This window comes from Pan troglodytes, chromosome 20 (genome assembly GCF_028858775.2).
Source record: "Pan troglodytes isolate AG18354 chromosome 20, NHGRI_mPanTro3-v2.0_pri, whole genome shotgun sequence".
Taxonomy (NCBI): domain Eukaryota; kingdom Metazoa; phylum Chordata; class Mammalia; order Primates; family Hominidae; genus Pan; species Pan troglodytes.
The window spans coordinates 15,156,536-15,267,716 of NC_072418.2; the positions used below are offsets into that span (position 1 = coordinate 15,156,536).

The 111,181-nt window shown below is 45.0% G+C and overlaps 4 protein-coding genes across 6 annotated transcripts; 2 read left to right on the top strand and 2 right to left on the bottom strand.

Moving 5' to 3' along the window:
• Positions 1–2,060: 2,060 nt before the first annotated feature.
• On the bottom strand, positions 2,061–52,833 carry ZNF709 (zinc finger protein 709). Of its 2 annotated transcripts, none has more exons than XM_016935167.4 (4): positions 52,535–52,833; positions 7,227–7,353; positions 6,965–7,022; positions 2,061–6,237 (listed from the first exon to the last, which is right to left on the bottom strand). In XM_016935167.4, exons 1-4 carry the CDS (start codon positions 52,775–52,777, stop codon positions 4,500–4,502), a joined length of 2,166 nt encoding a protein of 721 aa, XP_016790656.1. In that variant the 5' UTR covers positions 52,778–52,833; the 3' UTR covers positions 2,061–4,499. The 2 variants fall into 2 exon arrangements, with proteins under 2 accessions (XP_016790656.1, XP_524120.3); XM_524120.8 differs by lacking the exon at positions 52,535–52,833 and adding an exon at positions 23,999–24,229.
• Positions 52,834–58,250: 5,417 nt separating this feature from the next.
• On the top strand, positions 58,251–58,738 carry LOC112206444 (spermatogenesis-associated protein 45). The gene has a single exon (XM_024351935.3). The coding sequence runs from the start codon at positions 58,396–58,398 to the stop codon at positions 58,690–58,692; it is 297 nt and encodes a 98-aa protein (XP_024207703.1). The 5' UTR covers positions 58,251–58,395; the 3' UTR covers positions 58,693–58,738.
• Positions 58,739–65,391: 6,653 nt separating this feature from the next.
• On the bottom strand, positions 65,392–91,147 carry ZNF564 (zinc finger protein 564). Of its 2 annotated transcripts, XM_063801250.1 has the most exons (5): positions 90,922–91,126; positions 90,054–90,243; positions 68,238–68,364; positions 67,972–68,032; positions 65,392–67,584 (listed from the first exon to the last, which is right to left on the bottom strand). In XM_063801250.1, the coding sequence occupies exons 2-5, from the start codon at positions 90,117–90,119 to the stop codon at positions 66,114–66,116; spliced, it is 1,725 nt and encodes a 574-aa protein (XP_063657320.1). In that variant the 5' UTR covers positions 90,120–90,243; positions 90,922–91,126; the 3' UTR covers positions 65,392–66,113. The 2 variants fall into 2 exon arrangements, with proteins under 2 accessions (XP_063657320.1, XP_512406.2); XM_512406.7 differs by lacking the exon at positions 90,054–90,243 and having other exon boundaries at positions 90,922–91,147.
• Positions 91,148–97,859: 6,712 nt separating this feature from the next.
• Positions 97,860–99,920, top strand: LOC455744 (phosphoglycerate kinase 1-like). Its single transcript, XM_024351848.3, is given in 3 exon segments — positions 97,860–98,342; positions 98,345–98,998; positions 99,311–99,920. Coding segments are annotated over 3 exon segments (1,269 nt in total). The 5' UTR covers positions 97,860–97,960; the 3' UTR covers positions 99,544–99,920.
• The last annotated feature ends 11,261 nt before the right edge of the window (positions 99,921–111,181 follow it).

Below are 111,181 nucleotides of genomic sequence, written 5' to 3' on the forward strand. Positions count from 1 at the left end.
TACTACAGTGCCAGGCCTATGAGAAAGGTTAAAAAACTCAGCATCAAGAGCAAGATGGCTTGATTTGAACAGTGATTCTGTCTTTGCACCTTGCTAGGTTTGTGGTCTCTGAAAACTTATCTACACTTACAGGACTCTGCTAGTGCACAAAAGAGAAAAAAAAGTATTATATAGTTTGCTAAAGACTCAGTGAACTTACATATTTTGACTGAGATATTTTGTGGAAAACATTGTCCAATACACCATAAGAAATATTTCCATGTTTAGATAATAAGAAAGGTTAAGAGCAGTTCCACAGGACTAGGATCTGACCTCACACTCAGATAAGGCCAAGTCTTATCCTGTTGAAGAGAAAAATGTCACATTTCCTTCATCAGACAAAGCTACTCAGCAATCATGATGGATCAAGACAAAAACAATAACCATGTCTCTAAAAATGGTAAAAGAGAACAGAGTTGAAGCCATTAAAATGCCCAAAATTGCCCTCTACTCACTAATCCAAGTGAGTGGTTTCTTAGGAATTAGGTTTAGCTCCACTTCATTCTTCCTGCCTCTAGATAAGAATTATGATTACCAGTGACACAATTAAGTTCACCTCACAGCAGGCAACACACACAGGAGTGTCTCAGTTTGGTGATTAGCAATCAAGTCACCCAACAAATCCAAATCCAAAAAGAAGTTGTTTTGAGAAGGAGTCTTGCTCTGTCGCCCAGGCTGGAGCACAGTGGCATGATCTCGGCTCACTGCAACCTCCACCTCCTGGGGTTCAAGCAATTCTCCTGCCTCAGCCTTTTGAGTAGCTGGGATTACAGGTGCACGCCACCATGCCCGGCTATTTTTTATATTTTTTTTAGTAGAGATGGGGTTTCACCATGTTGGCCAGGCTGGTCTCGAACTCCTGACCTTGTGATCTGCCCACCTTGGCCTCCCAAAGTACTGGGATTACAGGCATGAGCCACTGCACCCAGCCAAGCACCCTCTTACTGATACTCCCCAGAGTCATTTATGGTTTATGATCATTCTTATTCCTACAATTCTTAACACTCTTCTCTTGACTACAGGTGTGATCCTGGTGATCTTTGAAAAAAAGGCACTGAAACAACCATGATTTAAGCTTTTGGTATTATGAATGCATGAGAAATTTTCTGGGAAAAAATCGTAACTATATTAAGAATAAAAAATAAAAAATTCCTAAGGAAAATACTTGATCTTGTATGCACATAATATTGACTCAGAATATATGAGGATTAACTCAATAAACTTAAAAACTTAATCTGAAAATCACTGGATTAAGAAAATGTGGCACCTATACATCATGGAATACTATGCGGCCATAAAAAAGGATGAGTTCATGTCCTTTGTAGGGACATGGATGAAGCTGGAAACCACCATTCTCAGCAAAGCATCACAAGGACAAAAAACCAAACACCACATGTTCTCACTCACAGGTGGGAATTGAACAATGAGAACACTTGGACACAGGAAGGGGAACATCACACACAGGCCTGTTATGGGGTGGGGGGAGGGGGGAGGGATAGCATTAGGAGATATACCTAATGTAAAAGACGAGTTAATGGGTCCAGCACACCAACATGGCACGTGTATACCTATGTAATAAACCTGCATGTTGTGCACATGTACCCTAGAAATTAAAGTATAATAATAAAAAAACTTAATCTGAAAATCTATAATTGCAATGGAATATTTTAATATATCCTTGCAGAAAATTAAATAGACAACTGATAGCATACAAGTTATTTGAAAAGTTAATAAAATATTTCTAAGAAACATCTACAGAAGCTTTTGTTCAACAAAAACATACACATGGTTTTTAATCACATATAATGAAACAAAATTGCAAATGTACTGAGAGATGACATTCAACTGTAATAGGAAACACCGACAATCTGCTTGATATTAGGAAGGTGCTTATTCTTACACTGTAGGACTGGGTAAGTGCATTCACTGCACAATGCAGTGGAGAAGCAAACACCCATGTAGTTCTTTTTGACTGCACCACTGTAGTTGTCACGGTGGAATCAGAAACACATAGTCACTGGTACTGTTAATAAAACATGGTGTTTATTACATAAATAATACCTTGGATAAATTCAACCTAGAGATGAGGTGAGTCAGAGCATCAGAGAATATTCCCAACCTTAAGAGTCTAAATGGTTGCCTGGTGGACACATTAGAGTTTCTAGGAAAATCCAACTGCAGTGCATCTTTGAGTAGAACTTTTGAAGACAATTTGTGGAAAACTACATCTTTGAAAATATGGCAGCTGGGGCCATGCACAGTGGCTCACGCCTGTAATCTCAGCACTTTGGAAGGCCAAGGTGGGCAGATCATGAGGTCAGGAGTTTGAGACCAGCCTGGCCAACAATGATGAAACCCTGTCTCTACTAAAAATACAAAAAAAATTTAGCTGGGCTTGATGGTGGGCACCTATAATCCCAGCTACTTGGGAGGCTGGGGCAGGACAATTGCTTGAACCCAGAAGGCAGAGGTTGCAGTGAGCCAAGATCGTACCACTGCACTCCAGCCTGGGCGACAGAGCAAGACTCCATCTCGGAAAAAGAAAGTAAAGAAAGAAAAGAAAGGGAAAGGGAAAGAAAGAAGGAAGGAAGGAAGGAAAATATGGCAGTCAAGCAGTTAGTGGTGGTTCTAAGAATACTCTCAATTGGCAGAGCAAAGGATCAGGACAATGTGGTGGAAGCAGGTGTCCCTGAAGCTCCTATGCATCCATCTGTCTCCACATATGGTGGCTATAAAACCTGACTAATGCTTTCTTCACTTCTGCCTTCCATATCTCCTGCAAGTAGGCTATTGGTGAATTATACCGTGGAGCCATAAAAGGTTAGATTATAGAAAACATAGGTCACAACATAACCCATGTTAACACAATCCAGGACAGCCATTTCCAGCTATAGGTTATATGGTTCTATCTCAGATCTCTCTTATTAATGCAAAGTCTATTATTCAAATCACAGCCAGAAGGAATTACAAACAGCAAACAGAAGATGAAAATAATAATTCCAATGAGAGAGTATACTGTATGATAAACTTTGCAGACTCAAAAATTTATTATGATTATTTTTTAGCATAAAAAATAGAAAAAAGGGTACTCTGTCTTCCTCTAAAAAAGCCTCTTTTGGTCAGAAAGATGAAATACATATAATGATATCTAGTACCTGCCACATAAGGCCAGTAGGAAATCCTAAAAATTACCAAATTGTCATTTTTTGATGGCCCATTACAGCACAACTAAAAAATATATAAAAATCAAAACTGCTAGCTTATTATAAATACACTTCAATTCACTCATGAATCTAACAGACTTCAATATGGAAAGACAAAATTTCAGAAACTGATTTAATGAAAAAATACTATCAATTCAACTTGTGTACAACTGTATAAGAGCTTACAGAATTATCTCACCTCAGTGTTCTTTTGTGAAAGTAATAGAAATCCATAATTCAGAGATCCATTTTAAGAATCAGTAACTGATAATATGTTTTATCACATTTCTGACATGTTGTGAATTTTCTAGAACAATATACATGAATTAATTTGCATCAGGCTTTCCCATATTATCTACATTTATACAGTACCTCCCTAGTGGGAGTTTCAACATGAGATTGAAGTTTCACACATAAGGGAGTATCACATGAGCATTTGTTAAAATGGAAAACATTGCTATATCTCACTTTTATAGGATTTCTATCCAGTCTGCATTCTCACATATTAGTATGTGGGCCAACTGAAGGCTTTCTCACAATGTCTATATTTAAGAAGTCACTTTCCAGTGTGAGTTTGTTCATGGTTTCCAAGTAAACTAAGACAAATAAAGGTTTTTCCACATTTTTTACATTTATAGGGTTTTCCACATTCTTTACATTTTTAAGGTTATAAATTCTTTACATTTATAGGGCATATGAAAATTCTTTACACTTCATATGCCTTCTCATGGTCCTTAAAAGGTCATATGACCATTGAAGGTTTTCCCACACTGCCTACATTCGCAGGGTTTCCTGTCCAGTATGAATGCTTCCTCATATTCACATGTAAATAACTGAAGGTATTCCCATGTCTTATAGTCATAGGGTTTCTCTGAAATATGAATAATTTCATGTCTTCAAAAGGAAATGGGAGCCGGGTGTGGTGGCTCACACCTGTAATCCAACACTTTGGGAGGCCAAGGCAGGTGGATCATCTGAGGTCAGGAGTTCGAGACCAGCCTGGCCAACATGGTGAAACCCCATCTCTACTAAAAATACAAAAATTAAGTGGGCATGGTGGTTCACACCTGTTGTCCCAGCTACTCAGGAAGCTGAGGCAGGAGAATCGCTTGAACCCAGGAGACAGAGGTTGCAGTGAGCTGAGATCACTCTACTGCACTCCAGCCAGGGCAACAGAGTGAGAATTCAACTCAAAAAAAAAAAAAAAAAGGAAATAGGACAACTGAAAACTTTGCCATATTGCTTATATACATAGGGTTACTCTCCACTATGAACTCTTTCATGTATTCGAAAGGAACGGGAACACTTGAAGGCTTTACCACATTGTTGACATGCATAGGGTTTCTCTCCAGTGTGAGTTCTTTCATGGATTCGAAAGGAACGTGAGCAACTGAAGGCTTTGTCACATTGTTTACATTCATAGGGTTTCACTCCAGTGTGAGTCCTTTCATGCATTCGAACAGAACTAGAACAACTGAAGGCCTTACCACATTGTTTACACTCATAAGGTTTCTCTCCAGTGTGAGTCCTTTCATGTATTCGAATGGAACTGGAACAACTAAACGCCTTACCACACTGTTTACATTCATAGGGTTTCTCCCCAGTGTGAGTCCTTTCATGCATTCGAAAGGAACTGGAACAACTGAAGGCTTTACCACATTGTTTACATTCATAGGGTTTCTCTCCAGTGTGAGTCCTTTCATGCATCCGAAAGGAACTAGAAAAACTAAAGGCTTTACCACACTGTTTACATTCATAGGGTTTCTCTCCAGTGTGAATTCTTTCATGCATTCGAAAGGAACTGGAACAACTGAAGGCTTTACCACACTGTTTACATTCATAGGGTTTCTCTCCAGTGTGAGTCCTTTCATGTATTCGAACAGAACTGGAACAACTGAAGGCTTTACCACATTGTTTACATTCATGGGGTTTCTCTCCAGTGTGAGTTCTTTCATGCATTCGAAAGGAACTGGAACAACTGAAGGCTTTACCACACTGTTTACATTCATAGGGTTTCTCTCCAGTGTGAGTTCGTTCATGGATTTGAAAAGAACTAGGACAATCAAAGGCTTTCCCACATTCCTTGCATTTATAAGGTCCATTTCCAGTGTGCATTATCATATGTCTTCGATAGCTTGGAAGAGAAATGAATGCTTTCCCACATTCCTTACAATCATAGGGTTTCTCTCCTGTATGAATTCTTTCATGTTTTCTAAAGGAACTAGGAAAACTGAAGGCTTTGCCACATTTTTTACATTTATAGGGTTTTTCTCCAGTGTGAATCCTTTCATGACTTCGAAAGGATGTGGGACAACTAAGAGCTTTACCACATTGCTTACACTGATAGGGTTTTTCCCCAGTGTGAGTCCTTTCATGTATTTGAAAAGTTTGGTAATATCTGAAAGCTTTTCCACATTGTTTACATTCATAGGGTTTCTCTCCAGAGTGAGTTCTTTCATGATTTCGAAAAGAACTGGGATGACTGAACGTTTTCCCGCATTCTTTACATTTATAGGGTTTCTCCCCTGTGTGCATTCTCATGTGTCCTCGAAAGGTTGTGTGATAAATGAAGGCCTTCCCACATTCCTTACATTCATAAGGTTTCTCTCCAGTATGAGTTCTTTCATGTATTTGAAAGGAACTGGGCCAACTGAAAGCCTTACCACACTGTTTACATTTATAGGGTTTCTCTCCAGTGTGAGTTCTTTCATGTATTCGAAATGAACTTCGAAAGCTGAATCTTTTCCCACATTCCTTACATTCATATGATTTCTCTCCATATTTGTGATACTCATATGATCTATGTTCAGTATGAGATCTCATGTGCCTATTAAGAGATGAATGACACATATAGTCCTTTCCACACACACTACATTCATATGGTTTTACTCTAGTAAAAGTTTTCTTGTTTGGTTTAGGATTTGGAGTCTGACTGATGGTTTCTCCAAACTGACTACCTTCTTTCCTTTCACAGAGCCTCTCTACCATATGACTTCTGTGAGAAAAAAAAAAAAAACGCACAATTAGTGGCTTTTTAAAATTAATAATTTTATAATTATTGATTATTTCACAATCATTAGTAGGTAGTAGAATTACACTTTTGCCATTTTCAGGGAAAGTGTATGTCATGAATGCTCAGGAAGAGTACTTGACCGGAGCTATTATCAAAACAATAAAATTCATAACATAGAGTTTCTTTCTTTCTTTTTTTTTTTTTTTGAGACAGAGTCTTACTCTGTTGCCCAGGCTGCAGTGCAGTGGCACAATCTTGGCTCACTGCAACCTCCGTCTCCTGGGTTCAAGCAGTTCTCCTGCCTCAGCTTCATGAGTAGCTGGGATTACAGGTACCCACCACCACACCTGGCTAATTTTTGCATTTTTAGTAGAGGCAGGGTTTTGCCATGTTGGCCAGGCTGGCCTCAACCTCCACACCTCAGGTGATCTGCCCACCTTGGCCTCCCAAAGTGCTAGGATTACAGGCATGAGCCACCATGCCTGGCCAAAATTAGTAATATAGAGTTTCTTAATATTGTTTCCAGGTGAAATAGTTTTCAAATACTGAACATCTGTACCATTTTTAAGAAAACTTTCTTGGCAAAAATTTTCAAAAAATAAATAAATATGAAATGGGGCTTATTTGTTTCAATTATTCATTTTTTAAACCTAATGGCATGCTAAGATTCTCTCATAAGACAGTATTTTCTTTTGTAAGTACAACTCACCTTAGCTTTCTCCCCTGATTTTTGTGATCTTCAATGTTCTTCTCCTCCCAGTTTTCCCCTAAAATGCAGGCCCAGAAAAATCATTAAACCTATTCAAAATTACAGAACAATTATTAGATTCTAAATCTAGGATGAGCTGTTATCCTGTCTGATTTATTTACCAAAGTATTCCCTTTCAACATTCTAAACCTTGGAACCTTGCTGATGAGCAAGAAACACTTGTTCTCTAATTGACTAAGTGACGGAATAATTTCATTCTTACCTATAGAGGCCAAGTTAACAAAGGTTTCTTGCATCACATCTCTGTAGAGTTTCTTCTGAGAGGGACCCAGCAAAGCCCACTCCTCCTGGGTGAAGTTCACAGCCACATCCTCAAAGACCACTGAGTCCTGAAACATCCCACATGTATAGGGGAGGATGGGTGAGACTGACAGCACTGGGGATATATACTCAGTTCATTAAAAGTTCATATATAATTCCTTTTTCTCCATTTATCCTGTAACTTTGTCATCAGAACTCAAATCTTCGTCCACACTTACTTCTTCATAAATTTAACACCACCATGAATACTTGGAAATTATTTCTACATTTTTACTATGATCACTTCAAGTCTTATGCTCTCCAATGACAGGATACACAGCATCTTAGAGAAATGCTATACGATACTCTCCCTCTCCCTCTCCCTCTCCCCACGGTCTCCCTCTCCCCCTCTTTCCACGGTCTCCCTCTGATGCCGAGCCGAAGCTGGACTGTACTGCTGCCATCTCGGCACACTGCAACCTCCCTGCCTGATTCTCCTGCCTCAGCCTGCCGAGTGCCTGCGATTGCAGGCGCACGCGCCGCCACGCCTGACTGGTTTTCGTATTTTTTTGGTGGAGACAGGGTTTCGCTGTGTTGGCCAGGCTGGTCTCCAGCTCCTAACCGCGAGTGATCTGCCAGCCTCGGCCTCCCGAGGTGCCGTGATTGCAGACGGAGTCTCGTTCACTCAGTGCTCAATGGTGCCCAGGCTGGAGTGCAGTGGCATGATCTCGGCTCGCTACAACCTCCACCTCCCAGCAGCCTGCCTTGGCCTCCCAAAGTGCCGAGATTGCAGCCTCTGCCCGGCTGCCACCCCATCTGGGAAGTGAGGAGCGTCTCTGCCTGGCCGCCCATCGTCTGGGATGTGAGGAGCCCCTCTGCCTGGCTGCCCAGTCTGGGAAGTGAGGAGCGCCTCTTCCCGGCCGCCATCACATCTAGGAAGTGAGGAGCGTCTCTGCCCGGCGGCCCATCGTCTGAGAGGTGGGGAGCGCCTCTGCCCCGCCACCCCGCCTGGGATGTGAGGAGCGCCTCTGCCTGGCCGCGACCCCATCTGGGAGGTGAGGAGCGCCTCTGCCCGGCCGTGACCCCGTCTGAGAAGTGAGGAGCCCCTCCGCCCGGCAGCCACCCCATCTGGGAAGTGAGGAGCATCTCCGCCCGGCAGCCACCCCGTCCGGGAGGGAGATGGGGGTCAGCCCCCGCCCGGTCAGCCGCCCCGTCCGGGAGGGAGGTGGGGGGTCAGCCCCCGCCCGGCCAGCCGCCCCGTCCGGGAGGGAGGTGGGGGGTCAGCCCCCGCCCGGCCAGCCGCCCCGTCCGGGAGGGAGGTGGGGGGTCAGCCCCCGCCCGGCCAGCCGCCCCGTCCGGGAGGTGGGGGGCGCCTCTGCCTGGCCGCCCCTTCTGGGAAGTGAGGAGCCCCTCTGCCCGGCCACCACCCCGTCTGGGAGGTGTACCCAACAGCTCATTGAGAACAGGCCATAATGACAATGGCGGTTTTGTGGAATAGAAAAGGGGGAAAGGTGGGGAAAAGATTGAGAAATCGGATGGTTGCTGTGTCTGTGTAGAAAGAAGTAGACATGGGAGACTTTTCATTTTGTTCTGTACTAAGAAAAATTCTTCTGCCTTGGGATCCTGTTGATCTATGACCTTACCCCCAACCCTGTGCTCTCTGAAACATGTGCTGTGTCCACTCAGGGTTAAATGGATTAAGGGCGGTGCAAGATGTGCTTTGGTAAACAGATGCTTGAAGGCAGCATGTTCGTTAAGAGTCATCACCACTCCCTAATCTCAAGTACCCAGGGACACAAACACTGCGGAAGGCCGCAGGGTCCTCTGCCTAGGAAAACCAGAGACCTTTGTTCACTTGTTTATCTGCTGACCTTCCCTCCACTATTGTCCTATGACCCTGCCAAATCCCCCTCTGCGAGAAACACCCAAGAATGATCAAAAAAAAAAAAAAAAAAAAAGAAATGCTATACGATTGAAGCAAATATTTCCAGTTTAAGACCAACAATTCCTTGTAAGAAAAATATTTTTTATCTCCTGCTTTATCATGTACTATATCACTCAGCATCCCATGAAACACAGGGTCAAATCTGTACGAGATTTTTTTTTTTTTTTTTGAGACGGAGTCTTGCTCTGTCGCCCAGGCTAGAGTGCAGTGGCGCGATCTCGGCTCACTGCAAGCTCCGCCTCCCGGGTTCACGCCATTCTCCTGCCTCAGCCTCCTGAGTAGCTAGGACTACTGGCGCCCGCCACTATGCCCGGCTAATTTTTTGTATATTTAGTAGAGACGGGGTTTCACTATGTTAGCCAGGATGGTCTCGATCTCCTGACCTCGTGATCCGCCCACCTCGGCCTCCCAAAGTGCTTGGGATTACAGGCGTGAGCCACTGCGCCCAGCCACGAGATTTTAATGAATAAGTATATACTGAAGAACTGTACATTTTTTCTTCTATTCCCATGATTACACTGAAAAGCCAGAGGGCCCGTGCAACTTGCAACAACATCCTGCTGGCCATGTTGTACCAAAGTACTGCAGACCATTAGAATTAGTCAGATCCAACTGGTGGAGTGAAAATATTCTTTTAGTGAAATACTAATTTTAACTTGTTTGTGTAATATTTATCACAGACCCAGTGTTTCTTTTTTCTCCCTGTCCCATTTGATGGAGGCAGGAGGTTACTGGGATGTTAGAGCACAGGCAGGAGGAAAAAGGCATGGCAACTTAGATCATAAAAATTAAATCTTCACCAGGCGCGGTTGCTCACGCCTGTAATCCCAGCACTTTGGGAGGCTGAGAAGGGTGGATCACGAGGTCAGGAGATAGAGACCATCCTGGCTAACATGGTGAAACCCTGTCTCTACTAAAAATACAAAAAAATTAGCTGGGCGTGGTGGTGGGCGCCTGTAGACCCAGCTACTCGGGAGGCTGAGGCAGGAGAATGGCGTGAACCTGGGAGGCAGAGCTTGCAGTGAGCCGAGATCGCACCACTGCACTCCAGCCTGGGTGACAGAGCAAGACTCTGTCTCAAAAAAAAAAAAATTAAGTCTTCAAAAAATCCCCACACTCATGAGCCTCAGGGCTGCGACCACTGTTAGCACACATAGGATGGAGATGATAAGATGCCAGAACAGCTCTTTCCCTCAGAAACCTAACAGTGTACCCTGAGACTTAACGAATTTGAATAACAGGTTAACAATTTCAATTTGCAAGGGAGTTCACCCAAATCCACAATGGTTTCATACTGAATTTGCCCATGATTACAAAATTCAAAGGGTTCAGCAGTGCTGTCCTCCAAAAGGATATGAAATTCCCTTTCTCCAATTTCAGAAAGAAGTGATTCGCAAACAGCTACTCTAGAGGCTGGCCATCCTCCCAACGTCTCTCATTTTAGGCTCCCGTGAGGTACGTGGTGGCATGAGATCCCGACACCAAAGCATAGGAATCCCTCAGTGGCATAATTCCCCTAAATCTTGGCCTTTGAAAAAGATCATTAACCTACTGATGTCCATATGCAAAGGACAGAAAAAATGCTCCCAAACAGCAATCCTGATACTAGAATTTACCTATTTGGTAAAGTAACAGAAATATCCACACCTTTCTTGTTGTTGGGTCAAAGGAGTAAAATGAGCTGATCAGGTAAGTTCTAACTGTTCCTTGTACAGTGGTTCTATGGCACTTGTTCAAAGAAATTCCTACTACCTAGTGTGCAGAAGACTGTTAACATTAGTAAAATGTTAACCTAAGACTACTTATCTTTAAATGCCTGAGGGTATATATTCAATTCATAAAAAGTTCACATATGATTCTGTGGTCTCCAAACATTTGTTGTCCTTCACTGATATCTGGGAAGTGAGAATTTGGGAGGGACCCCGCCAACCTAAGTGATAAAGAGTGGCTTAGTGTGTGGCTGGGTGCAGTGGCTCACGCTGTAATCCCAGCACTTTGGGAGGCTGAGGTGGGTGGATCACAAGGTCAGGAGATCGAGACCATCCTGGCTAACACAGTGAAACCCCGTCTGTACTAAAAATACAAAAAATTAGCTGAGTGTGATGTCGGGAGCCTGTAGTCCCAGCTACTCGGGAGGCTGAGGCAGGAGAATGGCGTGAACCCGGGAGGCGGAGCTTGCAGTGAACCAAGATCATGCCACTGCACTCCAGCCTGGGCGACAGAGCGAGACTCCACCTCAAAAAAAAAAAAAAGAGTGGCTTAGCGTGCCTAAATGGTTTATGGAATCAATAGAGTATATATTGAACTCCTTTTTTCCTTCTTAGAGTCTGGACTTTTTCACATGCCAGGCAGAGGATGCCTACTTGATCCGCCCCCCAAAAGCACTGTGAGCACTGGGTCTCTAATGAGCTTCCCTAGCAGACAATATATCATATCACAACTTGTTGCTTGGGGAATTGAGCCCATTCCATGTGATTACATCAGGAAAGAACATTTAAAGGCTTGGTTGCATCTGCTTTCCTCCACACCAACTATGACTAAATAAGGCTAATAAAGGATATTTAATAATCCTAATTTTAAAAATGTTATTGGGTAATGTCAAAGCAGAATTAAATTAAGGTGAAAGTTGGTACATGTTCTTAGAACAAACTCAGTGTCAACAAGATGCCACCGCTCCCAAATGATATCTTTATAAAATTCTACAAATCCCTAAAATAGACTTATAAAATTCTTAAAATAGACTTATAAAATTCTACAAATCCCTAAAATAGTCAAGAAAAACTACTTTTCCAAACCTAAGAGGAACAATAAATGTCAAACAATGGGTAAAGTCTTTTGAAGAGCAACATAAATACTTGCCTAGTATGTATCAAGGATTTTCAAACTATTAACACTCCAAACAGCATGACACACAGAGAGCTAAATAGAACAAGGGAGGGGAAAAGTGTCTTCAATGGACTGGCATTTATAAGGAAAATTGATTAATGATAGAGCAAGCATTGTAGGGTAGTGGAAGAGATCACTAACACTTCAATACATGCAGAAGGGACACACTGTTGTCTAACTGGAAAAAGCATTGCATCAGCTCTTTTCCATAGACAATAATCAATTTAATGTAGATTTAAATGTGAATAATATAATTAAAACTGTTTCAAAAGTCACAGGCAAACTTTTTTAAATGCAAGAGTAGGGGGAATTTTCTCATGTAAGAGTAAGCCATAAAGGATGAGACTGAAAAGTTCAAATATACTAAAATCAAGAAAGTTAAAAGACAAATCACAAAGCAGGAAAAAAATATGTGACATACATGCAATATAAATGAACTAGTATGCAGAGTAAAAATAAATGAACAGTCAGGCATGATGGCTCACACTTGTAGTCCTAGCTACTCAGGAAGCTGAGGCAGGAGGATCATATGAACCCAGGAGTTAGAGGCTGCAGTAAGCTATCACATCAGCCTGGGTAACAGGGCAAGACTCTGTCAATAAATAAGTAATAAAATAGCCAAATAAATAAAAAGTGAACACATGATTTAAAAATGGGAACACAGGCCGGGCACGGTGGCTCACATCTGTAATCCCAACACTCTGGGAGGCCAAGGCGGGTGGATCACCTAAGGTCAGGAGTTCAAGACCAGTCTGGCCAACATGGTGAAACCCCATCTCTACTAAAAATACAAAAATTAACCAGGCGTGGTGGTGGGCACCTGTAATCCCAGCTACTTGGGAGGCTGAGGCAGGAGAACTGCTTGAACCCGGGAGGTGGAGGTTGCAGCGAGCCCAGATCGTGCCACTGCACTCCAGCCTCGGCGACAGAGCGAGACTCCGTCTCAAAAAAAAAAAAAAAAAAAAAAAGGAAAAATAATGAAAATATATTTAAGAGAGGATGACACACCATATATATGAAAAAAGGTCTGGCTGGGCACGGTGGCTCACACCTGTAATCCCAGAACTTTGGAAGGTCGAGGCGAGCAGATCACTTGAGGTTAGAAGTTTGAGACCAGCCTGGCCAACATGGCGAAACTCTGTCTCTACAAAAAATACAAAAATTAGCCAGGTGTGGTGGCACGGGCCTGTAATCCTGGCTACTCAGGTAGCCGAGACACGAGGATTGCTTGAGCATGGGAGGCGGAGGTTGCAGTGAGCCAAGATCGCGCCACTGCACTCCAGCCTGGGTGACAGAGTGAGACTCTGTCTCAAAAAAAAAAAAAAGGAAAAGGTACATCTCGCTCCTTCCTTGATACAGCCAAATGAAATACCAAATAGATCCAATTTCTTACATATTAGAAGGCCAAAAATCAGTCAATTAGCTACTCCCAAGTATTGATGACCACTGCCAATAAACAAATAGTTATGCATGAATGGAAGAAAGATCAACTGATACACTCCATTGCTATTTCCTGTAAATTTGAACTTGACCATAATCTATAGCACAGTGATTTTTCTCCAACATCCAGAGAAGTTATTGTGTATTTGTACTTAGACACAGATACCAAAACAATAGGATCAGTATTTTTCACAAGAGCAAAAAATGATCTGGAAAAAGCCCAAACACCACCATCAATGGATTGGATGATAAAACTGGATTCCCCCAGCCTGTCACTATCATGTGAAACACAGAGGCAAAACCACTCAAAAACCTTTTCATTGTTAATTCCACTAATACTCATGTATTTAAAGTTCAAATAAGGCTCAACTAAAAGAACATCACATAGTGAAATGGAAGATAAAGGTATAAAGAATAATCAAATAATCAAGACTGTGGCCATCTATGAAGCAGGATGGAGATAAGCCAGAAGAGAACATCAATAGACTAATTAATGACTGACCAAAGCTCACCTATAAATTTATATTTTTAAATCACTTATTGAGGCAATGATTGACATGAAAAAGTTGTACATATTTAATGTATACAACTCAATGAGTTTGGGGATAAGTATACACCTATGAAGCCCTCAGTATCATAAGGACATAGACATATTGATCACAAAAGTTTCTTTCCCCCTTCATTATTATTACTATTTGTGTGTCTATGTGTTAAGAATACAACATAATATCTATTTTAGAAATTTTAAGACTAGGCACAGTGGCTCACACCTATAACCCCAGCACTTTGGGAGGCCAAGGTGGGAGGATCACTTGATGCCAGGAATTCATGACCAGCCTAGGCAACATAGTGAGATCACATCTCTAGAAAAAAATGTAAAAATCTTAGGTGGGTGTGGTGGCATTTGCCTGTAGTCCCAGGTACTTAAGAGGCTGGGACAGGAGGATTGCTTGAGCCCAGGAGTTTGAGGCTGCAGTGAGCCACGATTGTGCCATTGCACTCCAGCCTGGATAATGGGGCACGATCCCATCTTAAAAATGAATACAAATTTTTAAACATTTTTAAAAGGAATGTTTAACTATCAAATCATTGTGTTGTTAGCTATAGGTACTATGCCATATAGTAGATCTTCAAAGCTCATTTATCTGCATAACTGAAGCTTTGTATTCTTCAGCTTCATCTCCCCATTTCCCCCTTCCCCTGCAAATTACCATTCTACTCTATGCTTCTATGAGTTTGATTATTTTAGATTACATATATAAGTGAGACTACAAAGAATGTGCCTTTCTGTTTGGCTTATTTCACTGAGCATAATGTCCCCTATGTCCATCCATGGTGTTGTCAATGGCAGGATTTCCTTTTTTTAAAGGCTAAATCATATTTTATTTTATGTATACATCACACATTCATCTGTTGACACATATTTAGGTTGTTTACATATCTTGGCTGTTGTGAACAATGATGCAATGAACATGGGAGTGCACATATCTCTTCAAGATGTTGATTTCAATTCCTTTAGATAAATATGGAGAAGCAGAGTGCTGGATCATATAGCAATTCCTTTTCTAATTTTCTGATAAACATCTATGCTATTATCCATAATGCCTGTATCAATTTAAATTTAAACTTCTACCAACAGTATACCAAGGTTCCCTTTTCTCTAAATCCTCACCAACACCTGTAAGACTATAAATATATGTCTTAGCAGAAACCTTGGATGTCAAGAGAGTGGGACAATACATTCAAAGTGTTAAGCTAATTAGCAACACAAAAAGATATGAAAGTATAAAACTCATGGGTAAAGGCAAAAGTATAGTCAAATCCAGAATATTCTAATACATAATGGTGGTACAAACATCACTTTCAACTCTAGTATAAAAGCTAAAAGATGAAAGTATTTAAAGTGACTATAGCTACCATAACTTGTAAAATGGACACTGAATATTAAAAAGATGTAAATCCTGGCCAGGCACAGTGGCTAACACCTGTAATCCCAGCACTTTGGGAGGCTGAGGCAGGCAGATCACCTGAGGTCGGGAGTTGGACACCAGCCTGTCCAAAGTGACAAAACCCTGTTTCTACTAAAAATACAAAAATTAGCCAGGTGTGGTGGTGCACGCTTGTAGTCCCACCTACTCAGGAGGCTGAAGTGGGAGGAGTGCTTGAGCCCAGGAGGTTGAGGCTGCAGTGAGCCAAGATTGCACTACCGCACTCTGGCCTGGGCAAGAGGGAGAACTTGCCTCAAAAAAAAAAAAGTAAATTTATAGGATACCTAAAAGTTAATGAAGAAGAAAATCTAGGTGACCCTGGGTTTGGTGATAAATTTTTAGATATAAGCAAAATCCATACAAAATAAATCAGTAAGTTTGACTTCATTAAAATGAAAAAGCTCCTTCTCTATGAAAGCTCTGTGTTAAGAGAATGAAAAAGACTCCAGAGCCTTTTGCGGTAGAGGGACCCATTTAAGGTGGGCCAATTTGCAATTAACAGCATAAAATGGTTAAGTAAAATTTATAAACAAGGAATATGTTGCCTCCAGAACATCAAAAGAACCTAGAAGATGCTGTGGGTAGTCAGAGGGACAATAGCTATTTCATAGTAGTGTCACGGATGGAGCGGCCCTCCTTTTACCAAATGGTTTTTAGGAACTTAACCAAAACATAAAGTTCTCTTATTTTATATATGGGGCAATGGACTTTTTGTAAGCTCTATTTTTTTTTCAGTATTTATGTGTCCTGAATGAATGCCAAAACAATGTCCTCAGACAAGGCTGTCATTAATGTAATGTCATACCTGTGTTCTAGAGAAAGGTGGATGCAGTTCAGATTTTGCCTGCAAAGACTGTGCAATGGCAAGGCTGTTGAGGTTCCCTTGGGAAACTAGGTAAAGGTATATAATTAGCCTGTGAGATGGTGAAATCTGTGAGATCAGCTGGATGGTGTCAGTAATTTCCATGTTGGATATTGGTATAGGGGCTTAATGGGTGGGACCACAGCATTAAGGTTGTGGTAATCCATTGCGGGTTGCCATTCATTCTCTCCAAGTTTAAGAAAGGCCAAACTGTACTTTTAAAACGAGAAGCACGGGGAATAATCACTTCCTCACTAAACAGGTTTTACATAATACTTTTCAACCCTTCAAGGCCCTGTTCAATTTATATTGAGCCATCGTAACTAATTTAACTGGGGAGTAAGTTCCACAGGGTCTCATTCTGTCAAGCCAGTTTGTAAGTGCCAAAGATTTAATTTAAATTTCACTTATGACTCCCTGGTTTAGAGTTTACCTGTTCATTCTGGCGTATTTTAGGACACTGGGTGCCATGAACATGGGGAATTTAGGCACAGTTATGATGGCTAAGATGAGACATACTTATTTGTCTTCTATTTTATATTCAATAACTCCCTTAAGATTATCAGGGGATACCTTGCTTAAATTTTAGTGGGTCTCCCAGGTATAACCATAATTTGAGCCCTTGTATTGGCTAATCCTATAGTGTGTTAATTAATACATTACATAAGATGTTAAAATTAATACAGAACCTATGATATAGAGGCTCTTTTATCTTTTTTGTCGTCTAAATTCCTTTAGTCTATTTGGAATTTCCAATTGGGTCAAATTGTGGACCTCTTTTTCAGCATTTTTTTCTTTTGTTCCTTTCCTTCCTAACATGTTTGTTTTGTTTTTGTTTTTGTCCCTGGATATATTTTGACAGCAAAATCCTCTCTACAGGGGAGGGGTGTTCTTTTCCCTCCAGAGAGCCACAAATCACTATTATCAGGCTTAGGGGCCTGTCCCTCATGGTTGCTTTATAAAGTTTAAGCACCTGGGCCTTAAGCTGGCTTTGAATGAACCCTTTGCAATGCTGCAGAGGAACCATGAGTGTGCCCTATAATCCTGAGGGTCAGCATCCTTGCTGCAATAGAGCAACAGCAGCAACACTTAAGGGTCCTTGGGAGCCCTGTGCTATTAGGAGTGTGGACTCGGCCCACCATCTAACAGCTGCCTTTCCCCCTCTCTTTTGTCTCTTTTTCAAAAATGACTGCTCTGGCAGGTAGTCTTTCCCATGAGCACCTTGTATGCCAGGTCAGCAGCAGTCACAGCTTCACTCTAAAACACACAGATAAGTCCAGGCCAAGAAACACTACCCAGGACCACTTTAAGGAGTATCAAATCTCATATTCCTCTTCATAAAAGCCAAGGAATTATCAAAACTGCCAACTCCAGTTGGCTAAACATAGAACCCAGACTTGGCAGGGCTCAACATGCAGCACAGAGTAGCACAACTCAAAGTAGTAGCTTCCCAGAAAGCAGCAGCTGAAAGTGCATGCTGGCCATCAGGCAACAGAGCAGGTAGCAATTCAGTGCAAGAGAAGACAGACCCATGGGGTGACAGTCAATGTCTGAACACCATGCTCATGGTAACAATTCCTGTGTCGTTCCAATGCTGACACTAATAACAGCGTGGAGAACAGACACCAAAAGGTATGAAAAGACTCACTACTGTGATCATTGAGGTCTTGGGGAAAGCAGGGCAGGCTGCTCAAGCAGGTGTGACATAGCTTCAGAGAGCAAAGAAAGCCTCCTGGCCCGGGTTTTTATTGTAGTTTGGGGGTGGGGCTACAAGAGAGTACCTGCTCAAGGGCAGGAGCTTCTGTGGTTTGAATTTCCTGCTCCCAGACTTTTTCAGCTTGCCCAGGTGTGCAGCACGAGGAGAAGAGAGAAGGGTGACGCTTATGATGTGCACAGCCAAAATCAAAACATGCAGAGTCCAACTACTCATTACAGAACCAACACGAGTATGAAAAACATGCATTTGCAATTGCTTATTTTTATAAAAAGAAACACTGACAGTATGCTTAAGAAATTATTAAAAGGCCAGGCACAGTGGTTTATACCTATAACACCAGGGCTTTGACAGGCTGAGGCAGGAGGATTGGCTGAGCCCAGGAGTTCAAGACTAGCCTGAGCAACATAGTAAGACTCCATCACTACAAAAAATTTAAAAATTAGCTGGGAGTGGCAGCACACACCTATAGTCCCAGCTACTGAAGAGGCTGAGGTGGGAAGATCACTTGAGCCCAGGAGGTTGAGGCTGCAATGAGCTATCATCATGTCATTGTACTCCAGCCTGGGCAACAGAACAAGACCCCATCTCAAAAAAAAATAAAAAATTATCAAAAGTGGGTATTTGCGGGGTGGCTAGAGCAAGTGCCCTGGCTGGAGTGGACCAGAATATGCTGGCAGTGAGTCTTTTCAAGTTAGACTCAACTATTGTGGATTTTTTTCTAACTTCCACATGCATGATTTCTTTAAAATAAACAGCTAAATTTAAATAAGCCATATTTTACTACTTAATAATCTTCATTTTTAATCAACTTACTTTTGCTTTTTAAATTTTGATTTAAAATTTTCTACGTATGAAACAATTCTAAGACTTAATCCAGGCCGGGTGCGATGGCTCACGCCTGTAATCCTAGCACTTTGGGAGACCAAGGCAGGTGGATCGCGAGATCAGGAAATCGAGACCATCCTGGCCAACATGGTGAAACCTCGTCTCTACTAAAATACAAAAAAATTAGCCGGGCGTGGTGGTGCACGCCTGTAGTCCCAGCTACTCGCGAGGCTGAGGCAGGGGAATTGCTTGAACCTGGGAGTAGGAGACTGCAGTGAGCTGAGATTGTGCCACTGCACCCCAGCCTGGCGACAGAGTGAGACTCCGTCTCAAAAAAAAAAGACTGAATCCAGCTGGGTGTGGTGGCTCATACTAGGGAATTTTGGTAAGCCAAGTTGAGAGGATTGCTTGAAGCCAGGAGTTCAAGACCAATCTGGTCAAGAGAGTGAGACCCTGTCTCTACAAAAAAGAATATATATATATAATTAGGTGGGCATGGTGGCTCATGTCTGTAATTCTAGTTACTTGGGAGGCAGAGGTGAAAGGAGTTCAGGGCTGTAGTGAGTTATGATTGTGCCACTGTACTCTAACTAGGACAACAGAGCGAGACCCTGTTTAAAAAAAAAAAAAAAAAACTTAATATTTTAAGCACTGACAATTACAAAAGTGAAAAACTTTCAAATCTCTTTCTAACTATAATGACAAGGTGCATTATTATGTGTCCTACCATCTCACACTGGGAGGTGCTATTGGGAAGGAGTAGCATATTATAATGCATTAGCGTTTTATCTTAAGTATGTTAGGATTTTCAAATATATATATAAGCTTTGAGTAGTTATTCTACCAAATAAAGAAGTTCAGGCCAGGTGCAGTGGCTCACGCCTGTAATCCCAGCACTTTGGGAGGCCGAGGCGGGTGGATCATGAGGTCAGGAGATCAAGACCATCCTCGCTAACATGGTGAAACCCCGTCTCTACTAAAAATACAAAAAATTATCCGGGCGTGGTGGCGAGCGCCTGTAGTCCCAGCTCCTCAGGAGGCTGAGGCAGGAGAATGGCGTGAACCTGGGAGGCAGAGCTTGCAGTGAGCCGAGATCGCGCCACTGCACTCTAGCCTGGGCGACAGAGCAAGACTCCGTCTCAAAAAAAAAAAAAAAAAAGTTCAATTGCATTTTCCTTTCAGTTCCAGTGGAAATTCATTTGCAATAGGAATCATATGGACTTTGAGGTTTTTTTGTTTTTGTTTTTGTTTCTTGAGACAGGGTTTTAATCTGTCGCCCAGGATGAATGAAGCACACTGACTCAATTTTGGCTCACTGCCACCTCTGCCTCCCAGGCTCAAGGGATCCTCCCATCTCAGCCTCCTGAGTAGCTGGGACTACACCCAGCTAAAATTACCACACTTGGCTAATTTTTTTTTTTTTTTTTTGTAAAGACAAGGTTTCGCCATGTTGCCCACGCTGTTCTCAAACTCCTGGGCTCAAGCAATCCACCTGCCTCAGCCTCCCAAAGTGCTGGGATTACAGGCATGAGCCACGATGCCTGGCCTCTTTTAAATTTCCAAGTACTCTATGACATGCACATACAAAAACCGATCTAAAAATGAAAAATGTACCTGAGAATGTAAATACATTCATCTCTTATCTTGAGGTTCTCTTGCCTAAAAGAAACAAATATTCTGTTTGGTTCCAGAGTTTTCTTTCTTTTTTTTTTGTTTTGAGATGGAGTCCTGCTGTGTTGCCCAGGCTGGAGTGCAGTGCACAATCTCGGTTCACTGCAACCTCCCCCGCAACCCGGGGTTCAAGCGATTCTCCTGCCTCAGCCTCCCGAGTAGCTGGGATTACAGGCACCCACCAAAAATTACATGTCTGGTTAATTTTTATATTTTTAGTAGAGACAGGGTTTCACCAAGTTGGCCAGGCTGGTCTCGAACTTCTGACCTCAAGTGATCCTTCTGCCTCGGCCTCCCAAAGCGCTGAAATTACAGGCGTGAGCCACCACACCCGGCCTGGTTTCAGAATTTTCTTGCCTTAGTTGCATCATACCTTTCAATCGACTTACATTTTCAAACCCAAGAAACAAAATTTAACACACTCACATATGGAATAACATTAAAAAGTGTTAACAGAAACTAGAATCCAGCTGCTGTAATAGTCAGCAAATAAAGGAATCCAAAGGGAAAAAAAAACACCAGCCTGGACACAGTGAGGATCTACAAAAAATTTACAAATTCAGGTGTGACAGTGCACACCTGTAGTCCTAGGTACTTGGGAAGCTGAGGTGGGAGGATCATTTGAGCCAAGAAAGGTGTTCGAGGTTACAGTTAGCTATGATCACACCACTGCACTCTAGTCTGGGTGACAGAGTGAGACATTGACTTAAAAAAAAAAAGGGGGAAGGAAGGAAGGGGAAAGAAAGAAAGGAGGAAGGAAAGGAAGAAGGAAAGGAAAGGAAGAAGGAAAGGAAAGGGAAAGGAAAGCCAAGCCACATCTGTAATCCCAGCACTTTGAGAGGCCAAGGTGGGAGGACTGTTTGAGGCCAGCAGTTTGAGACCAGCCTGGCCAACAAAGTGAGAACCCACCTCTAAAATACACACACACACACACACACACACACACACACACACACACGCTCCCTCTCCCTCTCTCTCTCAAGTCAGCTCAGACTGGCAGACTGCTTCTCCACAATTCAGAAGGAAAACCCACACTCAGAAAGCTAAACACATACACAAGCTTGGGGCCCACATTCTTGCTGTTGGGCAACAACCCTTAGAGTGAGACAGTCCCTGGTGACAGAGGGCAGGGGCACCTGAGGAGCCAAAGGAATGAACTCAGCGAGCTCCACACATTCCCTCACCCCTGGTGACAGGGAAATCGCCCCTTCAATTGTCGTAAGTGAGGAAACTCTCAACTGGACAGAGATTAAGGTTCTGACCCAAATGAACTCCCCAGTTCATTCATCCTGTGTCCAGGAGAGAGATCTCCTGGCCTTTACAGACTTTCTCACTATAGAAAAATTACACTGAGTGCACCTACACAACAGATGCAAAACTCAAACCTAATGTCTAAAAATAGGCCCAAGGAAACCACAGTTATGCCCTCAGGAAGGGCATCACTGGATTCAGCCAATCCCCCAACGTGCATTCAGATCCCCAGCTTTCCAGTGCTCAGCAGCTTCTCTCAGTACAAAGGGCTCCTTCCACAGTAGGTATGAGCAGGTAGGACACCTGCAGGGGAGGCTCCCTAGGAAGAAACAACTGGGCCTTCGATTACATCCCTTGGCAGACCCAAGGGTTGGTCTTAGAGCTTGGAGTCACTGACCTGAGTCCTCTTTGCTCTCCAGTCAAGTGACCTGGACCACTACTGATATTTACATGAGACAAACCCTGTGTTTGAAGAAATCAAAGGGGAGGCTGAGGCAGGTGGATAACCTGAGCCCAGAATGGAATTCCATTTGAAATCACCGAAAAGGAAAGAACAGACCTGAGGAACTTGCTATACATTCTCAGAAGAAAAAAAGAGAAACAAAATTTTTTAATAAATGCAATATCATACTGGGATATTTCATTATTATTATTTTCTGTTTTTGAGACAAGGTGTGAGACCTTGCTCAGCCTGGAGTGCAGTGGCATGATCAAGGCTCAAAGCAGCCTCAACTTCCCGGGCTCAAGCAATCCTCCCGCCTCGGCCTCCCAAGTAGCTGGGACTACAAGTGCAGGCCATTACGCCCAGCTAATTTTTTTTTTATTATTTCTAGTAGAGATGAGGTCTCTCTATGTCACCTAGGCTGGTCTTGAACTCCTGAGCTCAAGCGATCCTCCTGACTCAGCCTCCCAAAGTGCTGAGATTACAGGCGTGAGCCAACGCTCCTAGCTTGATATTTTATTATTTTCTGAAACCCATCTCTTTCTTGCCTCTTTGGAAATATTTTACATCCACTCTAAAGGTTTATTTTATTTTATTTTTTTATTTTTTTGAGACAGAGTCTCACTCTGTCGCCGAGGTTGTAGTGCAGTGGCGCAATCTCATCTCAACTGCAACCTCTGCCTCCCGGGTTCAAGTGATTCTCCTGCCTCAGCCTCCTGAGTAGCCGTGATTACAGACGTGCACCACCACGCCCGGCTAATTTTTTGTATTTTTAGTAGAGACGGGGTTTCGCCATGTTGGCTAGGCTGTAGGTCTCCTAATTACGTATATTTTACATTTTTTGAGAATCAATTAAGTGAGTAAATCTTTTCAAGGTGATAAGCCCAGGGAGGGGAAGTGCTGCGCTGGAAAGGACAGATCTCCCAGAAAAGTTTCCAAAAAGGAGACTCAACCCAAAGGAGTTCCCATAGGATGTCAGGTCCCAGGAGAGATACTGGCAAGAGAGGCACAAGCATTTTACACGAGGTAGCTTCAAGTCCTTCTCCTGTTTTCCTCTCATATAAATACCCAAAAGCATACGTTAAATCTTTTTTAAAAACCATCCATTCCTCTGTACAAAAAGGATAATTAAAATACTGCGTCTGGTTGAAATAACGACGTTGTGAACTGGAGAGAAGACACTGGCATTTGAAAGAGATCTAGAAATTTAGGGATTTAATCCCAGCTCTGGGAAGAGCCAGGCTGGAGGACACGGTCGTGGGTTTGAGATCTGGCTTCCCATACACTTGGAAACCTTGAGAAACGAGGCCTCCCTTGGGAAGAACAGAGGGACTGAGGACCCCACACAACACTGCTCCTCCCACGCACGAACCCCACGACCGAGACGGGATTCCCCCCATGACCCTCCCGTGCCCCAGCACAATCTGGGGAGACGCGAGGCTGCGGGCTCGGAGCTGCCCAGAGAGGGCTCCGGGACTGGGGCCGCAGTCGCCGCGCAGGGACTTGACAAGACGCCCGGGGTCCCGGCTGCCGGCCCAGCCCCATCCTGCGGCCAAAGAGACCGAGGGCCGAGCTGCGCCAGGAGGACTCGGGTCCACAGACCCGGGAGACAACGGCGGGGAGGCCTGGGTCCCACCACAGCCAGATCCGGCCGGTTTCAACCCGCCCCTCTCTCCCATCTCAAGACCCCCAGCCCCGCACACTTACCATTTCCCAGACTCTGGGATGTCCTGGTGTCCTGTTTACCTCTCCCGCGGCCAGCACAGGTCCTACCTCCACCTGAGGCCCTTCCTCCACCTGAGGCCCTTCTGGGGTGAGGAGACCCCAAAGCGGAGCGCCGCGGCTGGTAGCCACGCCCTCGCCGTTTGCGCAGCGCCCCTCCGCCCGCCTTCCCGGCGGCGCCCCTGATTGGACATTGCACTCTTGGACCCGCCTTCGTTGCCTGAGTGACAGCTAGTGGGGAAGTCGCGTCTCTAAGCAACCTGCATTCGTCCGGGGTCAGGAATCTGTTCCCCTGCCACGGATATTTGCGTCTAAGCAGAATTTGTTAACGTACCCGGGGTCGGGCACTGGTGTCTTCCTGCAGCTCCTTCTGAGCGCGGAGACACAAGCGTGCACAGCGCAGGAAATTCCAGGCTCAGTTTCCAGATAAAGGCTCTTTGTCCACAGCGAAAAAGGGCGCCCGGGCCATGCCAGACTAGAACGGAAGGGTCAGACGCTCCCAGACTTAGCATAAGGCTGCGAGGCCATTCATGGATTTCTGACTCTTGTTTACAAATACAGACACTTAGAGTGACAGAGTGACCTCATCATACCTAACAAAGAGTGACTACGTTTTAATCTTTGACAACTGACAGGGTTTAGGCCGTCACCCATCCCTTCCCTCCCCCCACACTTTGCTCTAGTGGGAAGTTTGGACCCCACAGCCCTAGTCTGAGAGAAGGAGTTCCTTTTTTTTTTTCCAGTAGAGATGGCGGTGGTGGGGTGGTCTCACTATGTTGCACAGGCTAGTCTCGAACTCCTGGGCTCAGGTGATCCTCCTTGGCTTCCCAAAGTGTTGGGATTACAGGCATGAACCACCGTGCCCAGTGAGGAATTATTTTCAGTCAAACCCAAAGCCATGAGATGTGTTCAGTAAAACTGAACACTGGAAGGATATTTATTTCGGACCAGTTTTTGACTATGTCCCTAGAGAACTTTTGTGGATCCTTTATGTTTGTTTGGTTTGTGGTTTTTGTTTTTGAGACAGGGCCCTTCTTTGTCCCTCAGGCTGGAATGCAGTGGTGCAATCAGAGCCCCCTGCAGCCTCGACCTTCTGGGCTCAAGCAATCCTCCCACCTCAGCCACCTGAGTAGCTGGAACCTCAGGCACGTGCCACCATGCTTGACTAATTTCTTTCTTTCTTTTTATTTTTATTTTGTAGAAACAGGATCTCACTATCTTACCCAGGCTGATCTTGAACTCTTGGGCTCAAGTGATCTGCTGGCCTTAGCCTCCCAAAGTGTTAGGATTACAGGCATGAGCCACTGCACCCAGCCCCTAGAGAACTTTGAAATGTAAATGGCTATGATATCGATAAGGCAATTAATTCCATTTTGACTGAGATTATTTAAAAAACCACAAAAGATTATATAAATTTGGCATGTACTAGGAAACTCAATATACTTAAGATATTGGATCAAACCTACTAATGGGCAGGGCATGATGGCTCACACCTGTAGTTCCAGCACTTTAGGAAACTTAGGTGGGAGGGCTGCTTGAGCCCAGGAGTTTGAGATCAGCCTGGGCAACATAGTGAGGCCCCCCTTCCCCCATCTCTAAGAAAATTTTTTAAAAATTAGCAGGGCATGGTGGTGCACACCTGTAGTCCCAGCTACTGGGGATGCTGAGGCTCGAGGATTGTTTGAACCCAGGAGGTCAAGGCTACAGTCAACTGTGATCCTGCATTCCAGCCTGGGTGACAGAGTGAGACCCTGTCACAAGGAAGGAAGGAAGGGAGGGAGGGAGGGAGGGAAGGAAGGAAGGGAGGGAGGGAGGGAGGGAGGGAAGGAAGGAAGGAAGGAAGGAAGGAAGGAAGGAAGGAAGGAAGGAGGGAAGGAAGGAGGGAAGGAAGGAAGGAAGGAAGGAAAAAAAAAGGAAACCCCTGTAGCCTTTGGCTGTCACTGTCCTATCTTTCCATCTTCCTCCTCCAAGCCTCTGTCCTAAGCAACCATTAATTTACTTTCAGTTGCTATATAGCTTTCCCATTGTAGACTTGGAATGGAATCATATACTATGTGTTCTTTGTGAGATTAACTTCATTCACTTAGCATAACTGTTTCAAGGGACATTTACATTGAAGTTTGTATCAATACTTCATTTGTTGTTTACAGTAAAACAATATTTCATTGTACCAATATAGCCCATTTTGTTTATCCATTCATCCATTAATAGGCATTTGGTTTGTATCCACCTTTTAGTTGTTATTAATAAGGTTGCTATAAACATCCATGTACAAGTTTTTCTGTAGACATAGGATTTCATTTCTCTTGGGAATACACTTAGGAATGGAATCGATGGGTTACATGGTAATTCTATCTTTAATCTTTGAAGAGCTGCCAGACTCTTCTCCTCTCCTTTGGGAAATTCTATTACACACATATTGGTCAACTAAATAGTGTCCTGCATATTTCTCAGGCTCTGTTCATTTTTCTGTTTTCTGTTTTTGTTTTTTTAAGATGTAATCTTGTTATGTTACCCAGGCTGGACTGCTTCAGCCTCCCAAGTAAGTGGGACTACAGGTGTGCACTAGCATGCCCAGCTTAAAGAAATAATTTCTATTTTGATATGACACCTGCAGATCCCTCTCCCTCCCCCAAAAAATCTTTTTTTTTTTTTTTTTTTTTTTTGAGACGGAGTTTCACTCTTGTTGCCTAGGCTGGAGTGCAGTGGCACAGTCTCGGCTCACTGCAACCTCCGCCTCCCAGGTACAAGTGATTCTCCTGGCTCAGCTTCCCGAGTAGCTGGGATTACAGGCACCTGCCACCATGCCCAGCTAATTTTTTTGTATTCTTTATAGAGACAGGGTTTCACCATGTTGGCCAGGCTGGACTTGAACTCCTGACCTCAGGTGATCCGCCTGCCTCGGCCTCCCAAAGTGCTGGGATTACAGGCCTGGGCCGCCACGCCTGGCCCGAAAAATCTTATTCTCCAGTTATCTCCTGAAAAACAGTAGGCCTACAGTCTACACTATATCTTGATTTAATTCTTAGATCTCTTCCCAATTGATTTTCACTTCTTTTTTGAAACAGACTCTCACCCTGTCACCCAGGCTGGACTGCAGTGGCAAAATCTCAGCTCACTGCAAACTCCGCCTCCTGAGTTCAAGTGATTCTCCTGCCTCAGCCTCCTGAGTAGCTGGGGACTACAGATGCCCGTCACCACTCCAGCTAATTTTTGTATTTTTAGTAGAGACCGGGTTTCACCATGTTGGCCAGGCTGGTCTCGAACTCCTGATCATAGGTTCACGCCATTCTCCTGCCTCAGCCTCCCGAGTAGCTGGGACTACAGGTGCCTGTCACCACGCCCGGCTAATTTTTTTTGTATTTTTAGCAGAGCTGCGGTTTCACCGTGTTAGCCAGGATGGTCTCGATCTCCTGACCTTGTGATCCGCCCCCCCTTGGCCTCCCAAAGTGCTGGGATTACAGGCGTGAGCCACCACGCCCGGCCCACTCCTCCACTCTTAACCACTATTCTCTTTTACAACTTTATACCTTTGCCTTTTTCAGAATGTCATATAAATGGAACACAAAGTAGTCTTATTAGTCCTGTTTTCAAATTTGACGACTTATTTGTAAACATTGATACAGTACCTGCAGTGTTCTGAGTTTTTTTTTTTTTTTTTTTTGAGACAGAATTTCACTCTTGTTGCCCCAGCTGGAGTGCAGTGGCGCCATCTCAGCTCACCACAACCTCCGCCTCCTGGGTTCAAGCAATTCTCCGGCTTCAGCCTCCCGAGTAGCTGGGATTACAGGCATGCACCATCACACCCGGCTAATTTTGTATTTTTAGTAGAAACGGGGTTTCTCCATGTTGGTGAACCTGGTGTCAAACTCCCGACCTCAGGTGATCCGCCCGCTTCAGCCTCTCAAAGTGCTAGGATTACGGGCGTGAACCACAGTGCCCTGCCAAGTTTTCTATTTTTGACAGTGCCCAGTACAGGTGGTGGCACACATTCGAACTTCAAAACTGAGAGATTACGGGGCTGGGCGCTATGGCTCACGCCTGTAATCCCAGCACTTTGGGAGGCCGAGGTGGGTAGATCATGAGGTCAGGAGTTTAAGACCAGCCTGGCCAACATGGTGAAACCCTGTCTCTACCAAAAATACAAAAATTAACTGGGCACAGTTGTGTGCACCTGTAGTCCCAGCTACTCGGGAGGCTGAGGCAGGAGAACCGCTTGAACCTGGGAAGCGGAGGTTGCAGTGAGCCGAGATCACGCCACTACACTCCAGCCTGGGTGACAGAGTGAGATTCCATCTAAAAAAAAAAAAAGACGGAGAGATTCCATTAGCACTGTGGGCTATAGGAATGTAGGCAAGACCTTGTGCTCCCTATACTTCAAATTTTTCATTCATAAGATAGGATGTATGGTTGGATGGGGCTAGTCAAATGAAATACTAATGATTATATCACATTAATTTCCAATGACATATAGTGAGATGCATATATGTCATTGAAATGTTGGACAAAAATTAGGTTTTAATTGCTCTCTAGTAAAACACAAAGCTGTTAACTTTTTTTTTTTTCCATCTTCCCTAACGTGTGCTGGAGGTCTACCATATGGAAATGATACCTGTGGACAGTTTCATGGGCTTTTGGGTCTTTGTGGATCATTGAAACAAAAATTACCCAGCTATTTCTCTTGTTTAAAAAAGCATTAAAGATTGAAAATGTCAAATATACTTTTTTTTTTTTGGTAGAGACAGAGTCTCACTCTGTCACCTAGGCTGGAGTGCAGTGGCAAACTCGGCTCACTGCAACCTCCGTCTCCTGGGTTCAAGCAATTCTCCTGCCTCAGCCTCCCGAGCAGCTGGGACTACAGGTGCACACCGCCACATCCAGCTAATTTCTTTTGTATTTTAGTAGAGACGGGGTTTCACCATGTTGCCCAGGCTGGTCTCGAACTCCTGAGCTCAGGCAATCACCAGCCTCGGCCTCCCAAAGTGCTAGGATTACAGGCGTGAGCCACCGCCCCCGGCCATATACCTTATTTTTAACTAAATTGGGATGAAAATCAAAATAATACCCTCTGTCTGTAGCTTGCTGCAATTCTAACTTGGATAATTGCCCTCTAAACTTCCATAGTTCTTTTGGATTTGTCAGCTGGGAAATCACTGTGGATTTGGCTAGATATCACCCTGTTCATCAGAAAAACCTGAGATGGTTTGCACTATGTAGATGACTGTTACCTCTCTCCAAACTGGGAAGAACTCCATGGTTTTCTGATTACAATTTGTGTCATTCAGTCTCCAGTAAATGCAAAATTATAATGTCAAATAGATGAGATCAATGGAATAGAATTGAAATCCCAGAAATAAACTCATATATATATATATATATATATATATATATATATACTCAAATGACTTTCAAAATGCTGCCAAGAATATGCAAAGACTATTATTTTCATAAATTGGTGCTGAGACAACTGGATAGCCACATGCAAAAGAATGAAGTTGGACCCCTACATCACCCAATATATGGTAATTCACCGAAATAGATCACAGATCAAAACATAAGAGGTGAAATTATAATAATCCTAGGAAAAAAAGGTGGGAAATATTGATAATCTTGGATCTGGCAAAGAATTCTTACATATGCAGGCCGGGTGCAGTGTCTCACACTTGTATTCCCAGCACTCTGAGAGGCCGAGGGGGCCGGATAGCCTGTGGTCAGGAGTTTGAGACCAGTCTGGCCAACGTGGTGAAACCCCATCTGTACTAAAAATACAAAAAATTAGCCTGGCATAGTGGTGCATGCCTGTAATCCCAGCTACTCAGGAGGCTGAGGCAGGAGAAACACTTGAACCCGGGGGGGGTGGAGGTTGCAGTGAACTGAGATCATGCCACTTCACTCTAGCCCGGATGACAGAGTGAGACTCCATCTCAAAAAAAAAAAAAAAAAAAGAATCCTTACATATGCAGCCAAGTATGGTGGCTCATGCCTGTAATCCCAGTACTTTGGGAGGCCAAAGTGGGAAGATCACTTGACGTCAGGAGTTTGAGACCAGCCTGGGCCACATAGTGAGACCCTCGTCTCTATTCAAAAAACAAAAGGAAAAAAGAATTCTTACATATGACAGCAAAAGCAAAAATTGATGTGTGTGTGCAATAGAATACACACACACACATATATATACACACACACACACATAATTTGGGCCTCATAAAAGTAAATAGCTTTTGTGCTTCATAGAACACTATCAATATGTTGAACCAACCCTGCACCCCTGGGATAAATCCCACTTGGTCACGATGCATTACATTTTTAATGTGTTGTTGAATTTGCAAATATTATAATCCTATATCTGGAAAAAACTAAAGACTCCACCAACCAGCACTTTGGGACGCCGAGGCAGGTGGATCACGAGGTCAGGAGTTTGAGACCAGCCTGGCCAATATGGTGAAACCCTGTCCCTACTAAAAATACAAAAATTAGCTGGTCATGGTGGCGTGCACCTGTACTCCCAGCTACTCAGGAGGCTGAGGCAGAAGAATCGCTTGAACCCAGGAGGCGAGGTTGCAGTGAGCTGAGATCGTACCACTGCACTTCAGCCTGGGCGACAGAGTGAGACTCTGTCTCAAAAAAAAAAAAAAAAAAAAAAAAGACTCCACCGAAAAACTATTAGAAATGATAACCCAATTCAGTAAAGTTCCAGGATACAAAATCAACATACAAAAATCAGTAGCATTTCTATATGCCAACAGCAAACAATCTAAAAAAGAAGTCAATAAAGTAATCCCATTTATAATAGCTACAATTAAATACCTAGGAATTAACTTACCCAAAGAAGTGAACAATACCTACAATGAAAACTATAAGACATTGATGCAAGAAATTGAAGAGGACAAAAAAATGAAAAGATACTCATGTTCATGCATTGGAAGAATCACTTTTTTTTTTTTTTTTTTTTTTTTTTGAGACGGAGTCTTGCTCTGTCACCCAGGCTGGAGTGCAGTGGCGCCATCTCGGCTCACTGCAGGCTCCGCCCCCCGGGGTTCACGCCATTCTCCTGCCTCAGCCTCCCAAGTAGCTGGGACCACAGGCGCCCGCCACCTCGCCCGGCTAATTTTTTGTATTTTTAGTAGAGATGGGGTTTCACCGTGTTAGCCAGGATGGTCTCGATCTCCTGACCTCGTGATCCGCCCGCTTCGGCCTCCCAAAGTGCTGGGATTACAGGCGTGAGTCACCGCGCCCGGCCTAGAATCACTATTGTTAAAATGTCCATACTAACCAAAGAAATCTAGAGATTTAATGCAATCCCAATCAAAATACCAATGACACTCTTCACACAAATAGAAAAAAACATCCTAAGATGTATATGGAACCAAAGAAGACCCAGAATAGCCAAAGCTATCCTAAGCAAAAAGTACAAAACTGGAGGAATCATACTACCTGATTTTAAATTATTTAAATATGACTATAAATCATACTATCTAACTTTAGAGCTACAGTAACCATAATGGCATGGTAGTGGAATAAAAACAGACACAAAGATCAGTGGAACTGAATAGAGACGCCAGAGATAAATCCATACATCTATGGTGAACTCATTTTTGACAAAGGTGCCAAGAACATACATTGGGAAAAGGACAGTCTCTTCAATAAAGAGACTGGGAAAACTGGATAACCATATGCAAAATAATGAAACAGACCTTTCTCTCTCACCATATACAAAAATCAAACCAAAATCAGTTAAAGACTCAAATCTAAGACCTTAAACTATGAAACTACTAAAAGAAAATATAGGGAAATTCTCCAGAACATTGGAGTGGGCAAAGATTTCTTGAGTAATACCCTACAAGCACAGGCAACCAAAGCAAAAATAGATAAAGGGGTCACATTAAGTAAAGAGCTTCTGTACAACAAAGTGAAAAGACAAGCTACAGAATGGGAGAAAATATTTGCAGACTACCCATCTGACAAGGAATTAATAACCAGAATATAGACTGGGCGCGGTGGCTCACGCCTGTAATCCCAGCACTTTGGTAGGCCGAGGCGGGCGGATCACGTGGTCAGGAGTTTGAGACCAGCCTGACCAACATGGAGAAACCCCGTCTCTACTAAAAATACAAAATTAGCAGGGCATGATGGCACATGCCTGCAATTCCAGCTACTGGGGAGGCTGAAGCAGGAGAATTGCTTGAACCCGCGAGGCGGAGGTTGCGGTGAGCTGAGATCGCACCATTGCACTCCAGTCTGGTCAACAAGACCAAAACTCCATCTCAAAAAAACAAAAACAAAAACAAAAACAAAATAAAAAAAAACCCAGAATATATAAGGAGCTCCAAAAAAACTATAGAAAAAATCTAATAGGCCGGGCGCAGTGGCTTACGCCTGTAATCCCAAGCATTTTGGGAGGCCAAGACAGGCGGATCACGAGGTCAGGGGATCGAGACCATCCTGGCTAACACGGTGAAACCCCGTCTCTTCTAAAAATACAAAAAAAAAAAAAAAAAAAAAAAAAAAAAAAAAAATTAGCTGGGCGTGGTGGCGGGTGCCTGTAGTCCCAGCTACTCAGGAGGCTGAGGCAGGAGAATGGCGTGAACCCAGGAGGCAGAGCTTGCAGTGAGCCGAGATCACACCACTGCACTCCAGCCCGGGCGACAGCGCGAGACTCCGTCTCAAAAAAAAAAAAAAAAAAAAAAAAAAAAAAATCTAATAATCGGATTAAAAATAGGCAAAAAATCTGAAAAGACATTTCTCAAAAGAAGGCATGCAAATGGCAAACCGTTATATGAAAAGGCCAACATCATTGATCATCAGAGAAATGCAAATCAAAACTATTATACAATGAGATATCATCTCACCCCTGTTAAAATGGCTTTTATCCAAAAGTCAGGCAGTAACAAATGCTGGAGAGGATGTGGAGAAAAGGGAACCTTTGTACACTGTTGGTGGGAACGTAAATTAGTACAACCACTATAGAGAACAGTTTGGAGGTTCCACACACAAAAAAAATAAAAATAGAGCTGCCATTTGATCCAGCAACCCCACTTTTAGGTAAATACCCCAAAGAAAGGAAATCCATGTATTGAAGAGAGATATCTGCACTCCTATGTTTATTGCAGCATTATTCACAATTCCCAAGATTTGGAAGCAACCTAACTGTCCCTCAACAGATGAATGGATTAAAAAAAAAAAAGTTCCAAATACACAATGGAGTACTATTCAGCCATAAAAAAGAATGAGATCCTGTCATTTGCAACAATTTGGATGGAATTAGAGGTCATTATGTTAAGCGAAATAAGCCAGGCACAGAAAGACAAACTTCACATGTTCTCACTTATTTTTGGGAGCAAAAAATTAAAACAATTGACCTCATGGAGATAGAGAGTAGAAGGATGGTTACCAGAGGCTGGAAAGGGTAGTGCGGGGGTTGGGGGAAGGGGAAGTGAAGATGGTTAATGGCCACAAAAAATAGAATGAATGAGACCTAGTATTTGCTAGCATAATAGGGTGATTATAGTAAAAAATAATTTGGTTGCACATTTTTAAATAACTAAAAGAGTGTAATCGGCTTTTTTGTAACACAAAGGATAAATGCTTGAGTTGATGGATTCCCCATTTACCATGATGTGATTATTAAGCATTGCATGCTTACATCAAAATATCTCATGTAACCCATAAATATATACACCTACTATGTACCCACAACAAAACTTAAAATTAAAAATGTAAACATTGCCTGGTCTCTGTGAACCTACGGGGTCACAGTTCTGGGTGTCCTGGCAGCATGATGCCAAGCCACTGTCCTCTGGAGAATATCTGACTCTCCTGATCCAGTATGGCCTTGCCTCCAGGGCCCTTTTGCTGTGGATTTACTCCTCAAAGAGTCAGTCATCAAGGGGTTCGCTTTATCTGGAAACTCTTGTCTGGCATTCCCTGCGCGCACACCTATGTCCCCGTTCAGAAGTTTCTTCAGGTAAACGCCAGTGTCCGGTCTGAGGGCCTTTATATTTAGCATATAAAGTTCTGGTATAATGCAAATGTCTCTGGCAGGACAGTTTCAGGGACAAAAGTGGAAGCTGGATCGCTCAGCTACCTGACCTCCGTCTGAGATGTGACTCAGGCAACAGGGGGTGGAACCTCACAAACTGTCCAATTGGAGACGCCGCCGGAGCGGTGGGTGGGACCGCCCTGTACAAAGGCGCGTGGATACGGTGGCGCGAGTTCCGGTTTGTGTCTCTCCTGCCTCGAACGTCGCTAGGTGGCTCTGCGGCAGCCTCTGTCGCTCTGGGACCCGCACTGGCAGAGGGAGTCGTAGTTAGGGGGTGGGGACACCGCGGAAGCCGGGAAATGGTGACTGTGCGGGGCCTGGAATCCCGAGACCTGAAGAGCTGCTGGCCGGAACCGGCTGTGGCGGGAACCGGGCCTGCCCGCGGCCACTCCTGGGTCTGTGGACCCGAGTCCCCCTGGCGCAGCTCGGCCCTCGGCCTCTTCCCGCCGCAGAGTGAAGCTGGGCCGGCAGCCAGGATCCCGGGAGTCCTGTCCTGTCCCCGCGCGGCTACTGAGGCCCGGGTCCCGGAGCCCTCTGTGGGCAGCTCCATGCCCGTAGCCCCGCGTCTTCCAAGATTGTGTGGGGATCACGGGAGGGTCATAGGAGAGAAGGAATCCCGGCTCGAGTGTGGCGTTCGTGCGTGGGAGGAGCGGTGGTCCGTGGGGTCCCCAGTCTCTTCTTTTTCCCCAGGGGGACCGGTTTGCCCCTTAATTTTACAAACGTGTGAAAACAGGATCTCAAATCCACGACCCCGTTTTCCAGCCTAGCTCTTCCTAGGACTGACAGGAAATCCCTAAGTTTGCCAATTCCTTCTTTCATTCCAAATGAAGCTTTCCCTCTCCAATTCATAATATTATTATTCGCCCTGTTAAATACAATTTGTAGGAAGCCATTGGTTTAGACTGAGCTCCTGCACTAGACCAACAGACCAAACCAAAATGAGTTACCCATGGGGACGTTCCTCGCTACCAAGCTGAAACTAAGTTGTTTATCTGACCTTACAAATTATCAGGAGAGAAAGAGATGCTGGTCAAATCCCCAACAGGCCAGTTTTAGCCAACATGATAAAGAAAGTCCCCTCTGCTCTAACGTTTACCAGAAAAGCAACTTTGAAAGTTCCCGTCTTTCAGCCGGGCGTGATGGCTCACGCCTGTAATCCCAGCACTTTGGGAGGCCGAGGTGGGTGGATCATTTGAGGTCAGGAGTTCGAGACCAGCCTGACGAACATGGTGAAACCCTCGTCTCTACTAAAAATACAAAAATTAGCTGCATGATGGCCTGTGCTTGTAGTCCCAGGTACTCAGGGGGCTGAGGTGGGAGGCTCACTTAAGCCCAAGCCCTGGAGGTCGAGGCTGCGGTGAGCTATGATCTCGCCACTGCGCTACAGCCTGGGTGACAGAGGGAGACCCTGTCTCAAAAAAATAAACATCAATAGCGGTTGAAAGCCACATGACTGGGGAGCAGCAGCCAGAGACTAGTGACTTCAAGGTAAGACCACTCTTGAGCCTGCAAAGGGAGGTCATTGAAAGCCCAGATGGGTCTTCCTGGGGAGCCTTCCCTGCAAGTGTCCTACTTGCTCACACCCACCAAGGAAGGAGCTCTTTATACAGAGAGAAGCTACAGAGCACTGGAATGCTGGGAACCGCACGCGGTTTTAGGGGAACCGGGAGGGTTTTAATTGTCTAGGTTGTAATTGTAGTTTCCTTGGGTCTACTTTTAGACATTAGGTTTGAGTTTTGCTTTCACATTAGGGTACACTCGTGGTGTAATTTTTCCATATTGAAAAAGTCTGTGAAAGTTACAAGTTCTGTCTCCTGGACATGGGTGTTAATGACTTTGGGAGTTCATTTGTGTCAGAACCTTCATCTGAATCCAGCTGACAGTTTCGTCACTTACGAGAACGAGTGGGAAGGGGCATTCTCTGCTCCCGGAGTTCATTCCTGTGGCTGCTCAGGTGTCCCTGCTGTCACCAGGGACTGTTCCACTCTAGGGACTATACCCCAACAGGGAGAGAGTGTGGACTCCAAGCTTTGGTATGTGTTTAACCTTCTGGATGTTGGTTTTTCTTCTGAATTGCGGAGAAGCAGGCTGCTTATCTGAGCTGATTCAATGTTTGTGTTTCTTTCCTTTGGATTCCTTTTTCTATTGAATATTGCAGCACTTTAACTCCAGTTTCCTTTAACATTTTGTAATTTTATTCCCTGTATGAGTCTGTAGGATTTTTAGTTTGTTGGTCTTTGAAAATTTAAGTTGATTGAGAAATATGATGTAAGAGAAGCAAATCCTGGAACCAAATAGAATTTTTATTCCTTTCAGGCAAAAGAAGCTCATGGTGTGAGATGGATATGTTTAACTTCTCAGGTGCATTTTTATTTTTACATTAGTTTGTGTGTGTGCATATCCCTAGAAAACTTTCAAACTTCAAAGGCTCTACTATTCCCAGGGCAAATGGATTCCTGTTTTAATTGATACGAGGAAAACTACTCCTCAAAGCTTGTGTAATCTTTGAAAAATTCTACTACATTTAATGGTTATATCCAAACCCTAATGTATTATAATATGCTACTCTTTTTTTGAGACGGAGTCTCGCTCTGTTGCCCAGGCTGGAGTGCAGTGGCGCCATCTCGGCTCACTGCAAGCTCCACCTCCCGGGTTCACGCCATTCTCCTGCCTCAGCCTCCTGAGTAGCTGGGACTACAGGTGCCCATCACCACGCCTGGCTAATTTTTTTGTATTTTTAGTAGAGCTGGGGTTTCACCATGTTAGCCAGGATGGTCTCGATCTCCTGACCTCGTGATCCGCCCGCCTCGGCCTCCCAAAGTGCTGGGATTACAGGCGTGAGCCACCGCGCCCAGTCTATAATATGCTACTCTTTCCTGAAAATACCCCTCAGTGTGAGATACAGTGGACAGACATGCTATGATGCAGATTCTCTTAAGATTTGAAATTTTACATTTCGTATAGTTTACACTTTTAAAAGTGTATAAAGGATTAAATCTTAATGAAGACAACTTAAAATTTAAAAAAAAACTACATTATTTAGACTTTAATAGTAAAATATAGTGCAGATAAATATCTTCGTTCATTTTATTTGTTTTTTTATTTTTTATTTTTTTTGAGACGGAGTTTTACTCTTGTTGCCCAGGCTGGAGTGCAATGGTACAATCTTGGCTCACAGCAACCTCCACCTCCCAGGTTCAAGTGATTCTCCTGCCTCAGCCTCCCGAGTAGCTGGGATTACAGGCATGTGCCACCATGCCCAGCTAATCTTTTTGTATTTTTAGTAGAGATGGGGTTTCTCCATGTTGGTCAGGCTGGTCTCGAACTCCTGACCTCAGGTGATCTGCCTGCCTCAGCCTCCCAAAGTGCTGGGATTACAGGCGTGAGCCACCGTGCCTGGCCTTTTTAATGTATATTTTTAGACAGGGTCTTGCTCTGTCACCCAGGATGGAGTACAGTGGCACGATCGATCATAGCTCACTGCAGCCTCAGCCTCCCCTGCTCAAGTGATCCTCCCAACTCAGCCTCCTGAGTAGCTGGAACTACAGGCACATACCACCATGCCTGGCTAATTTTTGTATTTTTTGTAGAGGCAGGGTTTCACCAACCGGCAGGGTTGCCCAGGCTGGTCTTGAACTCTTGAGTTCAAGTGATCCTCCTAGCTCGGCCTCCCAAAGTGCTGGGATTACAAGTGTGAGCCACTGCACCAGGCCTCCATTCATTTTAGAGAGATAATACATGTGAAGGTTAAAAAAAAAATCTATGAGACAGGAAAATCTAAAATAAGACTCACTGTCAAGCATATCCTGGTTCATTCCAGGATTCTTGCTCCAGCCACCCTGCCCTTCGTAAAAACTTTTGGTAATTCCTTGTGCATCCTATTAGTGTTTCTTTATTAAAACAAGCAATTGCAGGCCAGGCGGGGTGGCTCATGCCTGTATTCCCAGCACTTTGGGAGCCCGAGGCAGGTGGATCACCTGAGGTCTGGAGTTCGAGACCAGCCTGACCAACATGGAGAACCCTTGTCTCTACTAAAAATACAAAATTAGCTGAGCGTGGTGGCGGGTGCCTGTAGTCCCAGCTACTCAGGAGGCGGGCGCCTGTAGTCCCAGCTACTCGGGAGGCTGAGGCAGGAGAATCACTAGAACCCAGGAGACTGAGGTTGTGGTGAGCTGAGATTACGCTATTGCACTCCAGCCTGGGCAACAAGAGTGAAACTCCGTCTCACACAACAACGACAACAAAAACAAGCAATTGCAAATGCATGTTTTTCTTATCCATGTTTGCTCTTGTAATGAGTAGTTGGACTCCACCCTTTCTGGTATTTGACTGTTGGCAGATTCAGTGTCAACCCCCCTCTTCTTTCTAACAGCTGCCCACTGTCAATGGAATCACCAAACTCTCAAATATTTTAAGGCTTTATTCTGAGTCAGTATGAGTGACCACGGCCCAGAAAACACAGTCTCAAGAAGTCCTGAGAAAGTGCACCAGTGGCAGCCAGGTTACAGTTATTTGGTATTTTTGAGACAGGGTCTCGCTCTGTCGCCCAGGCTGGAGTGCAGTGGCACAATCTCAGCTCACTGCAACCTCAGCCTCCCAGGCTCAAGCAATTATTGTGCCTCAGCCTCCTAAGTAGCTGGGATTACAGGCCTGCATCACCATGCCTGGCTAAATTTTTTGTATTTTTAGTAGAGATGGGGTTTTGCCCTGTTGGCCAGGCTGGTCTTGAACTCCTGGCCTCAAGTGATCTGCTGGCCTCAGCCTTCCAAAGTGCTGGGATTACAGGCACGAGCCACAGCACCCAGCTACAGTTTGGTTTTATACATTTTAGAAAGACAGGAGTTGCAGGCAGACATAAATCAGTACATGGAAGGTAGGCATTGATTTGGCCTGAAAAGGTAGAATATCTTGAAGCGGGGGCTTACAGGTTATAGGTAGATTCAGAGGTTCTTTGATTTACAGTTGGCTAAAGGAGTAAAGCTGTGTCTAAACATTTGGAGTCATTAGAAAAGAATGAATGTTTGGGCCGGGCGCGGTGGCTTATGCCTGTAATCGCAGCACTATGGGAGGCCGAGGCGGGTGGATCACCTGAGGTCGGGAGTTCAAGACCAGCCTGACCAACATGGAGAAACCCTGTCTCTACTAAAAATATAAAATTAGCCAAGCATGGTGGTGGCGCCTGTAATCCCAGCTACTCGGGAAGCTGAGGCAGGAGAATCACTTGAACCTGGGAGGCGGAGGTTGTGGTGAGATCATGCCATTGCACTCCAGCCTGGGCAACAAGAGCGAAACTTTGTCTCAAAAAAAAAAAAAAGAAAGGAATGTTTAAGGAAGACAGCTGGGCTCAGGAGCCTATAATCCCAGCACTTTGGGAGGCTGTGGCACACAGATTGCATTAGGCTGGGGACAGTGGCTTATGCCTGTAATCCCAACACTCTGGGAGCCCAAGGCAGGTGGATTACTTGAGGCCAGGAGTTCAAGACCATCCTGGCCAACATGGTGAAACCCTGTCTCTACTAAAAATACAAAAATTAGCTAGGTGTGGTCTGTGTGCCTGTGGTCCCAACTATTTGGGAGGCTGAGGCAGAAGAATCCCTTGAGCCCGGGAGGTGGAGGTTGCAGTGAGCTGAGATTGTGCCACTGCACTCCAGCCTGGGTGACAGAACGAGACTCCGTCTAAAAAAAAAAAGTAAAAACGAGGTCGGGCGCAGCAGCTCACGCCTGTAATCCCAGCACGTTGGGAGGCCGAGGTGGGTGGATCATGAGGTCAGGAGATCGAGACCATCCTGGCTAACACGGTGAAACCCCGTCTCTACTAAAAATACAAAAAATTAGCTGGACGTGGTGGCAGGCGCCTGTAGTCTCAGCTACTCAGGAGGCTGAGGCAGGAGAATGGCGTAAACCTGGGAGGTGGAGCTTGCAGTGAGCCAAGACTGCACCACTGCACTCTAGCCTGGGCCACAGAGTGAGACTCCATCTCAAAAAAAAAAAAACAAAAAAAGTAAAAACGATTAGCTGGGTGTGGCAGCACATGCCTATATTCCCCGCTACATGGGAGGATCACTTGAGCCTGGGAGGTCCAAGCTGTGGTGAGCAGTGATTATGTCACTGTACTCCAGCCTGGGTGACAAAGCAAGAGACCCTGTCTCAAAAAAAAAAAAAAAAAAAGATAAGAAAATCTGTTAACCAATACACTGGGTCGGAATGACCTAGAGTTTGTGACTTAACCCTTGGAGAGCGTGGCCTTAGGTCTTATTTATAATTTGGTATCTTATTGTCATAAAGAGTTTTGTTAGTTTTATGGTCTCTATTTTAACATTAATTCTGGTCAGTTGTGCCTAAACTCCAAAAGGGAGGGGTTATAACAGGGTGTGTCCAACCTCCCTTCCCATGGCTGGGAATTCAGTTTTTATTGTTTTTGTTCTTTCAAGACAGTCTCACTCTGTTAACCAGGCTGGAGTGCAGTGGCACAGTCATATTATAGCTTATTGCAGCCTTGAACTCCTGGGCTCAAGCTATCCTCCTACCTCAGCCTCCTGAGTAGCTGGGACTACAGGTGCATGCCACCATGCCCAGTTAATTTTTACTTTCTTTGTGGAGATGGGGTCTCACTGTGTTGCCCAGGCTGTTCTCAAACTCCTGGCCTCAAGCCATCCTCAGTCCCAAAATGCTGGGATTACAGGTGTGAGCCACTGCGCCTGGCCTGGGAATTCAGTGTTTAGGTTTGTTAGGGGGTTCCCTTGGCCAAGAAGGGGTCTGTTCAGTCAGGAGGGTGCTTTGGATTTTATTTTTTGTTTACAATACCTGGACAAGCTGAGAAAGCTGAGGCATTCCCTCCTTGGGCCTTGCTGGAGAGTCCCACCTAAGAAGCTTTTCCCCTCGAGGGGAAATGAACTCTCCTACTGCCCCACCCCCAATCACAGTAAACACCCAGTCCAGGCTCCTTTCCTTACTCTCTCAAGCCATTTTGCCTGCTTGAGGGGCCTGGCCTGCTTTTCTCAGAGACCTCAATCATCTTAGTAATTAAACCTTTTCATACCCTCTCAGCATGTGTGCACCATAACCACACTGGCATCGCTGTCAACATTGGAACTGCACCTCTGGGGTGACCGTGGCAATTGGTGCCGTGCACAGGATGCCTGGACCTTTATCACCTTATTGGTCTGTGTTCTCTTGTTGGAATTACTAACTCGCTCTGCCAGGTGGTGGCTGGCATGTGGGGTGAGCGCTGCTGGCTGGGGGAGCTGGTGCTCTGAGTGTGCTGCTCTGTGTTGCATGTTGAGCCCTGCCGGGCCTGGGTTCTACATTCCGCTGACTTGAGTTGGCAGTTTGGATAGTTCCTTGGCATTTGGGAGCAGGAGTTTGGGATTGAATCCCTCCTGAAAGCTCTCCTGAGTGCATGTCTTGGCCAGGACCTATCTGTGTATTTAGATTGAACCAATACTTCCTTTCACAAGCAACCACATCTACAATTCTAATCATAGCTGTTATTATCAATATAATGTACTCTGGACAATGAAAACCACAAAAATACTAACCCAAGCAGCATTCCTAACAGTTACCATAGCTCTTGTGATAAAATTAGGAATAGCCCCTTCTACTTCATTTTTTTTCTTTTTGAGATGGAATCTTCCTCTGTTGCCCAGGCTGGAGTGCAGTGGCATGGAGCGATCTTGGCTCACTGCAACCTCTGCCTCCGGGTTCAAGCGATTCTCCTGTCTCTGCCTCCCAAGTAGCTGGGATTACAGGAGCCTGACACCACGTCCAGCTAATTTTTGTATTTTTAGTAGAGACAGGGTTTCACCATGTTGGCCAGGCTGGTCTGGAACTCCTAACCTCAAGTGATCTGCCAGCCTCAGCATCCCAAAGTGCTGGGAATACAGGCGTGAACCACTGCGCCCTGTGCCCCGTTCTATTTCTGAATCCCAGAAGTAACACAAGGGATCTCATTAACATCAGGTATAAATAATCCTCCTTACATAACAAAAACTAGCACCAGTCTCCATCATATTTCAAGTCTACCCTTAATAGACCTAAATATGCTACTGGCAATTGCAGCACTATCCGTCCCGAAGAGGGCTGAGGCCGACTTAACCAAACACAACTCCGAAATATCTTGGCCTACTCATCAGTTGCTCCTATAGGCTGAATAATCACAATTTTAGCCTACAACCCTTCTATCACAATCCTAAATCTATTGATTTACATAACCCTAACAATTACAGTATTTATATTATTTAATCTAAGTACAAGTACTATAACATTATCACTACATTATATATGAAATAAGTTACCACTACTACTTCCACAATTCTTATCATTTTTCCCTACTGGGACTAACCCCCCTTACAGGATTTATACCCAAAGGAGTTATCATTCAAGAATTAACAACAAAATAGCCTTATTATCCCCACACATAGAGCTGTCATAGCGCTATTTAATCAATGTTTCTACGTACACCTAATTTACTCCACATCACTAGTGATATTCCCAACAACTAATAACATAAAAATAAAATGACAATTTGAAAATATAAGGCCAGGTGTGGTGGCTCACACCTCTAATCCCAACACTTTAGGAGGCTGAAGCAGGAGGACTGCTTGAGCCCGGGAGTTTGAGACCAGTCTGGGCAACAGAGACCCCGTCTCTACAAAAAATTAAAAAATTAGCCAAGTGTGGTGGAATGGTCCTGTAGTCCCAGCTACTCAGGAAGCCACACCACTGCACTCCAGCCTGGGAAACAGAGTGAGACCCTGTCACAAAAAAAAAAAAGAAGAAGAAGAAGAAACTATAAAGCAAGCCCTCTTTTTATCACCACTCATTACTGTATGGACCCTATTCCTACCACTCTTACTCTCACCAATACTTTCTCTTTTTTGTTTTTTTTCTTTTTTGAGATGAAGTCTTGCTCAGTTACCCAGGCTGGAGTGCAGGGGTGTGACCTCGGTTCACTGTAACCTCTGCCTCCCAGATTCAAGTGATCTTCCCTCCTCAGCCTCTCGAGTAGCTGGGATTGCAGGCATGTGCCACCATGCCTGGCTAATTTTTGTATTTTTAGTAGAGATGGGGTTTCACCATGTTGGCAGGGCTAAGCTCGAACTCCTGACCTCAAGTGATCTGCCCGCCTCAGCCTCCCAAAGTGCTGAGATTATAGGCATGAGCCACTATGCCTGGCCCTCACCAATACTTTCAACAATAAACTAGAAATTTAGGTTAAATTAGGCTGGGCACAGTGGCTCACGCCTGTAATCCCAGCACTTTGGGAGGCCAAGGCGGGCAGATCACTTGAGGTCAGGAGTTCATGACCAGCCTGGCCAACATGACAAAACCCCATCTCTACAAAAAATACAAAAATTAGCCAGGCATGGTGGCACACACCTACAGTCCCAGCTACTCAGGAGGCTGAGGTGGGAGGATCAGATCTACATCTACCACCATAATTATTGCCATCCCTGCAGATAGTAAGGTCTTTAGTTGACTAACAACACTACCTGGAGGCAATATTAAATGATCCGCTGCCATACTCTGAGCACTAGGCTTCATTTTCCAATTCACAGTGGGAGGTTTAACTGGAATTATACTATCGCTAGATATCATTCCACATGATACATATTATGTTGTAATACATTTCCATATGTCCTGTCAGTAGGATCTACTGCTATAGATGCCCAAGAAGTAGAGGCAGTATGAACTATTCTACCTATTATCTTTAATTGCTCTTCCATCGTTATATATTCTGTATACAACAGGAAATTAATAACCTTTCCCTAACCATAGAAACTATAGATGATACTGGCCAGGCGCGGTGGCTCATGCCTGTAATCCCAGCACTTTGGGAGGCCAAGGTGTGCGGATCACCTGAGGTTGGGAGTTCGAGACCAGCCTGGCCAACGTGGTGAAACCCCATCTCTATTAAAAATACAAAAAATTAGCCGGGCGTAGTGGCAGGGCCTGTAATTCTAGCTACTTGGGAGGCTGAGGCAGGAGAATCGCTTGAACCCAGGAGGCGGAAGTTGCAGTGAGCCGAGATTGTTCCATTGCACTCTAGCCTGGGCGACAGAGTGAGAGTCTGTCCCAACAACAACAAAAAGGCCGGGTGCGGTGGCTCACGCCTGTAATCCCAGCACTTTGGGAGGCCGAGGCGGGCGGATCATGAGGTCAGGAGATCGAGACCATCCTGGCTAACACAGTGAAACCCCGTCTCTACTAAATATACAAAAAATTAGCCAGGCGTGGTGGTGGGTGCCTGTAGTCCCAGCTACTCGGGAGGCTGAGGCAGGAGAATGGCGTGAACCTGGGAGGCAGAGCTTGCAGTGAGCCGAGATCGTGCCACTGCATTCCAGCCTGGGCAACAGAGTGAGACTCTGTCTTGAAAAAATATATGTATATATGTAGATGATACTGAAGCTATGAATATACAAAGTATGAAGACCTAAATTTTGACTCCTACAGATTTCCTACAACAGACTTAAAACCAGGAGAGCTGCAGCTACTTGAATTTGACAATCAAGTAGCCTTCCCCGTAGAAACATCAATTCAAATATTAATTTCATCGAAAGACATCCTACATTCATGAACCTTACCATCATTAGGCCTAAACAGATGCAATGCCAGGATGTTTAAACCAAGCAATCCTGACATTTACACAATCAGGCCTTTCTACAGTCAGTGCTCGGAAATCTGTGGATCTAATCATAGCTTCATACCCATTGTTCTTGAACTTGTTTAGTACCCCTGAAACACTTCGAAACTGGTCAGCATCTATATTATAATATCACTGTAGAGCTAATCAGTACTAACCTTTTAAGTTAAAGACTGAGTTATGATCTTTCCACAATGAAGTGCCCCAACTAGACACATCCACACGATTACTATCATATCCATAATCCTATCACCATTTCAATTAAAAATTTCAAAATTCATCTACACAACAAACTCAACACTAAAAGCTTTTGAAATATAGAAACATGAAACCCCTTAAGAAATAAAATGAACATCTCTTTCATTACCCCAACAATAGTAGAATTGCCTCTAGTTATTCTTTTTTTCTTTTTTTTGAGGCTGAGTCTTGCTCTTGTTGCCCAGGCTGGAGTGCAATGTCGTAATCTCAGCTTACTGCAACCTCTGCCCTTCGGGTGCCTCAGCCTCCCGAGTAACTGGGATTACAGGCACCCACCACCACACTCGGCTAATTTTCTGTATTTTTTAGTAAAGACGGGATTTCACCATGTTGGCCAGGCTGGTCTAGAACTCCTGACTTCAGGTGATCCACCTGCCTTGGCCTCCCAAAGTGCTGGGATTACAGGCATGAGTCACCACGCCGAGCCTGCCTGCAGTTATTCTAATTATCCTGTTTCCAAATATTTCCATCACCTAGCCATCTGATTAACAACTGGCTAATTTCTGCCCAGACGCGGTGGCTCACGCCTGTAATCCCAGCACTTTGGGAGGCCGAGGCAGGTGGATCATGAGGTCAGGAGTTCAAGACCAGCCTGGCCAAGATGGTGAAACCCCATCTCTACTAAAAATACAAAAATTACAGCGTACCTGTAATCCCAGCTACTCGGGAGGCTGAGGCAGGAGAATCGCTTGAACCTGGGGGGTGGAGGTTGCAATGAGCCGAGATCGCGCCACTGCATTCCAGCCTGGGTGACAGAGTGAGACTCCATCTCAAAAAAAAAAAAAAGAAAAAAAAGAAAAAAAAAACTGGCTAATTTCTATACAATAGTGACTATTAATAATTCAACTTATACTAAAATAAATTATGATAATACATAATATCAAAGGACAAACCTGATCCCCTTGCTTTTTTGTTGTTGTTTTTGTTTTTTTGAGATGGAGTCTTACTCTGTCGCTCAGGCTGGAGTGCAGTGGCATGATCTCGGCTCATTGCAACCTCTGCCTCCCGGGTTCAAGAGGTTCTCCTGCTTCAGCCTCCTGAGTACCTGGGATTACAGGTGTGCACCACCACACCTGGCTAATTTTTGTATTTTTAGTAAAGACAGGGTTTCACCATGTTGGTCAGGCTGGTCTCAAACTCCTGACCTTATGATCCGCCTGCCTCAGCCTCCCAAAGTGCTGGGATTACAGGTGTGAGCCACTGCGCCCGGCAACCCCCCCCCCCTTTTTTTTTTTTTTTGAGACAGAGTCTTGCTCTGTCACCCAGGCTGGAGTGCAGTTGCACCACCATGGCTCACTGCAGCCTCAACCTCAAGGCATCTGCCCACCTCAGCCTCCCAGAGTGCTGGGATTACAGGTGTGAGCCACCACGCCCAGCCGAACCTGCTCCCTTATACTAATTTCACTGATCTTCTTGTTTCAACAAATTTACTAGGGCTCTTACCTCACTCATTCACACCAACTACTCAACTGTCAATAAACTTAGGTATGGCTATTCCACTATGAGCAGGAGCAGTAATTACTGGCTTGCACCACAAAACAAAAGCATCCCTAGCCCATTTTCTACCACAGAAAACACCTATTTTACTTATTCCCGTACTACTAATTATAGAAACCACCAGCCTCTTCATTCAACCAATAGCCTTAGCTGTGTGACTAACAGCCAGTATTACAGCTGGCCCTCTGCTTGTTCATTTAATTGGAGGCGCCACGCAGTATTAACATCAATCAACCTACCCACAGCCTCAGTCAGATTTACATCTTGATTATATTAACCATTTTTGAATTCGTCATAGCTTTAATCCAAGCATATGTTTTTACACTACTAGTGAGCCTCTATCTACAAGACAATACTTAATGACCCAGCAAACCCATGCGTACCATCTAGTAAATCCTAGCCCTTGGCCATTAACAGGGGCTCTCTTAGCACTAATAACATCCACTACCCAGACTTAGTGGTTGGATGGCAAGCATGTGGTCTTTGGCAAGGTGAAAAGCATGAATATTGTGGAGGCCGTGGAGTGTTTTGGGTCCAAGAATGGCAAGACCAGCAAAAAGATCACCATTGCTCACTGTGGACAACTCTAATAAGTTTGGCTTGTGTTTTATCTTAACCACCCACCAGACCATTCCTTCGGTAGCTCAGGAAAGAACCCCTCCACTCCATTTGCTTGCAGTATCCTAGAATCTTTGTGCTGTTGCTACAGTTCCCTTTAGGTTCCATGTTTTCCTTATTCCCTTCCATGCCTAGCTGGATTGCAGAGTTAAATTTATGATTATGAAATAAAAACTAAATAACAAAAAAAGGTAAAGAAAGAATACAATAAACATGGAAATGAATTAAACATAAAAAATGCCTGAAAACCATTTCATGGAAGATAAAAGACCACATAGGAAAAATGTTCGACAGCAATGGTAATCAGTAAAAAGCAATATATAATTACACAGAGACTGTGTTTAACACTCGAGGAGCACAAATAAATAAGTTAGATAATTCCAAGCATTGGCAAATTGCAAGGAATAAACACACATGCATGAGTGGTCAAATGGTTAATTGATATACTCCATCAGTATTTCCTACTAAATATGAATTTATCCATAATATACAACTCAGTAATTTTTTCCCAATATGTAAAAAATTTATAATTTAGCACTTGGAGACATAAATAAGAATGACATTGTCACCAGGATCAAAAAATAAACTTGAAACAACATTAGTCCACAAGCAATAGAATGAAGCCTCAGACAGTAATGTATGTACAACAGACTGAGGCAAAAAAACCACACAAAAAAACTTTCAGCAAAACATTAATTGTAATAGTAATACTAATATTAACTTGCTGAAAACTCAAAATAGCCAAAACTCTACTTTATGGTAAATAGATAGTAAATCTATAAAGAATAACAACATTAAAAAATCACCATCACGGTCACCTCTGGGTGCAGAAGGGAGGTGAGATCAGGGTGACATACCAGTGCTGCCAACAGCCTATTTAGCTGGGTGGTGAGTCAGTGGGTGTTTATATTATAATGTCTTTTTTTTTTTTTTTGAGACGGAGTCTTGCTCTGTCACCCAGGCTGGAGTGCAGTGGTGCGATCTCGGCTCACTGCAACCTCCGCCTCCCAGGTTCAAGCGATTCTCATGTCTCAGACTCCCGAGTAGCTGGGATTACAGGTGCCCACCACCACGCCCAGCTAATTTTCTGTATTTTTAGTAAAGACGGGGTTTCTCTATGTTGGCCAGGCTGGTCTCAAACTCCTGACCTCGTGATCCACCAGCCTCAGCCTCCCAAAGTGCTGGGACTACAGGCGTGAGCCACTGCACCTGGCCTATATTATTATTTAAACTAAGCATAAGTATTTTATTTCCAGAATTCTCTTTGCTTCTTCAGACCTTATGACTCAATCCAACCAGATTGTCAACCAAGACAATAAAACTCTTACACTCAAATCATGGAATAAAATTCTTGAATGCTTCAGCAAACTATAATTATATGGCAGCAATATTCTGTAAAGAAAATGAGTGTGAAGCTGCTCTGCCCGAGTGGCTCAGAACTCCAAGAGATATACCTGATTGGGTAATGCCTTGCCCCCAAAAAGACTGTAGCTCAAAGATCAATCTCTTGCTTACTCCCTACAAGGAGCGTGCACATTCCTTACAGCTTCCACCTTTTTTTTTTTTTTTTTTTTTTTTTTTTGAGATGGAGTCTCGCTCTGTTGCCCAGGCTGGAGTGCAGTGGCACGATCTCGGCTCACTGCAAGCTCCACCTCCCAGGTTCACACCATTCTCCTGCCTCAGCCTCCCTAGTAGCTGCGACCACAGGCGCCTGCCACCACGACTGGCTAATTTTTTGTATTTTTAGTAGAGACGGGGTTTCACCATGTTAGCCAGGATGGTCTTGATCTCCTGACCTCTGACCTCGTGATCCACCCACCTCAGCCTCCCAAAGTGCTGGGATTACAGGCGTGAGCCACCACGCCCGGCCTCTTTTTTTTTTTTTTTAGACAGAGTTTTGCTATTGTTGCCCAGGCTGGATTGCAATGGTGCAATCTTGGCTCACAGCAACCTCCATCCGCCTCCCAGGTTCAAGCGATTCTCCTGCCTCAGCCTCCCCAGTAGCTGGGATTACAGGTGCCTGCCACCATGCCCTGCTAATTTTTTGTATTTTTAGTAGAGATGGGGTTTCATCATGTTGGCCAGGTTAGTCTCAAACTCCCGACCTCAGGTGATCCACCTGCCTCGGCCTCCCAAAGTGCTGGGATTACAGGCATGAGCCACCACGCCCGGCCGCAAATAAACTCTTAAATTCATAAACCTTTTCTTTAGCACACAGAACCCAAAGGTGTCTGACTCTTACAGATGTTCTCATTTTGCACAAATTACACTCTGACTAAATCAACTCTGCGGATGGAAAACCAAACTGCTGACCATGTTGAATTTTACCTTAGTTCTGTAGGTAACGGAAACCCCACCACTACCACCATCTTCTGTGATCTAGAGAAGCAGGCTATTACAAAATAACACCCTTCCCATTACAACTTAGATGATGTCCCTGTCTACCTATGTCTAAGGCCAGACACACACTCTCCAAATTCCCATTCTTTGCCTCATGAACAATTAGCTGAAGTTTTATCTTCACTGATCAGTTGAAACAAAATACCAGTGAACCCACACTTTGGTTAAGTTTCTTTCCTTCTTCCAGGCCCCTGAACTTCGACCCACCATCAGTAGCCTGAGCAAGCACCCAACCCCACCTTTATGACCCCTCCTAAGAACAGGCTGACCTCAGGATCAAATATTCTCTAATCTAGCATCTGATTTTGCTCCCCTCCATCCTGCCCTCTCTCTCTCTCACTTTATTACTAATCTAGCTTGCTCCTCCCTATGAAAGAAAACTTTACCTAACCTTTGAGATGCTTTCAAATATTATACTTGGTGCTTTCCTCCTATCACTACACTACTTCATTCAAATAAGGTCACTTCTTACCTAAATCTGGATTTTACTTGAGGGTGTCTAGAAACAGCCCCAGGGCAATAACAACTACGACCACAGAAAGGGCAACAGATCCCACCCCCAACCACATCTGCCTATGGATCCCCTAGGAAACCTGCAGCATAGTCTCGCCAGGAAGAACTAAATGGGCCTTCGGTGACCTCCCCTTACAGGCTCAAGATTGGCCTTAGCTTGGAGTCACTGGCCTAAGGCCTCTGCTCTCCACTGAAGGGTACTCATTTTTTTTCTCTATTCGACAAGCTTTTATTGGGGTATCTACTATGTGCCAGGTACCAGTCTAAGTATTGGGGAACAAAGACTAATAAGCTCCCAGCCAGGTGCAGTGGCTCACGCCTGTAATCCCAGCACTTTGAGAGGCCGAGGCGGATGGGGAGTTCCAGACCAGCCTGACCAACATGGAGGAAACTCCATCTCTACCAGAGTCAAAAAATTCTGGTATCAAATCCTGGATTTGCCACTTATTGGCTCTGGGACTGTGAGCTAATGATTAATTCTTTCTTTTTTTTTTTTTTGAGATGGAGTTTCACTCTTGTTGCCCAGGCTGGAGTGCAATGGCGCGTTCTTGGCTCACTGCAACCTCCACTGCCTGGGTTCAAGCGATTCTCCTGCCTCAGCCTCCCAAGTAGCTGGGATTACAGGCATGCACCACCGGACACCTGGCTAATTTTTTATTTTTAGTAGAGACGGGGTTTCTCCATGTTGGTCAGGCTGGTCTCAAACTCCCGACTTCAGGTGATCCTCCCGCCTCGGCCTCCCAAAGTGCTGGGATTACAGGCGTGAGCCACCGCGGCTGGCTGAACAAACCTCTTCAAGGTGACGAACCCAGGGAGAGGTAGTGCTGACTTAGAACACAGAAATGTCTGACTCAAGTGTCAGGTCATCCTGTCACATGGGACACCCCCTCACCCTCAATGAAGTGCTCAATGATCACCATCCCAAGATAAGACAATGCATTGTACACCCCCGTGTACCCAAAATGGCATTTCGCTTTTCAGTTTTCTTGCACTGCCATGACTGCGTGGGTTTTTTCTTGTCCTTCGGTATAGTTTTTCTCCCTTCTGTAGTCTGAGAGAATCCAGAAGGCAAGAATCAATACCCCTCAATACCAGCATCTGATTGGGTGACCCCCAGTATCCCCAAAGGAATGGAAACTGGGGTTGGCGAAGAAAAGCTGAGTGCCCCAGGGGTTGGCTATTTATTTGAGGGGGATACCAGAAGACTCTTTCCAGCCGAGGGTATCCAGCTGCTCCCCTGAGAGGCCCCAAACCTATCTCTGAGAAGATAACCGAGGAGCTCATAATTCACTAGATCCTGCAAGAGACGTGGCAGCTGAGGGCATCTTGGGTCTGCCCCAGGCAGTTCTGAAATCTAAGACCAGGGAAGGATAGAGGGTGGGCTAAGGACACATCACCGCGTAAAGTTTCCAAAAAGGAACCTCAACCCAAAGACATTCTGATAAGGTGTCTGTGCCTAGGGAAGATGAAAGGAGAGGTACAAAGTATTTTTACGGTAGAGCGCCAGGTGCTTACTCTCTGCTTTCCTCTCAGAGGAAAAGTCCACAAAGAGAAAACAAATCTCTTTTAAAAAGCCATCCATTGCTTTGTAGGGAAAAATGAATAAACAATTCTAATACTATGTTTGTTGGAAATGTAGAACGAAGGACAAAAAGCTGATAAAGTTGGCTGGGTGTGGTGGCTCACGCCTGTAATCCCAGCACTTTGTGAGGCCGAGGCGGGCAGATCACGAGGTGAAGAGATGGACACCAACCCGGCCAACATGATGAAACCGCGTCTCTACTAAAAATACAAAAAATTAGCTGGGCATGGTGGTGCGCGCCTGTAATTCCAGCTGCTTGGGAAGCTGAGGCAGGAGAATCGCTTGAACCCAGGAGGCGGAGGTTGCAGTGAGCTGAGATTGCACCACGCACTCCAGCCTGGTGACAGAGTGAGACTCCGTCTCAAAAAAAAAAAAAAAAAAAAAAAAAAAAAAGCCATCCACATCCATTGCTTTGTAGGGAAAAACCGACAAGCAATTCTAATACTGTGTTTGTTGGAAATGTAGAATGACGGACAAAAACCTGATAAAGTTGTGAACTGGAGGAAAGCTGGCCTTTGAAAATACAGGGAGGAATTTATTCCCAGCCCCTGTATGAGGGCCGAGGTCGTGTCTTTGGGACCCTGCTTCCCATACATTTAGAAGACCTGTAGAGAAACCAGTATCCCCGGGAAAGATGAGGGACTGAGGATCCCACAGACCACAGCTCCTCCCACACTAACCCCACAACCGAGGCGGGATTCCCCCCATGACCCTCCCGTGACCCCGCACAATCTGGAGAAACGCAGGGCTGCGGTCGCCACGGGCGGACGCGATAGGACGCCCGGGGTCCCGGCTGCCGGCCCAGACCCACCCCGCGGCAGAGGGGACCGAGGGACGAGCTGCGCCAAGAGGACTCAAGTCCCAGATCCCGAAGTCGCCGCGGGGAGGCCCGGGTCCCTCCACAGCTGGATCCGGCTGGATTCCAACCAGCCCCTCCTCCAAGTCTAGGGACTCCAAGCCCCGCACACGCACCGTATCCCGGCTTCCAGGTGTCCTGGCTTCCTTACTACGCCTCCTTTGGTCAGAGCTGGTCACAGCAGACGGCGGCTGCAGCGGCGCCACCTGTAGCGTCCTCTGCAGAAAGGACCTGCCCCGCTGACCTGTTGACCGTTGCCCAGGCATCCTGGCGGCGCACCCGATTGGACTGTTCAGAGCTCGCCCCAGCGCCCCTGATTGGGTAGATTCGGGCTCCACCCCCTGTGTCATAGAAGTCATCTAATAGGTGGCTGCAGGGATAGGCTGTAACCGCAGCCAATAGCAGGCCCAGCTTCCTCCAGGCAACCAAATCAGGTTCCGCTGGAGGCATCAACACAATTGTCCACAGGCTTTCCAGAGCTACTACTACTGGCCTCTTCCTGTACTCGGTGGGCCCTTTCTCCCTCTTCCAGGTCACAGATGAGCAGAAGGAATTCCAGACTCAGTGTCCAATGGAGACATCTCCTTCCCTCAAAGCAAAAGGAAGCCGAGTCCAAACCAGGCCACACTGGAACAGCAGGGAGGGCCTGATGTCCTCCAGAGATCAGGAATTTGGGATGGGGCAGTTGGTGCCATGGCCAAGCCATTTTCTCACCTTATCTCTTAGTCTACTCATTTTCAGCCCAGAAAAAACAACAACAACAACAAAAACCATGCCAACGTGGGAATAAAATTAATAAAGGCATGGAAAAATTATTAAATGCCTAGTTATATGGCAGCATTATTCCATAAAGGAATCAAAAGGAAAGCAAACATTTGAACTAGCTCAGGCAAGCAGGCTTCACCCACAGTTCACAAGGAACACCTGCATTCAGGTTTAACATATTCTTAATCTTGGGAGTCAGACTCTGACGACTGAAATGGATGCCCAGGTCGATCAGACCCTCCTGATGAGGTAGGGAAACCTAAGGATTTAACTCTGGGAGCTCAACATGCCCTTATGTACCCTCCACACAGTGTGGAAAAGCTGCCTCCTTCAAGACCTTCATTTACACCTGCAGGAGACTCTTACCTGGAGTCAGTTTAACATTCTGACCTACATAAACTATCAGCTACATAAATCCTTTCTCCAAAATGAGTCTTTATCTGAGCCTGACCATGCCAGATTTACTTCATATATACAAATTACAGTTGGACCACAATGACCCTATGTATGCCAAAACAAACACATTGCCCAGAAAATAGTTAACAGCCTGAGAAAGGACAGAACACCCCAAGCATGTCTTCACATGAATCTTTTGCTTTCCAGGGCTCTGCTTCTCAGAATCTGCACTCCTGTAGCTGTTCTGAGCAACCAGAGGCCACCTACGGAGACAGCAGGCTGCCCAGAAAGCCACATGAGGAGCTCCATTTCCCTCCCTTTGCAGGCTCCAGACTGGCCTCAGGTTGGAGTCACTGGCTGCAGGCGCTGCTGCCCACTGCAGGTTCTTCACCTGCTTCTCACCAGCACTGATCAGCTACATGAGACAAAGACTCTCAATCGCACTGTTTGAAAAAGAAACCAGCAAAGTCCTAGGTTTCCTCCTGTGTTTACATACAAATCAGAGGAAGAAAATCTTAAAATATTTTATATGGATTAAAACACTGGAGTGGTCATAAGTAATGGCTTGTGCCTGTAATCCCAGCACTTTGGGAGGCTGCAGTGGGAGGATCGCTTGAGCCCAGGAATTCAAGACCAGCTTGGGCAGCATAGATTTTCACCTCTAGAAAAAAATTTAAAAACTTAGCAGTGCATGGTGAAGCGCATCCATGGTCCCAGCTACTCAGGAGGCTGAGGCAGGAGGATCACTTGAGTCTAAGAGGTCAGCACTGCAGCGAGCCAAGATTGTGCCACTGCACTCCAGCCTGGGCAACAGAATAAGACTCTGTCTCTAAAAAGATTTAAATAAATATATTTTAAAATTGGCAAATAAGTATTCCTTTTAGAAAACAAAGATGTTAGCGAACTATTATTTTCACATTAACACTTATGAAAAGAACTAATCAAATGTGAGCTCTTCCCTTTTTTCTCTGTTTCAGTGGCCACCTGACCTTCACAGTACATGGTTGTCACCAGGTGCTCTGTGGCTGGGGATGTACATGTCCAGTTTATCCATCTGAATCTCTCTCAACCCCACCCCACCACCATTGACCCACCCAATTATTTCTGTAGCTAAACATTAAGCATTGTATAAATAACCGTCCCTTTCAAAGAGGACTCAGGTTGAATACACCTGTGATTCTCTCAGATCCTCTGATATAATCATTTGCATTTGTCTTCCAGGATAGACTGTGATATCTTGAGTAGGAACCTCATTCATTGTATTTGCTTCTGTTCCCCCAAACCTGTGTCACCACCTGATCATTGAGGACACAGAATATTTATTTTATGTATTTTTTTGAGATGGAGTCTCACTTTTTTTTTGAGATGGAGTCACCCAGGCTGGAGTGCAGTGGCATGATCTCAGCTCACTGCAACCTCCACCTCCCACGTCAAGCGATTCTCCTGGTCAGCCTCCAGAGTAGCTGAGATTACAGGCATGCCTCACCAAACCTTGCTAATTTTTTTGCATTTTTAGTAGAGACAGGGTTTCACCATGTTGGCCAGGCTGGTCTCGAACTCCTGACCTCAAATGATCCACCTGCCTCAGCCTCCCAATGTGCTGGGATTACAGGCGTGAACCACCGCGCCCAGCCAACACAGAATATTTTAAGCTGACCATCAACCTGCTGTAAACATTGGAGATCTCAGCACAACCCTAAAACATCCACACCCCAGGGAGAGTATACAGATATTAACGTGCCCTCACTACAAGGAGCTCCACTGACTCCCTTTCTGGAAAATGACTCAAACCGGTTTTCTGGAGGACTATATGCAATTAATAGATATAAAAATAACATGTTGTTTGCTTTTATTTACATGATTTACCATTTCTGTTTGTTTTTGAGACAGGGTCTTAGTCTGTCACCCATGCTGGGGTGCAGTGGCTTAATCTTGGCTCACTGCAACCTCCACCTCCTGGGCTCAAGCAATCCTCCCACCCCAGCCTCTTGAGTAGCTGGGACTACAGGTGTGCACCAACATGTTTGGCTAATATTTAAATTTTTGGTAGAGATGAGGTCCCACTATATTGCCCAGGCTGGTCTCAAACTCCTGAACTCAAGCAGTTCTCCTGATTCAGCCTCCCTAAGTGCTGGGATTACAGGCGTGAGCCACTGTGCCTGGCTGATTTAACTTCCATAGGTTGTTAAGAAAGCGATTAACCCTGTGAACCATGGTTGGATTTCACTGATTCTCAAAACTTGTAGTGAATTCTTATAATTTTATGTTGCCTTGACATCCATTTTAAATACAAGTTTAACTTTCTCATACGAGAAGCAGGGTTTATTCACTGTTAACACTGTTTCCAGTTCTCCACCTCCTCCCAGTTCCTTAATGTAGTGAATCCATATATCTGCCTTAGACAACTGATACCCAGTGACCACCTCGCTATAGGACAGCTAGACATAACGTTCATACTGGCCTCACTGACCCCCACGCTTCATATGAACTGTGTAGGTGTGCTACAGTAACCACCTCTCAGTCACACTGTGATCTCCTTGAACTTGTGCCTGCTTGCTTTAAACCCATCAATTAAAATTCCCTAGGGGAAACTTTTGTGTCTTTTTTGGTTTGTTTGTTTTTGAGTCGGCGTCTTGCTCTGTCGCCCAGACTGGAGTGCAGTGGCATGCTCTCGGCTCACTGCAACCTCCACCTCCCAGCTTCAAGCGATTCTCCTGCCTCAGCCTCCCAAGTCTCTGGGACTATAAGCACGTGCCACCACGCCCAGCCAATTTTTTGTATTTTTAACAGAGTCGGGGTTTCACCATGTTAGCCAGGATGGTCTTGATCTCCTGACCTCATGATCCACCGGCCTTGGCCTCCCAAAGTGCTGGGATTACATGCGTGAGGCACCTCGCCCGGCTGTATCCCTAGGGGAAACTTTCGGTAACACCCTGGACTCTAATAAAGGTACTGACCCATGGGTTCATCCATTTCTCCCTTTCTCTCCATGTGGTCCCTCTGCGTGTGTGGCCTCCGTGTATACTGTGTATCCTCCAGGACCTGTAAGTAATAAAATCCTTATTTCCATCTTATGTCTCTCGTAATCATTGAAAGGGTGCTCTCCATTTTAAAGATCCTAAATTATTACAATTGGTATAGTTGGCAGGATACAGAGTGATTCTCATGATTAGCACAAGTCATCATTGAGTTGCTATAGCTTATTAACATCATAAATCATCTGGGCAACCACACTGGTGAGGTAGTAGTATTTGCTGTAATAAATGAAATAGAGACGAAAAAAAAACACAAGGCCAGGCGTGGTGGCTCACGCCTGTAATCCCAGCACTTTGGGAGGCCAAGGCAGGCGGATCACGAGGTCAGGACATCGAGACCATCTTGACTAACACGTTGAAATCCCATCTGTACTAAAAATACATGAAAAAAAAATTAGCCAGGCATAGTGGCACGTGCCTGTAGTCCCAGCTACTCCAGAGGCTGAGGCAGGAGAGTCACTTCAACCTGGGAGGCAGAGGTTACAGTGAGCCGAGATCGCGCCACTGCACTCCCACCTGGGTGACAGAGCGAGACTCTGTCTCAAAAAAAAAAAAAAAAGAAAGATCAACAAAATGAAGAGTTTTTTAAAAAGGTAAAATCAACAAAGCTCTAGCCTGACTCACTAGATAAAAATAGCAGATTCAAATAAAGAAATTCAGATGTGGAAAAAAAGGAGTTCGCCGGGCATGGTGGCTCACACCTATAATCCCAGCACTTTGGGAGGCCAGGTGGGTGGATCACCTGAGGTCAGGAGTTCGAGACCAGCCTGGCCAACATGGTGAACCCCGTCTCTACTAAAAATACAAAAATTAGCCAGGCTTGGTGGCGGGCACCTGTAATCCCAGCTACTCGGGAGTCTGAGGCAGGAGAATCGCTTCAACTAGGGAGGCAGAGGTGACAGTGAGCTGAGATCGTGCCATTGCACTCCAGCCTGGGAGACAAGAGTGAGACTTCATCTCAAAAAAAAAAAAAAAAAAGAAAAGAAAAAGAAAAAAAAGGAGTTGGCTGGATGTGGTGGCTCACGCCTATAATCCCAGCACTTTGGAAGGCTGAGGAAGGAGGATCACTTGAGGTCAGGAGTTCGAGACAAGCCTGGCCAACATGGTAAAACCCCGTCTCTACTAAAAATACAAAAAATTAGCTGGGCATGGTGGCGCATGCCTGTAATCCCAGCTACTCAGGAAGCTGAGACAGGAGAATCACTTGAACACGGGATGGGGAGGTTGCAGTGAGCGGAGATCGCACCACTGCACTCCAGCCTGGACGACAGAACAAGACTGTCTCAAAACAACAACAACAACAACAAAAAATACAGGGTCATTCCAACTTATACTAAAGAAATACAAAGAATTATAAAAGACTATTATGGGAGAACTGCGGGAGGCGGGGGAGGAAAGCGGCCGGCGAGCGCTGGCTGACATTTTCCTGCCCGGAAGGATGCATGGCCCCGGGTCTCCTGCACCTGAGGGTGGGCGGGAGGCGGCCCCGCGGGTTGTGTTGCTGGAAAAAGGGGTCTCGATCCAGACCCCAAGAGAGGGTTCTTGGGTCTACTTCAGGGAAGAATTGGAGGCGAGTCACAGAGCGCAGTGAAGGAAGCAAGTTTATTGGAATCTACTCCGTTAGAGAGTGCAAGTCCTCAGACTGCAGGAGGAGGAACTCCCGTCCTTCGGTAGTGTCACTACTTAGAGGCAACTGTGAGGAGCTGTGATTAATCGTGGAATGTGCTGATGTGCCCACTAAAGGACAGCAAGAATCACTTGACAATTGGTTTGTGAGCATAATGGCATCTATAAACAGAACCACTGAAATAATGAAAAAACATGGAGTAAGCAAACAACATCTCCTGGAGGAGATAAACAAAAAGCGTGAATCCAACTGCTTGGTGGAGCGAAGCAATCAAGTCAGCTTACTGAGAGTTCAAAAGAGGCACTTCCCGGGTGCCTATCAGTCCTTTACTGATACCACAACCAAAGAGCCTGTTCCCAACAGTGGCAGGAGCTCCTGGATCAAGCTGAGTCTCCTAGCTCACATGGAGAGAAAGCACTTTCCACCAAAAAATAATGCCATATTTGGATAAAGCGCATCTCCAGAGACACACGGAAATACATTCTCTTTGATTCTTCTTCAGTGTGTCTAAATTATTTACAAATTATTAATTATAAACAAAGCTAAACAAAAGTATTCACTAGATCCCTCAAAAAACATTAAGTCACATAAAAAAAAAAAAGACTATTATGAACAACTACACGCCAATGAATTGGAAAACCTAGAAGAAATAGATAAATTCCTGGGCACGTACAACCTATCAAAATTGAGTCGTGAAGAAACAGAAAATCTGAACAGGCTAATAAGAAGTAATGAGGTTAAATCAGTAATAAAAAGTGTCCCATCAAAGAAAAGCCCAGGACCTGATGGCTTCACTGCTGAATTCTACCAAACAAACACAACTAAAAAGTACAGGCCAACATCCCTGATTAATATAGATGTAAAAATCCTCAACAAAATACATGCAAACTGAATTCAACAGCACATTGAACAGACCATTCACCCTGACCAAGTGGGATGTATCCCATGGGTGTAGGGATAGTTCAACATATGGAAACCAATAAACGTGATACATCACAGTAACAGAATCAACAAGAAAATATATCATTTCAATATATGCAGAAAATGACTTGATAACATTCCATATATTCATGATAAAAACTCACAACAGGGCCGGGCGCAGTGGCTTATGCCTGTAATCCCAGCACTGTGGGAAGCTGAGGCGGGATCATGAGGTCAAGAGATCGAGACCATCCTGGCCAGCATGGTGAAACCCCATCTCTACTAAAAATACAAAAAATTAGCTGGGCGTGGTGGCACATGCCTGTAGTCCCAGCAACTCGGGAGGCTGAGGCAGGAGGATCACTTGAACCCAGAAAGCAGAGGATGCAGTGAGTTGAGATCGTGCCACTGCACTCCAGCCTGGTGACAGAGTGAGACTCCGTCTCAAACAAAACAAAGCAAAACAAAACAAAAAAAACTCACAACAAATTAGGTATAGAAGGAACATATCTCAACACAATGAAAGCTTTATATGACAAACCTACGGCAAACATCATACTGAACAGGAAAAAAATGGAATGCTTTTTCTCTAAGATCTGGAATAAGATAAGCACTCCCACCACTTCTAGTCAATGTTGTATTGGAAGCCCTCATCAGAATTATTAGACAAAAAAGAACAACAAAGGAAGGGAGGGAAGGAAGGAGAAAAGCCATCCAAATTGGAAAAGAAGAAGTAAAATTATATTTTTGCGGACAAGATTGTATATATAGAAAACCTTGCTGGGCATGGTGGCTCACGCCTGTAATCCCAGCACTTTGGGAGGCCGAGGCGGGTGAATCACAAGGTCAGGGGTTCAAGACCAGCCTGACCAACATGGTGAAACCCCCGTCTCTACTAAAAATACAAAAATAACCTGGGCGTGGTGGCAGACACCTCTAATCCCAGCTACTCAGGAGGCTGAGGCGGGAGAACTGCTTGAACCTGACAGGCGGAGGCTGCAGTGAGCCGAGATCGTGCCACTGCACTCCAGCCTGGCAACAGAGCGAGACTCTGTCTCAAAAAAGAAAAAGAAAAAGAAAAAAGAAAACCCTAAAGACACCACCAAAAAATTGTTAGAACTAAAACAAATGCAGCAAAGTTGCAGGATATGAAAATCAACATATAAAAATCAGTAGTGGCCCCAGCCTGGCCAATATGGTGAAACCCCATCTCTACTAAAAATATTAAAAAAAAAAAAATTAGCCAGGCATGGTGGCAGATGCCTGTAGTCCCAGCTACTCGGGAGGCTGAGGCAGGAGAATCGCTTGAACTTGGGAGGCAGAGGTTGCAGTGAGCCGAGATCGTGCCACTGCACTCTAGCCTGGGCAAGAGAGCGAGACTCTGTCTCAAAAAAAAAAAAAAAAAAAAAAAAAATTCAGTAGTGTTTCTATATGCCAACAGCAAACTATTAGAAAAAGGCATCAAGAAACCAATTCCATAGATGATAGCTACAAAAATAAAATATTTAGGAATAAATATAACCAAAGAGGTGAAAGAGCTCTACAATAAAAACTATAAAATGCCAGTGAAATAAATTGAAGAGGACACAAATAAATAGGAAGATATTCTGTGTTCATGGACTGAAAGAATTAATATTTTTCTTTTCTTTTTTTTGTTTTGTTTTGAGACAGAGTCTCACTCTGTCACCCCAGGTTGGAGTGCAGTACTGTGATCACAGCTTACTGCAGCCTTGATGTTCCGGGCTCAAGTAACCTTCCTGCCTCAGCTGGGACTACAGGCACACACCACCCCGCCCAGCTAATTTTTTAAAAATTTGTTGTAGAGACGAGGTCTCACTGTTTCTTGGGCTAGTCTCAAACTACTGGGCTCAAGTGATCCTTCTGCCTCTGCCTGCCAAAGTGCTGGGAATACAGATGTGAGCCACCATGCCCAGCTTAGAATATTCTTCAAATGTCCATACCACCCAAAGCAATTTGCAGATTCAAGTGTGATCCCTATCAAAATACAAGAGCCATACTTCACAGAAATCGAAAAAATTATCCTAAAATTCATATGGAACCACAAAAATAGCCAAAGCAATCTTGAGTATGACTTCACAATAGACTACAAATCTAAAGTAACCAAAAAAGCACCGTACTAGCATAAACATAGACAGACCAGTGGAACAGAACAGAGAAACCAGAAATAAATTCACACACTTACCAACGATTTTTGACAAAGGTGCCAAAAACACAGACTGGAGAAAGGACAGTCTCTTCAATGAATGGTGATGGGAAAACTGGATTATCAACATGCAGAACATTGAAACTGGACCCCTATCTTTCACCATATACAAAAATCCACTCAAAATGGATTACGGACTTACATGTAAGACTTGAAACTGTAAAACTACTAAAAGAAAACAGTAAAATTCTACATGACCTTGTCTGTGCAAGGACTTCGTGGATAAGAACTCAAACACACGGGCAGCAAAAGCAAAAACAGACATGAGATTACATCAAACATCTCAATCCCAGCATTATCTCACTCATTCCACCTCTGGGAGTTACTCTGGGGCAGTCTCTGGCTGGATTCATCTTTCTCTGTGCTCTGCACAGACCTAGTACCAAGGGGACTAGAAGCAGCATTTACTTGTTCACTAAAAAAGGGGTATTTGCAGGAAGGTGCTGCAGTTCAGGCTGTGGCCACGCTGGGGCATCAGTAGACAGGTAAAATGTAGTACGATAACCCACAGAAGGTGCATCGTGACGTACTTGACAGTAATTCTGTCTGAAGCGTTTTGTTTTGCTTTGTTTTGTTTGAGACAGGGTCTCACTCTGTCACACAGATTGAAGTGCAGTGGCATGATCTCAGCTCACTGCAATCTCCGCTTCCCAGGTTCAGGCGATTCTCCTGTCTCAGCCTCCCGAGTAGCTGGAATTACAGGCGTGTACCACCACGCCCGGCTAATTTTTATATTTTTAGTAGAGACGGGGTTTCACCATGTAGGCCAGGCTGGTCTTGAACTCCTGACCTCAAGCTATCTGCACACCTCGGCCTCCCAAAGTACTGGGATTACAGGCGTGAGCCACTGTGCCTGGGCATAAAGTGTTTCCATTAGCAGTACTCATATTGCGGTATTATTGTCATCATCATCATTTTCATAAAGTAGAAAGTAAAACTTCTCTCAATGGTACCCATAATTTACACTGAAGATGTAACTATTCCTTGAGAACAAGATAGAACCTGGCCTGGGAAACAGAACTAATGCTTGTAAATTAGTTCTGTGACAACTATACTGATTTCTTCTATGGTTGCTTATTCTTCCATACCATGTAAGTAAATTCCGTGATTATTAGTTTTGGGTGATTCATGCCTTCCCACTAGAAAGAACAATTTGGTTTATTACTCTATCTTCCACCCGTTTCTCCAACACCAGTCACTATTTCAGTCAGAGCATGAAGAAAAATAATTTTGGAAATGGAAACCTGATGTTCTGCCATTTAAAGGTACTTCATGAAATCCACTCCAAGAGGGATCACTTGCTTCATTTCCTTGCAGAGTTGTTTTTTTGTTTGTTTGTTTGTTTTTTGCGATGGGGTCCCCCTCTGTCGCCCAGGCTAGAGTGCAGTGGTGCAATCTTGGCTCACTGCAACCTCCGCCTGCTGGGTTCAAGCAATTCTCCTGCCTCAGCCTCCTGAGTAGCTGGGATTACAGGCGTGAGCCACCATGCATGGCTAATTTTTCGTATTTTTAGTAGAGTTGGGGTTTCACCATGATGGCCAGGCTGGTCTCAAACTCCTGACCTCGTGATCCATCCGCCTTACCCTCCCAAAGTGCTGGATTACAGACATGAGCCACTGTGCCTGGCCCATTTATTTCTTTATTGTGCAAGCAGTGACTTATTTATCCACTGCTTTTTTTTTTTTTTTTTTTTGAGATGGAGTCTGGCTCTGTCACCTAGGCTGGAGTGCAGTGGCGTGATCTCAGCTCACTGTAACCTCTGCCTCCCAGGTTCAAGCAATTATCTTGCCTCAGCCTTCCAAGTAGCTGGGATTACAGGTGTGCACCACCACACCCAGCTAATTTTTCTGTTTTTAGTGGAAATGGGGTTTCGCTGTGTTGGCGAGGCTGGTCTCGAACTCCTGGCCTTAAGTGATCTGCCTGCCTCGGACTCCCAAAGTGCTGGGATTACAGGCATAAGCCACGACACCAGGCCTGGCTCTCCATTTATTGAACACCACCTTTACCCCAGGTACAGAATTAGTGGTAAACAGTTACACATTACCTATTACATAAACTTTCCATACCTAAGAAGTTCTCTCCCACCTTTTCTGGACACTATATGCTGCTAATTTCTTCTCATATTCTTAAAGATTTATTTCCGAGCAAAAAATTTCTATTTGCTTAAATTATCAGATATATATTTGATATACATGTCTGTGAATAGTGTGCAGAGGAAATTAAAAGTATCCCTCTTCAATAAAGGGAAGTGGTTATCATAGGCCCTGGGTCTGGGAGTGAGGTCCAGGTCTACAGTGAAGGGGGGAGGAGACAGGGAAGTCAATCCTGGGGATCAAATCTAAATGCCTACTAAAATCCAAATGGACTGTGTAGGAACAGGTCCCTCATGGATAGAAAAACGAAAAAAACAGTGCTGAGAACAAGTAGGAAAGAGACCTAGAGACTAGGCGCAGTGGCTCACGCCTGTAACCCCAGCACTATCGGAGGCCGAGGTGGGCAGATCACTTGAGATCAGGAGTTCAAGACCAGCCTGGCCAACATGGCGAAATCCCGTTTCTACTAAAAATACAAAAATTAGCTGGGTGTGGTGGAGCGCACCTGTAATCCCAGCTACTCGAGAGGCTGAAGCATGAGAATCCTTTGAATCTGGGAGGCAGAGGGTGCAGTGAGCCAAGATCTCACCACTGCACTCCAGCTTGGGCGACAGAGCAAGACCCTATCTCAAAAAAAAAAAAAAAAAAAGAGACCTAGAGTGTCTTGGTATGCTGAAGGTCCCACAAGGTCTGTGCAGTACTGTGGTCTTTTCTCCCTTTTTTGTGTGTAAAACATACATAAAATTCACCATCATAATCAATTTTAAGTGTACAGTTCAGTGCCATTAAGAACATTCATACTAGTGTGCAACCATCACCACCATCCACCTCTGGAACCCTTTTTATCTTGCAAAATTGAAACTCTATGCCCATGAAATAACTATCCATTACCCAATTTCCCTAACCTTTGGCAAATGGTATTGTATTTTTTCTATCAATATGACTACTCTAGATACCTGATATAAGTAGAATCATACCGTATTGTCTTTACATGAATGGCCCATTTCACTTAGCACATCAAGGTTCATCTTGCAGCATATTTGTAAATTTCCTTACTTTGTAAGGCTCAGTAATATTCTCTTGTATGTATAAACTTCCTTTTGTTTATTCATCTGTTGATGAAAACCTGAGTAGTTTCCAGAGTTTACCTATTGTGAATGATGCTATGCACACAGGTGTACAAAACCTATTTTGAGACTTTGCTTTCAATCTTTTTTGTTTTGTTTTGTTTTTTGAGACGGAGTCTTGCTCTCTCACCCAGGCTGGAGTGCAGTGGCGCAACCTCAGCTCACTGCAAGCTCCGCCTCCCGGGTTCATGCCATTCTCCTGCCTCAGCCTCCCGAGCAGTTGGGACTACAGGTGCCTGCCACCACGCCCGGCTAATTTTTTGTATTTTTTAGTAGAGACGGGGTTTCATCATGTTAGCCAGGATGGTCTCAATCTCCTGACCTTGTGATCCACCTGCCTCGGCCTCCCAAAGTGCTGGGATTACAAGCGTGATCCACCATGCCCGGCCCTGCTTTCAATCTTTTTATTTTCCCAGAAATGGAAATGCTGATCATACGTTATTTCTATATTTTAATCTGGGGATCTGCCATACTGTTTTCAGCAGGCTTATACCACTTTACATTCCCAGTGATAGTGCACAATGTTCTCCAACATTCCACATCCTTGACAGTATTTCTTGTTTTCCATCTTTGATACTACTAATCCCAATGAGATGCTATGTATGTCTTGAGTTTGATTTGTATTTCCCTAATGACTAAAGATGTCGAGCATTGTTACGTGCTTATTGGCCATCTGGGTATCTTCTTTGGAGAAATGTCTATTCAAGTCCTTTCCTCCATTTTAAAATTGGATTGTGTCTTAGCTTGGGTTGCTAAAACAAAATACCATAAATTGGAAAGCTTAATTAATCAACAAACATTTATTTCTCATGGTTTGGGAGGCTGGGAAGTCCAATATCAAGGCACTGGCATAGTCCATGTCTGGTAAGGGCCTGCTTCCCGGTTCAAAGATAGCTATCTTCTCACTGCACCCTCTCATGGTGAAGGGCAAAGCTAGCTCTCTAGGGACTCCTATCAGGAAACTAATCCCAATGACAACGCCTCCATCTTCATGATGTCCTCCAATCCTAAAAACCACCAGAGACAGGGCCTCCAAATACCATCACATTGTGGGGGAGAGGAGGGGCGCGGGGGTAATGTTTCAACATATGAATCTGAGGTGGCATACACTCAGCCAAAACATTACACCTCTGGCCCCCAAAATCCATGTCATCACATGTAAAATATATTCATCTCATCCCAAAGGCCTCAAAAGTCTCAGTTAATTCCAGCATGAAGCCTAATGTTTAAACTCAAACTCCAAAGTGTCATCTCAATATCACATCACTCAGATATGGATGAGACTCAATTCATGCTGAGGCAAAATTCTTCTTCAGCTCCGAACCGGTGAAAACCAAACTAGTCATGTATTTCCAAAATATGAGACAGGCACAGGATAGAGATTCCTATTCCAAAAGTGAGAAACAGGAGAAAGGGGTGAGCTCCCAAACAAGTCTGAAACCCAGAAAGCAAACTGAAGACTTTCCATATTCTTTAGATAGGTAGATACTTGTAGACCTGTCCTCCACTATTGATTTTCACAGGTATTCGAAGGTTGTGTGATAAATGAAAGCTTTCCCACATTCTTTACATAAGGTTTATCTCCATTATGAGCTCTTTCATGTCTTTGAAAGGAACTGGAATAACTGAACGTTTTTCCACATTGCTTACATTCATAGGGTTTTTCTCCGGTATGAGTTCTTTCATGTATTCTAATGGAACTGGCATAATTGAATGCTTTCCCACATTCTTTACATTCATAGGGTTTTTCTCCAGTATGAGTTCTTTCATGTGTTCGGACAGAACTAGGACAGTCAAAGGCTTTACCACATACCTGACATTTATAAGGTCCATCTCCAGTGTGCAGTATCATATGTTTTCTAATCCTTTTAAGAGAAATGAAGGCTTTCCCACATACCTGACATTCATAGGGTTTCTCTCCAGTGTGAGTTCTTTCGTGTATTTGAAATGAACTGGGACAGTCAAAGGCTCTACCACATACCTGACATTTATAAGGTCCATCTCCAGTGTGCTTTATCATGTGTCTTCGGACACTTGGGAGAGAAATGAAGGCTTTCCCGCATTCCTTACATTCATAGGGCTTCTCTCCAGTGTGAGTCCTTTCATGTGTTCGAACATTACTGGAAGAACTGAAGGTTTTACCACATTTATTACATTCATAGGGTTTCTCCCCAGTATGAGTTCTTTCATGCTTTCGAACATAACTGGGAAAAATAAAGGCTCTCCCACATACTTTACATTTATAAGGTCCATCCCCAGTGTGCCTAATCATATGACTTTGAAAATTTGTGAAAGAAATGAAGGCCTTCCCACACTGTTTACATTCATGGGGTTTCTCTCCAGTATGAGTTCTTTCATGTATTCGAAATAAACTGGGGCGGTCAAAGGCTTTTCCACATTCCTGACATTTATAAGGTCCATCTCCAGTGTGCCTAATCATGTGTCTTTGAAAACTTGGAAGAGAAATGAAAGCTTTCGCACATTCCTGACATTCATAGGGTTTCTCTCCAGTGTGAGTTCTTTCATGTATTTGAAATAAACTTGGGCGATCAAAGGCTTTCCCACATTCCTGACATTTATATGGTCCATCTCCAGTGTGCTTAATCATGTGTCTTCGAACACTTGGGAGAGAAATGAAGGCTTTCCCACATTCCGGACATGCATAGGGTTTCTCACCAGTGTGAGTTCTTTCATGTCTTCGAAAGGATTGACAAGAACTGAAGGCTTTCCCACACTGCTTACATTTATATGGTTTCTCTCCATATTCCTGATAGTCATATGGTTTGTGTCCAAGGTGAGATCTGATGTGCCTACTAAGGGATGAATGATGCATGAAGACTTTCCCACACAAACTACATTCACATGGTCTTACTATAGTAGGAATTTTCTTGTTCAGATTAAGATTGAGAATCTGACTGAAGGCTTCTCCACATTGATCATATTCTTTACTTTCACTGAGTCCCTCTTCCATATGATTTCTGGAAAAAATAGAAAGGAAGATTTAGTGGTTTATGACTTTATATTTATTAATAGGTATTCGACTTACATTTTTACCATAATCGGGGAAAGGGTAAGTTTTCAGGCCTGTATGAATTGTTTGAAAGTGAATGGATGGAATGCTCTGCAAGAGAGCTCAACAGTAGCTATCACCAAAAAAGTGATATCCATATATACAGTTTCTTAATACTATTTCCAAGTGAATGATTTTGCAACACTGAACATCTATGCCACTTTTTCTTTTTCTGGTGAAAAAGTTGTAGGAATAAATAAATCTGAAGCTGGGCTTACTGGTTTGTTTCCTTATTTTTAAAATTTCATGACATACTAAGAAGGAGACATTGCTTTCTCTTGTCAGTGCAAATTACCTTAAAATTCTCCCCTGATTTTTGTACCAATCTTCAATGCTCTGGTCTTCCCATTTTTTTCCTAAAATATAGTCAGAAAAAATCCTTATGAACTGATAGACATTACAGAAAAATGACTAGATTCTAAGTTCATGATAAGGTGCAAACAACCCTGATTTATTCACCCAAGTATTCCCTTTTCCACATCAGACATCATGAAAAAGCATTAAAAAGCAAGAAATACTTCTTCTCTAACTGACTAAAAGAAGGAATGATGTCATCCTTACCTACACAGGCCAGGTTTCTAAAGGTTTCCCGCATCACATCTCTGTAGAGTTTCTTCTGGGAAGGATCCAGCAAAGCCCACTCCTCAAGTGTGAAGTTCACAGCCACATCCTCAGAGGCCACTGAGTCCTAAAACATCCCAAATATGCAATGCAGGAGGAAGAATGAGATGACAGTACAGGGATGTAAACTCAATTCATAAAAGTTCACAAATGGCTAGGTGTGGTGGCTCATGCCTGTAATCCCAGCACTTTGGGAGGCCAAGGCATACAGATCACCTGAGGTCAGGAACTTGAGGCCAGCCCGGTCAACATGGTGAAACCCCATCTCTACTACAAATATATGAATTAGCTGGGCGTGGTGGCGTATGCCTGTTAATCCCGGCTACTCAGGAGGCTGAGGCAGGGGAATCGCTTAAACGAGGGAGGCAGAGGTTACGGTGAACCGAGATCACGCCACTGCACTTCAGCCTGGGTGACAGAGAGAGACCCCATCTCAAACAAACAAACAAACAAAAAACAAAACAACAAAGTTGACAAAACGATGTGGCAGTCTCCAAACATTTATTTTATGATAAATAAATATGGTTGTCAGAATTCCGTCTACATTCACTTTCTCATAAATTTAATTACCCCATGAAAACATGCAACTGATCTCTACATTTTTACTGTAGTCACTACAAGTTTTATTGGTCTCTAATGGCAGGATCCAGTTCACCTTGGAGAAACAAATAAAATGCTATACAAAGAAAACAAATTTTGGCCAGGCTTGGTGGCTCACGCCTGTAATCACAGCACTTTGGGAGGCTGAGGCAAGAGGATCACAGGGTCAGGAGTTTGAGACCAGCCTGACCAACACAGTGAAACCCCGTCTCTACCAAAAATACAAAAAAATTAGCCGGGCATGGTGGCATGCACCTGTAATCCCAGCTACTCGGGGGGCTGAAGCAGGAGAATAGCTTGAACCCAGGAAGCGGAGGTTGCAGTGAGCTGAGATCGTGCCATTGCACTCCAGCCTGGAGGACAGAGAGAGACTAAGTCTCAAAAAAAAAAAAAAAATTTAAGATCATCATTCCTACCGGGAAAAACTTCTATTTCCTTTCATATCTCACACCAATCAGCATTCCATGAAACACAGGGTAGGCCAGGCGCACTGGCTCATGCCTGTAATCCCAACACTTTGGGAGGCAGAGGCAGGCGGATCACCTGAGATCAGGAGTTTGAGACCAGCCAGCCCAACATGGCAAAACCCTGTCTCTACTAAAAATACAAAAAATTCACTGGGCGTGGTGGTGGGCACCTGTAATACCAGCTACTTGGGAGGCTGAGGAAGGAGAATCGCTTGACCAGGAGGCAGACGTTGCAGTGAGTAGAGATTATGCCACTGCACTCCAGCCTGGGTGACAAGAGCAAAACTCTGTCTCAAAAAAAAAAAAAAAAAAAAAGAGAGAAAGAAAAAAAGAAACACAGGATAAAAACTGAAAAAGGTATCCATGAATAAATAAATATACACTGAAGAAGCGAAACCATTTTCTTCTGTTCCCTTCATCAAACATGAGAGGCCAGAAGGCCCGTAGAAATCCACGTTCTGACAAAATCCAGCTGACCACACTTTCCTGAAGGATTCCAGGCCATCAGACGTAGACAGATCAAGTTGGTTGAAAGAAAATATTCCTCTGCAAAAGTAGTCATTTTAACCTGCATGTATAACATTTGTTATAGACTCACTGATTCCTTTGACTCTGTCCCATTTCACTAGGCTAGGAAGCTACTGGGAAGACAGAACTCAGGCATGAAGAAGAAGGTATGGCAACTTAGGCAGCGCCCCCTCACCCAGCAAAATCCCCATAGTCATGAACGTCAAGGGCAGTTTCCCACCTATTTTTACCTTACATACACACACATACTAAGAAGACAAAATGCCAGAAGAGTTTTTTCTGGCAGATACCTAACAAGGTACCCTATGACTTGCTAACCTTGAGGAACAGGTTAAGAGTTGCAATTTCTGAGGGATTTCATTCAAGTCCAGATGGTTTGATGGTGAATTTGACCATGATTATAAAATACATGAAGGGATCAGCAGTGCTTTTCTCCAAAAGAACATAAAATACTCTTTCTCAAATTTCAAGAGGAAATGATTCCTGACCAGTCACTATGTGATACTACATTGTGTAATGTCAAGGCAAAATAAAATAAGGGGAAAGATGGGTTCTTTTGGTTTTCTTAGAAATGGGAACTTGCTCCATCATCCACACTGGAGTGCAGTGGCATGATCACAGCTCACTGAAGCCTTGATCTCCTGGGCTCATGTGATCCTCCCTCCTGACTCTCCCAAGTAGCTAGAACTATAGTCGCAAGACACCATGCCTAGCTAATTTTTAAATTTTTTGTAGAGATGGGGTCTTACTTTGTTGCTCAAGCTGATCTCAGATTCCTGCCTCAGCCTCCCAAAGTGCTGGGATTACAGATGTAAACCACCACACCTGGCTGGAAAGATGGGTTCTGAGAAAGAATGAAATGTCCTCAAGATAGCCTCTTACAAAATATTTTTTAAATTCTATAAATCCCCTAAAAACTGTTGAAGAGTCAACAAAAAGTTCTTCTCCAAATGTAGCAGGAATAATGAATATCTAACAATGGCCAAAGTCTTCTGAAGAACAACATGATAGCTTCCCTAACCTTTAACAAGAATTCTGAATGCTGGCCAGGTATGGTGGCTCATGCCTGTAATCCCAGCACTTTGGGAGCCTGAGGCAGGCAGATCACTTGAGTTCACTTGAGTCAGGATCATCTGAGTTAGGAGTTTGAGTCTGACCTGGGAAACACGGCGAAACCTCGTCTCTACTAAAAATACCAAACTTAGTCAAGCATGTTGACGCGCACCTGTTACCCTAGCTACCTGGGAGGCCGAGGCAGGAGAATCACTTGAACCCGGGAGGTGGAAAGTGCAGTGAGCCGAGATTGTGCCACTGCACTCCAGCCTGGGTGGCAAGACTCTGCCTCCAAAAAAAAAAATAGGAGAACCATGGTAGGCACTGAGGAGAAAAGACCACATATCTTTCTTACAATACCACAGAAGGCCACAACCCAGGCCAGGAACAAAGGCTCACTAACAAATCATATGGTTACAGAACATGTCACACCTCCAGGTAAAATGCTCAATTAAAGCCCAAGAAGGAAGGTCAGAGACAAAAAAAGAAACAAAAGCAAGGGCAACTAATAGAAAAAAGTAAAAACTATGGTAGATATTAATACAACTGTATCAATAATTGAATGTCAATAGTCCAAATATAATTAGAAGACAGATGCTGTTATAGTGGATTTTAAAAACATAGTATGTTGGCTAAAAGGAAACCACTTTAAATACAAAGACACACATATTAAAAGTAAAGGGATAGGGAAATATATAAAATGCTAACATTAATTAAAAGAAACATGGCATGGCTATCTTAATATCACAAAGTACACTTCAGAGAAAGGAAAAAACACAGAGATAAGCCAGGTGCAGTGACACATGCCTATGGTCCCAGCTACTTAGGAGGCTGAGATAGAGGATCGCCTGAGACCAGGAGTTCAAGGATATAATGCGCTATAATTTATTGTGAATAGACCCTGCACTCCAGCCTGGGGAACAGCGAGACCTTCATCTCTATAAAAAAAATTTAAAAAAAAAAATTTTTTTTTTAATTAACCAGTTGGGGTATCACAAACTTGCAGTCAGCTACTTGAGAAGCTGAGGCAGGTAGATTGCTGGAGCCTGGGAGTTCAAGGCTGCAAAGAGCTATATGATCACACCACTGCATTCCAGCCTGGGAGACATAGTGAGACTCTGTCTCTAAAAAAAATAAATTAAATTTTTAAAATAAATAAAGAGATATAAGTGAGCATCACATAATGATAAAGGACTCAACATGCCAAAAAAACCTGACAACCCTTAGTGTGTGTTTGCATAACAAGCGTCGCAAAATACATGTGGCAAAATACAACCGATAGAACTGCAAAGAAAAAATACACTAATCTACTTGTATAGTTGGAGACTGCAGCACCCCTCTAGCAGTAATTAAGAGATCCAACAGGCAGAAAATCTGAAAGGACATAGTGAAGTAAATAGCGTCATCAAACAACTGGATTTAATTGAAATGCATGGAATACTTCATCTAACAATAGCAAAACACAAATTCTTCTCAAGTTCACAGGAATATTCACAAAAATAAACCAAATACTGGGGCATAAAACACACCTTAATAAATATGAAAAATTAAAAAAAACATACAAAGTATGCTCAGACCGCAAGTCATTCATCTAGAAATCAATAACAGAGATAGTTACCAACTCCCCCACATCTTTAGAGATTAAACAACACAATTCTAAATAAGCACATGGATCAAAGAAGTCTGAGAAATCAAAAATAATTTTTGACCTAAAATGAAAAAGAAAACAAAATTTATCAAAAATTAGGGTATGCAGCAAAAGCAGTGCATAGAGGAATATTTACAGCATTGAACACCTACACCAGGAAAGAACAAGGGTTTATAATGAATCATCTAAGAGTCTACTTCGGGCTGGGTGCAGTGGCTCACGCCTATAATCCCAGCAATTTGGGAGGCCAAGGCGGGCAGATTACTTGAGGCCAGGAATTGGAGACCAGCCTGGACAACATGGTAAAACCTCATCTCTACTAAAAATACAAAAATTAGCTGGGCGTGGTGGCGCATGCCTGTAATCCCAGCTACTCAGTAGGCTGAGATACAAGAATCACCTGAACTTGGGAGATGGAGGTTACAGTGAGCCAAGATCATACCACTGCACTCCAGCCTGGGCAACACAGCAGGCTGCTGTCTCCAAAAAAAAAAGAAAAAAGAAAAGAGTCTACTTCAGGAAAACAGAAAAACAAGAGAGCAAATTAAACCCAAGTTAGCACACACACAGACAGAATAATTGGAGAAGTCAATGAAATGGCAGGAAATCAATAGAGATTAAAAAAAAAAAACAAGTTGATTATTGGAGAACACCAATAAAATTGATAAAACTCTAGTCATGGTAAGAAAAAAGAAATTACTAAGATCAGAAATGAAAGAAGGCAAAAGTAAAAACTAAAGAACATTTGACAAAATCTACCATCCACTCATGGTGGCAAACTGGGAATAGAGAACTTCCTCCTCAGAAAGAACATCAATGAGGAACCTGCAGCTAACATCATACTTAACAGTGAGAAACTAGATGCTTTCTACACAAGACCAGAAACAGGGTAAGAATGTCTTCTCTCACCACTGCTATTCAACAACATCCTTAAAGTCCTAGATAAGCAACAAGACAGAGGAAATAAAAAGTATATCGATTTAGAAGGAAGAAATAAAATTGTCTTTGCTGCATAAGACATGATTATATAAAATATATAGATGGCATATAAACATATGAAAACATGCATATTTTGTCACTGGGGAATTACAAATTTAAAAATTAAAGACTAACACAACCTTTATTAGAATGGCTAAAATTTAAAACACTGAGAACATCAAATGATGGCAAAGATGTGAAGCAACAGGAACCCTCATTTGTTACTTGTGGGAACGGAAAACAGTGCACCTATTTTGGAAGATGGTCAGTTTCTTATAAAACTAAACATACTCGGCCAGGCACAGTGGCTCATGCCTGTAATCCCAGCACTTTGGGAGGCCAAGGAGGGTGGATCACCTGAGGTCAGGAGTTCAAGACCCGCCTGGCCAACATGGTGAAACCCTGTCTCTACTAAAAATACAAAAATTAGCTGGGCATGGTGGCACATGCATGTAATCCCAGCTACTCGAGAGGCTGAAGCAGGAGAATTGTCTGAGCCCAGGAGGTGGAGGCTGCAGTAAGCCGAGATCTTGCCATTGCACTCCAGCCTGGACGACAGAGCAAAACTCTGTCTCAAAACAAAACTAAACAAAACATACTCAACATATAACCTAACAATCATGCTCCTTGGTATTTATCAAAATAAGCTGAAAACATGTTCACACAAAAACCTGTACATGGATGTTTATGGGAGATTTATTCATAATTTCTAGAATTTAGAGTTAACCAAGAGATTCTTGATAAACAAACGAACAATCTGCAGTACATCCATATGATTAAATATAATCATATGGATAAAAAGAAGATATCAAGCCATGATAAGACATAGAGGAGATTTAAAAGTATGTCACTGGGCCAGGTGTGGTGGCTCACACCTGTAATCCCAGCACTTTGGGAGGCAGAGGCGGGAGGATCACCTGAGGTCAGGAGTTTGAGACCAGCCTGACCAAATGGTGAAACCTCTTCTCTACTAAAAATACAAAAATCAGCTGGGCATGGTGGCAGACACCTGTAATCCCAGCTACTCAGGAGGCTGAGGCAGGAGAATCGCTTGAACCAAGGGGGCGGAGGTTGCAGTGAGCCAAGATCACATCACTGCACTCCAGCCTGGGCGACAGAGTGAGACTCCGTCTCAAAAAGAAAAAAAGAAAAGTATGTTACTAAGTGATAGAATCCAATCTAAAAAGGCCATATACAATGTATTACCAACTATAAGATACTCTGCAAAAGACAAAACTATGGGACATGAAAAAGTCTTTGGTTCTAAGGGATTTCAGGATGCAAAGGGCAGATGAATGAATGTGTGAACTGTAGGTGATTTTTAGGGCAGTGAAACTACCCTAACAGAAATAACACACGTCATTAAACATTGTCAAAGTCCAATGAATATACAATAGTCAACTCTAATGTAAAATGTGAACATTAATGCATCCATATTGGTTCAACTGTAGTAAATGTACCACAGTAATACAATATATAAAAAATAGGGCAAACTGGCCGGGTGCGGTGGCTCACGCCTGTAATCCCAGCACTTTGGGAGGCTCAGACAGGCAGATCACGAGGTCAAGAGATCGAGACCATCCTGGCCAACATGGTGAAATCCATCTCTACTAAAAATACAAAAATTAGCTGGGCGTAGTGGTGCGTGCCTGTAGTCCCAGCTACTTGGGAGGCTGAGGCAGGAGAATTGCTTGAACCCGGGAGGTGCAGGTTGCAGTGAGCTGAGACTGTGCCATTGCATTCCAGCGTGGCGACAGAGCATGACTCCGTCTCAAAAAAAAAAAAAAAAAAAAAAATAGGGCAAACTGTAAAGAAGAGTGATCATTAAATAACTCTGTACTTAATGATCAATTTTTCTGTAAACTTAAAACTGTTCTGAAAAAATCTGTTACAAAAAGTTAAAATGAAGAGACTCATGACTGAGAAGTAACTAATCACTGAACCATGTGTTTTTTTTTTTTTTTTTTTTTTGAGACAGGGTCTCATTTTGTCACCCAGATTGGAGTGCAGTGGTATGATCACAGCTCACTGCAGCCTCAACCTCCAAGGCTAAAGTGATCCTTCCACCTCAGCCTCCCAAGGATCTGGGACTACAGGTACATGCCACCATGCTCAGGAAATTTGTGTATTTTTTGTAGAGACGGGGTTTTGTCATGTTGCCCAGGCTGGTCTCAAACTCTTGGGCTCAAGCAATCTGCCTACCTTGGCCTCCCAAAGTGCTGACATGGCAGGCGTGAGCCACCATGCCTGGCCCATATCATATTTCATGCAACTGATTTGAACTTATTTTAGTAAGCCATTATGGTGATGAATGAGGTCTTCAGCCAATGCCTTGTTTAGGAGCCCTGCACTGTATATTCTGAGAAGTTAGGAGGCCAGCACTGTATATTCTGAGAAGTTAAATTAGGGCCTTGGTTACCATCAGTACTGTCTAGAATTCGGACATGGATGAGTATCCATGGTATTGTGGACTTCGTATAAGATATGTATTGGCCAGGCAAGGTGGCTCACGTTTGTAATCCCAACACTTTGGGAAGCCGATAGAGTGAGCCATCACATCCAGCCCTGAAGTCTTATTCTCATTGGTAAATACAAGAAAAACAGTAACAGATTATATAGATTTGGAATGAACCTGAAAACTCCTAATACTTTTAACAGATGGTTTTTAGTATATATGTGCAATCATAATCACAATTTTCATCACCTCAAAAATAAGCCCATGTACTTTTTACCTGTCAATCTCCTATCCTCCCATCTTCTTCCGCCAATCCCCAGCCCTTGATAAGCAGCAATCTTTCGGTCTCTATAGATATTCCTATTATGGACTTCCATATAATCAGAATCATGCCATGTGGTATGTGACTGGCTTCATTATAGGTTTCTCAAGTCACATCCATGTTGTAGCATGCATCCCCACTTTGTATTTATGGTAGAATTATATTCCACTGGATGGACATTACACATTTTCTTTATCTATCATCCAATGATGTATTACAGTCAGCCCTCCATACTTGGAGTTTCTGTATCCTCAGATTCAACCACCCTCTGATCATGTACTATGTGGTTAGGTCTATGATGGTTAGGTACATACTGAACACATACAGACTTTTTCTTCTTTTTATTATTCCCTAAACAACACAATATAGGCCGGGCGCGGTGGCTCACGCCTGTAATCCCAGCACTTTGGGAGGCCGAGGCGGGCGGATCACGAGGTCAGGAGATCGAGACCATCCTGGCTAACACGGTGAAACCCCGTCTCTACTAAAAATACAAAAAATTAGCCGGGCGTGGTAGCGGGCGCCTGTAGTCCCAGCTACTCGGGAGGCTGAGGCAGGAGAATGGCGTGAACCCGGGAGGTGGAGCTTGCAGTGAGCCGAGATCGCGCCAATGCACTCAGCCTGGGCGACAGAGCGAGACTCCGTCTCAAAAAAAAAAAAAAAAAAAAAACAACACAATATAACAACTATTTACCTAAAATTTATGTTGTATTAGGTATTATAAGTGAGCTAAAGATGATTTAAAGTATATGGAAGACAATGTTTTCTAAGCCAGGCGTGGTGGCTCACGCCTCTAATTCCAGCACTTTGGGAGGCCGAGGGGGGCGGATCACCTGAGGTCGGGAGTTCGAGACCAGCCTGACCAAAAAGGAGAAACCCTGTCTCTACTAAAAATACAAAATTAGCCAGGTGTGGTGGCGCATGCCTGTAATCCCAGTTACTGGGGAGGCTGAGGCAGGAGAATCACTTGAACCCAGGAGGCGGAGGTTGCGGTGAGCTGAGATTTCGCCACTGCACTCCCGCCTGGGCAACAAGGGTGAAACTCCGTCTCAAAAAAAAAAAAAAAAGAAAAGAAAATGTTTTCTTAATTTCCATCTTGGGTTGTTCAGTGACAATGTATAGAAATAACAGATTTTTGCAGGTTCCATTTGTATCCTACCAATTTGCTTAATTCATTTATTACTTCTAAGTGCATGTGTGGGGTGGGGAAAGCTCTTGGAAGTTCTACATGTAAAATCACATAATTTGTGAACAGGAAAAAATTTCCTTCTTCCTGTCCAATTTTGATATCTTTTCTTTTTCTTGTCTAATTACTCTGACTAGAACATCCGGTACTATGTTGAATAGTAGTGGTAAAAGTTAACTAAGTCTCAATAGATTTTTTTAAATAGAATAAAAAATAATAGTAAGTTAAAATATAAAATGATTGTATAACACACATTCAACATACGAATATACATTTACACTGTTAATATATAAATACAAAATAAAGTAAAATATAAAATAATATTAGCTGGGTGCAGTGGCTCACACTTGTAATCCTAACACTTTAGGAGGCAAAGACAGGAGGACTGTTTAATGCCAAGGAGTTTAAGACCAGCCTGGGCAACATAGTGAAATCCTGTCTCTATTAAAAAAAAAAAAAAATTTGGCCAGGCGCAGTGGCTCACGCCTGTAATCCCAGCACTTTGGGAGGCCAAGGCGGGTGGATCACGAGGTCAGGAGTTAAACACTAGCCTGGACAAGATGATGGAACCCCGTCTCTACTAAAAATAGAAAAAAATTAGCCAGGCATGGTGGTGGGCACCTGTAATCCCAGCTACTTGGGAGGCTGAGGCAGAGAATTGCTTGAACCCGGGAGGCGGAGGTTGCAGTGAGCCAAGATTGCGCCATTGCATTCCAGCCTGGGCAACAGAGCAAGACTCTGTCTAAAAAAAATAAATAAATAAAAAATAAAAAAATTTTAACTCGTCGAGTGTGGTGGCACAAGCCTGTAATCCCAGCTACTTGGGAGGCTGACACAGAAGGATACTTGAGTACGAGAGGTCAACACTACAGTGAGCTATGATTGCGCCACTACACTCCAGTCTGGGCGACAGAGCAAGACCCTGTCTCAAAAAAAAAAGTATCAACTTTAGTTAATAATAATGTTATTGGTTTGCCAATTTTCATCATTATCAGATGTAATATGTTGGTTTATAATCATAACTAATACACTACACTAAGGCAGTATGTTAAAAATAGGGGAGGTAGGCCAGGCGTGGTGGCTCACGCCTGTAATCCTAGCACTTTGGGAGGTCAAGGCAGGTGGATCACCTGAGGTCAGAAGTTCAAGACCAGCCTGGCTAACATGGCGAAATCCAGTCTCTACTAAAAAAATTCAAAAAAAAAATTATCTGGACATGGTGGTGGGCGCCTGTAATCCCAGCTACTCCAGAGGCTGAGGCAGAAGAATCGCTTGAATCTAGGAGGCAGACGTTGCAGTAAGCTGAGATCGCACCTCCTGTCACCGCACTCCAGCCTCGGTGACAGAACGAGACTCCAACTCAAAAAAAAAAATAGGGGAGGTAGGGAGAAGGGGCTCTGTAATAGCTCCCAAATTTTTCTGTAAACTATGAATTAAAAAAGCAAATAAACTAACCTTTCATGGAAAATTCTTGTGTAAAAAAAGAAAGCTGGCTGGGCACAGTGGCTCACGCCTATAATTCCAGCACTTTGGGAGGCCGAGGCGGGTGGATCACAAGGTCAGGAGTTCGAGACCATCCTGGCTAACATGGTGAAACCCCATCTCTACTAAAAATACAAAAAAAAAAAAAGAGTGGGGCAAGGTGGCACGTACCTGTAGTCCCAGTTACTTGGGAGGCTGAGGCAGGAGAATCGCTTGAACCCAGGAGGCGGAGGTAGCAGTGAGCTGAGATCGTGCCACTGCACTCCAGCCTGGGCGACAGAGCAACAATTCCTCTCAAAAAGACAAAAAAGAAAAAAGAAAAAGGCCAGGCGCAGTGGCTCATGCCTGTAATCTCAGCACTTTGGGAGGCCGAGGTGGGCGGATCACAAGGTCAGGAGATAAAGACCATCCTGGCTAACACGGTGAAACCCCATCTCTACTAAAACTACAAAAAAGAAAAATTAGCCAGGTGTGGTGGCGGGCGCCTGTAGTCCCAGCTACTCGGGAGGCTGAGGCAGGAGATTGGCGTGAACCTGGGAGGAGGAGCTTGCAGTGAGCCGAGATCACGCTACTGCACTCCAGCCTGGGTAACAGAACGAGACTCTGTCTCAAAAAAAAAAAAAGAAAAAAGAAACCTGACATTCCATAGTACACACAGTATAATGTCACTTGCGTAAGATTCATTCAAAAATGAAATATATAACTGACTGGCTTAAAATAAAATATATTGACATAGGGTTAAATACACAGGTTAAGAAAAGCAAGGAAATTATCTTATAATCTATAACACTGGCCCCATCTGGAAAGAGAATGGATGATTTGGCTTCTAGGAATCATTTCAAGTGGGGCATGTGGTGAGAAGTCTTCAAAGTCCTGGCCTGGCTGTCATGAGACTGACATTCCCTTTACAATGTTTCAGTTGACTGTGCAACTGTTTTATGTAGTTTCCTCATATGCAATATGTTTAGTAAGTTTCCACAATGAAAACTCAATACACAAATAAATCTCAGTGTACTCCGAATTGTGAGCATCAAGCCATTGAAGTAAACATTTAAAAGAAAGCATAGGGCCAGTGTGGTGGCTCACACCTGTAATCCCAACACTTTGGGAGGCTGAGGCGGACAGATCAATTGAGGTCAGGAGTTCGAGACCAGTCTGGCCAACATGGTGAAACTCCATCTCTATTAAAAATACAAAAACCAGCCAGGTGTGGTAGCTCATGCCTGTAATCCCAGCACTTTGGGAGGCCAAGAAGGGCAGATCACGAAGTCAGGAGATCGCCACCATCCTGGCTAACACGATGAAACCCCGTCTCTACTAAAAATACAAAAAATCAGCCGGGCGTGGTGGTGGGCACCTGTACTCCCAGCTACTCAGGAGGCTGAGGCAGAAGAATGGTGTGAACTCGGGAGGCGGAGCTTGCAGTGAGCTGAGATGGCACCACTGCACTCCAGCCTGGGTGACACAGCAAGACTCCGTCTCAAAAAAAAAACCAGCCAGGTCTGGTGGCAGGCACCTGTAGTCCCAGCTACTCGAGAGGCTGAGGTAGGAGCATTGCTTGAACCCAAGAGTGGAGGTTGCAGTGAGCTGAGATCATACCACTGCACTCCAGCCTGGGCAAGAGAGACTCTGTCTCAAAAAAAAAAAAAAGACAGCATAGCCCCAGCCCCGGGAATGTGGCAAAACCCTGTCTCTACAAAAAAAAAAAAAAAAAGAAACACAAAAATTAGCTGGGTGTGGTGGCACGCACCTGCAGTTCCAGCTACTCAAGAGGCTCGAGGGAGGAGGATCACCTGAGCCCAGGAAGTCTAGGCTGCAGTGAGCCATGACTGCACCACTGCACTCCACCCTGGGTGATGGGGTTCGACCCTGCCTCAAAAAACAAAAATAGCTAGGCAGGGTGGCTCACGCCTGTAATCCCAGCACTTTGGGAGGTTGAGATGGGCGGATCACCTGAGGTCAGGAGTTCGAGACCAGCCTGGCCAACATGGCAAATGCCCATCTCCACCAAAAATACAAAAAAATTAGCTCGGCGTGGTAGAACGCACCTGTAATCCCAGCTACTTGGGAGGCTGAGGGAGGAGAATTGCTTGAACCCAGGAGGCGGAAGTTACAGTGAGCCAAAATCGCGCCACTAGACTCCAGCCTGGGGATGGAGACTCTGTCTCAAAAAAAAAAGAAAAAAAAAAAATCAAATTAGGAAGCACTACATGGAGAAATGGCATAGATCCTTAGAAAAGAGGCTGAATATTACCATGATTTATGCTTAAGCTGTCCCAAATACAGTGCTTTATTTAATTCCATAAAATTCACAACCAGATTTGCTTGGTATGTTTTTAAACTTAAGAAATGCTATTTCTGCCAGGCATGGTGGCTCACGCCTGTAATCCCAGCACTTTGGGAGGCCGAGGCAGGCGGATCACATGGTCAGGAGATCAAGACCGTCCTGGCTAATATGGTGAAACCCCGTCTCTACTAAAAACACAAAAAATTAGCCGGGCGTGGTGGCAGGCACCTGTAATCCCAGATACTCAGGAGGCTGAGGCCGAGGAATCGCTTGAACCCGGGAGAGAGGAGGTTGCAGTGAGCCAAGATTGTGCCACTGCACTCCAGCCTGGGTGACAGAGCGAGACTCTGTCCAAAAAAAAAAGAAATGCTATTTCTTGGCGGGGCATGGTGGCTCACGCCTGTAATCCCAGCACTTTGGGAGGCCAAGGTGTTCAAGACCAGCCTGGCCAACACAGTGAAACCCCGACTCTACTAAAAATACAAAAATTAGCCGGGCATGGTGGCGGGCGCCTGTAGTCCCAGCTACTCGGGAGGCTGAGGCACAAGAATTGCTTGAACCGGGTAGGCAGAGGTTGCAGTGAGTAAAGATCAGGGCACTACACTCCAGCCTGGGTAACAGAGTGAGACTCTGTCTCAAAAAAAAAAAAAAAGGTTTAAGAAACACTACTTCTAGGCCAGGCACACACATGGAATCCCAGCATTCTGGGAGGCCAAGGTAGGAGGATCACTTGAAGCCAGGAGTTCAAGATCAGCCTAGGCAACATAATGAAACCTTAACCAAAATTAAAAATTAGCTGGGCATGATAGCACGTGTCTGTAGTCCCAGCTACTCAGGAGGTTGAGGCAGGAGGATCGCTTGAACCCAAGAGTTGTAGGCTGCAGTGAGCTATGATCACGCCAGTGCAGATCATGCCTGGTGACATAGCGGGACCATCTCAAGGAAGAAAGGAAGGAAAGAAAGGGAAAGGAAGAAAGAAAAGAAAAAAGGAAAGAAAGGAAGGGAAAGAAAAAAGGGCCGGGCACCATAGCTCACGCCTGTAATCCCAGCACTTTGGGAGGCCGAGGTGGGTGGATCACCTGAGGTCAGGAGTTCTACACCAGCCTGACCAACATAGTGAAACCCTGTCACTACTAAAAATACAAAATTAGCAGGGCATGGTGGCACATCCTGTAATCCCAGCTACTTGGGAGGCTGAAGCAGGAGAATCACTTGAATCCCAGAGGCAGAGGTTGCAGTGAGCCAAGATCATGCCATTGCACTCTGGCCTGGGCAATAAGAGAGAAACTCCACCACAAAAAAGAAAAGAAGGTGCCAGGCGCGGTGGCTCACGCTGTAATCCCAGCATTTTGGGAGGCCAAGGCGGGCAGATCACCCAAGGTCAGGAGTTCAAGACCAGCCTGGCCAAAACAGTGAAACCTTGTCTCTACTAAAAATACAAAAAAATTAGTCAGGCGTGGTGGGGTGCACCTGTAATCCCAGCTACTCGGGAGGCTGAGGCAGGAGAATGGCCTGAACCCAGGAGGTGGAGGTTGCAGTGAGCTGAGATCACACCACTGCACTCCAGCCTAGGTGACTGAATGAAACTTGGTCTCAGAAAAAAAAAAAAAAAAAAAAAAGAGAAGGGGAAGGGAAGGGGAAGGGGAAGGGGAAGGGACCACTTCTAAAAACTGAAATAGCCAGGTGCGGTGGCTCATGCCTACAGCACTTTGGGAGGCCAAGGTGGGTGGATCCTGAGGTCAGGAGCTCGAGACCAGCCTGGTCAACATAGTGAAACCCTGTCTCTACTAAAAATACAAAAAATTAGCCAGGCATGGTGGCACACCTGTAGTCCCAGCTACTCGGGAGGCTGAGGCAGGAGAATCACTTGAACCCGGGAGGTGGAGGTTGTGGTGAGCCAAGATCACGTCACTGCACTCCAGACTGGGCAACAAAGCGAGACTTCATCTCAAAAAAAAAAAAAAAAACCTGAAATAGGACTCAAATATCTAAAAACAGCAAAGACTTCGTACAGTACACTGTTAGAAAATGTTACAGCCTGAATCTGTGTGTCCCTCCCAAAATTCATATACTGAAATTCTAACTCCTAATGTCGTTGCATTAGGAGGTGGCATCTTTGGGAGGTAATCGGGGTTAGAGACCATGAGTGTGGTGCCCTCATAAATGGGATTAGCACCTTTAGAAGAAATGACAGGAGACAGCTTGCTTCCTCTCTCCTCTGCCTTGTGAGGATACAATGAGAGATGATGATCTGAAAACCACAAAGCAAGCCCTTACCAGATACTACATCTGCCAGCACTTGAACTTGGACTTCCCAGCCTCCAGAACTGTGAAAACTACATGTGTGCTGTTCAGCCACCCAGCCTATGGCAATGTATTACAGCATCCCCAGGTGACTAAGACAGTACAGCACTTTCTCAACCATACATCAGGGTTATGAAATAATTAGGACACTATGGCAGTAGCAGAAAGATAAACCAAAGAAATATGGGAAATTCTGAAACCAGGGCATCTATGTAGGGTATGTGAACCTATGACAGAGCAGGTATGGTCAGTCAGGGACAAAACGATGGACAGTTAAACCCCAGCGGCAGTGATAACCCATCTTCTGCCATCATCTCCACATAATGTTGTGAATTCAGTGTAGAGCTGTCTATTGCAGTGAATTCTTAAAATTGTATGTTACCTCAGAAGCCACTTTGAATATGGCTTTAACTTTCTCATACCAGAAGCAGGGTTTAGTCACCCTTAATACAGTTTCCAGTTCTACGCCTCCTCCCATTTCCTCCATGTGGTCAATCCAGTTACCTGCCTTACACAGCCGCCTCCCTGTGACCACCTCTGCATGAGATGGCTAGATACAAACTGCTGGAAATCATCCAACTGACTCTACACAAGGAATGCACAGAGAGGCTGCAGGGACCACCTCTCAGTCACCATGTGACTCCACGAAATTCCCATCTGGTTGCTCTAAACTCACCAACTAGAACTCCCACAGAGTCTCCAATAAAGGCGTCTGTCCAGATTCCTCTGTCTTGCTCCCTGGTTAGGTGTGTATGTCAGGTCCGAAACAGCCACCCTCTTCCTGTTGGCCTACAAGGAGAACTATCCTTTCTCTCTGGGATCTATTACCTAGCAGCCTGTTTCGCCCACAGTTCACAAGGAAACCCACATTCAGAAGGTTAAACAAGCCCGAGGACCATTCATGTGAAGATGTGGCCCACTCCTAAGAGATGAGTGAGGGAGCCGGGTGTGGTGGCTCATGCTTGTAATCCCAGCACTTTGGGAGGCCAAGGCGGGTGGATCACCTGAGGTCAGGAGTTTGAGACCAGCCTGGCCAACACGGAGGAACCCCCCGTCTCTACTAAAAATACAAAAAATTAGCTGGGCGTGGTGGCGCGTGCCTATAATCCCAGCTACTCAGGAGGCTGAGGTAGGAGAATCACTTGAACCTGGGAGGTGGAGGTTGTGGTGAGCCGAGATCGCACCATTGCACTCCAGCCTGGGCAACAAGAGCAAAATTCCGTCTCAAAAAAAAAAAAAAAAAAAAAAGAAATGAGTGAGGGAAACATCCTGGGAGCTCCACGCACCCTACTCTCTTCTCCTCATGACGTGATTCATGGTCTCGATTCTCACCAGTGACCAGATGTTTACCTGGAGTCAGTTTAAGGTTCTGACCTCTGGTGTCTTTTCTGTGACACCCAAAGTGTAAACACCGACCAGTTCTAACAGCAGGTGTCTAACAGTTCAGTTCTGACACCACTCAGAATTAGGACAGACCTACAAGTTCAGGGCTCAGTCTCACAACATGCCAGTTCACATGCCAGTTCACATGCCAGTCACAAGCCGCAGGGCCACCCACACTTCTGAACAACTGTGTACAAATCGTGAGCTCCCATAATCTCCTCCTCGGGTTCAATAATTTGCTAAAACTATTCAAAGAACTTAGCAAAACATGTTACTTAAGTATAACTCAGGAACAGGCAAATAAGAGCTGAAAAATGGCAGGGAAAGGGGGGTGGATATAGGCAACGCTCCTCATCTTAGGGTGCACCACCCTCCCAGCACATCAATGTCCTCATCAACCTGGAAGTACTCTCTGAATGTCTTTGCTCAAAAATTTTTACACAACTCAATCTCCAGCCTCCACTCTTTCCTGAGGTAGGGAATGGAGCTTAAAGCAACAACCCTCTAGTCATGGGTTTGGTCTTTCTGGTCACCAGTCTCCACTCTGAAAGTATCCAGGGGTTCCACAGAATCACCTCATTAGCTTAAAACTCAAGTATGGTCTGAAAGGGGATTGTTGTGAATAACAAAACACACTCCACCTATCACTTAGGGAATTCCAAGGGTTTTAGGATCCCTGTCCCAGGAACTGCAGACAAACACCAAATATATTTATTACACCACAGAAGCAAATACACTCGTAAATTCATAAACCTTTTCTCCAGCAGAAAGAAGCCAAAGGTGTCTTTCTCTAAGTCTGACCCTCACAGACATTTGCAGAAATTACACTGTGACTAAACCAACTCTGTGGATACAAAACCAAATTGCTGACAATGTTGAATTTTACCCAAGCTCTATAATCCTACAGAATAGCTATGATTAAAACACTCTCCACCACCACCACCACCCTTGGTGTTCCGGAGAAGCAGCATACTTGGGGGGGAAAAAAACCCTATTACTAACTTAGACGTCCTTTATTTTACCTATAAGAAAGCCAGACAGGCGGCTGGGTGCAGTGGCTCACGCCTGTAATCCCAGCACTCTGGGAGGCCGAGGTGGACGGATCACAAGGTCAGGAGATCAAGACCATCCTGGCTAACACGGTGAAACCCCGTCTCTACTAAAAATACAAAAAAAAAAAATTAGCCAGGCATGGTGGCGGGCACCTGTAGTCCAGGCTACTCGGGAGGCTGAGGCAGGAGAATGGCGTGAACCCAGGAGGTGGAGCTTGCAGTGAGCCGAGATCGCGCCACTGCACTCCAGCCTAGGTGACAGAGCAAGACTCTGTCTCGAAAAAAAAAAAAAAAACAGACTCTCCAAATTCCCATCGTTTACTTCATCAACAACTGGCTGGACAGTTTTGTCTTCACTCATCAGTCAAAACAAAGTATCTGTAAATCCAACCTTAATGGTTGTTTCTCTCCTCCTTTCAGGCCCTGAACTTTGACCCATCCTCCACAGCCTAAGGAAGCACCCACCCAATCCCTCCTTTATAAACCATCCTAAAAACAGACTAACCTCAGGAAAAATATTATCTGATCTAGGATCCGATTTTGCACTTTCCACTCTGCCCTCTCCTCCCACCTATTCCTAATCTTATTTGTTCCTCCCCATGAATGAAAAACTTTTTTAGGGGAAAAGGAGGAGGGGAGACAGGGTCTTGCTCTGTTGTCCAGGCTAGAGTACAATGCCAGAATCATTGCTCACTGGAGCCTTGATCTTCTGGGCTCAAGGATCCTCCCATCTCAGCCTCGGCTGGGACTACAAGTGCGCACCACCACAATTTTTTTTAATTTTGTAGAGCGATGGTCTTACTATGTGTACAGGTTAGTCTCAAACTCCTGACCTCAAGCAATCCTCCTGTTTCGGCCTCCCAAAGTGCTGGGATTATAGATGTAAGCCGCCACTTCCACCAGAAAAGCCTTTTTCTGCCTAACCTCTGGGATGCTTGCAGATCTTGTATCTACTGCTTTCACCTTTTCGTTATACTCCTTTCACATAAAGTCACTTCTTACCTAACTCCAGATTTCTTGTATTTGAGGATGTCTAGAAACAACTCTCTCAAATCATGGGAGCCCATGGTTTACTGTTATTATCTGAACAATTAACAATTACAACCTCAGACAGGGTATCACCCTCCCAACTATACCTATGTGTGCATCCCCAGCTTTCCAGTGGTCTGTAGCTTCTCTCAGTATAAAGGACCCCTCCCCTGGTTGGAGTGATAAGGCTGGGATGCCTGCCAAGTTCTACCCAGGAAGAACCAACTGGGACTTCAATGACCTCCCTTTGCAGGCTCTTACTTTGGAGTCACTCTGAGGCACACTTGGCCTCAGACCTCTGCTTCCTTAGACAAGACTATTCACTTACTTTTTTTTTTTTTTTTTTGAGACTGAGTTTCACTCTTGTTGCTTAGGCTGGAGCGCAGTGGCACGATCTCGGCTCACCGCAACTTCCGCCTGCTGGGTTCAAGCAATTCTCCTGCCTCAGCCTCCCGAGTAGCTGGGATTACAGGCATGCGCCACCATGCCCGACTAATTTTGTATTTTTAGTAGAGACAGGGTTTCTCCATGTTGGTCAGGCTGGTCTCAAACTCACCTCAGGTGATCCACCCACCTCAGCCTCCCAAAGGGCTGGGATTACAGGCATGAGCCACCGCGCCCAGTTTCACTTACTTTTAAGTAAGAAAATATCCTGTGTTTGAAGAATCCAGCAAAATCACTCAAACTTACCATTTATGTATATAGGAGGAAAGGAAACTGTAAGACATTTGTATTCTTTTTTTTTTTTTTTTTTTTTTGAGACGGAGTCTAGCTCTGTCGCCCAGGCTGGAGTCCAGTGGCACAATCTCGGCTCACTGCAACCTCCGCCTCCCGGGTTCACGCCATTCTCCTGCCTCAGCCACCCAGCAGCTGGGACTACAGGCACACGCCGCCACACCCGGCTAATTTTTGTATTTCTAGTAGAGACCGGGTTTCACCGTGTTAGCCAGGATGGTTTCGATCTCCTGACCTTGTGATCCACCCACCTCAGCCTCTCCAAGTGCTGGGATTAAAGGCGTGAGCCAGGGCGCCCGGCCTATTTTTTGTATTTTTTAGTAGAGACGGAGTTTCACCGTGTTAGCCAGGATGGTCGCGATCTCCTGACCTCGTGATCCACCTGCCTTGGTGCTGGGATTACAGGCGTCAGCCATTGCGGCTGGCAAGACATTTGTATTCTATAGCTTAAACATGAAAAGCACATTTATCTATCCCTTTCAGACAATAGAGACCTCACATTATTATTACTTCCATGACAACTTCTTTACTAATATTTAATTCACTAATATTTAATATTTCAAAGTCCCATCTGATAGGATTTAGCATTAATCACCAAAGTCCAGATGAAAGGATACAGAACAGTTATCCATTACGACAAAATCTCTGCCCTGCAAAGGAGAAGATATTTTAGAGAATCTCTGTATTTCACCAATTAATGTGGAAATGTATTCGTTTCTCTGTAGCCATAATGGAAGACTGAATTTCCCTACTTATCTGAGATTCTTATCCCCAGTAGCATTCTCAAGGCTAAGTTCTGGGATTGATCTGAAATCACCCAAAAGAAGAAAACAGACCTGAGAAACCTACCATACATGTTGTGGAGAAGAAACTACACAAATAAGATTTTTTAACAAATTGAATGTAAGACTAGATAATTGTTTTCCCTCAAATCTACTTTCTGCCTCTTTCTCCCCCTTATGACCCTCCCTTTGTAAACACTTTATCTTGTCTTTCAAGCACTACTGATAAAATACATTTTACATTTAATAAAAAACAGGATCAAATAAGGAAATAAACCTTTTCAAGGGTTTACAAACCCAGGGAGAGGCAATGCTGACCTGGAATACAGACATTTATCTGATTCCAATGTCAGGTGAGGTCACCCTATCCCCCAGGACATCTCCCAGCCCCACCCTGGCTCACTGAGTGCTCAGTGACCAACCTCCCTGAAGACAGTGAATTGTGCCCTGCTCAGTCTGCCCCAAGCGCATTTTAACTTTCAGGTTCTCGCACCATTTCAATGGAGTAGGTTTTCCTTCTCCTTTGAGATAGTTCACTAGACTAAAAACAATCCAGAGGTCAGGAATCATTTGTGTCTTTTCCTCTCAGTAACAGCCTAAGATTGGGTAACCATCAATGTGTCCCTAAGGAACGGAAACTGGGGTTGAGGAAGAAAAGCTGAGCGTCCCAAAGGGTAAACTTTTCAGAGGAAGGGGATACCGGGAGACTCCTCCCACCTCAGGGCATGCAGCTGCTCCCGTGAGAGGCCCCACCCCTACACCTTAAGCTGTCCTCTGGGAGGAGTGACCCAGGGGTTGATAATCACTAGATCCTCCAAGAGAAGTGGCAGCTGTGGGTATCCTGGGTCAGGCCCAGGCAGTTCTGAAAATCAGGACCAGGAAAAGATAGAGGGCCACATCACCTTGTAAAGTTTCCAAAGGGGAAGCTCCACCCAAAGACATTTTGATTAGGCGTTGGGGCTTAGGAAAGATAAAAGGAGGGGAAGCACAAAAATTTTTTACCACGGCCGGGCGCGGTGGCTCACGCCTGTAATCCCAGCACTTTGGGAGGCCGAGGCAGGCGGATCACCTGAGGTCGGGACTTCGAGACCAGCCTGGCCAACATGGAGAAACCCTGTCTCTACTAAAAATACAAAATTAGCCGGGCATGGTGGCGCATGCCTGTAATCCCAGTTACCCGGGAGGCTGAGGCAGGAGAATCGCTTGAACCCAGGAGGTGGAGGTTGCAGTGAGCTGAGATCGCGCCATTGCACTCCAGCCTGGGCAATAAGAGCGAAACTCTGTCTCAAAAAAAAAAAAAAAATTCTTTTTTTTACCGTAGAGTGTTAGGTTCTTATTTTCTGTTTCCCTCTCAGGTTACAAGTACACAAACAAGAGGCCGGGCGCGGTGGCTCACGTCTGTAATCCCAGCATTTTGGGAGGCGGAGGTGAGCGGATCACCTGAGGTCTGGAGTTTGAGACCAACCTGGGCAACATGGAGAAACCCAGTCTCTACCAAAAGTACAAAAAGTAGCCGGTCGTGGTGGCGCATGCCTGTAATCCCAGTTACTCGGGAGGCTGAGGCAGGAGAATTGCTTGAACCTGGAAGGCGAAGGTTGCAGTGAGCTGAGATCTTCCCACTGCACTCCAGCCTGGGCGACAGAGCGAAACTCTGTCTGAAAAGAAAAAAAAAACAACAAACAGAAAACAAATCCTTTCAAAAGAGTATGGTGAAAGAAACTATAAACAACTAAAATACTGTGTCTTAAATGTCAAACAAAAAACAGCTGATAATGTTGATTTGGCGAGGGGAGGTCACCTTTGGGAATGCGGGGAAGGAACCGGAAATTTAGGCATTTATTCCCAGCCCCAGAAAAAGCTAGGCTAAAAAAAAACGGGAGTCGTAGGTTTGAGATTCTTTTTCCAGTACGTTTGGAAGACTCGGAGGAAGACCATTCCCCCGGAAAAAAAGAGGATGTACTGGGAAGGCCACAGCCCACAGCTCTTCCCATGCACGAACCGCACACCCGAGACGGGATTCCGCCTTATGACCCTCCCGTGTCCCAGCACAAACAATCCGGAGAGAGGCGGGGCTGCGGGCGCGGAGCTGCCCAGAGAGGGCTCCGAGGCCGGGGCCGCAGTCGCCGCGCAGGGACGGGACAGGACGCCCGAGGTACTGGCTACGGCCCAACCCACCCTGCGGCCGAGGGGACAGAGGGCCGAGCTGCGCCAGGGAACTCGGGTCCCAGACCCTGGAGTCGCTGCAGGGAGGCCAGGGTGCTTCCACAGCCGGTTCCGGCCGGTTCCCACAAGCCCCTCCCCCAGTCTCCAGGCGCCCGGCCCCGCACACGCACCATTTCCTGGCTTCCAGGGTGTCCCAGGGTCCTGCCTACGGCTCTCTCCGGCCTGTGCAGGTCCCAGCGAGCCAGACGCTGCGGTGGAGCCACCGGGGCCACTGGAGAAGCGGAGACCGGAACCCAAACGCAGTGGACACGAAACAGGAAGACCCCGCGGAGTTGTTGAACGTTGCCCCCCGTCCCCCTTGCAGAGTTCCTGATTGGATGGTTTGCAGGTCCCCGCCCTAGTGCCCCTGATTGGGTGATGATTCAAGTCCTGCCCCCTTGGTACTGAGTGACAGGAGAAGCAATGCGGTATGTGGCTGAGTAAAGACAGATTGACAGGGTCTTGGCCACTGCCCTTCGCGGGCTGGGCTTCCTCCCTCTGTAACCTTCTGTGCCGGGGAGGTTATTTGCATTTAAGCAGAAAGTGTTTCAGGCTCTGCAGAGGTGACACTGGCGTGTTTCTGCACTCAGGGTGCCCTTCCTGCCTTTTCCTCCCGGACACAGAGTCACAAGTGTGCATAGGGAATGACAGACTCGGCGTCCAGTGGAGCCATCCCCTGGCCTCGGAGTAGGAGGCGCGCCCAGGCCAGGCCAGACCACAGTGTAACAGGAGGGAGGAGGGCTTGCTTCTTTCAGGCAAGAAAATTAAAACGGACAAAGAAATAAAAGTATTAAATGTATAGGAAAAACTGGAGTTTTTGTGACAGCGATCATCTATAAAGAAACCAAGAGAAGTAAGCAAACATTTGAACTAGCTCAGACAAGCAGCCTGCTTCACCCGCAGTTCACAAGGAAAACCCACAATCATAACGTTAAAAATATTCCCAAGCGCCGGGCGCGGTGGCTCACGCCTGTAATCCCAGCACTTTGGAAGGCCAAGGTGAGAAAATTGCTTAAGGTCAGGAGTTCAAGACCAGCCTAACCAGCATGGTGAAACCCCATCTGTACTAAAAATACAAAAATTAGCCAGGCGTGGTGGCAGGTGCCTGTAATCCCAGCAACTCGGGAAGCTGAGGTACGAGAATCGCTTGAACCCGGGAGGGGGAGGTTGCAGTGAGCCGAGATAGCGCCATTGCACTCCAGCCTGGGCGACAGAGCGAGACTAAAAAATGAAATATGAAATGAAATGAAATAATGAAATGAAGAAATGAAATATAAAATAAAATAATCCCAAGCTTGGGACCCAGACTCTAACTGCTGAAATGGAACCCCAGTGTGGATCAGAACCTGGTGATGAGACAGGGACACTTAAGAATTCAACTTTGGGAGCTCAAGGTGCCCTCCAGTCCTCTCCTCACAGTGTGGAAACACTCTTTCCTTCAAAACCTTCATTTGTACCAGCAGGAAACTCTCACCCGAAGTCAATGTAAAGTCATGACCTAAATAAACTGTCATGTTCCCAAACCTTTTCTCCAGGGGACAATGCAAACAAGTTTTTCACTGAGCCTGACCTTCACAGATTTTCTTCATGTATACAAATTACAGCCTGACCTCAGCGACCCCATGAATGCTAAAACCAAAACACTGTCCAGGAAATGGCCCCAGGCGCCAAAGGTACAACCTCAGAAAAGACAGAACCCTCCACCCCCAACCCAACCACATCTGCACTTGGATCTCCTGCTTTTCACAGCTCTGCAGCTTCTCAGAATCCACATTCCTGGCCAGGCACGGTGGCTCACACCAGCACTTTGAGAGGCCCAGGTGGGCGGATCACCTGAGGTCAGGAGTTCAAGACCAGACTGGCCAAATGGTGAAACCTCGTCTATAGTAAAAATACAAAAATTAGGCGGGTGTGGTGGCGCATGCCTGTAATCCCAGCCACTCGGGAGGCTGAGGCAGGAGAACCGCTTGAACCCGGGAGGCAGAGGTTGCAGTAAGCCCAGACTGCGCCACTGCACTCCAGCCTGGGTGCCAAAACAGTGAGACTCTGTCTCAAAAAAATAATAAAAGTAAAAAATAAAATTAAAATTAAAAAAAGAATCTGCACTTTTGAGCAGCTGGAGGCCACCTGCAAGGGAGGGCAGGCTGCCCAAGAAGCACCCTTTCCCTCTCTTTGCAGGCTCCAGACTGGTCTCAGGCTCTCCTGCCCACTGCAGTTTATTCACTTGCTTCTCACCAACACTGATCCACTTAGGTAAGAAAAAAGACCTTCAATCCCCTTTGCTGTTTGTTTGTTTGTTTGTTTGTTTGTTTTTAAGAAACTAGCAGAGTTCCTGCTTTCCTTCTGTGGTTATGTATAAGCTGGAAGACAAAAAATTCTAAAATACTTTATATGGATTTTAAAACTGGCAAGTAATGATTCCTTTGAGAAAACAAAGATATCAGCTATGCTATTATGATTTATACATTGGTTTCCATCCATGGTTCCTGACTCATAACTCCCATAGTCCTTATTACAGTAAACAGAAACTCTCTCTCTCTGACCTTCTCCTGCCCCCATTCACCTGTCCACTGCAGAACTCTAATGTGATCGTGGGTCATAAGACTTTCACTCCAAAGAGTGCCCTGTCCTGTATGCTGGGGAAAGGAATTCTACACAGAAGCCAAAAATTATCTGGACAGGGGTTGGATGCAGTGGTTCACGCCTGTAATCCCAGCACTTTGGGAGGCTGCGGAGGGAGGATTGCTCGAGCCCAGGAATTCAAGACCAGCCTGGGAAAGATGTCGAGACCCCATCTCTATGAAAAATAAATAAAAAGGCCGGACGCGGTGGCTCATGCCTATAATCCCAGCACTTCAGGAGGCTGAGGTGGGCGGATCATGAGGTCAAGAGATCGAGACCCTCCTGGCCAACGTGGTGAAACCCCCGTCTCTACTAAAAATACAAAAATTAGCTGGGCGTGGTGGCGCGTGCCTGTAGTCCCAGCTACTTGTAGTCCCAGCTACTTGGGAGGCTGAGCCAGGAGAATCACTTGAACCCAGGAGGCGGAGGTTGCAGTGAGCCGAGATCACTACTGCACTGCAGCCTGGCAGACAGAGTGAGACTCCGTCTCAGAAAAAAATATTTTTCTTTTTATTTATTATTATTATTATTTTGAGACGGAGTCTTGCTCTGTCGCCAGGCTGGAGTGCAGTGGCGAGATCTCAAGTTGCTCACTGCAACTTCCGACTCCTAGGGTTCAAGTGATTCTCCTGCCTCAGCCTCCTGAGTAGCTGGGATTGCAAGTGTGTGCCACTACGCCTGGCTAATTTTTGTATTTTTAGTAGAGATGGGGTTTCACCATATTGGCCAGAGTGGTCCTGAGCTCCTGACATCAAGAGATCCACCCGCTTCGGCCTCCCAAAGTGATGGGATTACAGGCGAGAGCCACTGTGCCCAGCCTAATAATTTTTTGTTTCCTTTCTTTAAAACTGTTTTAGGTGTGGCGTCACATGGCGTGGCAGCACATGGTGTGGTGGTATATGCCTGTAATCCCAGCTACTCAGGAGGCTGAGGCAGGAGAATCACTTGAACCCACCAGGCAGAGGTTGCAGTGAGCCGAGATCTTGCCACTGCACTCCAGCCTGGGTGACAGAGTGAGACTCCATCTCAAAAAAAAAAAAAAGAGAGAGAGAGAAAGAAAGGAAAGAAAGAAAGAAGGGAGGGAAGGAAAGAGAGAGAAAGAGAAAGAAAAAGGAAGGAAGAAAGAAAGAAAGGAAGGAAGGAAGGAAGGATTATACCAGTGCTGGGGAGGACATAAGAGAAACTGGATTCTACTCCTACTCCTACTTTGGTGGTGGAAATGTAAAATGGTACAGAGAGCGCGGCGAGACGCAGAGTGCGGCCGGCTTGCCGAGTCCCAAGCAGGCAGGTGAGCTGGAGGGCGGGGATGTCCCGGGACAGGCCGCGGCACCTGCCCCGCAGACACCGGGGCCCTCGCTCCGCCGGGCACAGACGAAGCCCCAGCCGAGACGCAGCGCCTCCGGGTGGCTGCGGGAGCGGCGGGCGGGAAGCGGGGCGGTCGCGATGGGCGTCAGGGTGCAGAGGGCCCTGGAGGCGGTCTAGGGACACAGGCTCGGCCGCCTTGCTTTAGACCAGGAAGCCGCGCAGATCCGGGACCTGGGGTACCTATCTGTCCCAGTGGGGCGAGACCTACCTAGCCCTGACGATAGCGGAGAATAGCCTTAACCGGCCTGGAAGGTGAACGAGTCCCCTGACTACGAGTGGAACGATTAGCGGCCATGCGGCTGTTCGCCTTCGTTCTACCAGACCTTCATATGGAAGAGAGAAATGGTAAAATGGCCTGGCACATGTGGTCCTGGGAAATCCCCAACACCCTTTGGGAAGATTTACTGACCGTCTATAGAAGGCCTGTGTAGGCCAGGCACGGTGGTGGCTCACGCCTGTAATCACAGCACTTTGGGAGGCCAAGGCGGGTGGATCACCTGAAGTCGGGAGTTCAAGACCAGCCTGACCAACATGGTGAAACCTGGTCTCTACTAAAAATACAAAAATTAGTCGGGCGTGGTGGCGGATGCCTGTAATCCCAGCTTCTCGGGAGGCTGAGGCAGGAGAATCACTTGCAGTGAGCCGAGCTCGCAGCCATTGCACTCTAGCCTGGGCAACAAGAGTGAAACTCCAGCTCAAAAAAAAAAAAAAAAGAAGAAGGCCTGTGTCTATAATAGGAAAAAGCTGCTCAACTTCTCCCTCAACCTAAAATTTTTTTTATTTATTTAATTTTATTTTTTTGAGACGGAGTCTTTCTCTGTTGCCCAGGCTGGAGTGCAGTAGCGCAATCTTAGCTCACTGCAACCTCCGCCTCCCGGGTTCAAGTGATTCTCCTGCCTCAGCCTCCCAAGTAGCTGGTACTACAGGCCACACCACCACGCCCGGCTAATTTTTATATTTTTAGTAGACGGGATTTCTCTATATTGGTCAGGCTACTCTCAACCCCCTGACCTCGTGATCCGCCCGCCTCAGCCTCCCAAAGTGCTGGGATTACAGGCGTGAGCAACCGCTCCCGGGTTTGTTTGTTTTGTTTGTTTGTTTGTTTTGAGACAGAGTCTCACTCTGTCGCTCAGGCTGGAGTGCAATGGCAGGATGTCAGCTCTCTGCAACCTCCACGTCGCGGGTTCAAGCGATTCTCCTGCCTCAGCCTCCCAGGCAGCTGGGATTACAGGCGCCCACCACCACGCCCCACTAATTTTTTTGTATTTTTGTAGAAATTGGGTTTCACCACGTTTGCCAGGCTGGTCTCAAACTCCTGACCTCAGGTGATCTGCTGGCCTCAGCCTCCCAAACTGCTGGGATTACAGGCGCAAGCCAAGGCGCCTGGCCTTTCCTGGGAATTTTAAAACAAAATATGCAAAATATATTCATTTACGAACTCTACATTTGTCATTGCACTCCAGCCTGGGCAACAAGAACGAAACTCCGTCTCAAAAATAAATAAATAAATAAATAAATAAAAATAAAAAATAAAATTCCTATGAAATATTGTCTTCTGAAGATTTGAGCATTTTTGCCCACTGGGTTGATGGAGACAGAAAGGGTTCTAGGCCAGAATGTTCATATTTGGAAGACTTTCAAATTATAACTGTTGTCACATGTTTGCAGTTTATTCAAGACTGCTGTTACATAGTGGAAAAATTAACTCCTTACTTCAAATGTCTAGTCTACCTAGATGTTTGGAAGTGTCCCACGTATATTAAATGTAGAGGTAGTGAAATATCACTGTAAATATCTTTTTGTTAAAATTTATAGGAAACACTGCCTTTTGGAAATTGAATTGTTTAACTACCTTTGTGAGCAGTGTAGTACTGTGTATAGTTGTTCGATAGTTTAGAGGAGGTGGGAGGGAAGAAATTGCAAAAGGTAATAGGCCAGTGTGTTCATAATTGGACATTTTCAGACACTATTTTTCTGTATGTTTTGTGCATTTTGTTTTGCTCTGTATATAGCATATACAATGGGCAAATGCATCCTAATTTTGCAACATCTAATTGCTGGATGTTAAAGAGGTTGCCAGTGTGTGATAAAGTACTTAGTAAATTTAGCATATTTTGTATACTTTGTGTTGAAATTCATAGGAAACTTGTCTTCTGTGAATGACTTTTGGATAGGAGTTTGTTCAACCATCTCTAAGCATTACACATGCGTGTACTTGTCCACTGGATTGAAAGCAGAGAGAAGGAAGTGAGGAGGGAATGGTTCAAGGCCAAAATGGTCATATTTAGGAGATACCTCAGATTATAACCACGGTTACATATGTGGAATTTTATTTAACAGTGCGTGTACATGGTGGACAAGTTAGATGAAATATCTAGTATTTCTAGATATTTGGAAGTGCTTCATGTATTTAAAAGTAGTAGTAGCATAACACTGTTTTTTGTTTTTGTTTGAGACGGAGTCTCACTCTGTCACCCAGGCTGGAGTGCAGTGGCACGATATCGGCTCATTGCAACCTCCGCCTCCTGGGTTCAAGCAATTCTCCTGCCTCAGCCTCCTGAGTAGCTGGGATTACAGGGGTGCACCACCATGCCCAGCTACCTTTTGTGTTTTTAGTAGAGACAGGGTTTCACCATGTTGGCTAGGCTGGTCTTGAACTCCTGACCTCAGATGATCCACCCACCTAGGCCTCCCAAAGTGCTTGGATTACAGGCATGAGCCACTGCGCCCGGCAAATAATACTTTTTGTAAATAACTTTTAAAAACTGATGGGGCTGGGGCCAGGCACGGTGGCTCACGCCTGTAATCCCAGCACTTTGGGAGGCCGAGGTGGGTGGATCAGGAGGTCAGGAGATGGAGACCATCCTGGCTAACATGGTGAAACCCCGTCTCTACTAAAAATACAAAAAATTTGCCGGGTGTGGTGGCAGGAGCCTGTAGTCCCAGCTACTCGGGAGGCTGAGGCAGGAGACTGAGGCAGGAGACTGGCGTGAACCCAGGAGGTGGAGCTTGCAGTGAGCAGAGATCGCACCACTGCACTCCAGCCTGGGCAAGAGAGCGAGACTCCATCTCCAAAAAAAAAAAAGTATACCACTGGATTCTGCAAACCTCCCGAGCACACGTCGGTAGCCGGCTCCCTGGCTGTCTGAATTACCAAGCTGTCTCCCCAGCTGTATTTCCAAAATGTCACTTTCTAACAAGCTGATGCTGGACAAGCTGGACGTGAAAGGGAAGCCGGTCGTTATGAGAGTCGACTTCAATTTTCCTATGAAGAACAACCAGATAACAAACAACTGGAGGATTAAGGCTGCTGTCCCAAGCATCAAATTCTGCTTGGACAATGGATCCAAGTCAGTAGTCCTTATAAGCCACCTAGACTGGCCTGATGGTGTCCCTATGCCTGACAAGTACTCCTCAGAGCCAGTTGCTGTAGAACTCAAATCTCTGCTGGGCAAGGATGTTCTGTTCTTGAAGGACTGTGTAGGCCCAGAAGTGGAGAAAGCCTGTACCAACCCAGCTGCTGGGTCTGTCATCCTGCGGGAGAACCTCTGCTTTCATGTGGAGGAAGAGGGAAGGGAAAAGATGCTTCTGGGAACAAGGCTAACGCTGATCCAGCCAAATTAGAAGCTTTCCAAGCTTCACTTCCCAAGCTAGGGGATGTCTATGTCAATGATGCTTTTGGCACTGCTCACAGAGCCCACAGCTCCATGGCAGAAGTCAATCTGCCACAGAAGGCTGGTGGTTTTTTGATGAAGAAGGAGCTGAACTACTTTGCCGAGGCCTTGGAGAGCCCAGAGCGACCCTTCCTGGCCATCCTGGGCAGAACTAAAGTTGCAGACAAGATCCAGCTGATCAAGAATATGCTGGGCAAAGTCAATGAGATGATTATTGGTAGTGGAATGGCTTGTACCTTCCTTAAGGTGCTCAGCAACATGGAGATTGGCACTTCTCTGTTTGATGAAGAGGGAGCCAAGATTGTCAAAGACCTAATGTCCAAAGCTGAGAAGAATGGTGTGAAGATTATCTTGCCTGTTGACTTTGTCACTGCTGGCAAGTTTGATGAGAATACCAAGACTGGCCAAGCCACTGTGGCTTCTGGCATACCTGCTGGCTGGCTGGGCTTGGACTGTGGCCCTGAAAGCAGCAAGAAGTATGCTGAGGCTGTCACTCAGGCTAAGCAGATTGTGTGGAATGGTCCTGTGGGGTTTTTTGGGGTTTTTTGTTTGTTTGTTTGTTTGTTTTTTGAGATGGAGTCTCACTCTGTCACCCAGGCTGGAGTGCAATGGCGCGGTCTTGGCTCACTGCAACCTCCACCTCCCTGATTCAAGTGATTCTCCTGCCTCAGCCTCCCCAGTAGCTGGGATTACTGGTGCGTGCCACCACGCCCGGCTAATTTTTGTATTTTTAGTAGAGACTGGGGTTTCACCATGTTAACCAAGCTGGTCTCGAACTACTGACCTCATGATCTGCCCACCTTGGCCTCCCAAAGTGCTGGGATTACAGGCATGAGCCACTGCGCCCGGCCTTCTGTAGGGGTTTTTGAATGGGAAGCTTTTGCCCGGGGAACCAAAGCCCTCATGGATGAGGTGGTGAAAGCCACTTCTAGGGGCTGCATCACCTTCGTAGATGGTGGAGACACTGCCACTTGCTGTGCAAAATGGAACATGGAGGATAAAGTCAGCCAGGTAAGCACTGGGGGTGGTGCCGGTTTAGAGCTCCTAGAAGGTAAAGTCCATCCTGGGGTTGATACTCTTGGCAATATTTAGTACTTTCCTGCCTTTTAGTTCCTGTGCACAGCCCCTAAGTCAACTTAGCATTTTCTGCATCTCCACTTGGCATTAGCTAAAACTTTCCATGTCAAGATTCAGCTAGTAGCCAAGAGATGCAGTGCCAGGAACCCTTAAATGGTTACACAGAATCTCAGCTCATCTCTACTGCAAAAATTAAAAAAGTGAGGTGAGAGGATCGCTTGATCCTGGGAGGTTGAGGCTGCAATGAGCCATAATCTTGCCACTGCACTACCTGGGAGTGACACCCTGTCTCGAAAAAACAACAACAACAACAACAAACTGGCACTCCACATTCAAAGGGAAGAGAATTAAACTCCATTTAAAGGGACTAAATGTTTCTGTCTCCCACCTCCAATAAATTAATATAATAAATCCCTACTCTCCAGTGTGCTGGTATTTGCAGATGGGGCCTCTGGGAGATAATTGGTGAGGTCATGAGGGTGGGGCACGCATGATGGAATGAGTTACCTTATAAGAAGAGACACCAGGGCCAGGCGCGGTGGCTCACGCCTGTAATCCCAGCACTTTGAGAGGCCGAGGTGGGCGGATCATGAGGTCAGGAGATAGAGACCATTGTGGCTAACACTGTGAAACCCCATCTCTACTAAAACTACAAAAAATTAGCCAGGCATGGTGGCGGGCACCTGTGGTCCCAACTACTTGGGAGGCTGAGGCAGGAGAATGGCGTGAACCCAGGAGGCGGAGCTTGCAGTAAGCCGAGATCGCGCCACTGCACTCCAGCCTGGGCCACAGAGTAAGACTCTGTCTCAAAAAAAAAAAAAAAGAAGAGACACCAGGCTGGGCGTGGTGGCTCACACCTGTAATCCCAGCACTTTGGGAAGCTGAGGCAGGAGGATCCTTTGAGCCCAAGAGTTTGAGGTTGCAGTGAGCTATGATTGTGCCACAGCACTCCAGCCTGCGTGACAAAGCGAGACCCTGTCTCAATAATAATAATAATAGGCTGAGTGTGGTGGTTCACACCTGTAATCCCAGCACTTTGGGAGGCCTAGGTGGGCGGATCACCTGAGAACAGGAGTTCGAGACAGTCTGGCCAAAATGGTGAAACCCCATCTCTACTAAAGATACAAAAATTAGCCGGGCATGGTGGTGGGCACCTGTAATCCCAGCTACTTCGGAGGCTGAGACAGGAGAATCACTTGACCTCAGGAGGCAGAGGTTGCAGTGAGCCAAGATCGCACCACTGCACTTCATCCTGGACGACAGAGTGAGACTCTGTCTCAAATAATACTACTACTAATAAATAATAATAATAATGAAAAGACACCAGAGACCTCTCTTTCTCCTGTCTTTCTCTCTGTCACCCCTATGCCCTCTTCCCAGCTTGAGGACACAACCAGAAAGTAGCCATCTTTGAGCCAGGAAGAAAGCCCTCACCAAGAACAGAATCTACTGTCATTTTGACCTTGGACTTCATGGTGTCAAGAATCGTATTTTGTTATTGTATTGTATTTTGTTATTTTGTAATCGTATTGTATTTTGTTATAGTGGCTCAAGTAGAGTAAAAGATAGAAATGGCAAGAAAGTTAAACCCATCCCACTAGAGGTTTGTCATGGAGGGGACAGAGCGTTGGGTTTAGGCCTGAGCTTTGGAGTTGGAAAGAATTGAGTTCATACCTAGGCTGGGGACCTTGAACAAGTCCCTTGAGTTCTCTAAACCTCAATAGCCCCTTCTGTAAAACGAAGATAATAAAGTTGTTGTGAGTGCACCTTGAAACTGCAAGACACATGTCTTAGCACCAGGTAGGCACTCAATAAATAGAGGTAGTGCTATTCTTTTTATTAATGTCTTTCTAGTTGGTCATGCTAATGATATAGTGGGACAGGCAGAACTGGGTCTTCAAGACTTCAGGTGCCAGGCTGAGGAGCTTGGACTTGCACTTGAGAGCACTAGGGACCCATGGGAGGTGTGTGAGCAAGGAAGAGAGAGAAAAATGTCCCTTTGGTGCCGAGGTGAATGACTAGGAATTGAAGTTTGGGAGACCAAGGAGGACACTTTGACAGGTACCCAGGTGAGTGTCTAGACCTGGGTGGTGGCAATCGGGATGATGGGAGTGAGAAGAAATAAGTAGGTCAGGCTTGGTGGCTCATGCCTGTAATCCCAGCACTTTGGGAGGCCAAGGTGGGTGGATAACCTGTGGTCAGGAATTCAAGACCAGCCTGGCCAACATGGTGAAACCCTGTCTCTACTAAAAATACAAAAATTACCCAGGTGGGGCCAGGCGCAGTGGCTCACGCCTGTAATCCCAGCACTTTGGGAGGCTGAGGCGGGCAGATCACGAGGTCAGGAGTTCAAGACCGGGCTGACCGACATGGTGAAACCCTTGTCTCTACTAAAAATACAAAAATTAGCCAGGCATGGTGGTGCGTGTCTGTAATCCCAGCTACTCGGGAGGCTGAGGCAGGAGAATTGTTTCAACCCGGGAAGTGGAGGTTGCAGTGAGCCGAGATCATGCTACTGCACTCCAGCCTGGGCAACAAGAGTGAAACTCTGTCTCAGAAAAAGAAAAAAAAATTATCCAGGCATGGTGGCAGGTACCTGTAATCACAGCTGCCCGGGAGGCTGAGGCAGAAGAATCACATGAACCCGGGAGGTGAAGGTTGCAGTGAGCCGAGATCGCGCTACTGCACTCCAGCCTGGGTGACAGAGTGAGGCTCCGTCTCAAAATAATAATAATAATAATAAATAAATAAATAAATACACAAATAAGTAGTTAAGTAGTTCAAGATGAGTATTGGGTATAGGGCTTGAATGGTAGCTCCACGACCCAGGTCGGAAGTAGCAGTTAAGAGGGGTTGGGGTCGGGGTATCAATGTCAGTTTTCACTTTGCCTAGAATGTTTTTTCTTGTTGTGTCTTCCTGAAATATTCTTACTGGTCCTTGGAGACACTGCCCAAAGATCCCTCCTCTGAGAATCTCCCTGGAACATGTGTGGTCCTGCAAAGCTGCTGCTCATGATGTTATCCTACAAACATCCAAATCCCAGCATATGAGTTTCTCTAGGGCAGTCTCTGGCTGGTTCCATTGTAGGATCTGTCCACGCCCTGCATATGCCTGGTACCAAAAAAGGAAACTGGGTCTGCAGGACGTTGCTGCAGTTCAGGCGTTGGCCGCGTGGGGGCAGAAGTGCACAGGTCAAAGCGTCTGGAAAAAGCCCTCAGGCTGCAGGACCAGGAGAGCATCACCAAAGACGTCCCTGGTTGAGAACTACGTCTTTTTATTCGTTTTAAAGGGGCGCATAGGCACTAGGATCGTTTTGTCCACCTAACCCACCCACCCAGCGACACACGCCCCGCAGCCCATAGCTGGAGGATATTTACTCAAAACCTAAATCAGATCAGTCTTTCCTCTGCTCAGAACATTTTTTTTTTTTGAGGGACGGAGTCTTGCTCTGTCGCCCAGACTGGAGTGCAATGGTGCAATCTCGGCTTACTACAATCTCCACCTCCCAGGTTCATGTAACTCTCCTGCCTCAGCCTCCCGAATAGCTGGGATTACAGATGTGCGCCACCACGCCCAGCTAGTTTTTGTATTTTTAATAGAGACAGGGTTTCACCACGTTGGTCGGGCTGGTCTCGAACTCCTGACCTCAAGTGATCCACCCGCCTCGGCCTCCCAAAGTGCCGGGATTACAGGCATGAGCCACCGCGCCCAGCCTGCTCAGAACCATTTGTGGCTCCCACTTAACCCAGTGGGAGTGCTGAAATAAACATTTTACATGGCATTTACAAATGCGATATTTTATTCTTTAATCCTTTAAAATCTTTCCATCAATAAAACTCTTCAGAAGTCCTTACCAGTTGTTACAAATCTAAAATATAAATATACAAATAAGTGGTAATGTATGTTCTCTCAAACATTCTGACACTACTTCTACACTCAACCAAATTGTGATATACTTTTCCATTTAAAATTACCAGTCTTAGCCGGACGTGGTGGCTCACGCCTGTAATCCCAGTACTTTGGGAGGCCAAGGCGGGTGGATCAACTGAGGTCAGGAGTTCAAGACCAGCCTGGCCAACATGATGAAACCCCGTCTCTACTAAAAATACAAAAAAGTTAGCCGGGTGTGGTGGCCAGTGCCTGTAATCTCAGTTACTTGGGAGGGTGAGGCAGGAGAATCGCTTGAGCCTGGGAGGCAGGGGTTGCGGTGAGCCGAGATCAAGCCATTGCACTCCAGCCTGGGCAACAAAGCAAAACTCTGTCTTTTTTTTTTTTTTTTTAAAGGAACCTCACTCTGTTGCCAGGCTGGAGTGCAGTGGCGTGATCTCAGCTCTCTGCAACCTCCACCTCCTGGGTTCAAGCGATTCTCCTGCCTCAGCCTCCTGAATAGCTGGGACTACAGGTGTGTGCCACCACGCCTAGCTACTTTTTTGTATTCTTAGTAGAGATGGGGTTTCACCATGTTGGCCAGGATGGTCTCGATCTCTTGACCTTGTGATCCACCTGCCTCAGACTCCCAAAGTGCTGGGATTACAGGCGAGAGCCACCGTGCCCAGCGAAACTCTGTCTTTAAAAAAAAAAAAAAAATACCAGTCCTGGTGAGGCGCAGTGTCTCCCGCCTATAATCCCAGCACTCTGGGAGGCCGAAGTGTGTGGATCACTTGAGGTCAGGAGTTCAAGACCAGCCTGGCCAATGTGGTGAAACCCCATCTCTACTAAAAACACGAAAATTAGCCGGGCGTTGTGGTGCATGCCTGTAATCCCAACTATTTGAGAGGCTGAGGCAGGAGAGTCACTTGAACCCAGAAGGTGGAGGTTGCAGTGAGCCGAGATCATGTCAATGCACTCCAGCCTGGGCGATAGAGCAAGACTCCCTCTCAAAAAAAAAAAAAAAAAAAAAAAAGCCGGGCGCGGTGGCTCATGCCTGTAATCCTGGCACCTTGGGAGGCTGAGGTAGGCAGATTGCCTGAGCTCAGGAGTTCAAGAGCAGCTTGGGCAACATGGTGAAACCCTGTCTCTATTAAAAATACAAAAATTAACCAGGCGTGGTGGCGGGCGCCTGTAATCATGGCTGCCCAGGAGGCTGGGGCAGGAGAATCACCTGAACTTGGGAGGTGGAGGTTGCAGTGAGCTGAGATTCTGCCACTGCACTCCAGCCTAGGCAACAGAGTGAGATTCTGTCAAAAAAAAAAAAAGCCGGGCGCGGTGGCTCACGCCTGTAATCCCAGCACTTTGGGAGGCAGAGGTGGGCGGATCACGAGGTCAGGAGATCGAGACCATCCTGGCTAACACAGTGAAACCCTGTCTCTACTAAAAATACAAAAAATTGACTATAAATCATGCTGCTATAAAGACACATGCACACGTATGTTTATTGCGGCACTATTCACAATAGCAAAGACTTGGAACCAACCCAAATGTCCAACAATGATAGACTGGATTAAGAAAATGTGGCACATATACACCATGGAATACTATGCAGCCATAAAAAATGATGAGTTCATGTCCTTTGTACGGACATGGATGAAATTGGAAATCATCATTCTCAGTAAACTATCGCAAGAACAAAAAACCAAACACTGCATATTCTCACTCATAAGTGGGAATTGAATAACGAGAACACATGGACGCAGGAAGGGGAACATCACACTCTGGGGACTGTTGTGGAGTAGGGGGAGGGGGGAGAGATAGCATTAGGAGATATACTTAATGCTAAATGACGAGTTAATGGGTGCAGCACACCAGCATGGCACATGTATACATATGTAACTACCCTGCACATTGTGCACATGTACCCTAAAACTTAAAGCATAATAATAATAAAATAAATAAATAAATAAATAAATAAAAATAGAAAAGAACTATGTACCATTAAAAAAAAAAATACAAAAAATTAGCCGGGCGTGGTCGTGGGCGCCTAAAGTCCCAGCTACTCAGGAGGCTGAGGCAGGAGAATGGCGTGAACCCGGGAGGCAGAGCTGGCAGTGAGCCAAGATTGCACCACTGCACTCCAGCCTGGGCGACAGAGCGAGACTCCGTCTCAAAAAAAAAAAAAAAAAAAAAAGTATTGAACTGTTGTTGATGATGTGAGCAATGGAGAATTAGGAGGGAAGTGTACAGCCTTGTGTAATTTATATTAACATGCGTAAAAATCGAGATGGATGAAGCGATACCTATAAAGAGATTAAAACAAGCTGGGCACGGTGGCTCACGCCTGTAATCCCAGCACTTTGAGAGGCCGAGGAGGGTGGATCACCTGAGGTCGGGAGTTCGAGACCAGTCTGACCACCATGGAGAAAACCTCTCTCTACTAAAAATATAAAATTAGCTGGGTGTAGTGGCGCATGCCCGTAATCCCAGCTACTCAGGAGGCTGAAGCAGGAGAATCCCTTGAACCTGGGAGGCAGAGGTTGCGGTGAACCGAGATCATGCCATTGCACTCCAGCCTGGGCAACAAGAGTGAAGCTCCATCTCAAAAAAAGAAAAAAAACACACACACAAATATATTCAAATATTAATTGCGTTATCTAGGGGTATGTGGGTGTTTAAGAGAACCTAAATCCTGTTATCCATAATAGCTACACCATTTTACATTCCCACTAACAATGAAAAGCATTCCAAATTCTATGGATCCTCACCAGCACTTGTTATTTTCTGTGATTTTGACGAACGTGAAGAATTATCTCTTTGTGCTTTTGATCTTCATTTCTCTTATGACTTGTAATGTTGAACATCTATTCCTATGGAGGCTTTTTTTTTTTTTTTTTTTTTTTTTTGCATTTTTTAGAGACAGGGTCTCACTCTCTCATGCTGGAGTGCAGTAGTGCAATCATAGCTGACTGCAGCCTTGAACTCCTGGACTCAAGAGACCCTCCTGCGTTGATCCCAAAATGCTGGGATTATAGGCATGAGCTACTGTGCCGGCCAATATCAAGACACTTTTCCAAGTGATGAGACCAGCCATTTAGTCTATCCTTAAAGAACTGAGTCATGGAAATTTAATCATGTCAATAGTCTTTTTTACATTATTAACCAAACAAAAATGAGTTCCTTTTAAAGATTTTTTTAAGATTAGGAAATAGCTGGGCTTGGTGGCTCAAGCATGTAATCCCAGCACTTTGGGAGGCTGATTGCTTAAATCCAGGAATTTGAAACTAGCCCAGCCAACATGCTGAAATCCTGTCTTCACAAAAAAATACAAAAAATTATCGAGGTGAGGTGGCACATACCTGTAATCTCAGCTACTGGGGAGGCTGAGGTGGGAGGATCACCTGAGCCTGGGGAGGTTGAGGCTGCAGTGAGCCCTGATCCTACCACTGCACTCCAGCCTGGGCAACAAAGTGAGATCCTGCCTCCCAAAAAAAGTTGGAGCGGGGAGGCTGGGCGCGGTGGCTAACGCCTGTAATCCCAGCACTTTGGGAGGCCGAGGCGGGTGGATCATGAGGTCAGGAGATCGAGACCATCCTGGCTAACATGGTGAAACCACATCTCTACTAAAAATACAAAAAAAATTAGCCGGGGGTGGTGGCGGGCTCCTATAGTCCCAGCTACTCAGGAGGCTGAGGCAGGAGAATGGCGTGAACCCGGGAGGCGGAGCTTGCAGTGAGCCGAGATCGCGCCACTGCACTCCAGCCTGGGCGACCAAGCAAGACTCCGTCTCAAAAAAAAAAAAAAAAAAATTGGAGCGGGGAGGAGGAGCCACATCAGGATGGTACGGTGGATGCCTAATGATTTTACAATAAAACTCTCACAAAATTGTTCTTGTTCAACAAAAGGAATGTGCAGGAGCACTGTCGTGGTGGTGAAGGACTCTCTGGTGGAGCTTTCCTGGATATTTTTCTGCCAAAGCTTTGGCTGACTTTCTCAAAACACTCATAATAAGCAGAGGTTTTTATTCTTTGACCTTCCAGAAGGTCACACTTAGTACTATGTTTTTTGTTTTGGCTTGATTTTTTTGAGACAGTCTCACTCTGTCACCCAGGCTGGAGTGCAGTGGCCCGATCTCGGCTCACTGCAACCTCTGCCTCCCAGGCTGGAGTGCAGTGGCCCGATCTTGGCTCACTGCAACCTCTGCCTCCCAGGTTCAAGCGATTGTACTGCCTCAGCTTCCCAAGTACCTGGGATTACAGGCGTGCAGTACCACACCCGGCTAATTTTTGTATTTTTGGTAGAGATGGGGGTTCTCTATCTTGGCCAGGCTGGTCTCGAAATCCTGGCTTCAAGTGATCCACCCACCACGGCCTCCCGAGGGGCTAGGATTACAGGCGTGAGACACTGTGACCGGCTGGTACTATGTTTTGAACATAGGAATTGTGAGGCCTCTAGCTTTGTTCTTGTTTTTCAAGATTGTTTTGGATATTTGAGATTCTTGGAAGTTTCATATACATTTTCAGATTCTTTTTTCTATTTTTGCAAAAAATGCCATTGAATTTGTTATGAATTGCATTGAATCTGTGCATCACTTTGAGTAGTGATTTACAATTGGATAATTTCACAATGTTAAGTAGTCTAATCTATGAACTGGGGATGTTGTGAGAATATAGAGAAAAACAAATCAACACAATTTCTCTGAGTGTTAGGCTTTTCCATACACACCCAGCAAGCAATTCTGCAGAGGATTCACCAGCTAGATATCCTCAAATTCTATTCAATTCCAATACTATCTATCTGGAGATAGCATCACATCCCAAAGATTAAGGACAATGTTCCACAAGACTGTCCCTCATCTTAGATGCCAGTCACAAGCCAGGGCCTCTAGAACTTCTGACTGACCAACTTAAACACTGGGGTTCCGAAAACCCCTTCCTTGAGTTTAATTAGTGTGATATTTAATATTGAGTGTCAACGTGATTGAAGGATGCAAAATATTGTCCCTGGGTGTGTCTGTGAGGGTGTTGCCAAAGGAGATTAACATTTGAGTCAGTGGACTGGGAGAGGCAGACCCACCCTCAGTTTGGGTGGGCACCATCTAATCAGCTGCCAGCGTGGCTAGAATAAAGCAGGCAGAAGAAAATGCAAGGAGCTGACTTGTTGAGTCTTCCCGTCTTCATCTTTCTCCTGTGCTGGATGCTTCCTGCCCTCAAACATCAGACTTCCAATTCTTCAGCTTTGGGATTCTTGGACGTACACCAGTGATTTGCCAGGGTCTCTCGGGCCTTTGGCCACAGACCGAAGGCTACACTGTAGGCTTCCCTAACTTTTGAGGTTTTGGGATTTAGACTGATCCACCACTGGCTTCCTTGCTCCTCAACTTACAGACTATCGTGGGACTTTACCTTGTGATTCTGTGAGTCAATTCTAATAAACTCCCTTTCATATATACAGATATCCTACTAGTCTTTCCCTCTAGAGAACCCTGACTAGTACGATTTGCTAGAACAGCTCAGAAAACTCAGAGAAACATATTAGTTTAATTTACCTCCCCCCTTTTTTTTTTTTCTGAGACGGGGTCTTGCCTTGTTGCCCAGACTGGTCTTGAACTCCTGGGCTCAAGCGATCCTCCCACCTCAGCCTCTCAAATAGCTGGGACTACAGGCTCATGCCACTGTGCCCAATTTTGTTTACCCACTTATTACAAAGAATATTACAAAAGATACAGGTGAACAGCCAGATGGAAGAGATGTTTGACTCTAGGTGTGACACCTTTCAGGAACCTCCACATGTTCAGCTCCCCAGAAGCTCCCGAACCCAGGCCTTTCAAGTTGAATGGAGTCATCATTATGTAGTCATGACTGATTACATTATTGCCCATTGATTATCAACTTAACCTTCAGTCCATCTCCCGACTCTGGAGGTCCAAAGGAATGGAGCTGAAAGTTCCAATCCTATAATCACATGGTTAGTTCCTTTGCTACCTGCCCCCATCCTGAGGCTATCCAGCAGGCCCAAGCCATCAGTCAACTCATTAGCATACAAAATGTCACTTATCACTTTTAAGACTCAAAAAATTTTAGGGGTTATATGACAAGAAACGGGAAGAAGATTGCTATGGTATGAAGACAGTAGGGACACCTTTTATTAGCAGCCTGTGGACCCCAAGCATGGAAATAAAGAAAAATCCTGAGTTTAAAGCAAATTCTAGGCACCTAGTGAAGCCATGAGAAGCAAATAAGTAACTTGTTAAACAAGAAGGTAATAGACCTAAAACAATAGCTCAGGAAATTAGAGGCCCAGATATGTTTGCTTTCCCCATATAAACTAAGGATAAGGTCTTTTTTTTTGAGAGGGAGTCTTGCTCTTTCACCCAGGCCAGAGTGCAGTGGCGCTATCTCTGCTCACTGCAAGCTCTGCCTCCTGGGTTCACGCCATTCTCCTGCCTCAGCCTCCCGAGTAGCTGGGACTACAGGCGCCCGCCACCGCGCCCGGCTAATTTTTTGTATTTTTAGTAGAGACGGGGTTTCACCGTGTTCGCCAGGATGGTCTCGATCTCCTGACCTCGTGATCCGCCCGCCTCAGCCTCCCAAAGTGCTGGGATTACAGGCGTGAGCCACCACGCCCGGCAGGATAACATCTTAACATACATCCCGGAGTTGTCTTTCAGAGGCTTGGAACCCCACTGAGGACCCCCGCTGAACAGATCCATTCACTGGCACAGACTCTTAGATAAGGAAGAAGTGAAGACTAAACTTGACCTTTGTTCTGTTTCTTCCTTGGGGGATTAGAGAAAGTCACTCCCTGTAACCAGTTATTTTTCTACTGACCCCTGTCAGGCCTCTGAGCCCAAGTCTGCACGAATACATCCAGATGGCCTGAAGCAAGTGAAGAATCACAAAAGAAGTGAAAATAGCTGGTTCCTGCCTTAACTGACATTACCTTGTGAAATTCCTTTTCTTGGCTCAGAAGCTCCTCCACTGAGCACCTTGTGACCCCCACTCCTGCCCGCCAGAAAACAACCCCCTTTGACTGTAATTTTCCACTACCTACCCAAATCCTATAAAACAGCCCCACCCCTATCTCCCTTCACTGACTCTTTTTGGACTCAGCTCGCCTGCACCCAGGTGAAATAAACAGCTTTACTGCTCACACAAAGCCTGTTTGGTGGTCTCTTCACACGGACGTGCGTGACAACCCGATTTTTCTTTTTTTGAATCTTATGACCTCATTTTTCTCAGAGATGAAGTCTTGTTATGTTGCCTAGGCTGGTCTTGAAATCCTGGCCTCAAATGATCCTCTTGCCTAGGCCTCGCAAAGTGCTGGCATTACAGGCATGAGCCACCGCACCTAACTTAAAGTTTTTTTTTTTTTTGAAACGGAGATTCACTCTTGTTGCCCAGGCTGGAGTGCAATGGCGTGATCTCAACTCACTGCAACCTCTACCTCCCGAGTTCAAGCGATTCGCCTGCCTCAGTCTGCCAAGTAGCTGGGATTACAGGTGTGAGCCACTTGCCCAGCCTAGCTTAAATTTTTAAACAAAACTTCTCTCTTCCTTTTTTTTTTTGTTTGTTTTTGAGATGGAGTCTCGCTAGAGTGCAATGGCGCAATCTTGGCTCACTGCAACCTCCGCCTCCCGGGTTCAAGCTATTCTCATGTTTCAGCCTCCCGAGAAGCTGGGATTACAGGTGCCCACCACCACACCCGGCTAATTTTTGTATTTTTAGTAGAAACCGGTTTTCGCCATGTTGATCAGGTTGGTCTCGAACTCCTGACCTCAGG

Bases quoted from the DNA above. Each gene is read 5' to 3' on its own strand.
- ZNF709 (XM_016935167.4), bottom strand. From the start codon at position 52,777: ATGACTTCTATGACACAGGGGGTGGAGCCCGAATCTACCCAATCAGGG. The intron at 7,354-52,534 runs GTGCGTGTGCGG...GGGATGTTTCAG, and splicing joins CACCTGGAAGCCGGGATACG to GACTCAGTGGTCTTTGAGGA. The intron at 6,238-6,964 runs GTGAGTTGTACT...TTTTTCTCACAG, and splicing joins AATCAGGGGAGAAAGCTAAG to AAGTCATATGGTAGAGAGGC.
- LOC112206444 (XM_024351935.3), top strand. From the start codon at position 58,396: ATGGCATCTATAAACAGAACCACTGAAATAATGAAAAAACATGGAGTA.
- ZNF564 (XM_063801250.1), bottom strand. From the start codon at position 90,119: ATGCGCCACCACGACCGGCTACTTTTTGTACTTTTGGTAGAGACTGGG. The intron at 68,365-90,053 runs GTTGGTCTCAAA...GGGATGTTTTAG, and splicing joins GGTTTCTCCATGTTGCCCAG to GACTCAGTGGCCTCTGAGGA. The intron at 67,585-67,971 runs GTAATTTGCACT...TATTTTTTCCAG, and splicing joins AATCAGGGGAGAATTTTAAG to AAATCATATGGAAGAGGGAC.